The 144179-nt window shown below is 41.7% G+C and overlaps 4 protein-coding genes across 10 annotated transcripts in view; 2 read left to right on the top strand and 2 right to left on the bottom strand.

The window, feature by feature from the left end:
- The window catches only part of pcgf5b (polycomb group ring finger 5b), a 16720-nt gene extending 2228 nt beyond the window's left edge, over positions 1-14492 (top strand). For 4 of the 7 annotated variants that reach the window (XM_047602637.1, XM_047602638.1, XM_047602639.1 and 1 more), the window contains exons 2-9: positions 2036-2570; positions 3393-3489; positions 3684-3739; positions 6925-6984; positions 7330-7508; positions 7597-7695; positions 8548-8637; positions 14054-14492. In XM_047602637.1, coding sequence (XP_047458593.1) covers positions 2456-2570; positions 3393-3489; positions 3684-3739; positions 6925-6984; positions 7330-7508; positions 7597-7695; positions 8548-8637; positions 14054-14101 — 744 coding nt within the window. In that variant the 5' untranslated portion in view covers positions 2036-2455 and the 3' untranslated portion in view covers positions 14102-14492. The other 3 variants (XM_047602642.1, XM_047602636.1, XM_047602641.1) reach the window with 3 other exon arrangements.
- Positions 14493-37110: 22618 nt separating this feature from the next.
- On the top strand, positions 37111-83132 carry hectd2 (HECT domain containing 2). The gene is made up of 22 exons (XM_047602607.1): positions 37111-37641; positions 44820-44955; positions 50623-50761; positions 50836-50938; positions 51121-51210; positions 52380-52444; positions 52774-52819; positions 56318-56427; positions 57825-57973; positions 58071-58194; positions 59462-59558; positions 59640-59747; positions 61102-61234; positions 64628-64716; positions 69937-70001; positions 70124-70217; positions 72399-72473; positions 74695-74782; positions 75989-76095; positions 79143-79258; positions 80568-80711; positions 81061-83132. The coding sequence occupies exons 1-22, from the start codon at positions 37558-37560 to the stop codon at positions 81179-81181; spliced, it is 2283 nt and encodes a 760-aa protein (XP_047458563.1). The 5' UTR covers positions 37111-37557; the 3' UTR covers positions 81182-83132.
- Positions 83133-119207: 36075 nt separating this feature from the next.
- Positions 119208-121892, bottom strand: LOC125018600 (protein phosphatase 1 regulatory subunit 3C-B-like). The gene is made up of 2 exons (XM_047602621.1): positions 121693-121892; positions 119208-121363 (listed from the first exon to the last, which is right to left on the bottom strand). The coding sequence occupies exons 1-2, from the start codon at positions 121704-121706 to the stop codon at positions 120334-120336; spliced, it is 1044 nt and encodes a 347-aa protein (XP_047458577.1). The 5' UTR covers positions 121707-121892; the 3' UTR covers positions 119208-120333.
- A 15124-nt stretch (positions 121893-137016) lies between these two features.
- Positions 137017-141538, bottom strand: fgfbp3 (fibroblast growth factor binding protein 3). Its single transcript, XM_047602643.1, has 3 exons — positions 141402-141538; positions 138747-139023; positions 137017-138663 (listed from the first exon to the last, which is right to left on the bottom strand). Exons 2-3 carry the CDS (start codon positions 139016-139018, stop codon positions 138234-138236), a joined length of 702 nt encoding a protein of 233 aa, XP_047458599.1. The 5' UTR covers positions 139019-139023; positions 141402-141538; the 3' UTR covers positions 137017-138233.
- Between the last annotated feature and the right edge of the window lie 2641 nt (positions 141539-144179).

The following is a 144179-nucleotide window of genomic DNA, read 5'->3' as shown; positions in this document are numbered from 1 at the left end:
TGCAAAATTTAAAAATTTAAAGCATCAACAAACAGATCTAAAAGCAGGAAATTCAATGTTATTTGACTGAGAATTTATTATGTTGGTTTATTGTGTTGTGCTCGTGTGGGAGCTCTGACATAAATTTGCCTCCTCGCCGTGTTACTGCCATCTAGCATCGTCATATATCCCCCCCGTTATTTATAATTATGGTTCCATGTAATGGAGCCGTGGCACCGAAACCCACTTTGCCTCTGACATTAAATGCATATTAGCTTTTAATTTATAGCAAACATCATAGGAAGAAGCAGTTTATTCAGGACCGGATGCTGATTAGTTTCTGATGCTATTTACGAGACGAGACCTGAGGACGGTGGCTGTGCTGTAGCAGCTTCACAAAGACGGAGGTCTGCACGGTGAATGTGAAACGACGGGAAGCTTCACATCCAGAGAAGGAGGGGGGAAGAGAAATTCACTCAGATCCATCAAAGTGGGGAAGGAATGGGGGCAAGTTGGAGAGGTTAGCTATTCATAGTAATGGGAATCCAGAAATGAATGCATGTAGGTCAGAAGCGATGTGTAGTCCTGCTGGGTGTCACTGTTAGTTAGTGGTGATCACTGAGAAACAGGTAGTGACAGAAAACAAAGTCAGGTATAAATATTTTCTACTCGTCGTAAAACCCTGGAATTAAATATGTGCCGTTCAGTCTGGTTGTGTAACCTCAGAAGATTTGTCATGCGGCACCGTACGCCGACATTATTCCAGAACACGACAGAAGCTCCAACTCTGAGAGAAACATCACGACTGAAATTGGATTGAAAAAGTGTGACAATAGAGTAGAGCTGCACAACAGCGAAGACGCATGAAAGATGAGAAACTGGCAGGAAGATGATGTGGAGGTATAACAAACCTCTGAAACCCCTGATAACATCGGTTTAGTAAACCCGGTCCTACAGTCGTACTGATATCAGAATGTTCCCAGGGGTCAAATGACTGAACTTCTCAGAAAAGTCTGAAACAAGAGCACCTAGACTTGATGGGTTTCTTTAAGATGTTTCATCCAAGTCTTCATTTCTAAAAGGCTGGTGGAGACCTGGGCTCGTATCAGGAACGAGCAGACGTTCACCTCTAACTGGAGTCTCCTCCCCTAAAAGAACCAAGACTTTGTGACGCGTTTCCTAATGTTGTGTATTTGTCTCCTCAGAGGGAGTTGAATGTTGTTAGTTGGGGTCTTTCCATCCACGTCATCCACACCCATGAATCCAGTGAATGCCAGGTCAAAAACAGGCGGCAGCGTCCAGGTCTGAGCGACAAAGCCCCATAGACCCCCACATTTAAAAGCCCGACTTTACAGCGTCATTAAACGTGTTTACAAAAAAAAATAGTTTATTTCACTGTTCATGATTAGCTCATTCGTTCATTTTAAGGCGGTTCTTGGTTTCAGCTAATGGGTAGCGCTGCTTTAACTCCGCCCCAACCTACCATGAGTATTCAAGTGTAGGCGGAGTAAAGCTCATCCAGCTGCAGGCTCCGCCCACTTCATTTTGGTGACGTGACGATGGGTTTGTACATAGTATGAACAGAGTCAATGATCCAAAAGTTTCCCAGCAGAACACTGAATTGTCAAAATGGTTTTAATGTTGTTTACTTAGTGAGAAGAGTAAAAGCAGAAGAGATCAGGGTCAGAAAGTTAAAAGCAAGTTCATTCTCTGGATTTTCCATCAGTTCTCGTCGAGTTAGAGAAGCATGAACTCACTCTCTTCCTGGTTTCTGTTTAACAACCTGTAACTGTTGATCTTTTCCTTCGATCGGTTTGATTTGTTGAAGACGTCATCGACCTTTAATTGTTTGTGTGTGAACAGAGGGGACGTTTCAAACTACTCAAACTAAGTTCAGAAGTAACTCAGTGTGAGTGTATCTATCTATATATATATAGTATCTTGTATTATTGAGTTTCTCAGTGTCTCCACATCGTCTGATCTTAAACTCATAAGGCTGTTTCACTGTGACTGTGGCTGGTTCTCAACCGTGACTTCTGCATCTCGTTCTCTCCAGGTGACATCATCGCAGAGGAGTGAAGACGGCGACGAATGAGGCGGGAGTCTTTAACCTTTGACCCCTCATGGATTAAATATGGCACCTTGTCTGAGACGGGGAGGACGGCGAGGGAAATCTGGGAACGCGTTCGTCTGACTGCACGGATCGGACCTGTGTTCTTGTTTTTTGTTGTTGTTCCTTTTAAGTTCCATGGACCAAAGATGGAATAAGATCTAAATGTTTCTAAAGAAGAACTGACTGTAATATTCACGTCAAGGATGGAGCAGGATTTCACACAGTAGCATCTCCTATTGCTTTCATCAGGCGAGGATAGTGACTAATCTGCAACTTTAAGCAAAAAAAAAAAAACAAAAAAACAAACTCCTGACACGATCAGCCTCTGGTTCTTCTAAAGCGACGAGGCTTCGGACTTCAAACATGGCCGCCACAGGAAGGAAGCACCTGGTGAAGGATTTTAACCACTTCATCACCTGTTACCTGTGTCGAGGTTACCTGATTAAACCGACCACAGTCACCGAGTGCCTGCACACCTGTAAGTCACGTAACATTCACACACAATGTGCACATTTAGCATAAAGCTGGAATAATGCAGATTTGACGCACTATGCCACAAAAAAAAAAAAAATGATATGGTTAATTTATGGTTTAGAAGGAGGCAAATATAAAAAGAAATTAAATTATGAAACAAAGCTACAAAGTGACTAAATCAAATTGTTTTTGTTAATAGATAAACAGATTTTCTAGTTTCATTTATTATTTCATTCATTGATTAAAACAATTCAATTCATTAGAAACACAAACCGAATCTGAATGAAAGGAAAGGGAGCAGAAAATAGAACAATCTGATACAATCTGCCCATTTACCCCATAAAGAACTTCAATTAAAACATAATAAGCAGCAAAATAATGAGAATGATCAAATAAAATGAAATAAAATGAAAGTTATGTTTCCATTTTAGTTCCCAAGATACAATTCAAACAGAACGAAAAAATGAAATGTCTGCAGACCTTTAATGACGACACAGTCAAACTGTCATGTTTCATTATATTTCCGTTTTAATTGTCCTGTTCTTTGATTCTTTGGTTTTAAGAACTTCAAGGACGTAGGACAAGAAAGCAGGAGGGTATTTATAAAATGTTAAACTATAATTGACTATAAAAAGAGTCACAAATAGTTTTCATTGCTCCTGTTAATTGAATAAACGCGTTTAAAGGAGCTGAACGAGCTGAACGAGCTGTGAGGCTCTTTCCTCTCGTTTTCCTGACGACTTAAACAAAATGACCTGGAGTGTCTTGACAGAGAGTTCCCTGTGGAGATGCTAACGTTTCTCTGTCGACGTGGTTTCCTCTGCAGTCTGTAAGAGCTGCATCGTGCAGCACTTTGAGGAGAGCAACGACTGTCCCAAATGTGGCATTCAGGTCCACGAGACCAACCCTCTGGAGATGCTCAGGTGACACCTTCTTCTTCTTTCGCTTCATCTTTTCTTTCAGTCTCAGTATGAATGAGCCGTTACATTTCAGTTCCCCGTCCTTCTTTGTGATTCATTTTATTTTCGTCCACTCCTCCTCTGTCTCGTCTTCTCCCTCCCTTCCTCTGAATCACCCTTTAAACCCGTCTCTTCCCTGCTTCCTGCCGCGTTCTCAGGTTGGACAACACCCTGGAGGAGATCATATTCAAGCTGGTGCCCGGCCTCAGAGAAAGTGAGTTTGCCAGATGGATTCATCAATCCGTCTCCTCGGTTTGCCGTTAAATTATGTGACTATTCACGGGAGGTAGAGAAAAATAATTCACGGCGCTCGCCTCGCATAATTTATTAAAACGCAGAGGCTTCATCACAAAGAGCCTTCAGCGCGCACACATGTTGTGACCACAGACTGCATCATGTGTAGTTTAGCAAAGAAAATGAGAAAATGGAGAACGATTACAGCGACTAATCAGAGCTTTTCCGAAACATTAAACATGACAAATGTCTCAGAGGCTTCCTCATGAATGAATTATTAGTGTCTCCAACAACCAATGCCAACGAGGGGAGTTCATGAAGACGCTATGACCCTGAGAACCTTCACCCTAGGAAAGGTTCTCTTCTTTGTGCTCGTCCCATTTGTCTTAAGTGCTACATGCAAACAATGCATGTGTTTTCTTGCAGCAGCCAAACCTCAGCGACCACAGTCATCCCCGTTCACCACCGTCCACATTCACCCTTTATGATCAGGTCTTGATTTCTGCACCACGTCACTAGATGAAAAGGCTTCTAAATGAGGCCTGCAGGGAGTTTAATGCAGCTGTGGCCACCTTTAAGTACGTTCACATGTTCACACCTGGCGTCAGAATTCATCTCCACCTGTGTCCCGAGTCACTTTCACTTCTGCTCAGATCCTAATTTGCAAAACCTGCAAAATAACAGGTGCAGTGTTTGCTAAGGGGCAGAGATGAATAAATAAGTAGAAGCCTAATGTTTGACAGTGATCGGTTCAATTAATTCTTCTTTATCTGATGCATCGACTATAGTAACATTCGTGCAGAGGTGTTGAGGCCTTTTGTTCACGCATGCGTCCCGAGTGACCACTTGTGATCAGATGTTAATTTGCCAAGAAACGGTTATAGGATAAGGTTTGATAGGGTCTGCAGGGTTTACTGTCAAACACAAGGCTACTATTGATTTATTTATCTCTGCTCCTGGCGTTTCTTATTTTAAAGACACACACAAAGCTCAGGCTATAGCCAAACCCTCACATGAGTTATGTCACTGCTGCGCTGTTTGCAGCAGTGGAAAGGAGAAAACCCCAGTAATGAAGGTAAATCCTGGTCAGTAACGTAGTTACACATGGTTTATTTAGTCAGAGATTAGACCTCGATGCATCTGGATCATTATTAACAACCTTTTAACTAGAATCAGGTGAAGGGATCGCGGCTCCATTGGTTCCTGGTACAGTTTATAACTGGTTTAAAGATCTTAATGATTACTTTTAAAACTCTTTATGGCCCCTGGTTTCATCTCTGACCTTTTAGACCTCGGCTGAAAACAAAAGGCAAAAAAACAAACAGACAAACAAAAAAAAAACTGCAGAAAGCTGTGGACCTCTGTGATCTTCTTTAAGTCATAAAACTTTACACTTTCACTCTAAAAAAGAAAGGTTTTGGCTCAACAAAGAAAATCAGGGCAACAACTTCCATCAATCCTTTTGAGTTCTGACGACTTCTCATGAAATTACTTTTAACCAACATTATCTTTTTTAGAGTTAGAGTTTAATTATGAACCAGTCAAGATGAACTGAAAGGTTTAATCTAATTTTTTTGTATTGTGACAATGTATTTAATGAAGTGGTTGTAACAGATCTTCTAAATAGTTTTTTAGAGTGTAGAGGCTTTCCAGTTCTTAATTCAGCTTGAAATGATTTTAATAGTATTTTTGTGTTTTAATTGACTTTTATGTCTTTTGTGATCTTAGAAATGAACATGATTCTTGTGATAACCACTTGTGATCAGATCCTCCAGGGTTCATGAAGGTTCCTCATACTGATCCCACTCAAGCAGTCACAGACATTAAGGTCCAGTTTTACCGTTTACCACCTGTACAGCGCATTCGTCAGCGTCGCATTGGTTTTTAGAGAAGGGGATGAGGGGAAGGGAGCAAAAGAAAAGAGTTAGAGGCTGATTACTGTGTGTAAAATAATAATTCTTTACTCAGAAATAACACCACTGGTCGTAAACTAAACGAGGCAAACCAGACCCAACAACCACAAACAAACTCGAAGCGCCACCACTCTGGGGGACAGAAACCACAGCTCTGTCCGACAGAAGAAACGAAGTGAAAACGCCACCACACCTGGGGGGAACCAAGAATGATTAATAAACACTGCTTTTCAAACAGTCAAACAGAGGCAGCCTCATGTTTCCACCGCTGTGGTCCACCACAACAACTACAGCAGCACCAGAGCTGGAACCGTTTATGTTCAAGGGCCTGATCCTCATTTAAAGTTCACAACGTTTCATTTCATGGAGAAAACACATTTTTATGCATTTTACTTGTGCTTATCACAGTATCTTATTTTATTTTATTTTTCATGCATAATCACGTGTTTACAACATTTTCTACTGGTTGAGAGAGAAATTAATGCAATAGATTAACTAAGACATTTGCATATTTAAACATATTTACACATCATTACACACATTTAAACATATTTAAACCGTTATGTCTGTATCGCAGCGCGACCAGCTACCCTGATAACTCTAGTCTGCGTGCAACATTTCTTTTCTCATTTTTTTGAGACATTTTCAGGGACAGCTCTTTCCAGGGGACAAGTCATCCAAAACAGGGACTGTCCCCAGAAATCAGGGACGTCTGGTCAACCTAAAAAAAAACCCCAAACAACTGACACCTTTTTTTTTTTTTTTTTTTGACACAAGTCTTCTCGTTCTGCTGCTTCTTCATTTTTTGGACCTTTCCATCTTCACCGCGACTCGCAGTGATGCATCGGCACCATGTGTGTTTAGAAACGCTTCGATGAAAATGACCTGGTCTGAAACAGTGTCTAAACGCTGTGTAATCAAATACACCGGTATGACGGTATATTAAAAATTCATATCATAAGCCAGACAGATTTCTAACGAGGAAGTCTACTGGACTAAATTACACTATTTCTGAACTTAAACATGAAGAACATTGATGACGCCTTCATGTCTCTGGGACTTTCTTAAAGGAGGCATTTCTGTCAATCACGCCTGAGATTTTATTTTCTATTAAAACCGTGAACAACATCTAGATATTCCCCTGTTTGTGCCGTAGCCCACGTGAAGAGCTCAGTTCATGTCTGACTTTAGGACGGTTGGTGTAACGCTAACGCTTCATGCTAACACTTCCTCTTTGTTTCTGTCGAACTAGAAGAGGAACAGCAAGAACTTGAATTCTGGAGGAAGAATCAGCCCAAAGAAAACGGCCAAGGTAACCTGCCTGCACGCGTAAACTGTCTCCTGTATCTAGGCTTGCAGGAGAAATGCCACGGGAGTGGACGCCATTTCTGGGATTTTGAGTTTCTTGTGTCAAACGTGAACTCTGTAGGGTTCGTGCAGGTTTTGACTCATCAGCATGTGATTAATCGTTGTATTTGTGTTGATGTGAATCTGCAGCAGAGTTTATTTCCTGTTTCCTGCTCATCCTGCAGACAAACCAACAGCCTCTGTTCTAGTGAAACAGGGATTAGTAAGAATTCAGAATAGTTTTGAATCATTTCCATACATTACTCTTCATGCTGAGCCCCGGGCTCAATGTTTCTGTCCCTCACGGTAGCAGTGGAAACCCTGAGGTGTCAGCGGTTCGGGCTGCCCGACGTCGGAGGCGACGGCGCCGACGGCGGCGACGACGGCGACGGCGGAGCCGAGGACGACTACCACCGGAGCGACCCTCAGATAGCCATCTGTCTGGACTGCCTCCGGAACACGGGCCAGTCCGGGGAGAGCACAGTCACGGTGAAAACACATGAAAGATTATAGATCTTTAAGGCTTTTTAATGTCTCCTCCCATGAACTCCATAAAACCTGTCTCATGTCCAATTAGGATTTGATGAAGAGGTTCATCCGCTGCTCCAGTAGAGTCACCGTGGGAACAATTAAGAAGTTCCTCAGTCTCAAGCTGAAGCTGCCCAGCTCGTACGAGGTGAGGAACACAGTCAGTGCTGCGGCCTGAGCAGAAACACTAACTCTGATTGTTTCTCTGCATGTTCTCTGCAGGTGTGCTGGTCCGTAAAGAGCTTCTCTACAAACAGTTCGCTTAAAACCCTCAGTTCATCTGCATGATTTAGTTTAGTGACCTCACATTGCAGAGGGAGCGACGTGGATTAAAGGCTCTTCACCTCTTTTTAAAACTGACAAAAGGCCAAAACACGTGTGCTGAGATGTGACACTTTAAATCGTATCATGTGCAAGATGAGGAAGATTTACCAGATAAGCTGCTAGTAAATGATTTGCTCGTGTCTCTGGTTGTCTTCTGCAGATTTGTGAGGCTGAACACACACATTTGTTCCATGCAAATAATAATAATAATAATAAAAAAAAAACTTTTGAAATGTACAATAACAAACTTTCAGCTTTAAGAAATGAAATCTCAGATTAAACCAAACAAGCACCAAGAGAGAAAAACCACGAGATCTCTGAGACCAGTCGGTGTTTTAGAAGCTTGGAGCTCAATGATAATATTCAGTTTAAATTCCCCTCATATCGTGAGCCAAGCATTTAATCACCCGAGAACTAAGAACTGTTTCTGTCTTTCACATTTGCAGCCGCCCGAGTTAAAACGGGTGTCACACGCTCTCATACTCTTTCACACACATTCAGTGCAGCCTCCCACTCATGACCACAGTGAACTTCCCCTCTCCTCTCAGGTCTTAACATTAGCGCTGAGATCCTTATCCACCTTCGCTTTAAAACCCTCTGCACCTCAGGTTATTGTTGGTCAGAGTTTTTGTTCTTTTATACTTTCTCTGAACTTCTTTTTGTCTTCCTCTTGCAGCTGGATGTGCTGTGTAACGGAGAAATCATGGGCAGAGATCACACTCTGGAGTTCATCTACATGACCCGGTGGAGGCTGCACGGGGAGAACGTAAGGCTCGTCGCATGCACTTCCTGCTTGTGTGCTCGTGTTTGTGTGTAGATGCACTGTTGCAGGAAGGCGTGTTTTATTTCCGCCCATCCTGCTCGTCCCACACCGCCTTTATTTGAAGGTTCAGAATGAGGCTGAAGGAGACTGAGGAACAGCGAGGCATGAGAACCGCCGCTGGTTCAGTGACTTCCCTATTGAGTGTGACATGGTTTTTGCATGAAGATCGTTTCTGTTCCAAGAATCTGTGATGACTCAGGCCGTGAGGAGGGAGGAATCAGATCAGTTGAAAGTGAGGCTGAGCGTGGATATTGATTCATTTCATCAAACAGTTTCCCTTTCAATCTAAAACTAATGTTGTCATTGGTTCCTCCTCCATCTTCTCCCTCCAGTTTCTCACGTTCCACGCGTCTCTGCTTGTGTCCAACTCTTCTCTGTCGTCTGACTTTTTAAATCTAATCTAATCATCAGTCTTGATGATGCTCTCAGAGTTGGAGCTTCTGTCGTGTTCTGGATTTTCCTTCCGTTGCTCGGTCTTGTGAGAGTTCAAAGATTGATTGCGATCAGAAAGTCAGTTGAAAGACTTTTCACAACATAAATGTGATTTGTGATCGTACACACAGTCAACTCGAAAGGAAACTTTAAACTTCCGCTAAGTATGTTGCACCTGTTCACATATATCCATTCTACTTCCTGTTCATTTCCCCTCATCATCGTAGGGGTCTCATTATAAACAGATGCAAAGTAGGACAAATCCAAAGAGGAAGAGCATTGCCTTAGTTAAGACTGTCCCTCTTCTTTGTATCTGACAGTTGGTCTCTAGTGGACGTTCAAGGCTTCGTTTTCCTACAGATGTCCACTCATATACACGACTGGTCAAACTTTTTAGAAGTTTAATGTCTCATTTTACTGTGAAATGAAAGCACAGACCAAATAAACAACTTCTAAGAGTTCTTCCTACAAATGTGTGTCTCTTGTAGGGAGCTTTGCTTTCACTCTTCTGTCCAGTTCATCACAAACCAGCTCCATGGGGTTAAAGTCTAGAGACTGGGCCATGGTTCACTCCATGTTTTCAAGCTTTCCATCTTGTTTTTACCCTGAGGTAGTTCTGGTTGAGCTTGGACTAAAGTTTTTGGTCATTATCTTGCTGTAGGACGAAGCCCTGACCAACCACACCAGAGGAAACTGGTGCTGGTCTGAAACTTTTGGCTGCCTGCATATATTCTCCACATTAAATCTGAAGCAAGAGTCTTGCATCAAAGTCGTGCTTTATGGAGCTCCAAGGGCAAGAAAGGTTTGAGGAGCCTTGTGTTGGCGTCTTTTGTCGACAAACCGCAGCTGCTTCCGTCGACTCAGGAGTTTTACTGTAATGAAATTCCAAAATGTCCTCACGTCCAAGGTCTAAAACGTGAACTGGTCGTCATAAAGTTAGAGAGGAGGTGTCCTGTTTTACCAGGAAACGTGCCGGTGACGTCTCTCTTCAGGGGTGACCAGTCCACTGACGGTATGTGTGTTTGATGCTTGACCTTCTGCACGGCCGCATGCATTCCTGCTCTCGGTGACTGAAGACTGTTTATCTGCATGCGGCTGAGTGGATTCACATGAGCGATTAGCTGCCGAAAGGTCCCGTTCCTCTTGTGAGCGTAGACCGAGGAGCGCCGACAGCTGGCTCAGCAGGAGGCCTCGGATACCGGGGTCAGGAGGAGCTGAATGAAACGAGAGACGTATGAAGTCTGTAGCTCCTCGGCTCCAGCTGTGCTTTGAGCTCTTCATGTCTTCCATATAATTTCCAAAGAGTAGGAATGTTTATATACAGTATATATGTACATACATGTGTATATATCTGCAGGAAAAGTCCTTCTTAGCTTGAGCCAAACTCTCTCTTGGGTCGGATTCATGGTGCAGTCACAGTAGAAGGAAAGAAAAGAAGAAGACACCATGTAATTATTTTCCCCTCTCATTATATGATCATCGTGCATAATAACCAAGAAGCTAAAAAAAAAATAAAAATAAAGCCTAATACATTTCTTCCAGTATAATACCAATCAAAAGACAAAATGCTGAATTAGTTTCCAACCACGCAGAGGTTTGAGGTTTATTGACGACTGTCTCATGTCATAATGAGACACAGATTGTCAGCTTTAGTCCTCAGAGCTCTAGGTCAGGTTCCTGTTTTCATCAAGGCCTTTACAAAACACCAATCGTGAAAAAGCTCCTGGATGTTTGTTTTACTGGTTTTAGTGTAGTTGAATGTGGTGTGGCTAGGTTAGGGTTAGGGTGAGGGTGAGGGTTAGCAGTGACTCCTTGATCAGAGTCCATGAATGTTTGTCTTTTATTGACGTGAAGTGGACGGTTAATAATCTGAATTAATGTCAACTTTGCGATTAGACACCAGCACAGGTTTCTGCAAACGCTTCTTGTTCTCGGCGATACATTCTAGGCAACACGTAAATCACAGCTTCGCTCTGATAAACTTAACTCGGCCCATGCACGAAGTGAACTATCTCCGTCCAAACACAAGCAACATGTTCTTCTTGTTGCAAAACAAGAACTGACCGACTGTGACTCCTCTTGGAGCTGGATCCCTCACGAGGAACTGGAAAATGTTGCAGGAACGTCTGGAACACCAGGATTAGCACAGAGCTGGCGAACGAGCAGATGAAAACTCTTTAACTAGCTGTGGTGATTTGGTTAAACATTTATAAATGATTTCCAGCTGACGTTAAATGTGTGAATGACCTGGATCCTCTGATGCTCCACAACAACAGTCAGAAATCAGAATTATTTATGTCCTGGAGCGTGAGTCACGGGGATAAACACCAAGAAATTATTTTTGAATGTGGATTGAGCCTCATCTGGTTTAAGGACGGAGAGGAATCATTCATCAGTTTCCTCCTTCTGACGACTCCACGGCCTCTGATGCAGAAAACATCAGCCTGGAAGCAGCTTTCCCACTGTGTGACTTTAACTCCGATAACTCAGATCCAGCTTCCGTCCTTTCAGTTTAGTTACTGAGTTAATCTGATGAGAGTAGAGTAGATCACTATCATGGAAAACCAGCAACAAATTAAACAGTTGTACAAATCGTCTGTTTGACAGAAACATTCACAGATAGAGGCTTTGGATCATTTGTAGCGTCGTATGATGAGTCCTCACAGTAGCAGCAGACAGAGGGACGTTGGACCTGATTATTGTCCTGACATGTTGCTCCCTCATCACATCCGACAGCTGCTTCGTGTTAACTCTGTTTACGAAGCTCAAATCCACCTTTGGCATTAGCTCCGACGCAGTAAGTCACGTTTTATTTTGATCACCCAAAGGTATTTCTGCAGCCGTGACCGTGTCGCCGCGTTCGCCCGCTAATTGAGAGGGAAATCATTTTCACCTGTTGGCTCTGGTTTGTTCAGGAGCAGGAGAATCTGAGGCCTGAACCAACCAGCGCACGTGGCTTCACATGTGAAGACGGTTTTGTGAAAGAAAAGAAAATGAGACGAAACGTGTTGAGACGAAGTGAAACCTCGGCACCGGACGGACGCCACAGAGGCTCATTACAAACACAAATCCACATCAAAGTCATCTGAACCCTGTTTAGTCCGAGCGTTTTGGACGTGAGTTTAACTGCAGAGCACCAGTTTGTGGCGACGTCGGCCCGAAGCGAACGCCTTTTGACAGCCGCTTTGGTTTCCTTTTTAATCCTCGTGACGTTTCGCTGGAGCTGCACTTTCAAAGATTCAACATTTCAGTAATTTGACACCAGAAGAAAACACCTTAAAAGTAGCTGACAGCTGCACAGAATGTGGAGAATAATTAAAGTGTTTGGAGTCAGAACTGCTGAGTGAAACAGAGTCACAGGCTGGTTCAGCCTCCTCCTCCTCCTCCTCCTCCTCCTTCTTTCTTTCTTTTTTTTTTTTTTGAGGCATGATGCAGCAGAAAAGCTGAAAGCCAGAGGAGATGACAGCAGCTGTGCTCCAGCAGCACCGGGCTGAAATAGAAACAGGAGACAGACTCCTCAGTTTGCAGCGTCTCTGAAACAAACGTTCACCTTTTTACCTCTGAATTTTTTATGAAAAGCGTTTTTCTCGTCTGTTTCAAACGGGTTTGTGCAGGAATGTGTCGGCGTTGACGTCTCTGTTATTTAGCCCCAGTGATGGAGGGATGGAGTGAATGTGCTGGAGGCTGTTCAGGCTTCACTGGTCCAAGTCAAAGCTTTATTTACCACCAAGACGTGACAGACGCCAGCCATGTTTGTGCTGCTGTACTCAGACACACGTGTTAAATAGCTGCAGAGCTTTGTACTTGTTGGGTTTTTTTTTTATTTGTGGCGCGACGTCACCTGACACCAAGGTTCATGGAGGAGTAGGAACAGAAACTGTAGAAAGGTTGAAACTCCTGCAGAAGTCAAAGTGAATGAGCAGTTTATTAGCGTCTGTTCTGTAACTGAGATTTTCGAGCTCCAGTCTCAATATTAAATCCAGGAAGCTGTCACTCAGCGATGGACCGTTCTATGAAGTATAAATACATGTTAAGATCAAGAAGAAGCTTCCCTGCTCATTAGTTTTATGGTCGTGGCTGGAAATCACTGCACTGAGGAGTTAGAATGAGGAGATTCGGGTGTTTTTTTTCTGTCTTTTTGGAATTGATCTTTTTCAGTTTCGACTTTAGCAGAAACCAGGGCCTTTTCTTTTATTAATTCTTTATTTTTTTTGGCCTCCGTCCCTGCAGAGCAGAGCAGAGCAGAACCAGGTGGATCCAGGACAGTTTAATGGAAATGGGTTTAAGTTTCTTCTTTAACTTTCTGCATCTGAAGTCAGATGAAATAGTCTGGAGTCTAAGAACGGCCCAGACTTTTTCCCACTGTCTCTGTCTCTCACAGCTTCAAACTAAAGCTGTTAAAGAATATATTTAACCAGCAGCATCACACACATTTTATTTAGTTTGCAGGAATATAAAGTTATTAACGCACCACGAGATGTGAGATTTAACAAGATACATGAGGACGAAGAACTGAGTCGTAGGATTTACTTGATAAAATCACATTTGAACGTCTCTTTGTTCTTATTTCTTGTTTTCTGTTGTTCTAAATATTTGAACGTGACTGTATTTGGGACGTTAAATGCATTTAATTAACTTCGTTCAGTGTCTATTCCTGACGTCTTGTGTCGGGGGCTTGTGGGGCCAAAGTTTTGCAGAAGACTTGATGTTTTGGGATCATTTTTCACAGCGTTGGAAGTTTCTGAGGGTGAAAACCTGTTGAGATCTGGTTTTAGCTTAAAGAAGACAAGGATTTAGAGTTAGAGTTGGGATCTGGGGAACGCGTTAAGTTCAGGGAAAGACATTTCAGACACAGAAAGACAGACTCTTCTCAGTGAAGTGATGTAATGATTCCTCACGGCTTCTCTTTCTCCTGTCTCCCCCTCAGACGTATCCCATGGTTCTCGAGTACCGGCCACGAATCGACTTTGGCTAAACCACAGCTGCAAGAAGAGGACCACACACACCACACACACACACTCACACACAATATATATATATAAATACACACACACACACACACACACAGATACATGTACATGAGATGATACGAGCAGCTACACAAACACACAGCGACGTGTACGTGGCCGCCATGTGCACAGAAAGAGTTAAATGTATTTTTGTACAGCCAATGATGAAGTGCATACGTTGTTATGTTGAAGAGCTTTTATGCTACATAGAATAATATATGCTATAATATATGATATTTTTAAATGTACGTCCCTGTGCCTAAAAACCTGTTCAGATCAGAAATGAAGTAAGAGCATATCTCCACTTTGCCTGTCTCTAACTCTAACTGTAGATTAAATGTTGATTTTCTACCGTTCCATGTTTGCACTTTGCTTTTGTCGCATCGACGAGACCAGCGGTTACACCGACGTCACTGTGACGTCATAGTGACGTCACTACGGCGTCATAATGACGTCACTGTGACGTCATAATGATGGAGGGTGAACGGAAAATGAAGCCGAAGCAGCAGTTCCTCTAATGTCCACTAGAGGTTGGCTCCGAAGGCCTCGTAGACCACACCAATCAGCCACAACATTATGACCACATTATGACAGGAGACGTCAGGAACATTTAAAAACAATTCAGTGTTCTGCTGGGAAACTTCTGGACCTGGAATTCATTCATGTGAATGTTACGTAGACATGTAGCCCCCACCCAGACCAGACCCCCCACCCCCACTAACTGCATCCTGTTTCCAGACACCACAGGACACCAGGGGTCGGCGATACTGGGTATTTTTTCATATCGATCCAACACTTAATAAATACAGGGCTAGTATCACTGATACTGATCCTTCAATAACTTTATATTTTTCCCTTTAGTTCGTTGATTATGATAAAAAGTATTTTAGTCAAATAAACCTGTTTCCATTAAATGACTACAATATAATGAAACAATTTAACAGTACAAACACAGTTGTTTTAGAAAAAAGTCATTAGAGCAAAATAAGAAAAAGAAACAATGTAACAAAAATACAAATAGAACAATGTAAAGAAAAGCAACAATGTAAAAATAAATATAAAAATTCCTCAGAGAGGAAATATTGGTTCATTCATTCTCCACCAGAGAAGTGAGTTGTTTCCCGACACATTTCAATAACAGCGTCAGTTCCAGTCATGATGCTGCTGTGATCTGAGAGTCAGACTCCACCTTTTACTACAGGTGGAGGTGGAGAAGCTCCTGCAGCTCCTTCTGAACTCAGTGGAGACTCGTTTGGTGGACGTATAGAAGAGAAACTGGACGGACGTCTTCTCATAGACCAGGGTCGGACATTTAGAAACCTGGAGCCAGATTTTGTGAATGAAGAGAGTTTTACAGAATGAACCTCACTTCACATGCGTCTCATGACGACCTATAAATACACTGTAGCATTAGCATTCATTACACACACACACACACACACACACACACACATGCTAATAACCATGCCCAAACATTTCCCGTCTCTTTCACTCACTCGCGTCCTTCCAGCTGTGTCTTTTCGCCCTTGTACTTGTTTTTTCAGGTCAGAGTTATGTAGGCCAGAGGTCCCTGAGCTGTTTTTAAATGACTCACATTGACCCATCAGCACTGCAGGGAATTACCTTCACACCGCAACACAACTCTCCCTATGACTACTTCTTAAAATCCACGTTATTACATAACTGTAGTACAGATGCTGGTGGAGCTCTACAGCAGAGTTACACAAACACATCAGGCTCAATTCAGCCTGTTTTTTTCTAAAGAAAGTCTCAAAGTTCACATTATATCATCACATCTCTGTATAGGTCCCACATCTCAGCACCAGCCTCAAACCAGACTGAAACTCATCTTTAAGTTTAGCAAAAACCCGAGAACCTCTGCCTCCTCACTCAGAACCTGAGAACTTCTGCCTCCTCACTCAGAACTTCTGCCTCCTCACTCAGAACCTGAGAACCTCTGCCTCCTCACTCAGAACGCAACTGGATCGTAGACGCCACTGACGGAGGACAAAGGAGTTTCACTTCCTCTGGTTAGACTCATCAAATGGAAAAAGAAATAGAAGAAGAAGAAGAAGCTCAGTTACAGTGACACAGAGCAGAGGTTAATATGTGAACCTGGTTCAGAAGTAACTGGTGGAACTTCTCTCCTTCTTTAAGCGCTGAAAAAAGAAAATTACTTCAGTTGGTAACACACAGGTTTTTTTTACTTAAATTTACAAGAGTGATTTGAAATAAACAGTTTACATTAATACAACTTAAATTTAAAGCACATCCACTTAGAGGTTTTTAATTTTTCAACTCAGTTAATTGTAAAACACTGTTGAAGATTCAAGAGTCAAGAGTCAAGAACATGTACAGTATGAACCAGACATGGACGTGAGAATCAAGACAAAATAAAATAATCCTAAAATAGAATAAGAATAAGAAAGAGGTAGGAAAGAATTACAAAACATATACAGTCCAATTTATATTTACAAGCATTTATACACAGACATTTTAAAGTGTGTGAGGTTTTATATGATTTTAACAACAGTTTGGTCTCAGGAAAGGAGAGGAAGCTTTGATCAGGTGAGAGACTGGACGTTGGACCTTCTCACTAATTTAGTTACCGTGCTTCTGCACAAAGATCCAAAATCCAAAGGAAAGTTCAGTCCACGCTCCATGTGCTTCCACAGCTCCACACGTTACCAGAGGAGCAGTCGTAGTGTGTTTGAAGATAATATATATAATATACAAACCGTTTAAACACGGCTGGTTTCACACAACACACAGAAGCATGTGTGTGTCTGTTTGGGAGGTGAATGGTGGAATAAACCAGGAGAGGAATTCAGGCACAGTGAAAATGTTACACAACGTATATTATTGATTATTCTTTTCTTCTGAATGTTTGAAATAAACTAAACCAATAATGTCCAGATAATTCATCTAAATTCCTTTAAATCAAATAAACTGATTTATTTACGACTAGAAAAAAGACATTTGGAAAGAAAGTGTCTTTCTGACTCACAAAAACAAAACCTAAAGAAACTTAACTCCCACACTTTGACGTTAATACGAAGAGTAAATGAGACTCATGAAAAACATCACGTTACTTCAACTACTACACAAATACACTTTTTACAGTGTGTGTTGTGTTGTGTTGTGCAGAGATTTAGGTTCATTCACATTTTCATTCTCTATTCAACAGTTGCTCTAATTCATTCAATAAGTAATATAATATAATATAATATAATATAATATAATATAATATAATATAATATAATATAATATAATATAATATAATATATTTTAACTTAGCTGGTATTGAGTCATGTTTCTCCTTCTTGTAATTCTCTTCTACTTTTTCCTTTTCTTTCATTCTACTCACACTTGTGTTGCCTGAATACACAACCAGTCTTTCTTTTTATTTTTTATTGTTCATTGACAGCATATAAATAAATGAACATATGAAGTTAAAATAAAGATCATGGAGTCGATATTTAACCCAGAATCTGTTCTGAACTTTGGACTCATCTCAGTAACGTCTCTGTCGTTCTTTCTAAAAGGGAAATCAAGTATTTTTCAGAGAGTTCTGTTGAGTGAAGTTTATTTTCATTTAGACCAACGTGTTGAATGAACTTATTAATAATGTATAAACATAACAAACACACATTTAATGGTTTTGAGCGAAACTAACTAGAGAGTTTAAAGATGATTAAATGATGTGTTGAGTCCAGTAATGTGTCAGTTTATCCTCAGTCATAAAAACCATCAAACACAGAAAAAAATGTGTTGATTAACCCTTTGATTTACACATGATTTATATTTTCTTTCTCAAAAAGTATAAAAGCCTCAGTTATTTGTGCATATAATGTGTTCACACGTGGGCATATTTGTGTATCTTACAAATGACGTGACCAGTGGTTAGAATATGGGGGAAAATGAGAAGTATTTTATTGTGTGTTTCTACAGCAAAGATGAAGCGTGTGTCAGTGTCAATGCCAGTTGAAGCCTTAAAGGAAAAACACGGACGTTTTTCAAGTTCTTGAGGTTTTCTGGATGAACCGTTCTCCAAATCTACCTCCACACGACACAACTGATGGAGTCAAACACCTGAAGCCGGAAATAAATGAATCCAGTCTGGAAAGTAAAAGAATCTAAAAACATAAAACTGTTGAAGTGTTTCCCTCATAGTTTTCTTCAGTGTGAATCTGCAGTTACTACAAACACGGAACGAGAAAACTTTCCTTTAGTCCAAAAATAAAGCAAATGAATTCAAACAGATCTTTCTTTCACTAGTCAGAGTCTTTATTCTGTGATGAGCTCCATGCACGGACCTTTTCATGGTGTTCTGGAGGTTCCTGATGCAGGAACTCCCTAAGAACCTTCAGCCTCTTTGTTCCTTGTGACGCCTCGTTTCCTTCTTTCCACAAACGTTCTGCTGGAAACCTGCAGCCATATTTCTAACGGGGGAATGGTGACTGGAAGTTAAACAAGCCTCTTATGAGCCTCTTCAGTTGTTATTTTTGCTTTCGCGTTTGGACGTAACACAGATGATCTCTATTTAATCTCTGAACACCTCATCCTTCGTCACATTCTGAACACTCCAGCCTCATTCCTGCAGCTTCTGTCACAGCAGCAGAAACATCTGGACAGTTAATCACGTCCTTCTGTCACGGATTAACCTTAAAGTCCTCAGCAGTGACTGTGCTGCAGGTTAAATGTCATTTAAACTTGATCAGTGTGGGATCTAGTGAATCTGGAGACCAGGTCAACACCTTGTGCTGTTCTACATGAGCAACATGAGTAAGTAACATCCACATGAATAAACGCCAGGTCCAAACGTTTCCCAGCAGAACAATGAATTGTCTCAAGAAAATGTTAAGGCCTCATAAACATCTGCATGAATCGATTTAAAACCTTTAGCTGCAGATATTTGCAGGAACACAACCAGCTCCCAACGACTCAATGAAAACATGTGTTGAGATTTCTGTGACACTTCAGTTCATTATGTTTCATATCGTCAATATTTAATAATAATATTTAACATAATTCAAATATCATTCAGTTTAGATTTCATGCATCTAAAATAAGCTATGATTAAAGTGTAAATGTAAAAATGGAATAAGAAGGTTAATATGAATACTTGCTGGTTACTTTCTGCTACACATGAACATAAACCTTTATTTTAGGGGAAGGGATGCACCAATGAGAGTAAATATGAGACTTTGAATTTATAATATAATATTTCCATTTATGTCTTTTCTTTTGTGTGTTTCTTTGAAGCTTTTCACCTGTTTCATGACTGAATCTGTCAAACCACTGAAAATACACAGGAGAAACCGTTTGGTCCTGTGAGTGTTATTCAGTCCTGCATGAATAAAACTCTGATCGTACCCGAGGTCAAAGTCACTTCATCAGAAGCTGCCTCCGCCCTGATATTACTTCACCCTGATACCATCCGGCAACACTACCCTCCACCAGCCCTCGGTGCAGATACCAGCGTGTCCAAGGTGGGGCCGAGCTGGACAGATGGCACGGGACGTCCCGAGGCCGGAGACACCGAGGGTCCCGCTGGGAGGCTTCAGGAGGCCTTGTTCGCACCGGGCGGCTCTGCTCCTGGTTTTATCTGCCTGGAATCTTAAACGTATCTGATAAAACGTGTTTGGGAATAAACGACATGACACGAGCAGCGTTGGGACGGATACTTTCAACATGTTCTGAATACTTGGATCCACGTCGAGTTGCATTTTATTCGCAGCTAAACTGAACTAGTCTAATTCTGATCCATCTGATCAGTGTCTCTCTGGAAGTGTAATATATTATTATCTTATCATTTCCTGTAGAGGAACAAACAGGCACAAGATGTTTCTCTTGGTTAAAAAGAGAGAAGAATTGACCAGTTTCCCCTTTCAGTTTCTTTCTTTACTCTTTAAACAGAGAAGTTAATACCACTGATATTTTTATATTTTTCCTACAGACTCCTTCATGGCCCATGTCACTCGTTACTATCGTCTACATCCTGTTCCTTATGTGCAGTCGCACATTGTCCGTCTTTGCTCGTAGACTCTCACTGGCCGACTTTTATTCATAAATCTATTCTTAGACGTCTGCCTCCATGTTTGAATCCAGGACGTCGGACGGATCCAGGTCCAGAGAGTCAGAACTGGTCTCGTCCACCTGGAATGATGCAGAAGGACTTGAAATGGACACGTGTTTTACCTCTGGGGGGATTTAAGACGATTAGAAAAGACAGAGAAATAAGTTTAACTGGATCGCGTGACTGCACGTTTTTCTCTGACGTGTGTCCATATTTTATCTGTGTTGTGTTTTCTGAGGTTTTTGAGTTTTTAGTTGGTGAAATGAAGGATATTTAACGAAGCATTGGAAGCTTAAATGAAGAGTTGGAAGACGCATCACTTCCTCCTCCTCCTCCTCATAATCCACCTCCATCTCTGCAGAGGGTCCAGCCTCAACGTTTGCTGGTCTCTAGTTGATCCAGATCCGGATCGGAGACCTCGTTCAGTTTCCTGTGCTCCTGTTTGAGTCTCTTCTTTGGTTTGAAGTGGAATCAGGAGGAAGGTCGGACAGACGACGTGGTTATTTTTAGAGGTGACATAACGCGGGGCAGGAGCGGTGGCGCGTGCACGACTTTACCTCAGACGTGTGACTTCATCGGTGAGAAATGTTGTGTATGTGGGTGTGTGGGTTTGTGTTTAGGTGCCGCGGGTCCCACCTTGTGGGTTTTTTTCGTCACCTCTTGTGAAGTCACATGTTTCTTTTTATAAACGCTGGTCTGTGAAGGCTCGCGGCAGCGGCAGCAGTGATGGGAGGAAATAACTCGAAGCGCTCGGCGAAGACGACGCAGGACACAGGACGGTTTGGACCAAACAAGTGTCCATCACTTAACCCTTCACACGGGTCCATGTAATAACACGACGTCATTGTCATGTGGTTTTCATTGAGCCAATCAGAGAAGATCAAGGAAACAGCGTCAGGTCTAATCAGGGTCTAACGTGGTCTACAAGGTCCCCCTCTGCATCGACTAATGAATTTATAGAGAATATTAGAGACATTTGAGTCCAACTCTCGTGACGTTTGTCCTCAACGCCTGTTCAATGTATAAACAACTTCTAAAGGGAAACAAACTGAAAACTGAAATGTACACGTCTTAATGTGACCGACCTGGAACGAGCTGGAGAGCAAAATAATAACAAAAAAAGAGTCTGCATCTATTTATAGAAAGAAATTAAAACAGAAATTGCTGACGAAATATGTTTGATGCAAGTTTGTGTCTCACGTATCTGGCGCTGTTGTGTTTAGATTCTGTACTGTCTGTGTGTCTGGAGGAAGCTTAGATGGCAGTGAAGTGCTGATCGATACTGGAACGTATTAATTATTATGCTCTAAAGTCGATTCTCAAATCAAAAAATCAATACTTCAGTCATTGGAGGTGATGTAGAAACACAGTGGAAAGTAATTAAACTACTGAGTTGGTGCAACACAACAAACCTTGTGAAACACCTCAAGTTAAACTCCAACACAGAATATGAGACATTTATGATGAGGAGGAGAGAAGAGGGTCAAGGTTTCATTTTATAGTCGTTCTTAACAGTTAAACAATCATTTATTATATTATATTATTTTACTTGTTTCTCTTTTAGTGTTTGAAACATTTTCACACATTTTGTATGATTGTGTCTGTTGTTGTATCAGCTCGGCTCTATAGTAAATGAGGCCACTACCTGAATATACTTCAGAGTTTAAAACCAATAAAATACTCTGATGTCTTGTATTCTTTATATTTTTTTAGGTTTACCAGACACATTAGTGTGTATTTACACAAAGTATCGGATCAATATCGTTGATACCGGCCTGAACTTTACTCAGTATCGGACAGGAGAGGAAACCGGCGATCTGGAGCCTCACTAATAGATGACTTTAGAGCTCGGTTAGAAACTCCTTTTAGAGAGATTCCTTCTTAATGCTGACGAGTGTCTGAATCAGCTCTGATGTTCTAATGATCTGAATCTGTTCAAGGACAAGGAGCCAGATACGGGACATTCATTCATCTGGATTTACACCATGAAAATTAAAAAAATAAATAAAAAGGAAAAATGTGACGACAGTAAAACAGTTTTCTGACGTAATTTAGCTGAAAGTCAGTGTTTCCATGTGTTTCTGTGAGTGCCTTATAAGGAGTCAAGTGTATTCTCGCTCTCGTGGACTTTCTGCCAGTAACTGGTGTCGATTGATGAACTCCAGACTCGATCCCACGAGCTCAACAGGTGGAGGAACTAAAAGGAGCACTTATCAATCTTGTGCGGTTCAATCCTTGATAGCTGAAAAAAGATTTAATGCCAGGTCTGCTGCTCGTGGTCGTCCTCCGCTGCCAAGCGCACGTCAGACGTTTGACGGATGATGCTCCAGAATTGGCTCCGACATATTTGAGTCAGCTCCACGGACCGAAGCCCGAGAGGAGCTGCTGCTGCTGCTGCTGCTGCTGCAGGCTCCCGACTCCACTTTACGCTTAGAGACTCAATCTACAGCCACAAACAGGCGGTTTCTCTGCCTCTAACATTGAGTCTTGTTGATGGTGACACACGGGACCCGTCAACCTCAGCACTTGGCTCAGGTCCTTCAGTGGGAAATGTCACGGACCTGCAGCTGGTGACACATGAGGAGGCCAAAGCAGTGACGGGAAGAGGCTGCAGACGGGGGCCGAGGGTCAGAGGTCGCCCCCCTTTAAGAGGGCGTCAGGGGCTCGATGCATTACTGTAAAACTCGCTGCTATGTTCTAACATCTCTAATAGTTTCTCTAATAATAATCTGCACGGTGACGTTTCAGCGCGGTAGCGGGTCAGTGGATGAAGGTGGGACTTTTTGAGTTTATCACAGTCGGACGCCTGTAACCAATCACCACATGGTATTTATATGGAAAGATTCTAAATATTGTATGAAATGCTTTATATTAAATAACTAATAAAGACTTGGAGCAGGTCGTGTGATCTCACTTCCTGGAGAGGTGTGATGTCATGTGTTTGTGATGGGAAACGTAGATTGAAGTAATTTCTCTGACACAGATGCAATTTGTTATTTTCCATTTAAAATTTCATATATTGCCAAAAAAGCAAAGAAAAAAAACATCCGTCATGATTATCTTAACTTAACAAAATGAACACAGTCAAAATAAATGGTGAATGAGCTCATTTTATTACAGTTTAACTAATTAGAAGGTGGTTGTTATTTATTTAGTTACATTTCAGTGAAATCTAGTTATTTTTATTAATAATAACTGATTGTTTCCATTATTAATTATTATGGATTTTGTAAAGATATAATCATAGTGAACCTAAATAACATTTTACTTTAACTTTTAGTAAAAATACTTATTGTCCTTTAAAAGTCCCTCAGTTAAATATTGACCCATGTGTCCTCTACACCGTGAAAACGTCCTTGCAGCAACTGCACTCGTCTATATTTATATTTATAATCTATATTTAGTTCTACATTTTCTTCTATGTTTATTTTCTCATGTGTTTTCTTTTTTTTTTATGAACCTCAATCCACCAAGGGACAACAGATGGACATTAGCCTTGGCGACAGTCTGACATTATTTATATGCTCTGTCCCTAATTTAAATCAATAAATAAATAAATATAAAATTAGAGAGGTTGTGTTGACGGCTGCTGAAGCTCTCCACGTCTCACCTGCCACCTGCTCCGTCTCTACTTTAAGTTGCGCCCCCTGAGCCGAGTTGTACCATAAACTTCAGGACGTTTTTGTGGTTTCCTTATTTTGAACGGGGGCTAACAAATGCTTAACTTACAGTAGATGTTGTGTTGTCACATGTTTTATGTTGCATGTTGGAAAGACGCATGGAGACCTCAGGAAACACGTCTGCACAAAGACATGAAACGTATTCATGTTCGTTATCACCACACGCTGTGGTCTGAAGGTCTGAGGGTCTGAAGGTCTGCAGGTCTGAAGGTCTGAAGGTCTGAGGGTATGAAGGTCTGAGGGTCTGAGGGTCTGAAGGTCTGAAGGTCTGAGGGTATGAAGGTCCGAAAGTCTGAAGGTCTGAAGGTCTGAAGGTCTGAGGGTCTGAAGGTCTGAGGGTCTGAGGGTCTGAAGGTCTGAAGGTCTCAGAGTCTGAAGGTCTGAGGGTCTGAATGTCTGAAGGTCTGAGGGTCTGAGGGTCTAAAGGTCTGAAGGTCTGAAGGTCTGAAGGTCTGAGGGTCTGAAGGTCTGAAGGTCTGAGGGCCTGAGGGTCTGAGGGTCTGAAGGTCTGAAGGTCTGAAGGTCTGAGGGTATGAGGGTCTGAGGGTCTGAAGCTAAGTGGCGTCACACAGAGCTGATGACAGCTCCACCCAGACGTCATGATCTAAACTCTGCTGAAAGACGATCTCCTGCTGCTGAGTCACCTCCAGCCAGGAGCTTCCTGGACTCCTACGTGGACACGTGTCTTTCTAATATCCACCAGGCATCAGCTGAGCCTTCGCTCCATCACAAATGGCATAACATTATAATTAGTAACACCACCACTAACGAAGGGTGGATTTCACCTGATATAATACATCAGATAAAAAATACTGACACAACAATACACAGTAAACTGAAGTAGCTAGTAGCTCTCAAGTTTCCCTCCTGTGTGATTCATAGTGATGTTCAGTTCCTCTGATTTCCTTTCTGATCCGATACTGATCTGAGTAAAAGTCCATCTGCCTGGTCTCGCTCATACTTTCACATTGTTTAATGTGTTTTTCTGGATCATTTTCTGGATCATTTTCTGGATTTTCTCTGCCCCTTTTTGTCCCAAACCTGCTTCCTAGTTAATTTATTCTGATAAGGTCTGTTCATCGTGTGCTTAGTCAGATCCTCGACACTTAAAACTGTAATAATTTGAGCGAGGAACTTGAACCGTTCCTGGACTTTTCCTGCGTTCCCATCAAAAAATGATTCTTTTTGAGAAGTAAAAACTGACGAGTTGACTATAAAAATGGTTTTGACCAAATGAATTCTGTTGGAAATTACCACAAAATGATGTTTATTCTTAAACATTACACTAAATAATTATTTATTTAAACTCCAGGACCTCTTAGCTAGCTAATAAGCTAGTGACGTCTAAAGTAAAACTACATTTACTTTACTGTATTTGAGTAAATGCTGCATGATCCAATATGTTACTGGAAAGCTCATTGTCACCTGGTTGTACTCTTAGAAAAAAAAAAGGGTAAAAGAAACTCAGTTCTGGTCATTTTTATATGAAATCTGAACTGGAAGTATAGGTTTGATAATCTGGTGTTATCCAGGTGAGATCTGTCTTCAGTTTCCTCTGCCAGCATCAGACATTTTTATCTGTGTTCCAGCTTTGATTCCTCCAGAACTAAACCACTTAGAGAGATTCTGACTGTAGTGACAGAAACTTCAGAGTCTGGTCTTTAAAAAGAGACCGAGACCATGAATGAGCTCCAACATGTTCATCAACAGCGTTCACTTACTCTGGCTACATCCTACATTGGTAGTTTTTTTGTTTGTTTGTTTTTTGTAAACTTTTCTTAATCTTAACCTCCTGAGACATAAGCATTTGTTTGGAATCCATCTTAATTTCTTTATCACAAGATTAAGATCTTTGGGTATCTGGGATTAGTATGAAGTATAAAATTTTAATGCAAAAGCAGAATTGGAAACGATGAAATCCCAACGTCCTCACATGTGTACATGTGAATTTGTTACATTTTCATGTCACATCAAACTAGAAAAGATGATAAGAATAAATAAAGTAAGTGTACTGGACCTTCACTACCAGGACATGGCAGATAAAAGTGTCTCCTCATGAGGACAAAAGGTTTAAATGAAGCAGAACAAGCTGCAACAAACCTAAAACCTAATGTCCCCATATGAGGACGCCGGGTCTCAGGAGGATAAATTGTGCAGAATCAAAGGAATTTAAAAAAGAAACTGGAATACAGATAAAAAAAAAGGAGCAGAACACGACTTATTAAGATCCTGAAGGTTCCTGATGTGTTTTAACCCTTCATGGGTCCAGGAACCGTATGTGGTAACTTCATGTCGCTGCTCCTCTCAGTGAGGTTTAGAACAGGGCTGGACGATACTTTGAACTTTGGTATCAATCCGATACCAAGTAAATACAGGGCTAGTATCACCGAAACTGATACCGATACTTTTTCTTGAAATGTCATGATCTTTAAATAACTTCGTAATTTCCCCTTTAGATAGTTGATTATGATTAGGATAAAATACAGAACAAATATTTTAGGCAAACAAAACGTTATTTTTCTTAAATAATTTAATTAGATGCATGTGTTTTTTTCACTGAGCCAATCAGAGAAGATTAATTAAACATTCTCAGTCTAATCAGATCTACTGAAAACCCTGTTTCATATGAAGCGTTCACTGGTCACTGTCCATATGAGTGAATCTTCTCTCCCAGACAGAAATAAAACAGCAGCCATTTAGATCCAGGACTCATCGCAGGTCATTCACAGACTCCATGCATTGTGTGTGTGTCTGTCTGTGTGTGTGTGTCTCACTAAGCCACAGGTGTGTCTCTGGAATAGAAAGATGACATAATGCAGCCGATGACACAGCCGTGTGTGAAATGTGTGGACTGGGATTGTGTGAAAGTGTGAGGAGAGAGTGTGTAACAACGACTGTGTGAAGCCTATATGGGAGATGTGTAGGATGCTTTTGTGTGTGTGTGTGCATGTGTATGTGTGTGTGTGGGTGTGAATATGTTTTATGGCAGCAGGTGTGTGACGGCATGAAATACATATCTGAAATATGCTGTTACTTCATCGCCCGTGTAACTTTGTCTGAGCAGACCTTTGACTGTGTGTGTGTGTGTGTGTGTGTGTGTGTGTGTGTGTGTGTGTGTGTGCGTGTGTCAGTGGCCCAACAGCTTTATCATATTTGAGTTTCTGAGACCTCTGCTCCATCAACATCATATTTGTACGTGGTCTGATCCTTGTCTACTGCCCCCTGGTGGATCCCTCCATGCTCTGCACTCAGTAGCTTTTGGCGGCCGTTTCCAAAATGGTCCAAAAAGTCGGGTTTTAGGCTTTTTTTAGCTTTTAATTTGGCAGAAGTATCTATTTTTTAGCTTGTTTTTTAATATATACATATTTAGTTATTTGTGGGTTTTTGTGTCTTTCTCTGTGATTTAACTATTTATTACAGAAGCATATTGCATTTACTAGAAAAAAACGAATGAATAAGTGTCATTTATTTTTTTGGTTTGTTTGTCGTACTAATTTTTTGTCGTACTACCAGTTTTTTTTGTTGTTATTGTTTTTCTGACTTACAGCATGTCGAATATTCGTGCATCAATAAATAAAACAAACAAATAGGTAAACAAATAAATTACTTTGACTTTGAATCTCAATAATTCAGGGAACAAACCAACGAAATATAATACTCAGCAAAAACCATTTTCTTTTTCAAGTGAATGCAATATGCTTCTGTCATTTATTTATAATTTTTTTTGATTAATTAAACATCCATAACATTTAAGAAAAATAAACAAATAAGGAAAAAATGACGACAATAATAAGCCATAATAACAGAAATAAAACGATAGGATAATAATAATAATAATAATAATAATAATAATAATAATAATAATAATAATAATAATAATAATAACGGACCTTCCAGCCTCATAGAGCCACAGAGACGGTGTAAATGTTTTCTTCCTGCTCATATTTACTGTGTATTTAGAAACTCCCATTAACAGTTTTATATCTCTTTAATGTATTTAGTGTTGTTCAGTGTTTGCCTTGATGCCTCACAGGAAGAAGGTTCTGGGTTCTAATCCCTCACCCTGAGCCTCCAGAGGACAAGACGCTACAGAAAATGAAGGAATGAATGAATGTTTGGAGTTTTCAGAAAGCGTCAAATCAAATCAAATCAAATCAAATCAAATCAAATCAAACTTTGCACTTTTCATACAAAATATATGACCTACAATAACAAAACATCTCGAATCTTGATTAATTTTCATTTTTTTTGCAGGAAAAAAATCTTTTGAATAGTTTGGAAAAGGCAACATTAAGAAATAACATTTAAGATTCAACATCACTTTATTGTTCTTTTATAAATTATCACAACACCATGAGGCTGATTTTGATTATTTTCTCATGTATTTTTAATGAAGTTCTAATTAATAGGCAGGAGTCAGTTAATAAAACATGTGCACCTTTCTGCTCACCATTTCTTCCCTCCCGGCTGTAAGAGTCCAGGTAAACTGAGTGCACACATACGCGCTGACGTTAAGTGTTAAGTTGATGTGTTTGTAAAGCCCTGAATGAGTCTGCTCACATGCTTCAGGAGCATCTACGCCGTATCTACTTACAGCCTCTCCACACGTCTTGACTTATGGCCGCCGGCTCATCAGGTTTCAGGTCTGCGTCGCTTTACGGGAGCCGAACCTCGGCTCGGACATACCTGCTAACGCCGCTTTCCTCGGGGTCACTGGAGCTGTGAATCCCCCTCGTTCTGAGCATTCACGGTGAAACAGAGCCATGACATCAATACGGAGACATTTATGTTCTCTTCAGCTCGAGGGACGTCACAGAGTCGCCTCTGGGGCCAAATTTAACTTTCTAAAAAATGCACAATGGAGTAGAAACAGTTTCCTTTAGAGATGATGGTGACACTAGTTATCCAGAGTGGACTTGAAAGAGGATGCTTCAACTTTTATTTACTTTGCATTGATAAGGATCGTGCTCATGCTCAGCTAAAGCTAATTAGCCTTAGCTTTAGCTTGGATCTTGGGGTTGTGGATGGGTGTGAAGCTGCACCTACTTTTTACAACTAATACTGTTTAAAACGTTTCTGAGGCTGCAGAGTTTCCACCGGAGGGAGTCGTACTTCACATGCTAACAGCAACAACGTAGCTCCAGAACCGCTACTTTGACGTGCACCTGCAAAGAAATCGAACTACACATCAGATCAAAACGTCTTCTCTATCTCCTGGGCTGCAGTGACTCGTGGTCACACTCCAAACACATCTTTGCATCGTCACAAATAGATCATTTGTTTCTACTTTGGTCTCATCTGTCCACTAAACGTTGTCCTTTTAGTCTTCTCTGCTTTTAGGCTCGTCCACATGATGTTGATCAAACTGCAGACGGATGCACCAACAACACAAACCAAGAATCTAAAAGTTCATCAGTTTTATCTGCTCTTCGTCTGATTCAAAAGCTTCACTTCACTAAATTCACTGATCTCCTACATGTCTGCACTCAGAGGTTTTTTAATGCAGAGCCAGGTTACAACGACAACAAGTGAATTTTGTGCCATTAACACTCGACTGCATCAGGCTGTGAGACACGACTCGGAGACATCTGACATGGGGACACGTGGAGAAACTGTGACACATTCCATCATCACCTAAAGACCAGGCCAAGACGTCTATAAACAGGGTCCACTATAAATAAGCTGGGGAGAGCTTTTAGTTCTTTTATGGTCGTCACCGTGGCCTGCGTTCATGATGACGTTTCAATTTACAACACACCACACACAGTTAATCCAGCTTCAGGTTCTGCAGCTCGTTCTGAAGCTCCAGAGTCTGATCTTCATCATCTGAAGCTCAGATCCTGACTCAGTTCATAGAGAGAGAAAAATAGCTCTGCATCAACTGGATGGAAGTTAGACTGAAAGAAATAATAACCATTAACCGTTCATTTGTCCAGGAACCAAATGTGGTAACTTCATCTCATTTTAACCCTCCGAGTTAATTTCATCCAGCACACATAATGTTCTCACTCATTATAAATCCACATACATGATATTATCACCTAACGTCGTGTTAAATGTTTTACCGGCTTCAGCACTTGTGAAACTTCTGTTTGTCTTGTACGTCCTTCTAGGCCCAGTTTACTTCAGCTCATACGACTCTATTTATTATTATTATTATTTTGACCACAACAAGTTATCAGATGATTACCACTGTTTTAAAACCATTTAATTTTTTTTAAAATAGTTGCACAAAATAACACCTCATGAAAACTGACCGATGCTCTAAAGCTTTAAATACATGTTTACATTTGTTCACCACTAAAGAACAAGGAACCATGTGGGAAATTCATTCTTTTGGATTTTATCCATGAAAATGAAAAGAAAATACAAAAAAAAAATCACAAAAGTAAAAAAGAGGAAGTTTTTTTTACTTGCAGGGCGTCGAACACAAAATCTTTGCCGCCTCAAATAAACCAACTTTGCAACCTTTTTTCCGTTCTTTCCTTTTTTGTGGGGGGGTTGAGCTGTGAACAATCGTCCTCGTCTTCATTCGATCTCCATCGAAGAGTCACCACCTCCTTGAGGCCGTTCCCTTCACGCTCCCTGGGTCAGTGTACACCGAGTAAACATGGGTCTGTAAACACACCACATACAGAGAACACGTCAGATAAATGTCACCTGTCACTCATCTTTATGACGACACTCGGTCCATGTGAGGAACTTCAAGATGTTTAAGACCATGTTTACTCTCTGAATCTGGGTCACACCAGGGTAACGGTAACGGTGGAGGTTCCTTTTACTCTGGTCTCATCTGTCCACTAAACATTGTCCCACATGTTCTTTGTGGACAGAGAGCAGTGTCTTTGGTTGTTGAGTGGATTCATCAACATGAACATCAGCCAATGTGAGAGAGGCCTTTAGCTGCTTAGAAGTTCCCCTGGGTTCCTCTGGTTCCTCTCCCACTATGATGGAGTGATGTTTGTTGGTGGACCACTCCTGTGGAGGGGAACAGTCGTCTTCAATCTGTCTGACTCTCTGTGGATTATTTGTGGCTTCCAGACTCTTTAGAGATGGTTGTGGAACCTTTTCCAGCCTGATGAGCAACAACAACTCTTTTTCTGAGCTCCTCACAAAGCTCCTTTGATCTGTTGTCATCACACACTTCAACACAAACATGAGACAAATCCCTGATTTATAGAAACTGAACCAGGACCTGAACCAAGAACTGAGTCGCTGCAGTATAATATTTCAGTTTTAATATGACTTATGTGAAATACTTATGTGTCGGCCTTGCTTCATTTTTATGCAGAAATGTAGAAAACTCTGAAGCTTCCGTGCAACTGGACACCGAGTTTCCCACGGGATCAATAACGCATCTATTCATGTGACAGGACGTCCTGTGGAATCAGAAAGTGTATCGAGCATAATTCTGCAGATCCATCTGTGGATAAACCTGCAACACAACAGACCTTTTACCAACCCAGTTACTGTTCAAATGAATCACACCTAAAGTCAAACTACAGTCTGTTACACACACACACACACACACACACACACACACACACACACACACACACACACACACACACACACACACACACAGAGACACACACACACACACACACACACACACACACACACACAGAGACACACACACACACACAGACACACACAGACACACACAGACTGGCCTCCAACACATGAGCAGATTGATGTGCGTGATTAATTAGATCATATTTCTACAGCAGCAGCACTGAGGCGCTGTAAATAGGTGGTAATGTGAGTCAGTAAAAGTCTGAGACACACACACACACACACACACACACACACACACACACACACACACACACACTAATAAATGACTGGAGACACATCAGGTGAAAAGCTCGTGGCACATTTTAGGCGTCCTCTCTGCAGGATGACGGAGCAGGTCTGGATTTATCCTCCTCTCTTCACCTTTTTATTTCCACTTTCTAAAGTTCCTTGATTGCAAATTTACATTTTGTAACATTTTAAGTTGATTTTACCCTGAGGAGAAAACATGGAGGCTGAATGTCGTGGATCTACTGCAGAGATATTATTTCCTCTTCTTTTTATTTTTTCTTCTTTGTTTGGCATCTTCCTACTTTTGCTAAAAAAAAAAAAAAAAAAAAAAAAAAAAAAAAAAATCCTGAAAGAAGTAAAACTAATAAAATAAAATAAAATAATATAAAATAAAATAAAATAGTGAGTCTAAGGATAAAAATCCCAATTTTGTATATAAACAAATGTAATAATTCAGTCTAAGGGAAATTAAATGAATATTGTAATGTTGCAAAGGAACAAATGTACAAGAAATAGAGACAGAAGTAAATATACATTATATCCAGAGGGAGGATTAATAATGGAGTTATTTGTAACAGGAAGGTGAGTTGTTGAACAGCTGGACTGAGTTTGGTATAAATGATGTTTAAAAGAAAACAGCTGAGACCAGATCACACCTTGAGGAAATGTTTTATTTTGGACTGGAGCTCTGCCTGGATGGAGACGGAGGCGCAGAGCGATTCAACCAGTGAACGTAGTCACGTCCTCCATCCTGTAAAGAGCTGAGCAGCCCCTCAACCGCCTTAAAATATATATTTTATTACTATTATGTCACATTCCACAACATAAAAGAAGGTAAATCTTATTTTATTGGATTCCTCTGGAGAGTGAGGAGGATTCAGACCATGAGGATTGTGGGTAAACAGCGCCCTCGTGTGTTAGCAGCAGATATTACAAGAGACTTTAATAAATAATAAAGAAGAAAAACAAGCAGTGAAAAAAATGATTGACTGATTCATTCCTTTTGTTCTAATTATAATTTTTGCTGCATTACTCTCTCCTTTATTTATTTATTTTGTCTTTGTTGCATTTATATGCTGATGAGCTGCAGATGCTTTTAAAACAGTGCCTCTCTTCTGTCCTCCCTCCTCCTCCTCGTCCTTGTTCTCTGTGCTTGTGGCTGCATGTTTGGGGTCGTCGTCATGGCGACGGGTGATGGAGAAGCTTCTAAGCACGTGAAGTGTTTGTCCTCTCGTCTCGTTCTTTATTCTCCGTGCTCCTCAGACGGACTCTCCTGGAGCAGAGACCAGATGCAGGAGGAGCACAGCATCATGTGCAGGAAACGTGTGCACCATTCACCCTCCTCCTCCTCCTCCTCCTCCTCCTCTTCCTCTCTCGGTTGAACTATAGTAACCTCGCCCTGCTCCGCTCTGGTTTTTGAGGAAAGTGTGTGTGTCGCTGCCAAAAAGAAGGGAGGAGGAGGAGGAGGAGGAGGAGGAAAGAAAAAGGACTGTGCTCCTCTCAGTCGCTCTCCCAGATGTTCATTCTGTTCTCTCTTTCTCTCCCACAGTTTCGAGGCGTTGCTATGAATCAACCCAAATATTCCTCCTGACGACGGACACCTCCCCTCTCCTCCCTCCTCCTCCTCCTCCTCCTCCTCCTCCTCCTCCTCCTCCGTCTCCTCCCTCTCAGCTCCTCTGTGATCTCACATCAACAGACATCAGCGATGGGACGAACAGAGTGTCCTGAGAAAGAGGGAGTGTCCGTCAGCGCGGTTTGTTTACAGCATGCGTGTCGATCGGGAGGATTTAAGGGGTTAATTAGAAAGTGTCCTTTATTCCTGATGATGATGTCTAACGCAGTAGTTGCTTTTGCTACGAGACATCTGGTTCTTGTGTAACCAAACTAACTGGAGCATGTTTTTTGCTGGGTGCTGGACTCCATCAGATCTCCATTCAGTCACATCCCTGCTTCTGTAGCCTTCGTCAGATCGTGGCCTTCATCACAGGCCCCGTCCTCCACAGGCTTCAGAGACAAGATGTTTCCTAGGAGGAGAGACGCCGGGTGGACCCAGAAATACCTGGAGGGACAATGAAGCTCATCTGGGAAGAACTGGAATGTGAATTATCTGCTTTACGAAGACGAGGAATAGACAAATGTTAGTCAATCAGACTAATCAAACTCTATTTATACGATTCTCATACAAAAGACAAAGCTCTTTACACACACACACACACAATATGATGAAATAAATGAAATAAATAAATAAATGAACTTCAGGTGAAAGTCAGACTAAAAAGGTCTGGTTTAGTTTGCTTTTAAAAATGTCCACATTGTCTCAGGACTGTTCCACAAACAGTAAAATGGTAAAAGTATGTTTTGCCTAAAACTTTTGTAATAAAATAATAATTAATGTAGGTTTAATATGTTAAAATCAAACAGATAAATAATCAGGATCTTCAGTGGATTCTGAAGCAGACGCTTTAAAACACGGTTTAACAGGTGTTCTCTCTGTTAGGTCAGAAGGTTTAAGGACACATCATTTCGTTTTTCTAATCTGCTGCTGCAGGTTAAAACTGGTCCAGGTTCGGGAGGAACGGTTTCTACATTTGCTTCGTTTTTTTTCGGGGGTAATTTTCTCCAGAAGTGCCCGGGCTTTGAAAAGTTGTGCAGGTCAGCAGCTGTGATGCCTGTGTGGGTTAAAAATACTGCACCATTTCCTCTCAGCCAACCGGTCCCAGTCTGCACAGACGGATCCAGAGGACGGAGCTCAATGAGTCAGTGTCTGCTTTTCTACTTCTACACAACCTCTCGCTCGAAGCAAAGCACAACGAGGCAGCTGTCCCTCTGTGTGTGTTCAAGAGACGCAGGTTTGTTCCTGAAACTGGACTCGGCCACAGCGACGCTCCGTCACAGAGGTCAGAGGTCGACGGCGGCGCTCGTCCTCAAACCGGCCCAGCTTCATCTATTCACCCACCTCCTCTCTCATGTGTTCATTCTCCAGTTATCGTGTCATGTCCCGGGCTCGTTAGCAGGAGAAGCCCACAGCCCATAAATCCATGAGTCAGCCACCACCCAACTGCTCTTACATAACAATCCCACAATGCAACAGGCAGTCGGCTGCCTCGGCCCTGCAGACGTGAACCGTGAGCGCGCTGCTTCGACTCTCAGCTCTGCAGACGCTCTGCTTTAAAAACCAGTCAACGCCTCGGCAGGTTTATCAGCCTCTACATCAGGCACATTTATCGTCACTGCCGCCGCATTCGATGGAATTCATGAGAACTGCCTGAAACGGAGCTTTAAGCACAAGAGAAGGAAGGAAATAAACATGTAGTTGTGTCGGGTCCATCAATCTAACACATCTGTCATCAGTGGATCGTCTCACTGGTGACAGGAGAATCCTCTGGGTTTGAATCTGTCATCAGTTCTTTACCCATTGAGCTGCGAATGAAACATAACTGAAAGGAAACTGGTTTGATTCTAAAGAGTAAAACGCTTTTTGATTGAGTTTTGGCTTAAAGTTGTTTATGAAGGTTCGTTATAGCTTTGAGAATAAGTTTCTGTGGACGCGTTTCAGTCGTTCGTCTCGTTGAGCAACGTGAAAATGAATCCCTGTCGCTTTCTGTGACTGTCTCAGTTTTAGTTGGAACTGAGTCATATCGAAGACACGAGAACAATTCAGAAGAAACATTTCCAGCTAAACATCGTTCAAACAGTGGATTCTGTGGAGGTAATAAATCAAAGCATCTATAAAGAGTTGAGATGAATAGTAGTAAACATGAAACACACACACACATATTCAATGTTCAGTTCAGCAATAAATAGTGTGAAGCTTGGATTAAATTAAGGAATGACATCGTAATATTGCACATGAGAGAATGTTGTGAGGCCCAGGTGAGACCACTGAGGTCAGGAAGTAAAGAGAGACAGGAAAATGTTCAATGACTCTAAACCGTGACATAAATATTAACAATAAAGAGCCAGAGGAGCTTCTGTCTGCTCACATCTGTTTGTCTAGAAACCTCCTCCATTCAAACACGTCTCCTTTATGAGATCAGATTTACTGGAGCTGAATGCATCTTTAACGCCACAGTTAGAAACCCGAGGCCCCGAGGCCCCGAGGCCCCGGCACGTTTCCTCCAGCCAGCACTCAGTCACAGGTACGGTGCAGCGCGACCACTAAACAGTCACTTCTCAGCTCGGTTTCATGCAGAGATGTTTAACTTTATATTGGCCCTGAAATAAAAGTGAAGAAACAAAAAAGCTCAGAGCTGTCATTATGAGGATAAACGATCTAAAAATGTGTTCAAGGCTTTTCCAGGACCTGCAGGAGAACACTGCTTTTAGAAAACCAGACGGAGAGCTGTTACCACACACACACACACACACACACACACACAGAGAAAGCTGCGACATGACTTTTCCTCTGTTCAGTGAGAGCTGGCCTGCAGCCTGGATCCTGTTTCTCACTAATTATGGACAGAAGTTAAATTGTGGCTGTGACGCAGAGTCTGAAGCAGCAGCAGGAGGAGGAGGAGGAGGAGGAGGAGGAGGAGGACAGTCGGTCAAGTGAGGAGCAACCACAGCGTCATAACTTCCTGTTAGAACCTTCAAAATAAAGCCCCATGAGCCGAGAGAAAAGCGTCCTAGAAATGTTAAATGAGTCCAGTTAAAAGCTCCTGAATAGAACTGATCCTCAGAGACTCAGACTGGATTCATTCAGTCATTTTACTTTTTACATATCACCACAAAATCAGCCAAATTAAAACGAACCAAACTGGAAATAAAACAAAGTCAATAAAAATGAAACGATTTGCTCAACTCCACTTGATTTATTCTTTTTTTCTGGAAACATTTATCTCCCCTGCATCCTATTGTGTAATATCTGTTACATTTCCGTTTGCAATTCAATACTTTTTGTTGCGTGTCAGTTCTCACTCTGTGTACAGTACTGTGCAATATTCAACAGTCGCTATCTGTTTGCAATTTAATACTTTAGGTTTGTCATGCAATACTTTGTTATAATTATAATTCATTACTTTTCGTACATATGTCTCCATGTATGTGGCTGCAAACTGCAATTTCTCCTCTTAGGACAAAGGTTTTTAATTCTAATCTATTCTATTCTATTCTATTCTATTCTTTACACTTTAGTTTAGTTTTATTTTTTATTTATGTTATTTCACATTTTATTTATTTATTCTAAGAGGTTTATTTTAAATTCTAACAACAATGTTACCATTATATTTTGCAAGTTCTTCCCACCTTTTACTGTGAGTCCAGGAGCTCTTATTTCCCGCAATTCTCTCTCTCTCTTTCTCTCTGTGTGTGTGTGTGTGTGTGTGTGTGTGTGTGTGTGTGTGTGTGTTCTCTCCGAGCTCCGCTCTCCAGGCGCCTCCTCCTCCTCCTCCTCCTCCTCCTTCTCCAAACATGGCGCCGGCCCGTAGCTGTGCTGCCTCCCCGTCAGACGACGCAGCGAGGGAGAGAAAGAGGAGAAGACGAAGCGGGTAGAAACTCTCCCTGAACGTGTTTTAAAAACTCCTTTAAAACCAACACAACTTAACGCGCTCCGAGGGACCCGGCGGACGCTTTACGTGCAGCTTTTGGACACGTTTACGCGTCGGGTCTGTGCGCGTAACGGAGAGCCCACCTGTCCCGACGAAGGTAGAGTTCACTCCGTTTCTTTTAGGATGTGAATCTCCCAGATTTTTGTGACTTAACGGTGCAGACAGACGGTGACCCTGGGTCAGAACTGGCTCTGGTAAAAAACAAAAAAAACAAAAAAAACATGTGCAGCCTTCTGAGGAGCAGAAACACGGACTGAGTCTTTCCAGGGGAAGAAGAAAAAGCAACTTTTCCACTGTTCCACGCCGAGAGGATGGATGGAGAACATTTTGCTCTGTCAGGAGTTGAGAGGGAGAGAGAGAAGCTTCCACCAATTTACAGCAGCTCCACTCCTGCCGTAAGAAAACCGACCTCTTCTCTTTGTATTTGTGCTTTGACAAACCGTTAATCTGTCCCTGTCTGTGCAGAAAACACGTTTTATTTACTGTTAACTGAGGTGATGATGCAGATCAAGTAAAATTAAAATTGAGCATGCACATTCTTACAATCAAACCTCTATATCTGTGAATATTGAAAACATATGAGAGGAATCCTCCATCAGGTTAAATGATGGATATGATGCAGAGATCATTTTTTGAATTTATTTATTTATTTTTTAAAAAATAGGTAAAAAGAAAAAATGTTTTTTAGAGAACAATGAAAAATAAACTAAAGCCATCAGTGTCTTTAAAACGTGTTCTTTTCTTTTTTCGTTTGCACATTTCCCTAATGTTACTGCAACTAGATTTATTTATTTATTTGTTTGTTTCAGGTCTAATTAAATATAATTAACTATGAAAGAAAGAAAAAAGAACACGTTTAGAGAGTAGGATTTAGCTCCGTGACAGAATTATTTCATCGTGTGTTTGTGCATGTCACTGTTTTTTGCAGATTTCTTTTCAATCTGAATCATTTTGGAATAAATGAATGTGATTTCTGCAGATATTCCGTAATGAACCTCAGACTGTCTGTGGCCTTGCAGCCAAACGAGCTCACAGATTTAAGACCTGAGATTCACCAAATCCTACCAGGGCGAGCTAATAAAGAGACATCAGCTTTACTGTTGTTTGGAAAAAGTGATGCCCTGTCTTACATAATGTCTCGTCACATGGGCTCTGCTGCAGCCTCCCATGATGTCATCGCCGTGTGTTTAAACCAGAGCAGGAAGCTGTGGTGCTGTTGCTGTTATTTTTTAATTTTTTTATTTTTTGTGCTCCGGTTCTGTCGGCGCAGACCGTCGGGCTCTCGCGGGCCCCGCTCTCTCCGTTGATGTCACCTCCATTGTGTCAGGGAGCAGGAATGTGCGGATCAGACGGTTCTGACCAATAAACACTCTGTCGTTGCTCTGACCCACTCTGCCTGCGTCTGGAAATGCCATAAAGCGGCTGCACGAGTTTCCTCTAGGCAGCTCGGCTGTCTTCAGACCCAGCTCTGGATGAGAAGCTGATAGTGTTTTAATGGAGCAGTAAAGACAGAACCGTGCAGAGATGCTGGTTGAGATGAGGCTCAGGATCCAGACTGTCTCCAGGACGTAACCATGAGACGATGCTCAGGTGAATCTGGGCTTCCTCCTCCGTTTACGTTGTTGTAAATCAAACATATTTGGGGTTTGGGGAGAAGAGGAAGTTCTGGAGACATCATCACTGACATGTGTTCAACCTGCAGACCCCATACAGATAAATATATATTCAGGATCTACGCCACAGCTTTCGTTTGTTGTCATGTCTTCTTTTTAACGGTGGAAGTAGAAGAAGCTTTAAATCTCTTATCTGGCTCATAGTTTGTGCAAACGAACAACTTCTGCTGCCAGATCAGTTTCATTAATCCTTGGACTGCAAGAGGAGTACGAGAATAGCCTGAGAGGGGTTTGATGTGATGGTAGATTTATGATTGTGTGACCGGTTTAGACTCGTCTAATGCATCTATTTTCAGACTCTGTGGGGAGAAACGTGTTTGTTGTTTTGCTCAGGTTTGTGTCGCAACTGAACCTCAGCTCTCAGCCTGTTTTCTGATAAATGAGTAAATGTCCTCAATCGATTCTTTTTTTAAGTTTCCTGCAGCCTCTCGTTAGAAATCTCTCCGCCGACGACAAACCTCGCAGTGAGATTATTCCACGTGTGATGGAGATCTGGAGCATGAGCAGCTCTGAGAGCATAGCCAGGACTGAAAGATGATTGGATTTAAAAAGTCTTGACGACGACAGAGAAGAGCTGGACTGAAGCGAGGACGCATGAAAGATGAGAAACTGGAGGGAAGATGCTGTGGAGACACCACAAACCTCTGGAACCGACATTAGTTTGGAGAAAACCTCTTTGAGAACTAAGTTTGGAAACTAAAATATCTGTAAATGAATCGATTCTGACTCAAATCAGATCGGGTTCTTTGTGTCTGTCCGTCTGGCAGGTTCATGAATCCGAATCTCTAGAACCATTTCTGATGTGAACACACGTATTGGCTTGACTCCCCTTCCCTCCCTCTCAGACATCTTTAGCTCTGTCTTGACGTCAGTGTGATTCCTTGGTTCGTTCTGGTTCATTCTACCCTTTCATCGCGTTCCCACATCCAGATAACCAACCCTGGCCTAAATCTGTCACAACCCATCTCCACGCTCAGTCCAGACTTGTGGTGAATGATCCACCAAAAATGAGCTCAGACCTACATTAGACGGATTCAATGAGCCGTCTTGGACCAAAAAAGCAGAAAACAGGAGCTGATTTCTCAACCCAGATCTACCAGATCTGAACCTGAGTCCAACCCGGCGACCGCATCGCAATCCAGCGTGGGCTCACGTCTGTTCCCGCGCTGCCAGGACTCAGCCAACGCTCCAGCCGTGCCCACTCAGAGCTGATGAGGGATAATGGCCGTGGAGAGAGAGAGTTTGACCTATTTTTAACGGACCGGAGCTGCACGTCGTCGATCAGCTGCAGCGGGAACGGAACCATCGACTGAGACGTTGAGACGAAGAAACGCTCGGTTCTCGCTGAGAGCGACCAGATCTGATTAGAGCCGAACAGAGCAGTGTGTGTGTTTGTGGTGGGGGCTCTTTGTAGTGTGGTTTCTCTTTGGATGACAGCATTTCCTCTCAGACTGAGTGACTGAGCCGAGCTGGACGGGACCGAAACCCCAGACTCACTCAAAACAAAAAAAAAAAAAAAAAAAAGAGGGAAAAAGTGCCGCTAAAACTGTTAATTGTTGCCAGATGTGAAGCATTCGAATGTTTATCAGGAACAACTAGAGCCAGAGATGTTTGTGACGTACGGTTTGTGCTCGGAGCTCACCTGTCAGTCAGCTGGTGTGGGCGGTGCTGCTAATGAAAGAGAGAGGTGGAGTGATGTGGCTTCATCCAGAGAGGAGTGTAATTATCCACACATCAGTTGTGGAGGAGGAGGTACCATGGCGATGGAGGAAAGCAGCTTCAGATGAACGGGGCTTAAAGGCTGCAGCGCTGCTCGGGTTTCTGAGGTTTTTATTTAGGCAGAGTGGTATTTTGAGCTAAATGCTAAATGCCAGCATGGCAGCCAGTTGATATATGGGCACAGTCCAGATACCTGGACGTGGACACACTGGGATTTAACTGTGCACATTTAGACTTAGACTTTAATGATCCACAGGGGAAATTGCTTGGTCATAGTAGCACAGCTGGATGGAGTTTGGTATTAAAGACGTTCTGGAGCCGAGTCAGTCTGCTGGAGAATGAGCTCCTCTGTCCCTCTAATGTTTGGTGTAGTGGATGGGATGGATTTATCCAGTGTCCTCCACCACAAAGAACACGTCAGATCAAGTCCAGATACCTGAATGTGGACAAATTAGACTTAGGCTTTAATGATCCACAAGGGAAATTGTGCATCATTCGGATCAATTTGTTGATCCTACTCACGTCTGTTTTTGCTGCTGCTACTCCCCCAACAAACCACAGCAGAGTACAGACTGGCAGAAAGACTCTAGTAACTCACTGCACACATTGAAAGACCTCAGAAAGTAGAGTCTACTCAGGCGTTTCTCGTACACAGCATCAGTCACTACGTTTACATGCACGTAAAAAAACATCAACTTAATCCGACTTTAACTGGACAACTTAAGTGCACGTAAACACGTTACTCCAAATAAAATCAGAAATCTTCTTATCTGATTAACACACCTTGATCATTAGACTGGAAATAGATTTTCTCCAGCATGTATACGCTTAATTGGGCTTTAACTGGACAACGTGTGTGTTCATGCTCCACAAACGACTCTTGTTTATTATATGATGTCATAGGTCAACCAGAAAATGGACCGTATTAAGACACATATCGCCACCTAGTGTGGAGGAGGAGGACATGTTCCCGTCAGTTATTCGATTTTCTCTGCTGCATGTAAACTGGGACAAGGACGACGTTCAAGTAGAATTTAAAGTGTAGCTCCATTAAGATGCGTGTAAATGCATGAATAAATGTTGTGTTGTTGGTGTCCCAGGTTGTGTTTCACAGGTGTCATCATGTACACTGTGTTTCATATTCCTGAATGACCGTCCTCCAGAACCCAAAGTTCACGGTGAAAACTTGAACTCCCAAATACGCAAATCTCAAGAAGCATTGATAAACACCTGTAGCATCATACCGTAGCATGCTAGCGTGCTAATTAGTGGAAAACTGTGCAGGCCCAGAAGTGATGGGTACATTTTTTCTGTATTAATCATAACCCAAAGAAGCATCATCAGACATTAGTCCACTGCAGGTTCCTCAACAAATATTAATACGCTGAAAAACACTAGAATTTTATTCATGTAGCTTCATAAACAGAAGTGATACATTTTCTTCTGATACAGTATCGATTTTGAACGACAAGGTGTTGCTGCAGCGCCACCTTGCTCTGTGGCGTTTCCTGTGGTGGTGAGAGCGGCAGTGGAAGACGTGGACAGAAAAGTAGCAGAAGCGAAACTTGAAACGCCTTCAAAATTTAAAGCAGACGTTTGGAGGCTCTTTGGCTTTTAAACGGAAGAAGGAACTAATGAGCTGGACTTAGGGTACGTGGTTTGCATTCGCAAGAAACTTGATCCACTTTTTCTGGAAAGTGCAATAAATTGAAAATAGATCACTTGAATTAATATTGTTTTTTGATGCAATCTGATTTACATATATATAACTTGTATTTTAAGTTGCATTTAAAATGCAAAAAATCGTGACTCAAGTATGAATTTATCTTTTAATTCAGCACAAACATCATTTTACATTATGTGTATGTTTCCAGACTGATTCAAATCAGCTCATTTTGAACTAGACTGCAAACGTTTCCCTGTGTGTAACTTCCTTTCATTGACTCCCTGTAGAATGATGTAGAATTTTAAAGCCTCCTCCGTACATACGAGGCCCCAGCGCCGTCTTATCTCCAACACCTCATAGCACCAGGTCATCTCGATAGATCAAAAAGTAGAATGGGAGGCACAGCCTTCAGCTACCAGGACCAGCTTTTAGCCATTCTCCAAGTTACCTCCCAGTGTTTCCTTAATAATAAAAGGGCAAAAACACATCCAAACCAAGCGGGAAGAGAGAGAGAGTGCATTATGGGAAGTCCCGGCATAAATAAGGAATGGTTAAAAGTACGACGAGGTGTTTGAGACAAGGTGGAGATAAGAGTTTGTGGTTAGGGAGGAGGATTTTAAATAAATTTTACAGGAAGCTAAACACTGGGACGAGCTGGGTGTAATAATTTAAATCCTCACAAACCTGAATCAGTCTGGAAACACATCCATAATTCAACCTGATGTTTGTGCTCAATTAAAAGATAAATTCATCCTGGAGGAACTTTGACACCTGAGACATTTTAATTAAAACTACAAATGTTAACGTCCCGAGAAAAAGTCAGAGGACGGACGAAGTGAGCAGGACTCGTAATCCTTAAAACATGGAGAGTTATTTGAGTGTGGAGAAAAGACTCAATGCTCCCAACTCCCTCGTCTTCCAGCTGAACCTCACGTGTCGATGTCACAGCTGTGGCTCCTTTTCTTCTTCATGGATGTCGTCTCGTGTGCAGATCAGCCACAGTTTGTTTGATCCGGCCTCAATGAGGAAGCCGTCGTATTTCATTAAGGCCGCGCCGCGTGCGACCAAAGAGATGAAAGCCATCGTGTTCCCGGCTGCTGCTTGTGTGTCCACGTCCAGGCTTTTACGTTTTATTTGTGTGTGTTTCAGTGCAGACGTGAATATGGAAACAGTGAGAACGTTGTCGCTCTAATCAGTTTGGAAACGGTTTCGCTTTGAGCTGCAGATGAACCGTCCTCCTGCTGGTGTGTGTGGTCTTATCTGTAAAGGAGGAGGAGGGAGTTAACCTTTTCCAGGGTTAAAACCTGTTCAGGTCTGGTTTCAGGGCAACGATTAGAGGTGGAGATGATTAGTGTTGCCACAGACTGAATGATGTCAATGGAAGGTCCTCACAGAGATGGAAACGTGAGTGTGTTTGTCATCTGTCAGGAGCGGCTGCTGAGCATCTGTTGGCCTCCTCCACCTCCTCCTCCTCCTCCTCCTCCTCCTACCTCTCATCCCTGCTCCTCCTCCTCCTCCTCCTCCTGCTCCTCCTCCTCCTCCTCCTCCACCTCCTCTTCCTTCCACCTCTCATCCCTCCTCTTCCTCCGTCCTCTCTACTCGTCTACTCTTTTTAATTTCCGTCTCTTCTCCCACTTCCTGTCCTCTTTCTCATCCAATCCTCCTCTGGCTTTTTCTTTCATTCCTTATCTTTTCCCTCTCTTTAATTTCGCATGCATCCCCTCCTCCCCCCTCCTCCATCTTTATTCCCTCTCTCCGTCTCGTCTGCAGCTCTCAGGGACCTTAAACTCATCAGAGGAGCCGCGGGTGATTCATCACGGAGAACACTTTTAGTAAATGTTTTGTTCCTCTGTTCGGTCCTGGTCGTGTTCTCATTGTCTGTTCATGCGGCTGAAAGCCTGGATTTATTTAACTGGCTCACGTTGTGCAGAGAAACCTCAGAGTTGGTTTAGTGAGTTTATTGGTCAGCTCTGGGAGATGGTAGCAGCTCTTTTGTTGAAGTGTTAAAGCTTTTACTCACTCTGAACTGCAGTAGCCGACATTTAATTCTATGTTTATAGCTGCTGGTTGTGATCGGATCTTCATTTAACCTTTATATTAACCAGATTTATTGATTGCATGCTGCAGAAAAGTTTCCTCTCTTGAGAAACTCCCTTCACTTGGAGTCTGAGATGAGCTGCTCGGGTTCTGATGAGGTCACAGTGAACTCATCTTCTGAACGCGTTGGATTTATGATCTAATTATGACCTAATGTTGCACAAATGTCTCATAAGATAAAATGGTGACATGTGAAGTTCTAACATTCTGCAAAGACTTCTGCAAACATCTTCTGGTTTTTCGTTTGCGACATAATAAAGTTTAGATGTCTTCAGTGTTTATCTACGATGCAGAAGCTGTGTCCAAATGTCCGACTGCTACTGTTCATGTGCATGTTAAAACAAAAAAATAAATAAATAAGTGAAAATGATGTAGACTACAGAAAGAGAAGCTGAACGTCTTCTTCTCTGCTCTTCAGGGTTTGGGGCGAGGAGCCAAGCAGCCGTTTCCGTCCCTGGGAACCTTCATCTCCACGCTGAGCCAGAGGAGGGACGCAGGGGGGCGGGGCTTAGCCGGCAGCTTCACCCTGACCGGCATGGCGGGGCTCCGACACGGTGAGTTCACAACCAGCCGTGCAGGACGGCGCTCTCTGTGGGGAACTGATCAGCCAATCAGATCGCATGGGGGCGTGGCTTTATGTGGCCATGGGTTTGATTGGACGGAGGATTATCCACAAGTGATGTTCGATAAGTTCCTTTCCGATCTGATACTGAGTAAAGTTCAGGCTGCATTTGCCTTGTCTAGTTGAGTTATTTTTTGAATATTTATCTTTTGCACTGACGGGAGAGCTGTACCTCAATTTCGTTGTGCAATGTATATTGTTATATGCTACCGTGCAATGACAATAAAGACTCTAATCTAATAAAATCTAATCTAAATACGCCCTAATGTGTCTGTAAAGCCAAATAAAAGTAGTGCATCTAAAATCATAGCTTCATAGAGAACACAAGACATCAGAGTCATTTATTTATTTGTTTTAAACTCTGAAGTATATCGAGGTAGTGGCCTCATTTACTATATAGTCGAGATAACACAACAACAGAATGTGTGAAAATCTTTCAAACACTAAAAGAGAAACAAGTAAAATAATTAGACGATTAAAATAAATGATTGTTTAACTGTTAAGAACGACTATAAAATGAAACCTTTCATCTTAATCCTGACCCTGTTCTCTCCTCTTCTGTCCTCCTCATCATAAATGTCTCGTATTCTGTGTTGTGCTTTAACCTGAGGTGTTTCACAAGGTTTGTTGTGTTGCCACAACTCAGCAGTTCAGTTACTTTCCACTGTGTTCCTACATTATCGATATTTCGGTATCGATCAGTAAATCACTAATATCAGTTGCTGCAGAGATATTTTTATTTTCAGTATCGGTTGAAACACGTCCCAGAATAAAATGTTCTGAAACCAGATAAGAAGTGAGATGACACAGACATCCCAGACATAGCTGAGGTCGAGATTTAGGACTCAAAAAAAAAAAAAAAGGAAACATGTTTTAATGATAAGGGTCAGATCTGGGCCTATTTGAACACATTCTTCTTTCACTTTCGAACATTAAAAACATGTTTTTGCAGGAAAAAACTAATTAAACTCCAAACTAACACGAGCTTTGTTTGACATCCAGCTTTCAGGACAGTTTTTCTGCCACTCCCTGTGAAATCTCCAATGAGACGACACTGGACTCAAACATTCTCACAGCAGGGAACTGTTTTATGCTTCTCTAACAACTGAAACGTGCTTGGATGGAGGCTGTGCACAAGAATGTTTATTTCGGTTTTAGCTTTGTTGCAGCTCATTCTGTTTCACTTAGACCTGTTGTCTTCGTGGATTCTGTAAGGAGACACTTTTGTCTCGTTAACAAAGGGTCAGCACACGTGTTTATTTATTCTTATTAACTTTTCTAGTTTGATGTGACATGAAAATTTAACAATGTCACAAGTACACATTTGAGGACGATGGGATTTCATCGTTTCCAGTTTTATATTTTTGTTCACATTGCTGACTTAAATTGTAATATACAGTGAAATAATCCCTGTGTCCACAAAATTTCTTTCAAAAACTACTTCCAGTTCAAAGATGTTTTTTTTTTTATACCAAATACCTAAAGATCTTACTCTTATCTTAATCCTCCGGAGTCAACGGATGCACCGATGTGTCCAAATCACATGACCAATTTAAGGCGTAGCAGCAAGACGCAGCATCACTGAATCTCAGTTTCAACTTTTAGGCCAAGTAAAACTAGACTTTTTATTTTCCCGTCACGTTGGTGCACGGGGCAAAACGCTAGCCAGCTTCAAATGCTCGAAAACAAAAAAAAAAAAAACAAAAAATGTTACCCCCGTTGGTGGAAAGGTGCATCCGCTCCACTAATCAGAAAATGATGTGTCAAAAATGTGTGATGCATTTCCTGCATTTTAATGGAAATAGTTATAAACATCTTTGCTGTTTGCTAAATTTACACATAAGCTTTTGAAATTTACACTTTAGATTTGCATTCTGAGTTCGTTAAACATGAAAAATCAAACTTTTTCCTACTGGGATTTGATGGTTTTGTTCTGCTTGGGTCTCAGGAGGTTAAAAGTCTAATAAAACCTCGTCGTGTGCGCAGGTGAAGTAGTTTTGCAGCCGTGTTGGCTTCTGAGCAGACGTTAGCAGCGTTCCTGTCGGTTCATCGCCTGCCTTTGTTCTCTCAGACTCGCCCTCCATCTCCGTCTCGTCTGCGATGTAATGATGTGTTACTTCCTCTGTTTACAGTACCGCTGGATGTATGCACTCAGTCTCTGTTTACGCTCCGAGGGGACGAAAACTCGGATCCAAAATGGAAGGTTTATGAAAGAGGGAAAGCTCTTGGTGACTGTTGGTTGGTTTTAAACTTTTAACTGGATGCAGCCAGTCTCCCGTCGTCTGAGCAGATCCTGTCAGGCTCCGGCGCGAGTCTGAGCTTAAGCTTCTTGACTCGGATTGAGAAGAAAGCGGCTCTGAAGCAGCGATGGTGAGGATGTTGTTTTGACATTAAAGCCTCTTCCCGTTAAAGGCGAGGTTATTTCTGACTGCCGTGAGAACAGAGACCCAGCGGAGCGCTCACCAGCCCACTTTGTCACCACGGCTACTGATGCCAGAATAATTATGCAAACCTCCACCCCAAATGAAAACCATATGAAAGCGAAAACACTCACTCACACACACACATAGAGATACTGCAGCATTCCTCGGGCCCGTTACAGCCGTCCGGCCCGCTGGATAATCATCCGCAATTTGCTGTTTCATCTGTAAAGTATTACAGAAGGTTTATATTTCCTTTTTAATATTGTCAAATATGGTTTGCTGTGCTGAGGCTGAGCTGAGAGAGGCAGAGATTCAGTTCAGGATCAGAAAGCTGACACCTTTTTTGGGAAAACTCTGGCAGGAAGGCGCAGAAAATAATTCGTAATAACTTTATCAGTGGATGTGGTTTAGAAGAGATCTTGTTCCCCCTTAAAAAATATGCAGAGCATTAATTGCATATTCAGAGGAGCGTAGAGGGTGTGCTAAACTCTGCTCCATTCATTAAACCTGAGCAGGAATAATAGCAGGATGACACTCGGCCACGCTTCGCTCCTCATCAAAGACATCAAGGTGTAGCAGCTGAAAGATGGAGGAGAGGAGGAGGACCTGGATGACCCTTGAGATTAAAGGCTGCCATGGCAACGTGTGATAATTAGGATGCTGTGAAGAAGTTGTCTTCTTTTGTTGCGTCTCTCCGTTCAATCCTTACGTCCATAAATATCTTGCTTCTTATCGTAGTAACTTGTTAAGGGAACGTTCAAAGAGGCTCAGGTTTTGGTGCAGTGAACTCATGAATTTATAGAATCTTCCACAAATATAAGATAAAATGATAAAAAATTTGAATGTTCTTTTATCCAAGGCCTTAAAGTCGTCTCTGCATGTGCAGTAGAGCCCAGTATGGCCTGACCACGTTTTATTTTTACCTGGGCACTGATTCTGCTCCACTAAAGGTCTGCCGGGCCAATCAGATCGCCTGGGGGCGGGGCTTAACGTGGTGATGGACAGAAGACTAATCATAGTCATGCGTGTCATCTGAACCAAATTAAATGGCTGAATCACAGTCATTTTTCTGCAGCTTCCTGCAAAAACAACCATCAGAAAAAATAAAAAAACTCTCTTTCAACCAGTGTTTGATGCATGGTCCGGATTTGCATGGTCACGAGAAGATGATTCCTCGTATTTATATACAAATTACAGTGTATTTACCCATGTAATTTTATTCATTACTGCTTCAAGCTGTTGTCATTGCAGCTATTGGATGTTAATTCCCGTTTAAGTTTTTAAACCTTTTTTGTGTATTTTAAATAGTTTGAACTGGATAGATGATGAAGTCAGTCACAGACCACGTGATCATTGCTTCTCTTATTATTTTATTTTGAAAGTCTAATTTGGGTTGCACAGCTTTTCCATTTTCTTACGCTTTTATTTTTGTACTTGTCTAAGTGCTTTTCTTGTACCACTGAGCAAAGTGACCAAATTCCTTGTATGTGCACACATACTTTGATTTAAATTTGAAAATGAATGCATATTCCATATTCCCTGAAAATTCTCACTCCAAAGTGAGATGTCCTGTAGCTTCTGTGGGACCTGGAGGACGTAGAGGACAGTCACAGACGGACCTTGATATCACACCTGTTCACCGCGTCCTTCATTCGTCCGTCCGCCTCCGTGCTTTGTATCCCTTCTTTTTATCTTCAGCTTGAGCAATCGGTCCTCGCCTGCAGAATGAGCACCCACAATGCACCTGGACAGGCCCGCTGCAGGACTATTGTTCCAGTGGAGACGGAGACAATAGGAGGCCAATTATTGTGAATGGATGGGTGACCAGGAGAGTGGGAGGACGGGAGGACGGGTGAATGTGTGCGTCTGCACCGTGGCGTCGTGGTGCAGCCTGGACTCTGTGATTACACACTGATTGGGGTGAACAGCTGTTATTTGTATGAGTGTGTCTGGAAGCAACAATAACAGTGACGTCTCTTTCTCAGTTTGGCCGTCTTCTTTCATTATTCTCCGGTTTCCAGATCTGCTTTTGCTGTTGCATCATTTTCTTTCTCCATATATCCGTTAAATCTCTGCACAGCCACAGATCTGTGAGCCGTTGTTGTTTTTATAAATGTTCAGGGATCCTTGATTGTTTTTCTGATTCTAGATTCAAGTCTCGTGTGTTGTCTGTGTTAATAATATAATATAATATGTGTTGGCAAGACACACGTAATAACTACTAGATATGTATCTGCTGCTGCTCTTTTTCACTACGGGATACAAAAAGATAATAAAAGCAGAAGATGCACAGGACCAGGACTGTGAATGTACAATGTTACTGATATAATAAACTCCTAAAAGACATCAGAGTGCATATAAATCTTGGCTGGCTGTTGGCAAGAGATAGATTACTTTATTCATTACTAATATTCAAAAGAGACGGATACACAAGTTCTATATAAAAACTTTACCAGAGCTCAGACAATCATAGTTATAGCACAAGACATCACACTACTAGAGGCTCTTTTTCACTTCCAAAAATAAAAACAAACTAAAGTAAAAGAACGGTAATGTACAGAGCTATGTGTGCATGGAACTCTTAAAGGAATTCAAATGGTTACTAAAGAAACATTTCATAAAAAGATACATATAAAACTATTTAATTATTATTTAGAGGATATTAGTTCATTAAAAACGGTTTCCCAACAGAACACTGAAATGTGACAAGACGGTTTAAATGTTATTCACTTCTCCTCTTCTTCCTGGCTGATTGGTGTATACCCCTTCTTTAGTCCATATAAATTGGAAGGCTAACTACCAAGCTTACTTGGGGGAAAAAAATACGTAAATGTCACTTCTGTCCATGGCCACATTAAGCTCTGCCCCCAACCAATCTGATAGGTCCTGGAGATCTTTGCTGGAGCAGAATCAGATCCCAACAGAGAGACTTCAGATCAATGTTACACCACAAACTCTCTGCTGTCCCTCAAGCAAAAAGGGGATCTGGTCTAGGTGGGTGCATCCACATGAATAAATGTCAGGTCCAAAAGTTTCCCAGCAGAACATTGAATTGCCACAAGATGGTTTAAATGTTATTCACTTCTCCTGTTAGTGGTCATAATGTTGTGGCTGATTGTGCACTTTGCAGTACTGTTGACCTAATGAACTAATGACGTGTTTGTGTTCTCCTGCAGGGAGGGAGCTGCCTCCGATCTGCAGCGACGTTCGTCAGAAGCAGCGGTTCTCCATCGACACCCTGCCCCCGGAGGTGAAAGCCCCGTTCCCCTCGGACCCCGTCATCCCCCTACGCACCAAGACCACCAAAGAGTTCCAGTGAGTCCCTGATCCTCGGAACGATACAGCCGTCGGCCTGTCGGATGAATGCATGTGTGTTTGTGTTGCCTCAGGGAAGACGTGGAGCGTGCTGTCCAAACCGGCGACTGGAGGGAGGTCCGAGAGTTCTACCTGACCACCTTCGACTCCTTCATAGAAATCAACGCTGCCTTCAAGGTACAACACGCAAACACAAAACTACGCCGGCTCTCGGCCAAACGCCTGTTGTGTTTTAAATGCTGCTAAAGTTCCACCAGACGCCGTAACCGTTTTACGATGGGAAAGAACTTTTTCTCAGTTGTTTTCTCTCACGCTCCCTCCTCGTGTTTCTCCCCGTTCACTTTCCCTCGTTTTTCCAGCGAGAGGCGAATGGATTGTTCAACACAATAGAAGACTCGGGAGTCAACGCCAAGTTTGTCAACGCTGTTTATGATGCGCTGCTCAGCACAGTAAGCAAGATACTCACAGAAGGATTTATTCATTATTTACCAGACCATCAATTGTCTTATTGTGACATGAAGTCTGTAAATGAGTTTATAGCCTCTTTGTAAGTCTGCATATGTTACATAAAACTTGAGTTGTTGAGCTGCCGTGGTCATTAATGACATCCATAACCACCAACAGTTCAGTCAAGTCAGCGAATGGAAAAGCTGCAGAGGATCTTTTAAACAAAAAAACTAAAAGATTTAAAGTTAACATTTGTCCTGAGGGATCTGATCTCTAGTGTCCAGCTTTAAGTCCAGGTGTGAACACATGTGGAGGTGGTCTAGGACCCGTGTGACCTCATTCCCTTGGTTAGGGAGTAGACTTCCTACTCAGCAGAAGAGGAGTTGGACTCATTCATTCATCCACTGGTAGAAATGAACCTGAATCAGTGACGTCTGTTCATTAGTGACGAGTCTTTTACAAGATTCTGGACCTGGAGCTGAGAATGAAACTAAAATCTCTTTATTGGCCAAATGTACAATATACACATGAATTTTACCTGGTGTATCAGCGCCACATAACAATAAATTAAAGAAAAAACTTAGCAAGAAAGAAGTAAAAACTATATATACCATTTGGAAAGATACAGAACTGGAAATATACATGTGATGCACTAATCTGAACTAGAATCAATGCTGAGTCTTTGTATCTAGAGTAAATTAGAACTTTCCAGCTTGTAGAGAGGTTATACAGATATTTATACCATCTGTTCCTGGTTCTGATCCAGTGGTAGGTAGAGATCCGTTAGAGACAGCAGCTGATAGAATATTCTACTGTGTCTGTGCTTATTTACAAACCGAGATCAGACCTCAAGTTCTGGCTAGGGACGCATGCAGAGACACATTGTAAGAAACTCTTGTAGAACATTGAACAACTTTAATAGACGCGTTCCCGTCCTAATCATGGTCATCCACTGCAAACAACGCTTTAAATAATGCATGAAGTAAACACAGTTTTAACATTTTAATGCCAGGTGTGACCACCTGTGGTACCTAAAGCTGGACAGATGTTAACGTCCTTGGCTAAAAATGTGGTGCCGTGCTTTGGTTTCTCTTTGCGGGTCGCCGACATTCAGGGATGTTGATTCAACCTTCTGTTTTGGACACTGACCATGTTTTGGTTGCGTGTCCAGCCTCAGGACATCCAGAAGTCGGTGCTGAAAGGGATCATCAACAGCCTGCTGAGGGAGTGGAAAGGGTGAGACGAACTCCTGTGACACTCCCGTGAACTCTGCACCAACACAAAGTCACGAGGATCTCTCGTTAAAGAGGATTCATAGTGAAACGCATCTGATTTCTAAGCTAAGTTTGATTCAATGTAGCCGTTTAGCTTCGAGGAATACTTTAGTGAATTTGCTTGATCTTCTAGAGTTACATGAAGAAAGAATCTCCGTGTTTGTCCAGTGCAGCTCCTGAATCCGTTTAATCTGGCATGGCTCACAGAGGAATCTCGTCTGCATTGCTTTTGTTGTTTTTGTTTTGCAGTGTCTCATTGACTTTCTGACTTTCGCTCTGTTCTGTTTTCAGACCTCGGACAAAAGACGACCTGCGAGCCTATTTCATTCTCGTTCAGGTGAGATAAATTGAGACACAGTTAAAATGTCACAGTCACGACATAATAAACTCAAACTTGAGATTAACTCCAGAAATGAACTCTGCTCAAACAGAAACTGTTTCTGGGTTTTTGAGCCACCTTTGCATTGTGGGAAATTAGGAACTTGTGGCACAAATCCAAAGTACGACAAGTATCACTTTGAGGAATATGGATTTCAATGGACCCCCTGCATCATCTCCAGTGAAATGACAAAAAAAAAGTGTTTCCATTGAACTTTAGAGATCAACTTTTATATCGATATGTCTGAAAAACCAATTGCCAGTTTTGCACATTTCTGAGGGAAATGGAAATGCAGCAGTTGTGAGAGTCTTTCCATTTTGTTCCTAAATCTGGATCCTGTCCCCAAGTCAACAACCAGCTGCTCACGGTTCTGGTCCAGTGGTGAGGTAAAGGTTCCATTAAAAAGGGGCATCCAGTGCTTTTGTTTCTCTTTGCGGGTCGCTGACATTCAGAGCTGTTGATTCAGCCTTCTGTTCTGGACACAGCACATGTTTTGATTGTGTGTTCTAGCCTCAGGACTCTGGAGCAGACGTTTAAATCTAAAGCGACTCTGTCCGTGCTGCCGAACTGACGAACGCTGTCAGAATCAATATTTACAACAATGAAGCGTCCGCCTGCTTCTCCTTTATATCTGCGGTTCTCTATATCCTCGTGCTGTGCGTCTGCAGTCAAACCAGCTGGGTTACAGGTGGCTTAGATTTGTGAAGCTGAATCTGATCCTAAATATTAACACGAGCCTGATTCTGCGGGTCAGATCAGGACTTCTTCTCTTATCCCGACGTAACGGAGCAACAGTTTTTATTCCCGCTTTCCCTTTTTGGGTCTTTTTGGCTCTTCTTATCAATGCTTTTTCTTGTACAAGCTCTCTTTTCATTTACGTGACTCACTTAAATGCAGTCTTCTCTTTCTCCCTCCAGTCTGATTGCCATATATGGTTTTGGGGAATTAGAATCAGATAAAGACGGGAATTTACTGTAGTTCTATGCTCCATCAGCGCACACACACACACACACACACACACACATATATATATATATATTTTTTTTGTGAGCCAAATTTCAAATTTGACTTTGAGGACTCCTCTTCCAGCTCTCGTGAGAACAACACATACACACAGATACACCCTGGGACTGGGTGAGGTCATGTTGTAGCTGAGTAGCTGAGTTTCCTGTCCGATCATGACTCTCCCTCTTTTAATGGCTCTTCAAGCTACAGCTACTTCTTCTTTCCTGCGTTAAACCCTCGCACGGCCTCAATAGAGCCGTTCTCACTTATGTCATCTGTTGTTGCTTTTATTGCATCCTAGCTGGTATTGTCGAAGTGAAAGTGAGTCATGCTGGAGGGAAAAAAAACAAAACAAAAGAACTACAACTGTTTATATGTGGCTGCATATTTCATCACTCTCTAAGGCAGAGGTGTCAAACTCATTTTAGTTCAGGGTGCACCAGTAACATTATAGCATAATATCCAATAATAAATAACGACAACTCCAGATTTTTTCCACAGAAGTGAATGTTTGCATTTAGAACATGGCTCTCTTGAATTCTCCATTCTGACTCATCATTCACCAGTATTCACTGGTGATTACTTCTCGATGCACACACCCCATTACAGGCAAAATGGAGTATTTTTCTAATATAACATTTAATATATTTGGAGAGGACAAAACGCTGGATTCACGGCTGCACAAGCAACTGGACGAGAGACAGACTGATCAAATTGAAGAGGACAGACATGAAAAAAAAAACACAGCATGTTGCATGGACGTGTTGAGAGACTGGTTGGAGGAGAAGAAAATGGCTTCAGATTTCGACAGCTACGATGCTCAGAGCCTGAATCCTGCGTTCATTTTATGCATCATGCATTGGTACAGAACACCACTGGCAAACCATGCTGTGTTGCTCGCCGGTCTGGGATATCCTGTCACTTTCCTAAGTTTGACATCCACCTCTCTCTGTCCAATTTCATCAATAGAATCAATAGAAACATGCAATTGAACATCAACTATTAGTTAAGGCTAGAATGGGCTAAAGCTGTGGTGATAGCTAGCTAGTGAACATCGAGCTAGCAAGACGCTCATATACACAAAACTGTTTATCAAAGTTATGGTTTCTTTTGTCGAATATTCCTGATGTTGGTGCCTAACTAACGTTAATTAACTTAATGTTAGCTAGCTAGCTAGCTAGCTAATGTGTTCAGGTTAGCTAGCAAACCATAGCTCCTAGCATAGGTCCCAATGCTAGGAGCTCTCTCTAACGTTATGTTCCATCAGTTTAAAGTGGAACACAGCGTCCCAACAGCTAATTTAAACTGATTTTGTTTTCATCTTTGATGTAGCATTTTGTGAATGGACAGCCTGGTCCTGAGGCTGTGCTCCATGGGGATTCTCAGATTTTGACCGGTGTGCTTTTGCTTCGTTGCATATTTTAATATTTTGAATATATCTCTTCACTGCATGCTGTGAAAAGTTTCGCCTTGATCTGGAGGATATCGCGCAGGTATTGCAGGAACCTCTGCCCGCCATGACACTGTGATGAGACCCCGTTGGGTCAAGAGGCTTGTCGGGCTAGCAACAGTAACTAAGGGGGACAGGGTTAGCAACAGTAACTAAGGGGGACAGGGTTAGCAACAGTAACTAAGGGGGGCGCGGTTTTTGCAAGAAAGTATATTCATGCACTTTGTAGATTGATGTTGCCAGATTAGACCCTCTGATGGTTCACTGTGTGAACGTTCAGAGAAGGGTTTTCCAGTTTGTTGACTTTGTTGACTAAATTGTGGACGTTATTGTCCTCAAAGACAGCCTAAACCTGTAGTCATCCTTCTTCCCTGTGTCTCATGCTAACTAATTCTAACCGTCTGTTGCAGAGGGTCTGTGTACTGGATTATTAATTCAGGTTTATTTGAACTGTTGTCTTGTTTTCGTTGCGTTGTCCATCATTTCTCTCTGCGTTACAACCTCCCACTCACTGAGATAATTAATAAAATGGCCGTGATGGAGACCACCAGGGCCGCTGGGAACATTTGTTTTCATCCTCTCGTCCAAATAAATGGGCTGAGTGGGGTTTGTTTTTTGGACTGTTGCAACTTATCAAACTAATAATAATCAGACTGGTTGGGAGGAAAGAGAATTTAAATGGGATTTTAACTTGGTTTTTAATTGTGTTTTTGTTATTTTATTGATTTGCTTTTATGGATGGATGAAAGGATATAGGGATGGATGGATGATAAGTGGATGGATGGATGGATAGATGATTGATGCATGGATGTAGCTGCAGATATTATGTGTGTAATGCTGATTTTGTGGACGTTGTATAGGATAAAAAAGAACATTATTTATTTCTTTTTATTCTTTTTCTGACTGTGTCAGACCGTAGATCTTCATACTGACAGACAGTTCAGACACGGTGTCTTTTAAAATCGGCTTCTCTGATGTGATTCCTCTGTGTGTGTCTGTAGAACCCCCAGTATTCCAGCACCAGCACCTACGTGATCTACGCTCACCTGTTGAGGCAGATCGCTGCTCTGTCTGAGGCCGACCTCCACTTCCTGGTTCACTGGCTCAAAAGGTAGGTCTGTCTTCACGTTGCATTTGTGAGGCTGTTTGTCTTTTGCTGTTTTTTTCTCAATCCAACCTGGGTCTGAGGAGAGAGCGCGTGTCTCCAACAGACTGTAAATTCCCCTGTGAAGAAGAAGATAGGATTTGAAGGTCTTTAAATAACTTTGCGACATAGAGGCAGATTTGGGCCTTGTCATCTGGTCTTTGCAGGAGGGTTAGCCAGTGATTGATAGTGGGATGAGAACATAAATTTGAAGCGTTTCCATCTCTGGCCGGAGACTTTCTCCTCTGGCTAACTTCTTTTTTCTTCTCCTTCTAAATCTCACTCGCAGCACCGAGACTTGATGAATCTCTCTTGTCATTTGGTGGAAAAACCCCAAAATTGAGACAAAATGCAGCCGTTGCGTTCTTCCTCTTCTTCTTGACCGACTTGTTTTTCATCTGCATCTTTTGTTTTTCCTTCTCTGATGTGGCCTCGCTGCTCAGTTTTAATCAAATTCATGTAGTTTTTTTTTTTTTTTATGACTGATCAGGCACAACATTATGACCACCTTCCTAACATTGTATGGCAGTTTATTGGCAGTAAATCATGTGCTTCTGTCAGGGATTAACCTTAAGGTTTAAAAGGAGTGATTGTGCTGCTGGTTAAATGTCATTTTTGTCAGCGAGTGTGAAGCTTTAAGACTTTTTATTTTTGTAGAAAATGACAGATTTCACACGTGGACTCACACTACAGGAGTGTCCAACAAAATGGACGATGTTATTCACTTCTCCTGTCAGTGGTCATAATGTTGTGGCTGATCAGTGTATACCACTTCCTTAGTCCATATAAGTTGAAAGGCAAACTACATAGCTCGCTAGATTTTTAATAACGCTCCATTGGGAATTTGTTAGCATTCGGCGTATTTCCCGAATCAGGTGGAAAAAAATATCCTAAAATGCCACTTCTGTCCATCACCACATTAAGCCACGCCCCCAAGCAACCTGATTGGTCCAGCAGATTTTTGCTGGCGCAGACAAACTCTCGGCTTTCCCTTCAAGTAAAGCAAATTTCACAAAATCTTAATCTGCCGTCCAGTCAGATTTATCTTCTCCTGCTTCTTTACGTCTCTCTCTCAGCCTGAATGAGGAGAATTTGGATTTGTGCTCTTTGTGGTTCTGATTTACGACCAAGCTGCTTCAAATTAGAAGTCTCGTCTAGTTCTGCTCAGATCCAGAAACCAAACCTCTCCATAAACACTGCTATTTCTTTGTAATCCTCTTACAGTGCGAGCGTCTATTCTTATGCATGCAGTATATTTCTGGGGTTGTGGAGCTCACACCGTGCCAGGCTACCAGTATTAACTGTGTGTGTGTGTGTGTGTGTGTGTGTGTGTGTGTGTGTGTGTGTGTGTGTGTGCACGCCAGGCTGTCAGCGAGGCGTTTCAGGCAGCTGGTAGAGCGCCTCCTGCAGTTCATCTCCACCCGCCTGTTCCCTGCCGAACCTGACGAACTTCCTCCTCTGGCCAAGTGCTCCTGGTGGATTCCTTCTGCCACCAAAGTGCTCAGCCTCTTCAGTGAGCACCTTTAACATCTGCCAGCGCATGTCTGTCCTCTGCAGATGATTAGGTTCTTTATTCTTTTTGGCTTTCTTTGTCCCTTTCTTCTCCACAGATGCAGCAAACAGCGTGTCCTCCCCTCCCATCATGCCTTTCACCGACTTCTACAACATCACCCTTGAGCACATTGATTTCATGGAGGAGTACAGGACCTGGCAGAACTACGGCAACTCAAATCGGTCAGAACTGTGTCCTTTTACCTTTTCCATCTGTCTTAAAAACTGTTGCTTACAGACTGTCGTCACATTTAAGTAACATCAGGAGTCCAGGATTTATTTCATCCAAACTGAAAGATAAAACATTTCAACTCTCAAAGGATTTTCCTGATTGAATTGTTGCCACAAACCATGAGCCACTCGGATGTAAAAACAAAAATCTACTAAATAAAGGCAACGATTTGAACAACTACAAGTCCCAGAAGTCTTTGCTGTAAGGAACATCCTCTAACTTCAAAGTCAGGATGAAGTTAGAAGTGTAACCTGTCAGATGGATTCAAAACTTTAAATCAGTTTTGTGCAGATCCTAAATCATCTGATTTCATGTCAGGAAACCCAGGGGCTCATGGGTAACGTAGTATCTACGGTGGTATGACTCAATGTTTCAGAAAAGAAACATTTTATAGTTTGGTTCCATTATCCATTATTATTATGATTATAATAATTAATATAAACTGGATAGTTAGAAAGAAAGCACACAGTGAATACAAAGTATTAAAATATATTATATAAATATATATAAATATATAAGATATGAAAATATAGGCGCAACATTTACATTATGTAAGGAATAATAATACAAAAAGGATATAGTAAAATATGGAATGAACATGAGATTGATATTGTGTGTTTATGTGTAAATATATGTCAGATATTAAGGGTTTGATGCAGATATATAGAGGTAAGTGTATGAAGATTATGTTTAGAAATCCACAAGATTTATAAAATGCTCCAAAACCCAAGTAACATCTAGTTTAATGCAAATTAGTTAAAGTTAAAGTTTTCTTTTCAAATCAATTAAGCCACAAACAAACATAGCTCAAAATAAAGAAACCGTTCCAGATTCCTGGACGTGTCTCTGAGAATCTGCTTCCGAGCAGAGATGAGGTTCCTGCTGCTGCCGTTTATCCAGAACCGTGGAAAGTCTCTCTCAGAAGCCATGAAGTCTGTTTCACGCTGCGTCACGGCTCGTTAACGTCCGATAAAGGAAAGCGATCCAGAGTTTACTGTTGAAACGTCGGCCTGGCTGCTGTGGTGACCGATTCGGCTTGTGAGGCTCCGAGGGTGGAGATTTAATTTCAGAACCTGTTCTTTTGGTTGAAACATGTAATTTAAAAAAAAAAAAAAAAAAAACATCTGAGAACTGGTCAGGAATGTTTTTTTTAGCTTTAAAGCAACAGATTAAAACTTTTCAGGACAATTAAGTTTTCATATTTTTCTCCACTCTCAGGTTTTCTTTCTGTCAGTTTCCCTTCATCCTGTCGACTGTGGTGAAGAAAGCCATCATCCAGAAAGACTCGGAGCAGCAGATGATCAGCCAGGCCAGGGTGAGACACAGATGAGCTTCTCTTTGAAGGAAGAAACGAGGACTGGTTTTAATGGATTCTGTGTGTGGTTGTGTTCCACAGCAAAGCCTGGTCAGTAAGGTTTCTCGCAGGCAGAGAGTGGACATGAACCTCCTGTTTCTCAACATTAAAGTACGACGAGCTCAGCTCCTCAGCGACTCACTGGATGAGGTCAGTTCACAGTCACTGGTTCTGGTTCATCCTGCAGGCGCTCGGTTACAGTGTGCACAGCAGAGATATTTGCATTTTCTCCAGGTACAAATACGGTTTTGAAAAAGTGGTTTATTTCACTATTCATGACAACTGAAGGGGGGGTTGTTCATTTATTTTTTATTAAGGTTTAAAAATTCTGTATAATTGAAGCCGTTCCCGCTTTGAGTGACAGGTAGCCTGAGCTAACAGACTTGACTTTCCTTATCTGGCTTCATGTTTGTTTTAGAGTTGATTTCAAAGTTTTATTCTGGATTTTTAAAATAAAAAGTCAGTTTGCCTGCTCATTAGTGACAGCATCCCCTGGTCAAGGCCATAGGTGAAATTAATATTTTCTTGACAACGATTCATTGAAGTCACCTTGGTTAGTTCTAAAGGACTGGTGGGGAGCTAAAATAGGAGCATCATGTTTTCTTTCCTCAATGAATGATACCTCAAAAAAGAAAACTGGATCCATACATTTTATGGTTGCTAAAACCCACAGATGTTCCTTTAGAACTGAAGAAGCCACTCAGATGAAGTCCAGTTGCCTTTCTTTTAACATTTTTGGATAAACCATTACCTGGATGACTGAGAACCTTCACGGATACATTAAAGGGAGTGTTTTCTATATCTACGGAGCCCTAGAGCTGAGACTGTTCACCTAATAAAGAGCATTATTTGTGGTCTAACCCAATGTGGTGCTGGTCCAGTCCAGTCCAGTTTTCATTTTATTCAACAATAATCATTGTCTAGGCCCAAGAAAACAAGCCGAAACAAAGGAATGGTCGTTCCAAGTAGCAATAACGTCAACTAAATGCTTCCGGAAGCTGCTGATCAGTCGGAGGAATTTTAGCCCTTTTCTCAGAACAGAACGGCTTCAGTTCTGAGATGTTGGTGGGTTTCCTCAGTTCCTAAGTACTAGTGGTGAGTTGGGGTTTTAATGGGAACATCCGTGGGTGTTGCCCACATGAAAACGACGGGACGAGGGAAGGAACTCATCTCGAAGACGCAGACAGATGTCTTGGGTGGAAATTGGAATTTTTTTAGCCCATACTGGGGAGCAATAACAATTTTTTTTAAAATGTGTTGTTAGTGAGACAATTTGTGGAGCGGTAATGCTGGGAGAGGCCGGTGAATATACAGAGCGTCTCATGAGGATTTGCAAGTATTCTTTTAATGTCGTGCATTCATGTGTCAACCTCAAACGCTCCGTCTGACCTAAACCCAACCATAAAGCATGTGTTAATGATATCCCCACTGTCTCTGTCCTTAATGTCCCGGCTGCTTCTTGCAACACTACATAGATCTCTTCTGTCTTTCCCTCCTCGTGTAGTTGACGAGGAAGCGGTGCGACCTGAAGAAGAAGCTGCGGGTGACGTTTGTCGGGGAGGCGGGGCTGGACATGGGCGGCCTGACGAAGGAGTGGTTCCTGCTGCTGGTCCGACAGATCTTCCACACAGACTACGGTCAGACTGGAGTTGATTTTGTTTACAACACAAAGGCTCTCGTTTGTTGTTTGACTCTTCAGTTTCATGCTTCATGCAGAGCTTAAAACACGCCCCACAATGAAATCAAAACGCTGTGATAAGAATTAAGTCTGGCTACTCTACACGGAGCTTTGAGCCTGTGAGTCCGTGAACCTTCAATCTAGAAAAATGGAAAAACTCTCCTTTCAACTGGTCTCCAGGGAGCAGTAGAAATAACAGATAACGTTGAGAATCTGGAGGGTAAATCCAGTTTGATGCAAAGTCGATGGAAAACGAAGCCGCGCTTTATTGAAAAGAAGCGGAAAGAAAATCATATTTTTATTGGATGAAAGTGGAAGGTACGGTTTTATTAGGCGGAGGCCTCGGTGGATGTGCTCCGCGAGTTTTCAGGTCAGAAGCTGCAGCAGCAATAAGTGTCAGATGGCTGAGAGAAGTGGCCACTGTTGGTTTTGGACACTCAGAAATGAACTCTCCTTTCAGATTGGAGGGCTCTTTATTATGACTGTCTTTTTCTCTCAGTTTGTTTCTCAATTCCCATTTTCCCTGCCCTGTCTTTACGGACTGCAATTATCTGTATACGTCTTGTGTTTGTCCGTCTCCTTGTCGACTGTTCTGTCAATGTTTCAAAATCCTTCATCCTGAGTGACACAATTTACGAGAAAACTAACGCAATTTCTTCCCAAGGTCCTACCTCAGGCTGCACTAAACACACCCACACACTCTTTAGGGATTACTAGTATCCATTATTTCATAGATACATTTATAAATCTCATTAAAAACTGTTTCATAATCAACGTGATGGAGTTAATCGTTTAAGCAGAGGAACACACACAGCATCCAACAGGAATATGAGAACCTAATCCACAATGCCAAGGTCCAGTTTAAGAGTTTGTTTTGACATGCACCAAAGTTCTGTAGTAAAACAGCTGTCTCTCTCTTTTTTATGGGTCAGCCGGCTGCTTCACTTAATCTTGTTGGGCTTTAGATCACGGTGGAAACGTTCCTGCACATTCTCGACAGATTTGCAACAAACTCGGACTAAGACTCGAAGTTCCCAGCCTACTGGTTCCTGCTGTAAAGTTAATCTCTCTGAAGAAAAAAGAAATGGGAGATGAGGAGATAGCATGGTTGAACTGTTGTCAGAGGCTATTTGTTATGCTTTTGATGCAATGATAAGGATTTCTAGGAGCATTTCTGCATAAAAATGACTCAAAACATTGGCAGACTTTTCCAGAAGTCATTAAATCAAACACCTAAAACAGAAATATTATCCTTAAGTATTTATCTCTTTGAGGAAATTAGTCATTTGTTTATATTTCTGAGTTATAAAAGTGAGTCCTTGTTTCCAGTTTCTGCTGTGAGCTCCTTGTGACTCAATATTTCTGGTAACAGCTGATGAGTCGGAGGAGTTTGATCAGAACCGTCCAGATCAGAACCAGATGAGTTGTGAGATGTTGGTGGTTTCCTCTCATCAGCTGATGCTCCAACATTTCTACTGGATGAAGGTCAGGACTTTGACTTGTTCCTAAACATTCATCTGGTTCTTCTGGAGAACCACTGGTGTTCTTGGGCTCCTTGTCTTCCTCCATGACCCAGTTTCTCTTCACATTCAGCTCATGGACTCATGTCCTGACATTTTCTTTCAGAGTTCACTGGTAGAATTCACAGTTCATTGGTCTATCAATGATGAGCAGATGCAGCAGAACAGGCCCAAACCAGGACATTAGCGCCCCCATGTTTCATGGAGGGATGAGGTTCTGATGCTGGAATGCAGAGTTGGTTCATCTCCAAACATGACGATGCCCAAACATTTAAACCAAACTATTCTACTCTGGTCTCATCTGTCCACTAAACATTGTCCCACATGTCCTTTGTGGACAGAGAGCAGTGTCTTTGGTTGTTGAGTGGATTCATCAACATGAACATCAGCCAATGTGAGAGAGGCCTTTAGCTGCTTAGAAGTTCCCCTGGGTTCCTCTGGTTCCTCTCCCACTATGATGGAGTGATGTTTGTTGGTGGACCACTCCTGTGGAGGGGAACAGTCGTCTTCAATCTGTCTGACTCTCTGTGGATTATTTGTGGCTTCCAGACTCTTTACAGATGGTTGTGGAACCTTTTCCAGCCTGATGAGCAACAACAACTCTTTTTCTGAGCTCCTCACAAAACTCCTTTGATCTGTTGTCATCACACACTTCAACACAAACATGAGACAAATCCCTGATTTAACCAGAAACTAAACCAGGAACTTAACCAGGAACTCATCACAGTCTCATCACATTCATGGAAACACGTCTGAACACACGGACTCTGATTTCACCTTAAAATTAACTTGGAATCCTAGAGGTTCACCTCACTGATATGTATTATTGACCCATTCTGATGAATAACCAAAACACACAGACATGATTTTTCTATTTCATTAGTTTGTTTGGGTTCTCTTTTGTGAAAATCTGCTTCATTTTCATGTAGAAAATCCCAAAGTGTGCAAAAACCTTTACTCTGTGCTATAAATCCAAATTCAATTTAGATGAAATGTGAGGAAAAGGTTTCTCAATCTTCTCTTCACCGTCGCTCCAATATTTCCTCCAACCACAAGAAACCTTCTCACGTCATGTCGAGTTAAAATGCTTTTTCAAATATTTACACAAGTTTCCTCGAGATTAGCAATGCAGCCGTCCCAGTTCGGCACAATAGAATCTGCAAATACAGATAGTTGAATGAAAACCAAGCGAACATCAGCCCGAGCTTCTGTGCCTCCTGCTCCGTCTCCCTCTCTCTCTGGTTGAGTTGTTCTTTCCATCGTTGTTCCATCCTTTCCGCGGTCGTCTGTGTTTTTCGGTGCCAGGGGACGTCGGCCCAAAGCAACACACTCAATGAAAGCTGTGTTCCCCTCATTAGCAGCGCGGGGAAAGCCCCGGCTCCGTCCCACAGTCGGCCTTTTATGCCGGAGGTGGAGCGGTGTCGGTTTCTGAGCCCGGTGGATGTGAGCGGTCCAGATGTCAGAACAGACGGCTGCTGTTCCTCTCAGTCAGAGCTGGAAAAGCTGCCGTCGACTTCATTCTGCTCAACAACCTGCTCGTTATCCGTTTTATCGCTCCGACAGTTTAAGACACTGTGGCCGTCAATGAGGTGTTGACAGGTGATGTGGAGAGAAAACAAACAGCTGAGCAACGATGATGAGTTTTAGTCCTCGTGAGTTCTTCGGTGCTCTGGTCGTCACATACTTCCTTTCTTAGGTTTTGCTCCTTTTAAGTGGTTCTTTTTCCATCTTGTTTCACCTTCATGTTCCTCTTGCTTTTTGTGTCTCTTTTTGTCGAGTCCTTGCTCTCGTATTTGTGTCTAACTCTGAGCACTTCTCTCTATATATTTTAGGAATGTTCACCTACATGAAGGACTCTCGCTGCCACTGGTTCAGCAGCTGGAAGTGTGACAACTATTCAGAGTTCCAGTTGGTTGGGACTGTATCCTTTATAAAGAAAAAAAACAATAATAAGCTCAGTATTTTTGTTGGTTATAGCATTTAAATGGTGGCCACTCTTCAGCTCAGTCACTTAAAGTTTGGTCTCACATTTAAGATTTTGTTTCCATCTTTAGAGCCTGTAATGTGCATATTTGCTTCCCCTCAATGTTAGATATTATTGCATATGCATATTTTTTAGGATTTACCAGAGTAGACTTTCATCATCTTCCACATGTTCAGCGTCTTTGTGGGAATCTGCACAGATTCATCCAAACTCGAACCATTTCAAGCCACAGAATATGAAAGTGCACTATCTAAAAGTGAATAATTTCTCAAAAACCAGACAGATCACATCCGAACCGTTAAGTTACTGCAAAGCAACATTTCAGTGACCAGATAAGCAGATAAGATTTTGTGCTTTTTGAATGAAATCTCTCCTGAAATGACTGTTTTGTTCTTCTCCTCCTTTAAATTTCTGGAATTAAAATAAAAACACCAGTAAATCAAAACCAGCATCCTGCACGCTAAAAATACTAATAATGTTTTATTGCACACAAACTGATACCAGACGTTCTCTGCACATGCAGGCCGTGAATGGAGAACAGGATCACAGTGCAGAAATCTTTCAGTCTGTCCTCTCTATACAATGATTATGCCTGGACCTTATTTACAAGCGTCATGTTTTCCATCTAAGTGCGTGCACATAACACACGGGGAGGAGATGGGGTTGGATGGTGGGAGCAGAGCCTGGGGATCGTAGGTCCCATATGCAATTAGGTTGATTAGGTTAAAGCTGAACACGGTGGATTGAATATAGTGTAAATGCTCATTAATGCTCTGGATGCAACACAATAATGTATTCATCAGTGTTTAATTAGTGCTATATACATGCAGCACCACTTAAAAGCTTTAGTGCCCTTCAGAAATTTCTACATATCTGCAAATTTTCACACAAATCTTTAAAGTTAGCACAAATATTAAGCTTGATTGTACTATTTCCAGTGTGTGCTGTGAGCTCCTTGTGACTAAATGTTTGTGGTAACTGCTGGTCAGTGTCTACAGCAGCTTGGAGGAATTTTAGCCCATTCCTCAGAACAGAACCACTTCATCAGTAACGACAGGCCGTCCTGGTCCAGATGAAAACACATTTATGCAGAAATGTAGAAAGTTCCGAGGTGCACACAAAGCTTCGAAGCGACACTGAATACGCATTCTCTTACAAACAAAATAGTTTCCTGCACCTTTCTGACCAAAGACCACATACTACACCTCAAACAGCTGCACATTGTTCCTCCTCTCGCTGCTGCTTTGAGCAGGAAATTGGCCTATTTTCACCAACACGTACGCTAGCTGCAGCTACATTCGTTCGAAGCTGTTCTGAGAAATGGCAGTCAGGTGGAGGGCTGTGATTAGCGTTCATTTTTCACTCCATTTGAAACATTTACAAATTACGTGGAAATTCCTTCATCCCACTCAAAACACACTCCTGCTGTTCTTGTAAAGTTATTATCTTGGGCACAAACAAGGCTAATCGAAGGTTTACGTTCAGTTTACAGAGGAGGTCTTGTGTTGTTTCTGCTGTTTGTGCTGCCAGGACTGTGTGCATGTGTGTGTGTGTGTGTGTGCATGTGTGTGTGTGTGTGTGTGTGTGTGTGTGTGAACGGAGAGCGATCCAGCTCTTCAGGCGTAGTTACTATCCAGCTGGGAACTGTCAAAAGGTTATATAACCTAATAGCTGCTCGTTCCTCGCCAGGTTGTGCGTGTGTTCTTGTATTACCCGCAATTGTGGACATACGTCTGTTGTGGAGTATGCGGTCGAGTATTAAAAAGTCGGCACAGCTTAATTATTTGATTTTCGCATGGAGACTTGAGATGGACTTCACGGTTTTATTCCCTGTTCGGTGTTAAGAGAAAGTCTGTGGAATCAAATCGGAGTTTTAGAGCAGAAACAGTGTGAAGTAAATTAAAGTAAAGAGACAGTAGAACCGTAAAAAAAAAAAGAGAAGATGAGTGTGTTTTCTCCTGGGTGTTCCATGCGTGTTCCACATATGTGCTCGCACTGAGAACCCATTTATCAAACCACCTCCACCGTGTTCCTGTTTAGTCGTCATGGCAGCGCCGCATCGCTATGGAGATGAGGCGGTGGAGACAGAGAAAGAGGGAGGGCAGAAAATTTGTAGTAGGGGAAAGAGGGAGATAAATGGAAAGAGGTGCAGTGGGGGCTGTAAAATGGAACAATAGAGCAGAGACGGGCTGAAACAGAACAGGAAGAGACGAGCAGCTGGAAGGCAGACTCATTTTATTTAAATAATGAACAGATCTTTACTCTGTGAGCATCGTATCAAAACACCTGTAGGGACCAGTACATGTTCAGTTTTTTTGTTTCCTCTGGGTGCCGTGGATGTTTGTGCCACTAGGTGGCAGTATGGAGTTTATGGAAACAGTCGTATATTAGTGAGAATCCCTCCAACTCAAAATCATGGCGGCATGTTTGCTACATCAGAGGTTAGCTTCTACAGTGTGACCCTACGGGGCGGAAGTTGAAATAAATGTCTTATTTTTACCTTTACATTCTCCTCAGTCTCCATGTTCAACCGTTAAAAGGTTGAAATTACTTAGAAAAATTATAAATACTATTAAACTAGTCTTACTGTTATTTAGTATTTTCATTATAGCATTAGCATGCTAGCCATAATAACTTGGTAGTTACTGAGGTAAAGTTAAGTGTCAGTTAAATGTGTCTCCATGGACATAAATTACATGAACACATGGGTTTCACAGTATATATGATGCTAGCTGCTATTTTTCTAAGCCTTTAGTCTAAATAACTAGCTAGCATAAGGCTAGCATAAGGCTAGGCTAACTTCAAACTTTATTAATTTGTAAAGTGGTGTATTTGAGATCAAGGTTCACATTAATGATGGTGTGACTTTATTTTTCTATATAAAATCTTAACAAACGTCAAACACAGACATTGACATTTACCTCATCACATAATAGAGAGAAATCCACTGACATCCAGTTCTTCCTTTTAATCTTCTACTATCTTCTAATCTTCTACTCCATAACTTTCTCTGTTTTTGTTCACTGGGGAAACGGTGGAGTTTCCTCCGTGTTTTCCTGATCCTGTGCTGGAGCCGTAGGCTGAGCACTGTGGCATATTTTAACTTTTAATACAACTTTATTCTCTGTTATTGCCACTTCTCTGTGGGTGAATATTGGTTAGATGTATCCAACATGGCGCCCACGAAACACGTGACCAGCTCAGAACCAATCAGCATAGAGGGACAGATCAGACTCTGTTCCCTGGTTGGACAGACTCTCTATAATATATACGACTCTGTCTATATAGTCAGGTGGGTTAATCACACTGGGGAAGCCATACGGTTTTTGCCTGCACCATGGAGTGTAAGGTGTAGGTCGAGTTGTAGGTAGTTTATGCTAACAAATCAATGTGTCTTAAATCAGCGCAAAGAAACTTCAGTTGTTGCACTTATAGCCAGGCACGCGTACAAGTCCTTCATACCAGGTAGTGACAAACAAAGCAGCTATAACACTAATTTAGAAAACAGCTCATTTTAACATTCTCTCAGAAAGTTCCTGTTTATTTACAGGGATGTGTGTGTTCTTATTATAATTGTCCACTGACTCTTACTTGTTCTTATTGGTTCTGAACACTGGTTCACTTTGAATAGGAGCTGCTGTAATGAAAAGTAATTTCCCCCCGAGGATCAATAAAGTGATTCTGATTCTGATTCTGATTCTAACACCTGTCTGTTTCCACGGTTACGCTGTAACCCTCTCATTTACGTGGCCCCGTCCCGCTGTTCCACGGGTGGAAAACTTTAACAAAGGAGTCTAGCGGTCAGAGGAAAAAAAATAAATAAAAAACAGGGATAATGTGAAACAGAGCGGGCATTATTAGAGAGACGGCTTTATTCCCGCCTGCTGTCTCATAAAGTGAAGATATATGAGGAGGGGCCTCTAAACGCTTTCAGGTCCTCTCTCTTTGATATCTGTGTTTGACTTCTTAATTACTGTAATGCTTGTGGTAATTGTGCAGTTTGTGTTTATTTTCATGTCTGTGTATGTGTGTGTGTAGAAGGGGATTTATTTATGTGTGTGTGTGTGTGTGTGTGTGTGTGTGTGTGTGTGTGTGTGTGTGTGTCTGTGTGTGTGTGTGTGTGTGTCGCCTACCTGTAGTCAGTGGTATTCATTTCACATTACACCACATCTGGTCACCACATGTGGCAGCTGTGAACGTTTTGCGTGTGTGTGATAGTCCGACGGCCTTCAGACACTAAGGAAGAAAAAAAAAATGCATGTGGATGTGAATTTCTTTACGTGAACTCGCCGTCACCCTCGTCTTACACCGTAAAGGAGATTCAGGCGGCGTCTTAGGACAGATGTGTCGTCACTGGTCAGACAATGAGCAAAGGTTCCTAAACACAACAAGTCTGTGTTTTGTTAACACTCAACAAACATCTGAGCCATGAGTCTTGGCCACATGTTGTTCCTGTTACAGTATTTATGGGTTTTGTGACTAAAATAAAAGCAACAGGTTCTGGTGCATCTTTAACATCAAGAGAAGGTTGTTGTTAATGAGTCCATAGTCTGTATATAAATATGGACATGTCCCCACTTCCTCCTGTTATTATGCCAAACTGACGCTAATTTCCTGGGTGGAGCCTCATTATTGATGCCCCGCCCACACTTTCTCTACGACTCACTCATGTTTTTACTTTCTTTCTTTTTTTACAACTCTCTTATGGCCCCATGCAACTGCTTCACAGAGACTGGTGGTCGTCATTATGTCACATCCTGTTTCTATGGCATCAACCAAAACTTTTCAAAAAAATTTACACTTAAATACGCATCAACGTTATATTAACTACCTGAAATGACAAAGACTATCCTTAAATATTTTATTTGACGTGTATTTTCATTTTGTATGTCCAAGTCCCGCCCACTAAGACAGAGGGGTGGAGCTTATGACCTTTACTGCAGCCTCCAGCCACCAGGGGGAGCTCTAATTGCTTTGTTCCTTCTCCAACATAGAAAAGGTTCTGGTACTGGTAAAATAACCGTGGTGAAGACTGGACTTTAAACTTAATTTTTGTATTTGTATCCAGAGCTGAGGTAATTTTTTTCCTCTTTTAGGCTCGTTAATAAGTGTTTGTTTATACAACGTGTGCATTTCTTAACCTGACTTGTCCACCAGCTGATGGGCTTAGCAGTTTACAACAGCATCGCTCTGGACATCCACTTCCCCCTCTACTGTTACAGGTAGGTTCCAGCTGCCAGAGCAAGAACTGAATCGCTCCCCTCTAATCTTCTTTTATTTTATTTGATACTTTTGAATGTTTTAAAGAAACATTAACGTTCTTCTTCTGCTGCTTCTTCTTTAGGAAGCTCCTCACTCCACCTACTGTACCATGTGACCAAAATGCCCTCGTCGGCATGGCGACCGCCACCCTGGACGACCTGCAGCAGATCATGCCGGTGAGGTGTCCCGGCTCCTTTTCCTTTTCTAGGCCTCAGATTTTACAGCTGTAAAATAATGACGAGACACAATCTGAAGATTAAAACATCCATCAGGTGTCACATTTGGACCCTAAACGCAGAAGAAAAGTCAACATGTTGGTTCTCAAACTGAAAGATGTCTTGTATTTCCGCTTGTCCGTCACTAGAGAGTGCCAGAGTCAAACTGTTTATCTCTCTCTTCTCCACCTCCTCATCCCTTCTCCTTCATCTCACACTCTATATGGAACTTTAATGTGTCGCTATCAGATCAGATCGAGCCTCCAACAGATCAAATGTTCCTACTTTTGGAAACTTACTTCTAAAAACACGTTAAGTTTTTACACTTCACCACATTTAGATTTGAACATTTAAACGTGTCATCAAACGTGATATCAGACATTGTGACAGATTTCCTTCTATCTAAAGTTCTGAGTCTCTTCTCTTCGAGCACATATCAGTGTTTTTGTTCAGGGTTGTGTTGGTAAACGTCCCATAAACGACCATGTGTTGTAAAGTTTAATTCGCAGAGCGTTTCCAGATGTGAATCTAATTCAGCCACTCACGTCCTTCTGTTTCACTCACTCCCAGTCAGTTTTAGGCTTCCACACACTCGTATATATTCTGTGACATAACCTCCACTAACAATGCGTGCACCACATCTGCACACATTGTACTCACATCGTGTACTCCCTTGTTCTCAGAGCGAGACGCTGCAGCACAGCGCTTTGCTTTTTGAATAAGATTGAACTGGATGGCATTCGGAAAAAGTGAAAGTTAAGCTCTGCGAGAAGAAACTCTGGAGCTCATCGTATTGTAAATAAATGACAGTGACCAGGCTGCAGAGATTTGAGTGACTGGTTTTTATGATCGAGCCTTTTGATGCACCATCAACAGTAAAACTCAACAGAAAAAGACGGTCGATGTAGGTGTATACACAACGTTCCTTTTTATGGCTGATAAAATGCTGTTGTCTGAGCGAGGCATGTGTGTGCACAACAGATGGAACAATCCACTAATTGTAAAGTGTCCAGGTGTGAACACTGATCAGTCCACATGTGGAGGTGGTCTGGGTCCCATTAAAGACCACCTACCCACTGACCTGAAGAGCAGTTGAACTCATTCATTCATCCACTGGTGGAAATGATCTAATCTGAACTGAATCAGCTCAGTTGTGACTGAGTCATTAAATGATGTGTTTGCATGTGGTCAATTATTAACGTGTTGATATTTAAACAGAGGCACGGAGTCAGGTCACATATTTCCTCTTTGTCTTTCTTCGCCTCCGTTACCGGTGATAATCCAACATATCTGGAGGCTTCTAGGCCTCGAGCTGTGAGCTGAGTGTTGTGAGGGTGTAACTAACGTCAGGGAAGAGTAATAATAATTAACATGAATACCAAAGTCATGACTCACACACGCAAGAAAGACATGATTCTGAACCACGCTATAGATCCATTAGAGACAGCTGGCAGCTGTTACAATATGAGTTCATTGACATGTAGAATGCTGGACTCAGATCAGATCCCAGTGAACTGGGACACACTAAGGTGACCTCCGGTCGCTCAGGACGGATGTAAATGCAAGGTCTGATCTGATCCCTGAGAGAAAGCTCGTGAAAAGTCTCGTTGACATTCGCTGTGAGTTACCTGATCACATCACATCTGAAACCGTCCTCGCTGCGAAGGTCAAACACTCGCTAGACACACACACACACATTTGTGGGGGTGCTATAACCGGCCCGCGGTTGTGTAACTGCAGGATATCAGATATGAGGTTTCTGTTGGCATGGCCATTACTCTGGTGAGTCCACAGTAACAAACTTTATTTAAAGATTTAAAGTCCATTCAGTAAATCCAGAAACACTGAAATTCATGCGTTCATTAAATAGATGAATGAATCCTGTGGAGATTAATCCCACTGTCATTCACTTCAGATGAGCCTCATGCAGGTTAGTGGCCGACATTATCTAACTGGTGACATAACTAAACTCATGGGAGCTAAGCTAATGTGATGCTGCAATGCTGTGTCATGTTAACACTGTGTCTGAAGATCAGACTGTTGGAGATGCTGTTTTCCCACCAGTGCCTGGATGAAACAAAGGCTTTGACCTGCAGGAACAAGAGAAAGTGAATGAACTGAGCCCACGGTGTCTCTTTGCAGGAGCTGGCTCACGGTTTGGGAGAGCTGCTGAGCTACGAGGGAAACGTCGAGGAGGACTTCTACCTCACCTTCCAGGTAAGAAGCTTCACCCCGGAGCTCTGGGAAGAGGCCTGTCACTCATTCGAAGCAGCCCACAGGCGCCATCCTTCACATTTGTTAGCGGCGTGAGAAAGAACCAGCTGCGCATAAAACTCTCTGATCAGCTATTGTTAGCGACTCATTGACACGTCGCAGATGTCCGGATTAAAGCGTGCAACGGTGCTGATGGACATCTGTGACCACTGTGGGATTTCACTACGGATAATTTTAGACCTGGATCAGTTCCACTGCTGTCATTAAGCCCATCACTGAAATGTCACACACAGAGGTACAAACGAATGTAGCCTGTAAAGGGATCATGTTTAGGTGGTAAACTGTCAGAGGCATCAGAAACGGTCAGATAATGAATGTTTAAGAAGTTAAGTAATAGTTTTACTCTCATCAGATGGAGCTACTTCTAGTTAACATTTAACATTCAGTAACTTCTGTTGCCTCTAATGTGTAGAGTTTTTCAGTATTTTATTTAAACTAAAACATGAGTCAAGTCATTTAATGGAGCTCCATGGGAAGGCTGTATTTCCTGTAAGGAAGTGGTGTAGAAAGCAAACCTGAGATACTCAGCTTCCTGGTTAGACATCGGCTCTGATTATCAGCTACAGGAATGCTCCCCAACCAACTCTTTATCGCTACAAAAATAAACAACCTTTTACTGGAACCAGGAGCGGAAAAAAAAAAAAAGGTTTTATCTCTGATTTAATACCAAAATTACTATAAATACATTTACTGTCACCCACACAAAAAAAAGGTTACGGCTCACGACTGAAAGACTTTCAGCTATTGCATAAACTCCATTTACGTTACATGACATCAGCACGTTTCATATGGGACGGCCGTAATGGGATAGCTTAGGATCCAGCTGGAGGGGAACATGTGGGATTATGTAAAGGTTGTGTGGAGTGAGTGGAGGTGTTATTTTAACCCACAGTGTGAGCTCCCTCTGAGCTATGGACTGCTCTTAATCACACCACTGTGCACAGCAACCCACTGACCTATAGTACACTGGACCGCTCTCTGTGTCATTTCTGAACCTCCAACCTGCTATTTTGGGACGTATCTATATCCATATGAATGCCTTGGACTGTACGTACGTGCTGCTATGCTGTGGTTGTGCTGCTGCACAATGAACCCACTCTGAAATAATACCAAATATATCCCTAGCTCCTTGAAAGCTAGGATGTATATCCTAAATGCAAAACTTATATTCAACTTTATTTATATCTGTGTTGAGGCTCAGTGAATCATGCAAATGTTGGAACCTCCTCCATGTGTTCCACCGTTATTGATCCAGAACAATGCTCTTGCCATAGCTGCAGCATCAAATTTCTGCAGAACCCTAATCCATGCATTACGTTGCAAAGTTCAATTAATATTATCTCACTGAAGTTTATTTCCTTTTGCTTGTTATATATTTCTACATGTAATCCATAAAATGACTTTGAATTATGCAGCCTGGAGGTCAGACCACCTTCCCATGCCCTCAGTCCTTTACAGTAGTTCTTCCCCGTCTGAACTGGTCTTCCTTATCAGTTTTTATAGCACTGTGCATTTGTCAGATACTCATAAAACATTTCAAACTTACAAATGGAGAAAGTCTATTTAAACAACCTTGCAACTTCTTGTTATCCATATTGTGGTGCACTTGATGCACATAAAGCATACTCCTAAATATGCTAAATATGATATTTTGTGGCGGACCGTTATTTTGGAGTCTCTCCGTTGGGAACTGATTATTCTCCTGCAAAGATCTGATTACTGGGAGGGTTATTTAACCGAGTGATGCATTTTTTTCACTTCAGACATGCCTCATAATAAAATCCTAATTCACTTTTTCCAGACTCATATTCTGATAAGACCTGAATGTAGCTACGCTAGGCTAGTAATTATATGCTGGAACTATCTCTTGACTTGACTTCCTGGATTCTTGTCCTCCCATGAGGGTCTACAGTAGATCTATCATCTTTTATCTGAAACGCATCCAAAAAGGGAAAGAGACGTGTCAGAAGAAAATAAACTCCAAGAACCGGACTGGTAAGGAGATGGGTGGCTCATTTCATGAAGTCATCTCCAGCTGACGTGGCTGCATATTTACACAGCCAGAGGAGAAACGGCGTTTGTCCGTTTGTTTACCAGGTTCATTTCAGGAGATGAATGCATCATCCCTCCGACCGTGTCACTTAGCATTTTGTGTGCTTTGCAGGTTTTCCAGGAGGAAATGGGTGTGGTCAGATCCTTCAACCTGAAGCCTGGAGGGGACAGGATTCCCGTCACCAAGCAGAATAGGAAGGGTGAGTCCGCGCTGGTAGTTTGGCGTTAGCCAAAGTCAAGAAATGTGCTCATAGTTAGACAGGGCGCTCTTTTATACCCGCATCTCTCAAAAGGCCTTTATGTGGGGTCGCATCTTATCTGTCGTCCTGAGATTATCTGAGCACAATCGTATCGTAATCTCTTAGTTCCTAGAGTTTCAGAAAGCAGAGTGGGCGGTGGAGCCTTCAGCCATCCCCAGTCTGAGTTCGAGTGACATCCTTTCTACTTCAGGTTATAAAACTTATAGTTCAGTCTGACTCAGGTGACACTGAACCAGCCTTTAGTTTTACCCTGAGCACCTGTCCTCTAATTTCTTATCTGATTTCTCCTCTACTTCATTATTACCTGCCCACCCTGCCATTTTCCTGTGAGTGTTTCTGACCTGCAGAGCTCCAAAATACTCTGTGGTCCTGGTCCAGTCATCAAGGCCTCCTGCACCCTCTTATATTCAGTCATTATAGCAAATGTATGATCCTATGCTGTAGTTTATATTCGTTTTTTTGTTTGTATGTTCGTTGATGTCAAACGTTGGTAATTGGTCAAGCTTTTTCCAGGACTACTTTTTCTAAAAGCTTCAGTGGCATTGATGATTTGTGCCTCTAACCCTCGGCAGACAGAAATCAGCCGTGGCCATTCACCTGGAACTGTTAATGCCGATACCAAACAGATACTAGGAGGTAGTTCAGTGGACCTGTAGTTTTATGGTCCTCAACATTTATGGAAGACTAATGGGCCATCTGTCTGCACCCACAGTTCCTTTACTCTCTTGAATACGGTGCATGTTGTGAAGAAATAGTTTATGCTTTGGGACAACAGGCGTTGCATAAGGATGGATAAAATATCAGCATTTTGCCCAAGTCGTCCTTTGCACGGTAGCCTAAAGAGGCCTGGAGTAGTGCTACAGTCTGAAGACTATAATCCATAGGAACATCTCAAAAGGTCCTTTGGTGCTGTTTACCTTAATCCCTGCAGAGACTCAGAAAACCTGGCTCGACTTGAAAGTTTCTTTGTTCCTCTTTAAGGGATAAAGTCGAGCTGAGAACATCACCTTATGTTCTCTTATTAAAACTCATTTTCCATCCAGCGGCTCCCGTTGCCGTTCAGGTCTCTACCAGAGCAGCCAAGACTGGAGGGTAAGACTTTGTAATGGAATAATGAAAATCACACCGGTTTCCTTCTTTCCACAGAGTATGTCCAGCTTTACGTCGACTTCCTGCTGAACAAGTCCATCTATAAACAGTTTGCCGCCTTCTACCACGGCTTCCACAGTGTGTGTGCGTCCGACGCGCTCATGGTGAGTCCACGGTGTCGGCGGAACAACTGGTTACACAAATGCTGCACACGTTCCATTAATTAACTGTTGCAGGTAAAATCTAGAAGTGCACTGAATGTTTCAGCCTTCGCTTTTCTTCAGCTTTTATGTCCACAGCCTCCGGCCTTTGCAGCAAACAAGTCAGGAAGTTTAATACTCTTATGTAACTTTAAATAAATGCATTGGGTGGTGTCCATTAAGCAAATCCCTTTAGCAGTATCCTTGGTCAAGGACAGGACGCAGCACAGCAGCATAACCAAAGCCTGATGGGGATAATAACATCAGCAGCACAGGCCAATACTCACACAACCGCAGCACGTCATTCAGTGCGCACTATAACCATTTAGTCTCTTTTATTTCTGCACAAAACTGGTTCAGAAAAACACGAATAAATTTAAAAACTAAATTATTTTCATTGCACTTTAATAGTCAAGGTTTCAGGAATAGAGCATTTTTTCTGCTGAGTCGCCTCCACTTTGATTTATTTTGCATTTTTAACGCTGGATCATACTTCAGGCAAATGTTTGTTAAAAAAATTCAACTCCACGTCGCTCAGATGACATGAATGACTCTTATGTCCTGTGCTGGAGCAGAATCGGTTTCCAACGGAGGGACTCCAGAACAACTTTCTGCAACAAAACGCTAATTAAATGTATGATATGAGCTCATCCTATTATATATAATGAAGTGCATCCAGTACCAGGAAAGGTCATCTAGAGAGGTCGTCTCCATCAGTCAGTCTGAAACACTTTACGACGGAAAGACAAATGCACAGAGAGCTAAACGTTTGATTGGGAGATTAAACCCAGATTGGAAAGAGATTTTTGAGAAACGTTGAGAAAGTTGGTATTTTTGTTGCATAGCTGCAGTGGAGAAACAGGAAATGTGGGGAAAAGAGAAGTTTGAGGGAGTGTCCAGGTCGGAGTCTACCTGGACGCTCTTACTGTAAACCCTCGGCCTCTTACTCCTCAAACTACTGCTCCAGAATGAATGAATTATATCTGGTTTACTTGTATAAAGTTCGTCTTATAATGGTGTAATAATTGGAGTAAATTTATTTTATTAAATTTTATTTATAAAGCATCAATAGCAGAGTCTGAAGCCCGTAGAGCAAACGACGTGTCCTCTACGTTCTGGGTCTAGAGCAGCATCACTACGGGATGGATCAGGGTCTGGAGCCATCGGCACTAACTATCAACTTCACCAGAAAGGAACCCTAAAAGTAGACAAACTAAACAGTGAATGTCTGAAGGTGATATGATACCATGTGGTCTTTAAGACGGGACGGAACCAGGACTTTCAGCGCCTTGTATCTAAGGGGAAGGATCTATAGGAGCCACATAAGCTCAAACTGGAATAATACGTCTTGCTAATTACAGTCGATGTCTTTGGCTGCAGGATGTTGAATCGGTTGAAGGCTTCATACAGATTTAGAGGCTTTTCAGATGAAGATCGATCATAGAAACCTGTGTTTATAAAGTCTGTGCCTATTTTGGCACATTTCACCGTGTTTCTGTTCAGCATCAGGCCGACAGATTATGAACAGGAACATTTATCACTCATTTTTGCCACAGAACCCTAAGACTTAAATTACTTATATGTGTTACAGGCAAAGTTTAAGTGACTAAATAACACCCAGATCAAATGTACGGATACAAGAAAATAACTATAGAAGATGTGATGATGAATCTCTGGCCTCGTGTCCAGGTCTGTTCACTCTCTGAAGATAAAACTTAAATCAGAATCCGTTAACATGTTGGATATTTGGTCCTTGGAACATTTCCTACCTTTAGAGTTTATATTTATTTACGAACTGAATCCTGGAAACGTCTCTAATCACTGGTGGAGAGATTTTCCAAAAAAGGTATTGAGGTAGTTGTGTTTATTTTGCTCCTCAGTCAAATGTTGACTCAAGAGCTGCTGACTCACATCTGATCACGATGTTGTTTGCTGAACTTGGGGGACCCTGAAGAGGAGGAGCAGCCTGAAAGATCCCAGTGGCACCTTCTCCTCTGTGGTATTTCATTTCAAGAGCCCTAATTAGAGACTGCTGACGTGGTGTCACATGACGTAACACCCAAAGTCATGCTGCGCACGTTAAATATTTTTGGCGTGTTGTTTCATGCCGTCGAGCCTCAGCCTGAAGACTGGATGGAAAATCATACTTCAGATATCTCACCGGGTTTGAACTGGTCAACTGCTTTATGTTGATTCTTAATATTTAGATTAATTACATAACATTTCTCAAAGGGAAAATGCCATAACATTATGACCACCTTCGTGTCTTTGAGGGATCACCCCACAGATATTTGATCAGTATGGGATCCTGTGAACTTAGAGGTCAGAAGTCAAACTCTCTGTTATCACCCCTCCCCCCCCGTGAAGCGAATACTCAGTCACGTCTGCATCTTCTGACGTGTTCGGAAGTGGTGAGATGGGCCTGTGGTTGATTCAGGGGTGTATGTGTGTGTGGTTTAGACTGTGTGTGTGTGTCTGATGTTTTGGCCGTCAAGTAATTTCAGTGTGAGTAACATGAAGATCAAGATCTTTTTCATCATTTAGAGTTTTTTTGTTTGTTTTTTATGTGTCCAGACACTGACACTGCTGAGGGTTTTACTAAATTTGTCGCGTAAGTCGGGCAGTTGAGTCTCATCACAATTATAAATAAAGGAACTCTCTCTGACGGTGACGTGGTGACAGTTTGACACACATCCTCTGTTATCAGCTGCAGAGCTGTGACGAGACCCAGCTTCCTGTTTCTCCTCCTCGTTTACCGGCCGCGCTTCACTTGCAACCATGCAGGCGGCGGAAATGACTGCAGCTATTGTGTCTTAGTGGAAATTCTGCAGAAATGCTGGCGTTGGCTCATCAGGGCCGTTCGATAAGATGCGTGATTTAGGTCAGTGGGTGGAGGCGCGGCGTGACGTGGCCAAACAAACAACACATGCATAACATTTTAATGCTGTTTACTGTTGGCATTTACTGGAACGCATGAATGCATGAAGCTTTTTGCTCTGATCTCGTTGCAGCTGCTTCGTCCGGAGGAGGTGGAGATGTTGGTGTGTGGGAGTCCCGAGCTCGACATGAGCGCCCTGCAGAAAGCTGCTCAGTACGAGGGATACAGCAGGACGGACACCCCTGTCCGGTAAAAAGGACCACTTCCTGTTTACTGCAACCAACAAACACTGCTACACAGGAAGTTCACATACTCTTCACACCCAGTGACCCAGGCTTTTAATAGGCCGAGGCCACCCACTGACACAGACCTACCCCTGTTTTGTTTTTTTTTAATCTGGTTTTTCTGATCGCGCTCGCAGCAGCTCTCTCTTCATTTCACCTTCACGGCTCTTGAGCCTGAAAACGTTTTGCTGGCTGACGTGAAGTGAAAGTCAGCAGGTCTGGATTGCAAATGTTTGCACAGAATTTTGTAACAGCTCTCGTCCAAGTTGCTCTCCGTCTCCTCCACTCAGACACAGACACATTTGTTCCTTTGTCTCCCTGCGGTCAGAGAGGAGGAGAACGGGCCGACACTTGTCAGCCGCAGATAATGAAGCTCGGCGCGGCGCTGACAGCTGACAACAAGCAGCCGCTGGCCTGTTATACAACTCCTCAGCGAGGAGGCCCGTCTGGGGCCCCGTTTGGAGCTCGCATTAACATTCATCCGGGAGAAATCAGCTCCCGGTGGCCAGATTTAAGTCCATGTGTCCACGCCTGCCGTTAAAATGTGTCTCCACATGCGTCCCCAGTCAGCGCTGGAGATCTGATCCCAGTTTGACATGTGAATGGGAATAAACACAGAAATCATTAGGGGTGCAAACATTTTTTCATCAGTAAAATATTATTAGTAGAAACAGCATTATTATTACTTTTCTCTTATTATTATTATTTTATTAATTTATTATTGTTGTATTAATATATTATTATGAGGCTGTTATTCGTATAAGTTTTTTTTCAATTTTGCTTATTTTTTTATTATTTTGATTTGTTTTATAATTATTAGTAGCATTATTATTATTTTCTCATATAGTTATTATTATTATTAATAACAGTAGTATGAGTGTTATTCATAAAAATGTTTTTCTTGTTTTCATATTTTTTTTTCTTATTTTTTATTACTTTTATATTGATTTATTTTGTAATTATTATTGATAGTAACAGTATTATTACTTGTCTATTATTATTATTATTATTATCATCATTATTATTATTATTGTTATTATTATTATCGGCTGGTTGTTGTTGTGGGGACATGATCCAGATTTAGGAACAAGCTGGAAAGTCTGTCTTTATTTATTGACGTTAGTTATTTTAAAAATCAAACCTAAAAGCTAAGTTCTTTAGTGACTTTTATGGCTGCGTCCCCAGTTTAATTGATGCATTGTGCTGATGTGCAGGTGATGCGATTAAAGGGCCGCTCTCATGCTTCCTGCTGTTGTTAATGTGCTGTCTCTCAGGAGCTTCTGGGACGTGGTGCTGGCGTTCCCTCTGGAGCTGCAGAAGAAGCTGCTGCACTTCGCCACAGGAAGCGACCGCGTTCCCGTCGGAGGAATGGCCGACCTCAACTTCAAAATCTCCAAGATCGACGTCCCGACAGACTGGTACGTCCCAAAAGACCCGACCCCCGGAGGCAGCTCTGTGGGCGGAGGCAGAATCAGTGACCTTGCTGCAGGAGATAAGTCACGCTGTTGAACTTTAACAGGCCTTGAATCTGGGTCAGGGAATGAACAGTCTGCCCTGCTGCTGCCGCTGCTCTTTCAGACACACTGACTGGCTTTTATTTTTATCTCACTCTGAATCCAGACCATTGTTCTGGGCGTTCTCCTATCAAGCTTTTATTTCATTTTAGTCTCACAGCATATCATTCTAATTCCTCACAATGCCAAGGTGAATACCAGCATTAGCTCTGGACTGGATTAATCTGTGTGTGTCTACTTCCTGTCTCCCCAGGCTGCCCATCTCCCACACCTGCTTCAACCAGATCTGTTTGCCTCCGTATCGAACCAGGAAGGAGCTCAAACACAAACTCACCATAGCCATCTCCAACGCTGAGGGCTTTGGCCTGGAGTGACAGACTGTTAGCGAGGCGAGCTACGCGCCTGTCAAAACTATCACAACATGCCTTTTGAATCTGCGTGGATCAAACTGTCGAGGAAGCAAACGCCACGATTCACACGAAGCTGGACTCCCCGTTTATTTTCGTTTTTTAACTTCTTCAATCTGCAGCAGATACGACGGGAGCTTCGCCCAGAGACGCTACACATGCTTTGATTTGCACAGAAACGAAACAAAAAAAAAAAGAGGAGTTTTAGGAGAACAATACTGTGCAGACGTTTTAAGCACTTTACATGTTTCCCAGAGCTGCAGGTCAATGACCCCAAACATCCAGCTCATCACCTCCCCTCAGCCACGACTCGGAGACGGAGACGGAGTCCTGCAGCAGATATTCTGAAACCTGAAAAATGTCTTTAACTTATCGAACTGCAACCGAGCTGTTTGCTCTCGGTGCCTAAAACATCTGCACAGTCCTGTAGAAGTCACATGTTTATGAAAAAAAGAAATAAGAAGAACTGAAATGTCAAATGTTTGTGGTCCCGCGCCGTCAGAAATGAATTAAAAGGAGGTAACTGGTTCGCTCAGGAAGTTTAAATGACCAGGCTTATTTAAACCTACGGAAGGTTAACGTGTCAGATTTAAATATTTCAGAGGAGACTCGTCGTCGTTTTGAGATGTATGAATTTATTATTCCCTGTCTTCTGTAAATTTTATTTGTTTGGACTTTGTGAATATATTGTTGCAGCCCACTGTCGGGATAGAAAGCTTTGCTGGGAGAAGAGCGCCGCCGCGGTGGTGTGTCGTGTGATTGTGGATTGTGTTGTAATTGTCGACATTGCCGCCTGTTTGACTGAACAGAGGCAGCAGCAGACGTGTTAACATTTAGTTTTTTTTTTTTAAGTGTTGTTTAATGATGTTTGTCGACAGGTCAGTGCTGGTTCTGATGGAAGGACAAACAGAACAAATTCCACCAGCTGCAACATAGAAAACTGTTTCTGACAGAGGATAAGTTCCAGACTTTAACCTCCTGAGAACCGGCGTCCTCATATGGGGACATTATGTTATAGCTTCTTATTCTGCTTCATTTAGACCTGTTGTCCTCATAGGGGGACACTTGAATCTGCCGTGTCCTGGTAGTGAAGGGTCCGTACACTTCTTTATTTATTCTCATGAACTTTTCTAGTTTGATGTGACATGAAAATTTAACAAACTCTCAAGTTTTTATTCTTCTTTCCTTCTAATCTCAAATACCTGAAGATATTAGTCTTGTCTTGAAGGAGATTCATTGAGTCTCAGGAGGTTAAAGTGGAAAGAAAAGACTTGATGAAACTACAGAGTTCTGTTGTGTGTTGGTGCGTGAGTTCAGCCTGATGCAGAAAGTTCTGGTCTGGTAAGATGCCGCGTGCATGTCATTATTTTTTTTGGCCTCGTTGCTGCTGCTGTCTCATTCCTCTGTGTCTTATGTAACGTTGCCGTGGTAAAAAGTCGTGAAGACAAACTAGAGTAACCGAGCAACCGTGGAACAGCCTCCTCAGTCTAATCTGGGTCACTCGTTCACTCTCAGAGCTCCTCACACCGTCCTTCATCCCCTCAGAGCAGCAGCAGCGTCCTCCATTCACATCACGTCCTCGAACTGGGACTGAGACGGGGACTGAGAGGAAGTCGGATAATGTCTTGTTAATGTTTTGTTGTTGTTTGTTTTTTAAGTGTTGACCCGGGTCTGTTGTGTGTGAATGGGACCAAACTGTGTCAGGTTATACAGTGGGACTGAAGCGTAAAGACCTTTGAGATGTAATTATTTTCTTTCTTTTTTTTCTTGTGTGTTCGTTTTAATTTAACAGTTGTTTTTGCCGGGAGCGGTCGATGCGCGGCCCTCTCTCTGGAAGCTGTCCCGCTCTGCTGTCCTCCTCTGTAACGTCCTGTGTATTTCCAGTAAAGGTTGACGAGGGCTCGTTCCTCCGCAGAGACGCTTCTTTCTGACTCTTCTTTCTTTATGGACTCACTGCTCTGAATCCAGCCGCACACAACGACCTGCTGATGTGTGGTTTCCAGCGGCGGGCAGAGTGCAGTGTTTGGTCATGGGTGCAGCAGACGACCTGCAGACATGATAAACTCACAGACAGAATTATGTAACACAGTCTGTGATGAAGTTATGTATCCATCAGCAGCTCTTTGCTGTTAGAACTAAAGGAACTGGGCCCTGGTAGCAGCTGAGGGAATAAGTATTTAAATATTATTTACATATATACACATTTAGAAACAACGACTTTAGACTAAAGTGCTGTGCAGACGAGTCAACGCATGCAAAACAAATACATAAAACACGTACACACACAGGTCAAACCTCAGAACCATGGAATCATTAACCCTTAGATGCATGACCTACCAACAAAATGACCCCAATTACAATCAATGGATTTGATGCAGTGAACTCGTTTCAGACAGACAAACAGGATTATTTCATTTCTCAGCAGCCACACCCTGGTGGTGGTGGTGCTGAGCTGTTTGTTTTGTGCTTTAATGTTAGATAGCGATTAAGTTTCTGAGAGAATCTTGAGAAAACAAAGCAAAACAACGAGATAAATAACTTGAGAAACCGGAACATTTTCTTCTGAAAACACAGAGGAAATAACATGGATGAATGCGTGTATGAATGCATGGCCACGTACAACTTCTGTGTGTTACAAAACATTGTGCCATGTGCACAAACACAAAGCCAAAATAATCACTGCTGGATGAAGAGGAGACATTTTTCTGCACCAACACAAAGACAGAGTAAAGATAGAGGTATGAAATCAAGCTAAATTAAAGCGTTGATAAAACGAGCAGCTCTCAGACCAAATAAAAGAATAAAAATGAGTCTTAAGAGGCGATTTATAAACGGTGTCTGGAACAGCCTTATGGTTGAAGGGTTTTGGGGTCTGCAGCTGAGAAAGGACGATCTCCTCTGAGCTTTAACGTCACTAACACCAGAGGAACCTGAGAGACAGAGGTCAGACAGATGTGATCACCTTTGATTTCACTGAGACCTTAAAATCAGAGCTGATGAAATGAAGGGAGGCCAGGACGGGGTTCTGGTGAGAAGATAAGCTACGAACAGCTGTGCATCGAGATCAGCTGATTGAGTTAAACCCGGCTTATTGGGAGAGAACACAGGTGCATTTATGTGGAGAAAGCAAACGTTTTCCTGGTTCATCTGATTTTCGCAGTGAAGCATCAAACACTCTGGGGTTGAGCTTCTTAAAGAGAAACGAGGCCTGCGTTGATGTGAAGGAACGAAGCTGCTGCAGGACTGAAGCTTCCTGGATGTTCATCTTCACATGTTCTCACTGCTGCAAACACCGATTAAAGCTCGACAAAGCTGCTGCTTCTTCTTCTTCCTTTCTGCCTCCTCTCTCTCTGTCTGTCTGTGGTGGAGAGGTGCCCTACTTCACTGCCGGGAGAGAGTGTGATCTTATCATCTATTAAACAAACAGAAATATGTAGGCCATGGCCACCGCCGCTTTGTCACTCAGTAACCGGCCATTATCTTTTTTTAATAGGAGGGCAGACTGGCTGACTCTGCAAATATTTTTTTTTCTCCTCTATTCATTTTCAAAAATAATCCCTCGGCAGAAGCCAAGTGTCAGGACGATGGCGACCTCACGTCTTTAACTGAGGCCGTGATGTTTTAGATCCAGCTTCAGAGAATCGAAGCCATCGATCAGACTTCTCCTCGGGGGAGGAGTGGAGGGGGCTCTGCACTCATTGGTGGCACAGTATTGACATGAACTCGCTCTCATTCAAGTCTTTTTTTTTTCTTTTTTGCTGTTGTTGTTTTGGAAATTTCCATGTTCCTCCTCTGTTATCCCCCCGAGAAAAAAAGCCTGTAGATCTGTTTTTTTTTTTAAATGTTTAGAACGTCATCCTAAATGTTTGATTCAAGTGCTAATTCTAAATGATCTTTTCTTATAACAGATACGTTTCACTGATGCCTCAGAATAAGAAATGTCTGGGTTGTAATCCATCGTGTGTCCTGTGTGGAGTTTGCATGTTCTCCCTGTGTCTGTGTGGGTTCTGGTTAGGTTCACCGGTGAGTCTCTATCTGTGCTGGCAGAGAATCAATGACTGATTGTCTCATGCAGACGTGCAGGCAGTTGCGTTTCCATTCCCCCTAGAAATGTGTGAAACCTGAGCATCCCATTAAAAACAGCTGGTAATGAAACTTCTACATGTCTAATCACCTCTCAAAAATCTCAAATAGAAAGAACGTTTCTGATGCAGGGGGTCATGTTACCAGTTCAAGCTCAAGTGACGGCAATTTAAGAGAACTATGGGACATCACATGCATCTTCTTTATCTTAATTTCCATATCTTAATGTAACCCCTCTACATTTAATTGCTGTTTTATTTTGAAAGAAAAAAAAATCTTTGTTTATGCCACATATGGGAAATTTCCTTGTGCAGAATCAATTAATTTTTTTGTAAGAATATATATACAAAAAAACAATAAAACAATCCCCCAGTTCTGAAGGCCTTAAGAGACGCCGGGACATAGGAGAAGAGATGTCTGGAGAAATACGGGGACAAATTATTGGATCATGGTTTAAAGTATCAAGAGAAATGCAGACACGTTTGGTTAGTTATAAAAATGATTAACAGGACTTATTGGACTCAGAACGACTTCAGCACTTCACGAAACTCTGACTTATGTTGGAGATGTGACGCTTCTTCTGACTTTCCTCTGCTCTGGTTCAACAGCCACTGCTCTGTCTTCTGGCTGTGCTACCGAAGGGAAATGGACTAAATGTCAACCACAGCAGCACATCAGCACCTATTACTGGGTGCAGGATAAAGTGGTGACATTGGAAAAACAAAAGCAGATAAACGGATGAGGTCTTATGAAGATTTGTTCCTACGAAAGGCTGATGGATAAGGAAGAGTTAGATATGAAAGTATGGAGGCCTTATACTGTGGTATCTGGATACACATGTGGGTCTGCATTTGTATGCATATATATTGAATATGTGCAGGTGTGAATACTGGTTGGACTCCCTCTTTTTTTATTCTTTTTGATCTGATTTGGCTATTTTTTTTTAAAAAAACGCTAAAAACAAAATCAAATTTGAAAGAATATACAAAAAATAACACTACTCTAAAAAATATAGAGAGAGGAAAATAGACACATAACATTATGTAATATCATATAAAATGTTGACAGTGAGGTAGCTTGTGCAAGATAAGGCAGTGCAAAAAAAAACTGTGCAATTATTGTGCAAAATAAAATGATGAGTTATTCAGATGACACAGTTCCTTTCCTTCTGTTCCTTTTTGACATTTTCCTCTTGTCATTTTCAGACAGACTAAATAACACAAATTGAATTCAATCTTTCGTCTGTTGTTAAAGGAGCTTTAGTTGTGTTAACGTGAGGTCTTATATCTTAAATCTCCTGTATCGTCCGGTCTCAGCTCCTCGTTCATCTCTAAAAAGACCATTTACAGTTTACAGTTACTACAGAATTCAGCCGCTCGTGTGCTGACGAGGACCAGAGGGCGAGAGCACATTACACCATCTTTAAAATCGCTTTCAGGGTCCATTTTAAGGTCCTTCTTCTTCTGACTTGCTTTTGACATATCAACCCTCACAAACCCTGATGTCCTCCAGCATCTGCCTTTTAATAATACCACAAGTTAGATCTATGACACACGGGGAGACAGCATTCAGTTATTCAGGGATGATTTGACCATGGACAGAACCCATTAACAAGCAGCAGATGCTTGGATTGTATGCGCTGACATCAGGAGGAGGCAAGTGTAGATAACTACGTCCTGACTAATATGGTGTCCGGTTGTTACATAACTGAAGTCCTGTTTCAACAGTAACTTGGCAAAAGATGTTTCTGAATGTTTTAACTTTGTCAACAGCTTTTCACCTACAGCTTTGTGAAATGACAGAAACTTTGATCTGTGCAGATATCAGAGCAAATATAAAGCAGGTAAACACAGTTTGCATCATCCAAACGTGGACAAACAAGGGAAAGGTAAAATCATTGTCCACCTTAAATAAACTTTTATATTTATTCAAAAAAAACAGTGACTTTGTCTTCTGGTGGCGGTTGACCCCCCCTGACCTCATTCAGACCATTGACATCCATCTGAATGAGATCAGGGTGGGTCAACTCATCACACCTGCCCAAGCTTTCAGCACCTGTGTCTCCACACTCGTCCCCCAACCAGCAGTTGAGATCTGATCTCAGTTTTGTGCAAATGAACTTCCAATAGATCTAAAGCTGGATCGGGATTATGATTGGTTGGTTGGTTGGTTGGTTGGTTGGTTGGTTGGTTGGTTGGTTAGTGAATTAGTTGGTTGGTTGGTTGGTGAATTAGTTGGTTGGTTGGTTGGTTGGTTGGTTGGTTGGTTGGTTGGTGGGTTGGTTGGTGAATTGGTTGGTTGGTTGGTTGGTTGGTTGGTGGTTTGCTGGGTTGGTTGGTTGGTGGTTTGGTTGGTTGGTTGGTTGGTTGGTTGGTTGGTGGTTTGCTGGGTTGGTTGGTTGGTGGTTTGGTTGGTTGGTTGGTTGGTTGGTTGGTTGGTTGGTGAATTGGTTGGTTGGTTGGTTGGTTGGTGGTTTGCTGGGTTGGTTGGTTGGTGGTTTGCTGGGTTGGTTGGTTGGTGGTTGGTTGGTTGGTTGGTGGTTTGCTGGGTTGGTTGGTTGGTGGTTTGGTTGGTTGGTTGGTTGGTGAATTGGTTGGTTGGTGTATTGATCTTTATTGACACAAATTAATACAATATTTTGGTCCAAACAATAAATATTTACACAATAAATCCAGTGACGCAAGTTTAAAATAATCAAAGAATTTACTAATAATAAAAATCTTGACTGTTGGAGTGAAGGTTCCTCACCAGGCAGAGATATGTATACTTGGTATTTGGACTCCTGCAGGCGATGAGGATGATCGCTCTGTCTTGGAGAAAAGTGGACGTGCCCTCGATACATATGTGGATAAAGGAGATGGCATCTTGTATTATGTTGGAAAGACTGACGTATATAACCAGGGGAAGGACTGCAGAGTCTGAGACTGTATGGAAACTTTTAATAGAGTTTCTTTAACGTCACGTCTTTAAAGTGACTGCTGCATTGATGTATGCTGCTGAGTGTTTGTGTTTTGTTTAGTTTATTTAATTTGTGTGCGGTATGTGAAATGTTTTGTGGAAATTGTGACTGTTCACTTTATGGATGTTATTGTTTTGATTGTTGTCTATTTGTACAAGTGAAATATATATAAAATTCAATAAAAATATTGTTGAAAAAATAAAAATCTTACACATACAAAACCTCCCAGTGGTCATTGTTTGGAGAAATTAAACATGCAAACCAAACTTAAGTTCAGACCTCAGGAGGTTAAAGTTCACAAATGGCCTTAATGTTAAGAAAGTCTTTCTGACACTACATCTCACTGTGAACCTAAGGTCTATATTTCTGGGAGGTAATTCAGACAGTATCTCATGTTCAGTACTTAAGCATCACTCCTGACTCTACGCTTTCCTTTAAACATCAAGGGAGAAAAGTAATGCAAGTAAATAAATATAATACAGCTAATTTTCAATATATAAGAAACTGTCTAACAACATCATCCCAACCTCACACACTGCATGACAAGCTGGACTCAAGTGAACAGCTCAACACTGAAACCAGTTCATTCTATTCATAAACGAGCCTTTAAAGCCTAAGACAGAAAACACAAATTATACCATCATTGCAACATCCTTGAAAAGTAAAGCTTAGTTATTCGGGATAATATGCTAAAATACGCTGATGCTTGTCTGCTCTTTAAGACTTTGAATGGCAAAGCTCCTGAAGCGGCTGTTCAGTCCCTCACAGGTCGACTCCCTTCGGTCGATCATGTTTCTCTCTGAGAGCCTCTAAGTTATGGAGAAAGATTTAGAAGAAACATTTAGCCGTGATGCTAAGGACCGGCTCTTAACAGGTCAGACGTGTGAACACTTTTAAGTTGTATTATGCTAACTCGTTGTTGTTTTTATATTTATTTTATGTATCCTTCTAGTATGTGTGATTTATTGATCATAATGATGAACATCTGGTCATCATGTGGTTCTTACACATCCTGTCGGCTAACACTGACACGTATACAGAAATGTGAATTAATGTGCACTGTCCTTTTCACATAAATACATTAATCAAATGAAAATGAAGTTGAGTTTTTACATTTGGGTGCAATTTATCTTCCTGGATTTTATTAAATACTTAACGTGGGCAATAAAACTTCCACTATAAGACGAACAGCTGCGTCTCTGAGGAAACACGGTAGATTTTAAGATAATCTATGTAAAAAGATTGAGACTGACTGGTTGCTCTGCAGGAGAAGATGTCTGGACTGATTTGTGGTGGTGAACCGGTGTTTTCTTCCAGCTGATCGACCTCTGTCTTCACTTAAAGCAGCCTCTATGAGGGTTGAAGTGGGACCGTGTCAATGATGGACGTGTTGTTTTTAGTTTGGCTCCGGTTCCTTCTTATGTAAAGTCTGTTTGGATTGGCAAAGTGAAAGTGGGTCACTTCCTTTACTCACAACATAAAATAATAAAATGCCCACGATGATACTAACAATAACAAAAGGAGTTCACTGTAAAGGAGGAGCCATCTTTTCTGCCGTATCCGGGAATAAGATAAGTAAATATAACGCATGCCTGGACATGAGCAGGAAACACAAACTCCAGATCAGACGTCTTCGTTTCAGTCAGCGCTTCTTCATCAGCTTCACAGGAACAGCTGAAGAACCAACAGCTTTCGTACATTTTGCTGTATGAGCTAGTGAACTGTGTTTTGGAGGAGTCTGAAACCCCGTTAATAAACTTTATCGAGAAATCAAAGTCAAATTAAACTCTGTTCAATGGGTCAAAGTCAGGACCGGTGGAAAAATCAAAGAATGAGCTCAGAGGTCGATGAGCTGCAGAAACCCAGAGACCCAGTAACCCGACAACCTCTAAAACACTATACACTAAAACACACAACAATATATATAATACACATACCTGACTGCATTCAAAGGCATTCTTCACCTTCGCTTTAAATTTAGATTTTAAATTTAGATTTTAAATTTGTGGTTTCTGTTTGTCTGGGAAGTTTATTATGATTATTATTAGTAGTAGATTTAGATTTATTATGCTGACATGATTATTTTTATTAATATTTTTCTACATTTTTTATTGTTATTATTACATTGACAGGATGTGAAGCTATATTATTGATATATTTTTGTTCATTTATGTTCATTCCTGTATGATTTTGTCATATATATATATTTTTTTGCTTTTTATGTGTTTGAAACAAACTAAACTGAAGTCTTGGACAGATTTTTATAATTATAATTATCATTGCTATTATGACTTAAACTGTTCACTGGGACAAAAACCTTTAATGTGTGTGAGTTGGTAAAGTTCATGGATTGTTAACATTGGTCGAACTCCAGCAGCGGTGACATAACTATGACAACCTGTTTCATCACATTTTCATTTTTATTTATTCCGCACGAGCACGAGTTTTAATTGTGATTCATTTCATACTTCATGAGCTAGTACTAAACTATTTTATTTTTTATTGCAGAAGGTGTTTTTTTTAGGATGAACACTGGTGTTACATAAAGAGACTCGGGGTCAGTATCGACTTCTGAGTTTAAACAGCAAACATAAAACTTTAATCACCTTTAGCCCGACTGACTCTGACTCCACCAGCCTCCATGGTTTTTATTTCACGTTTTATATTGTGTGTACAAATATACGTTGCAGTAAAGTCTTTTCTGAGTCTGATTCTCCACCAACCGCCAACACTGAGGCTGAAAGGAAGAACGTTTAAACACTCCTGTTACTGTGTCGTGTAACGAACCACATACCTGATCCTCAGCCACTGTGGCTTATTTCTCAATCCATTTGACTCAGGTGATTGAAAGCAGGCAGGCAGGGCAGGTAGTCACAGCGAAGATTTGTCAACATGTGTGATGATTCAGTTCGACAGTTTACTGTCAAGCGACGTGACGGACGTGTGGAGTCACATCCATCCCTTCCTGTAAATGAAACTCTGTTGCGTCAGGGTCTGATGTGGTCACTCACGATGGTGGCACGACCTAGTTTCACTTCATTCTGGCAAAACGAATGTCCCACGATCTTCCATTTCAAATCCATAATCTTAGTTTGATGGTGGGAATTAAAAATGGCCGAACTGATCTTGATTACATTTTTTTTTACGACTTTGTGCAGTTTAGATCTTTACTGACCTGAATTCTGTGAGCAGCGTGTTGAAATGTTGCCGTCTCCCTATTGAGGCGTCTGAAATGACCAAACCACAAAAGAACCGTAAGCCGTTCAAAACACCATGACTCAACAAACCCAGGCTTTATTACGCTAAATACTGGATAATGTGCCGATACTGTGGAGCTAAGAAACAACTCTTATTGTGTTCAAGGCCCAAAACAATCAACTTCTCTGCTGCATTCAGAAAATGCTCTGACCCAGAGTGAGACGACACCCAACCCGAGCAGTGGATGGAAAATATAATAGAATACGAGCAGGATGGTTCTGGGTTCAAATCCATCAGCTGACTGGGGCCTTTGTGTTTGGCATTCTCTAAAGAATTAAGAGCAAAGTGAAGAGGAAAAAACGTTTAACTGTCTGGATGGAAGTGAACAGACTGTGGCAGGCGGGGTCCACCCTGGACAGGTCTCCAGTCTATCTCAGGGCTAACACAGAGACAAACAACCATTCACACTCACACCTAGGGTCAATTTAGAGTCACCAATCAGCCTAACGAGCATGTCTTTGGAGGGTGGGAGGAAACCGGAGTACCTGGAGAAAACCCACATAGACACAAGGAGAACATGCAAACTCCTCATATTAGTATAAATGTAAATATGTATGAATATATGAATAAGTATCAGTAAATTATATGTAGTATTGTCCAGTATAGATACAGGTTATTTACTGATCAGATAATGTTTTAGATACAGGGAGAAAAACTTTGTTGTCGTTTCCATGGAGACGATGCAGGGGGTCATGTGACCAGTTCATCTGAATCCATCTTCCTTAAAGTGACGAGAGTTCAAGAGAATTATGAGATATGACCAGACGAGACTTTATCAGAGTAACAGCACATTTCAGTGGAAACAAAAAGAAACTGGACTTTATCAGGGTTACAGAAATATCACTTTTACTTTGGGAAAAACTGTGACGGAAACACAGCTAGTGACTAAACATTCCCACACCAGGATTATATCATCAGCCCCCTGGGACACATTCATGTCGTCCATGTACTGGAGATAAAACCCTCTGGTTCTGAGCGCTGAACTTTAAACGGCACCACAACCAGAACTAAACTTTATTTACTGAAGATTCTGGACAGACAGTGTGATATACAGACCTACACCCTAAAAATAGGACCCCCCCCCCCCCCCTACAGGCCTACACCTCCGCCCACCCCTCCAAAAAAAAAAAAAAAGATTTAAAAAGAACAAAAAATAGACAAATAAAACAAGGGAAAAAGCACATGAAATAGACTTAACAATAATTATAAAAAATACTAATTTCACCTCATGAATCCAGTGAGAATGTGACGGGGGAGTTTCCAGTTGAGGAGACGAGTGAACAGGGAGGTAAATACTAAGAACTGCTTCAAATGTTTAGGTCACACGTGCAGATGGACTATTCAGAGCGACAGCGTAACCGTTTGCCCCAGTTAATGCATCAATAATAAATACACAATCACAATCAGCGCAGTTTGATATTGAATACTGTGTCTTTTATAGTTGTTTATTGTGAGTGTGCAGCAATAAACCTTCACCAGGTCTCGTGTTTAGAGTGCGGAGGAGGCACGGTTGAGGTGTTAATCTCTTTGCATTGTGTTTGCAGCACGATTTATGGTCCGATATAAAAAAAAAAATCTGATCCTTCTCACGTTCAAATCATAAAACTGAGGAGCTGTTTGCAGGAAGATGGAGCTTCGAGATAAATTTAAACTGCTCATTTCCTCAGCTCCTCCTCCACCGACACCAACACCTCTGTGGCTCCTCCCCCCGGGGACCGTCAACTAAATCTTCCTTCTCCTCGGATGAACCTCCTCAGCCTCCGCTCCGCTAACCAGAGGGTGAAAATAAACCAGATCATTGACAGGCTGCCTGCACAGGACGAAACTAAGACATCAACCGTGGACAAACATAGAAACGTGTGCACGTGAGGGTTTAATTTGAGTTTGCACGACCACGCGGCTGGTTTGATGCTGAACCGATGTAAATAGCTTCTATCGAATAAAAGCTACAGTGAGAACTGGAAGGCGAACTATTCAGAAACTTTCAAATGTTGCTTCATCAAACAAAAATGGGAGAAGGAGTCAGAAACACAAATATCAGACGAGGCCTGGATGGAAATATGTGAGACGTAAACCAGCAAACTCAAGATCACTGAGAATAGAACGAGAGTTTTTATAACTCCTAAAATGACAGAACTGCAGACACAGAAACGAGGCTTCAGCTGGAGACAATGTGGAACCTTTGTGGCTCGTAACCATTTCCATGTCCTGTGGGCTTGTCCATAAATCCAGCTATATTAGAGAGTAGTGGCATCTGAGATTAACAGCACATTGGGGGTGGAGCTAGATTTCTGTTCAATTCAATTCAGTTTTATTTATATAGCGCCAATAACAATATGCATTGTGTGAAGAGGCTTCACAAAAACCGGCCTGAAACCTCCAGAGCAGCCTGAGGGCGACGGTGGCAGGAAAAACCCTTTAACAGGAAGAAACCTTGAGCAGTGAAATCAAATGAGGCTCATGCATCCTTTCTGCCAATTAATCTGAGAACTGATCTCACAAACAACCACAGCAACACACATTCTGGTTGTTTCTGCGGCAGATGCGAGGAAGAGAAAGAAGAAGAAGAAAAAGAAAGAAGGAGAAGGAGAAGCCGCTCTGTGCAGCTCTCCTGAGGCAGAACTGAGGGCGACGTTGCAGAAAAACTTTACGAGGAAGAAAACCTTGAGCAGTGAAATCAAAAGAGGCTATCATGCATCCCTTTCTGCTAATCCTGAGACTCGCCAAAAACAACCACAGCAACACCACTCTGTTGTTTCTGCTGCAGATGAGGAAGAGAATGAAGCAAGAAAAAGAAAAGTAGAAGAAAGCCAGCTTGTGAGCAGGATTTCTAAATGCTTGGGGAGTTTCAGAATGACTCGACAGATTCTCAGAGTTTTCGTTGGGTGGAGGAAAAACCAAACTTGGCAGCGAGTCAGAGCTGTTATACAAGCAGCTATTTCAGCTTCGTCACTGCTTCCTGAGCTCAGCGCGGAGAGAGGAAAACCTGCAGCAGCTCCACATTTACAGCTTATAAAACAGATTAGTCACTGCACATATTTCCAGAAGAGTACGCAACAAAGCACGGTTCGGTTTCACACTCTTGTCCAGTCTATGACCAGTAAGCCTTCATTGTGCGTCTGCTTTGCGTACGTGTTAGCAGCGTCTCCATCGGGGTGCAGGAGCAGTCTGTGGAACACGAACACTACAGTCCAGTTACTTAAGATTCTCATGCTGCGAGGATCTGGACTCATCCGTACAGAGGAGACTGAAACCGGCAAAGCTTTGTCACTGCGAGGCGGGGGCTGCACCACAACGCCTCCGAGCTGCTAACATGTTGGAATCTGCTCTAGCATTTACGCTTGTTTACTGTGTTCTGCAGAAGGTGTGCATTTGAGTTTATTGTGATGGAGTCATTTTTCATGTTGTAAAGTTCAGTGTGGTTGATAGTAAATATGAAGCACGCTGCATTGTTCCATTTTCTTGTAGAAGAGTTTTGACAAGTCACTTAAACCCTAATAAGTAATGATTTACCAAAGTGACGCCTGCAGCGGCTTTTTTTTAAAAAAGAAAAGAAAAGAAAGAAAGAAAAGACCTGTAAAAACCTGTCGTACAGCATCAAAGTCTGGCCGGGCTCATCATTCATGCTCATTATGAAGCTCTGCTGATGACCTCTCGTCTCTTGCTTTGCTTTCATCCAAATTCACCGATCGACGCCAGAAAATGTGCGTCCTGACACTGGGCCAGGTCGGCCTGTTCACAGGCGGCATGTCAGTGCATCTCACGCCAGGAGAAAGTCATCTGACCCACTTCCCCCCACTCATGTAAACAACATCAAGCATGGGCCAGTTATGCAGCAGTAAACACAAGATGCTCAGCAGCCGCGTCCAAACTCTGAGGAAGCGGGTGATTAAAAAAAGAGCAGGAGAAAGTCCCATCACCATCACTAACGGTCCGTTAGTGACATGGGAGTGACAATAAAGACCATTTAAAAGCATCAGAAAAGCTCAAAACAAGTCAAATGAGTTTCTAAGAGGAATGAGTTTGGATCATGTCATATGATGAAAGATCCACGTATAACAGAGGAGATTTAAGTTGGATCATGATGTTTACAGTTGCTAAATGTACTGTGACTGTGTTGGGGTCCAGGTAGAGATATGATGTTGTACCATGAGAATGAGGACTGTCTGGAGTCTGGAGATGTCTGATGGTTGTTGGGTGAAGCCAGATGCTTCTGGTTTGTCCAGAATGTTTCCTTTCACTGTGTGTAGAAGCTGCTTTGGAATTGTGTTGAGTCCAGTTTAGTCTGCAGATGTCGGTGGAGGACGTCTTTAGTTTGTGTATTTTCTGAGTCGTTGTTGCTGCAGCTTCTTCGATCCATGTACTACACAAGACGTAGGTGGTTTTGGAGCCAGTTGTTGAGGTGCATGGTGTGGAAAATCAACCAAATGCATGTGTACGTGCTGTATATAGATGGCAGCCTATTGGATTTCTGAGTTCCTCCACTGTGCACAAAGCGTGTTATGGACGGTTAAAGTTTTATACTGTTTGTTATTTGTCTAAAAAGCCTCTAGCACAGTCAATTCATGTTGAACGGCCTCGACATCAAGCATCTTTACGGTACGTTCGCTGCAACCATTGTTCCTCTCATTGTTCTTGGAATAAGGAACTCTAGTGACGTAACAACAAACTGTAACAAAACTCTTAAAGCTCAGGCTTCTTTCTCAGAAATAACAAAAAAACCCTGAGTATATCTCAACAAGGTTTCCTTTGATTCTTAGATCAATGGAGGCCTGCACACGTCAGCTTAGTACTGATAACGCCTAAATACGAGTCCCGAGGTCTCCACCGATGAGGACACAGAAAAAAGAGTTGTTGTTTTTTTTTTTGTTTTTTTTTACCAGCATGGTCCAATTAAACCTTATAATACGTTACAAAGCTGCTCACGTCTTTTGAGTCACTTAATTCAGCCCAAAGCTGTCAAAAAGAAACCTCAATGTTTATCATCATCAGTATTATTCATTCATATCCATGTGAGCTCTGGATCAAATGTTCATTTTTTGGGCCCCATAGACCCTTTTTATCTTTGAATCCACCACTCGTTTCCAAATTTGAGTGAAATTTGACCCATAACTCCACAGATGTCACCTTCTTTTTTAAAGAAAAACCCTGATCCTAATTGTTTAGTTGTGTTAAAGCTGTTCTATCACAAAGCCTCGTCCCCATAAACAACAAGTTAAAATGCACTTTTTGCACATTTTAACTAGCAGACGGGTCAAATTTGACCCTAACACAATATAATGCTCTCTCCCATCTCCCCCGTTAGTTATTTTGCAGGAGTTGATTTCTGCTAATTGGCTGATTGAACCCCAGGTTGTCCGATCACAAGCTGAAGGGTTTATTCTGATGACCGTCCTCCAGCCTCGTTAGATGCTGATGTGAGGACCTGCTCTGCTGTGGTGTTTTGTGTGATGTTTTCTTCATTAGTCAGGTCTTTTGTTGTATTTCTTTTATTTATTTGCTCCCGTCCTCCCCCGCAGTGAATGTGTGAAGCTGCTTTTGGGTGCTGAAATATATCGTGACTAAACTTCACATCCATACGGGACCAAAACTAAAGATGTTAAAGGGCTCACCTGAGTTCATCCATGTCACAGCGTGTTCTGATCAGATGACAATAAAACCAACATCAGAAAATACCATCTGCAGAGAATCTGATCTAAATAACCCTCCAGTCGCCCTGTGCTTGGTGTCCACTTACAGGTCAGTCAGCACCGATCAAACAGAGACTTGGTGTTCCTCCACTAGGACTCCGTGTTCATCTCGTGTGTTTATTTTTTATCTTCAGCGACAAGGACGACCTTCAGTAAGAGGACAGATGAGAGCACTCAGCGGAGAACAATGGATTCAGTTCAGAAACATATTTAATGATGAGATACTGACTCCGAATAAATGTTTCTAAAAGTTGGAGGACAATGGAAAGATGCACAAAGAATCCCTGATGTGAATTCCTGGCTAGGGATGGGCACCATGACGGCACCAGTGGTAGTGAGTCTTTACTTAGCTTAGCCTCCTTAGCTCTGTTGCTGTGACGACGCTACATTTTAACCTGAATGGATGGAAGTGAACCTTCAACATGTCTAAGACCAAACGTTTGTCTAAAGTTTGTCTGGACTTCGCATTAGCATAGCATTTTATCAAAAGACCAGAGATGTAGCGTCTCTGATGCCTGACAGACCCCACACCACTGGTTTAGTATTATTATTATTATTATTATTATTATTATTAGTATTATTATTATACTGATTAATTTATTTCTTAGTCTTAGTTGTATCTATATTATTTATTGTTCAACTTTCACGTCACAAACTGACTTAAAAATACGTTATTTGGATAAAGTTTGTATGTTTAAATTTTTTAATTCCCGGCACCGTTTTAAAAGATAAAACCTGACCCTGAACTCAACCCTGCACACAGCTTTTTTTAGTCGCAGAAGTGACACATTCTTCCATACATGTTTCCGTTCTTGCATCTTCCAGCGAAGCATGAAAGGATCATTTTCATGTAAGTGCACCAGTCAGCCTCTGACTGAGAAGGAGCTGTTCTCAGCAGCAATGTGTCGGTCATTTTTTTGGACGTGCTTCTGTGCAGGCATCATTTTAAAGTCGCATCTGTCACCTTCACCCGACCCCGCGGTGTCACTTCAGAGAAACACAACATCACAACTTCCTCTATATATATCCTTTCGTTTCATGTCACTACTTCTACTTTTCTGGGGAAACCTATGAGCTCATTTAGAAACTTTTTCCCCCCTGATAACATAGAAAACAGATGAAGTTTTACTAACTGTAACACGTACAGCATGCATCATCACTTTGAGTTCTAATTTATTTTGGAGACAAAGCTCCCATCCTCAGAGGAGTAAAGACCGGGGTCATTACTGGGGAGATAACTAGTTTAACTAGAGCACATCACCAGGCTGAGTGGATTCATGAGGTCTGCTCCTATTCAAACATCCTCCTCTTCAGCTTGAAATCTTTACTTCCTGCTACAAATGTGATCAGATGTTTTTTAGTATGTTGAGTATGTACGATTAAGTCTCCTGTTGCCCAAACACTTTGATATCTCTGCATCATCAGTGAACTCCTCAGCTTCTCTATGGACACAGACCAAAACAAAAGTCGTGTAACGAGGTGCACTTCAGGTCAAAACCTCCTGGTCTGTTTTCACCCTCAGGTCTTTCACACTTTATTTTGTTTCTCTGTTTTTTTTTTTTCTTTCTAAAATTATGCAACAAGCCTTCAATCAAGTTCACGCGTGTTCAGCAGCTGTTTCTTTGTTGTGTTTTCGTCTGGCCCTCCACCAACACAAAGACTACTCTGTAATTACTAAATCAATAAAAACACAGAGTGTGTACGTGCTCGTGTGATGTTGCGCTGACCTTCCGTTGCCGCCGCCCATTTCTCCATTGCCGGTTTTTAACGTTGCAACACTCACACTTGTGCAATTTATGTTTTATTGCTGTGGCGCAGATAAGCAGGACACGGCTTGAAAAACGTCAGGTGACACGGAGTGAAAACGTTGGCAGCGTCGCAGCGTTACCACACACCAGCTGAGAGGCTTCACACACGGCTGATGCAGCTTCTTTGTGCCAGCGTTAATTCCCTTTATTAGTAGTACACAAACGCATCTATTTTTACATTTAATAGGATGTTATTTGACGCAGCTGCAGCAAAAAAAAGCTGAGATATTTGTCTTTCCTTGGACAATTTAAAATGGAAACATTGCAGGAAACGTTTGCACGGTTTGAGACTCTTCATCGTCACTAGTTAAGTGACTGTGACTGACAGGAGCTCACTTTCTCTCTCTTTCTGGAGAGTCTGTCTGGATGTGATTGAAAAAAGTTGTTGTGAAGACTTGTCTGTGTCTTTAGGAGATAAACTGGATTTAGGTCAGTTTAATAAGGAAGATGCAAAATGCACAGAAGCTCCTTCAGAAATGCAACGTCTTTTAAATGTTTCATTATTAAGAGACGACAAAACAATAAAGAAACAAAAGAGCGTGTGGTTAACTCTAATTTTCTCTTTTTGTTTTGCTGCTAGTATCTTCTGACTTATACTAAATCATATGCTATATTCTGTGCTCATGAAAAAAAGGGAAAACCTGCACATGATGCTACAGACGTGGCAGCGTTTGTGACTGAGTGTGAAGTCACTCTCAAACATGAAGGATGCTTTGTATTCCTCTAGTGATACCGATCCTCTGAGACGAGGGTGAGGTGAATAATCCGTGGGAATACGACTACCTGAGGATGACTGTGCATGTCTGTGTTGCACAATCATGGGCCGACTCCCTGGCAGGCTGAGTGGCAGGCTCAGTCCTGTCCTGTCTACAACTGGCTATGATCTTGATATTGTGTGAGTCACAGTTATTCTGCATTTTGATGCTGAATCTCCTCTGTGATGTGTATTTCTGGTATGTCCCCGGATATTACATGCATTTACATGCGGAGGAGGACGAGGGTTTGGTTACAGAGAAGTAGGAAGTTTCTGTAAATTTGACAGGAGGTGATTAATGCCACCTGCAAAAGGAGATAAAAATTAGATCTAAAATCATGGGTTTATTCCAACTTGGGTATGATATTAAGTTTGCTCCATGCTATATATATGAGAATACCAGGCTATGACGCAACTCTGTGGAAGTATGCAACCATAAAAGGTCTACAGAGCTACCAAACACAAATCAGACCTTCTTGTGTTTAAAATCCAAAAGAAGGAGAACGTGAAACTGGTCGAGGCTGTGAGACAAATACTCAAGGATTTATTGAGCACAAATAAAGTCGAGAAAAACAAGATTATCTGGGAAATCCTGTTCATCAGAGAATTGTTTGATTGCGTACTCTTCTTGGTTTGTCACAGCAGCGTTTTCTCTTCAGTCTCTGAAATGAACGACTCTTGACTCATGTCACAGAGCAATGACAAGTTTTGAAGCAATTTGCGTTGGTTGTCTTTGCAAACCTTTCCGCATTTAGCTAAAAGTTAGCAGCAGCTCCACAGCTTTGTCACAGTTTCAGGTGGAGCTGCCCAGCGTCCAGACCGGTCCTGACTAGGGATCAGTACAGTCTGGGTTTTGTCAGATACTGATGAGAAACTTCTGGAACAGTGGTGGTGCTTAAAGAGTGAAAAATGGAAACCAGTGTTGTGGGGTCTGTCTCATCAGATACGCTACATTCCTGCTCTTTTAATAAAATGCTATGCGTGGTCAGATGTTGAATCTAATTTCAGGCGTTTCCTCCTTGTTGCAGGTTGACCAGTCTGCATCTTTAGAGGGGAAGTCCAGACAAACTTCAGACAAACATTTGTCCTTGAAAAACTGATGTGAATAGAGCTAAGGAGGCTAAGCTAGTTGAAAACTAACTGGCACCAAATGAAGCACCAAGATCAGTCTGGTTACTACCGTTAGCATCAACACCGTTAGCATCAGCGCCATTAGCATTCCGGTACCCTCGTGTGTGCAGTATTGTCTTAAAACAAGAACCCATCAATCATTTATTTCTGTCTGGTAGCAGCATCATCACTGATGGGGTTTGGTTCCAGGTTTGCACTTGACACGCAACACACTGTGAGAAGTCTGTTTACAGACAACACTAGTTGTGTTTTTGTCACATCATCACATTTTAGGGGGCGTGATACACATTTACTGAGACTGAGGTGATGGATAAAGGTTTTATACCTTTTCAAAGTGGTTTTAAACACCTTAAAAAGAAAAAGAAACAAGTATCCATTGTGGTAGTTTTACTTACTCTAACGGCTAAATATTAAACTCTCCTGCAAAATTATTAAATTATTATCCTGCAAATGTTTCCCAGGTCAATCAAATCATTTAATATATGTTATATATGTCATGTGTGCACCAAGGAGTTGAATTATCTTGGACCTAAATTTCCTCTGTGCTGCTGTAGACGACTGGTCAGCAGTTACCAGAAACGTTGAGTTCATGTTGCTGCTGAACCAGGAGGTCACAGCAGATAGTTCACTGACTTTTACGACTCATTGATATGAATAAATGATTAACTTCCTTGAATAAATAAAAGCACACGCACAATATTTCTGTTTCATTAGCGAAAATCCACAGTTTTTAATCATTTTAATGCAAAAACAGAAAATTCTAAGCAACACAAAAACTTGGAAGTGGCACAGACATACAGCTCTGTTTTTTTTAGAGATGGTTGGATTCACTCACTTTCCTTTAACTCACTTTTATTCTAAGAATAAAATAAATGAACATAAATGAGTGCAGATTTCTGTTAATAAATAATAACATCATCAGCGTACATGGATATTTTTCGGACCTCTCCTTCTACTTCTGCGTCCTGTAGGTGAAGGACTCCCCCGTCTGATCTCCCTGCACGTCTTAGACTTCAGAGGATTTCCAAATTATCCATGTTTCCTTTATCAGCTACAAGTTGAAGCTTTGTTTTACCGGATATTTTTAGATAAATACCGTCACTCGACTTCATCTCCTGAAGCTCCTCAGATCTGATTTCTTATTTTTGTTTGGGTCCAGGTTCAACTTCACTGTTGCAGCCCCCTCTCTCATCATTTCCATTCTTCACTCACCCACTCATCTCCTCTCACCTCATATACCCTCACCCACTCTGCATTGGCATATATATTGTTTGAACTTTACTTCGTGTCCTCGTGTCCACCTGTCGATATCTCTAAATGGGGGTGAGTAGGGTGAATTCATTACCTCTTGACAGCAAAGACATTCTGTACATTCTGTGTGTGCACTGAACGTTTCATCCTCGCATTTTGAGTTTATCTCCGTTTGCTTTAAAGCTTGAAACTGCATCTAATGTCATGTTGCAGGATGTTAGTTTTATTTTTTTTTACTTTGAAGTTAAACTACATATTTCCTGTGGCCTGGAAACCGATAAACCCAGATTTAAACAGTTGGTGTTGAAAGTGAAAGAAAGAGGAGTAATTTAGGTCTTAGAGGGATTAAAGTTATTTTTGTTGGCTGATAATGACTGAAATGGCTTCATTCATTCGGCTTCCTGTTACAGTTTGTCCTGGACTCGTGTGTCAGCGCCGCGTTGTGTGACTTTCAACACCGTTTAATCAAGCCGGCCTCTGACTGCTGCACCTGCTGAGCTTTGGAGAATAGAAACCTAACGTCCTCTGTGCTATTACAAGCGTCGCATCAGGCTGAGCTGACTGGGACACGTTTGAAGCTTTTACATGTGAATCCATCTAAATGTTTTTGAGCTAAACACTTCCTATTCCTTCATTTTCTATATTTTCTACATGTGAATGTTACTTCTTGCAAATGCAAAATCTTTGCTTGATTAGACATTTTTATATATATTTCTTCTTAATTTCCTCCCAGAAATTTAAATTTCTCTAATTTATTGAATGCAAAATTAAAATAATCAAGTATATTTATAAATAGCACTAGGTAGAGTTTAATATAGAACACATATAGTAGGTAGGGGGTCCTTACTTAATCTCTCATCAGTTTTGGGGTCCTTGGTCTGAAAAACACTGAAGATCTATTGGATGCAAAATAAAATGATCTGATAAGATGAATGTGGAGTCAAATAGAAGACGTAGTTCCTCCTCTTCGCCACCTCTTCAGATTGAAATCTTTATTTCCTGCTGCAATTACTTTTTATTACGTTGAGTACGTACGATTAAGTCTCCTGTTTTTAAGGTTTGTTTTTAATGACATTTCATTAACAAACACTTTGATGTCTCTGTGTTGTCTGTGAATTCTGAGCTTCTCTCTGGGCACAGAACAAAACAAAAGACAGATATGTGCCAGAAATATCACAGAAGAAGTAGTTTCTTCTTCACCTTCACCTCCTGAATGCCTAGAGGAGAAGAAGACCACTGAGGTGTCTCCATGTCTCCAGCGTCCACCTTCGTTCATCTCGCTTAATAAACATAGACAGTGTGCTGCACTCATCACTCATTCATCAGTATGTGAGGGCCTCACAGCAGCCTCATTAGTTCACATAGTGATACAAGTCAAACAGACCTCCTCTAAGTCAGCTGAACCTTTAACCTCTTTTTTTTCTGTGAGTGTTTATCCTGTGTCTGTTGAGAATTTACTCACGTGTGTGTGTTATGTTAGTTAAGTGGAAGTAAAGATTATCTGTGTAGTTATTCAGAGTGTCTGCACATCTGATGTCCTGCAAGCTAAGGGGGTCAGGAACAGTCACTGATCAGTCCATCATAGCTGGTCAAGACCCACCAAAATATTTAGTTTACTACTTTAACCAAATGTACTGCTTACTCTAGTGCAGCCGGTCATAGAAAAAGAAATGCAGTGGAAGCATAAAAATCATCCAGAAAAAACACCAAAATGATCCCAAACTCTATTTGTACCTGTAAAATAAAATTAAAAACGCTCCCATTGGGTGTGACACTGGCAACGACAAAAAAGCAATTTCAAGAATCCTTGTATCAAATAAATTCATCTTATATTTTGTTCGGAGACAAGGACTTTGTGCTTATTTTAAGAGTTTTTGTCAAGCAAACAAAGTTGAACCCGTTGGCAGATTGTTTTTTCTTAATCCAAGATGATTTGATTGAATATAGGAATATTTTGCTTCTTTCTAGTAACGCTGTTTTTGCAGTGTTGAGTTTCTCTGTTGGGAACTGATTTTGCTCCAGCAAAGATCTGCAGCGCCAATCAGAGCATGTGGGCGGGGCTTTATATGTACGTGACGGACAGAAGAGTAACGGGATAAAAATGGCTGTCACTGGAGAAGCGAGGTACGATTTCTCTAAGCCGCTGAAAACAGAAACATTTAGGTCACAGCAGATTCTGGAAAACAAAAGTTGTAAAAGATAAACTTTAAAAATGAACCGTGTTTTAATGCATTCTTTATTGTTGATGGAACATACTTTAATGCTCTAATTAGTTGGAGGACTATCCAGTTGCACGCAATGCTAGTTTTTCTCAGTTGAAACGCGCCCCATAATTAAATCCCCATTACCAGACTCATATTCTGATAATGTGAGGCCTCTGGAGACTGTCCACTCTCTTTGTCCGGCCTCTCAGAGCCTCTCTGTGTTGTCCAGTCTCACGTGGACTCTCAGGCATCAGACACAACAAGAGCCCATTAAAATCTCCTCTCAGACAAAAAGCCACAGTGCTGCTGGCCTTCCTACGCAATGCATTACTATCGCTAATGGATGCTTTTTTATCTCTGATGGCTTGTAGTCTGGGGCTGCTTAACGATTTATTCTTTTCTTTTTCTTCTTTGTTTTTAAACCATCCCAGGGTTTATTTGAGTTTGGCTTCCAGGTGAGACATTGCAGTGTGAAGACAGACAGGATTTAAAGGAAAAACACTCATCATTTCATGTTTGAAGCCAACAAATCTCTCAGAAAAGTCGCTCCAGGCGACTAAAAGGAATCATTTTAACTGAATGAGCTGGTTTTATTGGTCTTGTGCACAAAATAAGATGACATTCATCTGTTTTTGGGTCAGGAACATAAAATAACTCCGGGTTTAAACAAGGACAGGCTGAGGTCGGGGCTCTGAAAGGCTCTTTGGTATTGCGTCACCAGGCTTCTCTCTGCCTCTCCATATATTCCCCTCCCCTGCCACTCCTCCCTCTGTCTATCATACCTCACCACTCCTCCTGCCCCGTCTCCTGCTGATCACGCTCTGGCAGCGTGGACCCGGCGTGCAGCACAAGCCTGGCATCGCGTTACAGCTGCACGCTTCTGCAGCAGAACCTCCGGCAGCTGCTGCTCTACAGGAATAACCACTGCTCCGACCCCAGCTCCGACCCCGGCTGACCCACCGGGGGCAGGACGCTGCTCGGGGCTGAAAGCAGCTGTGCAGAACGTCCAGTCTTTATGTTTGGTTAAAACACGATGAAATGCCCATCACTATATTCAAATGGATATTTATTAAACAGGCAAAGCAACAGGATTTTAAATGAGCACAAACTTTGAAACGTTTGTTTCTCTCTACACTGTTGTAATTATTCTCACCTTAACTCTGATCAGTAAATCTGAATTCCTCTCTGACAGATAAAACTGAGCTCCTTCCAAAGGAAAATCTGCACCAGACGTACAATAATGAGCGTTTTTGTGCAATAATATCACCCTCCATGCGATCTATGATTCTGTTTAAAGCATTTTAAGCTCTACTAGATGTTTTACTGCCGCAGTAAATGGTCCTGAGCAGCATCAGCTCTGGTACGTTACTGTTAAAATATGATCATTTGGAGCCATTTCTATGATTATTTGTCATTTCTTCTATTCATCTTCTACTCGACTTGGGTTGTTCCCTTAAAAGCCAGTAGAACAGGGATGTGTTGTTCAGTTTTCATATTCATTGTTTAGGACCGATGAGGAATCGGGATCTGAGGACGTTTGGAGTTTGAGTCACCATTGTTGAAGGTGAAGCAGGAAGTAGAAACAAACAAGTGAAACAAATAAACCTGATTGTCAGAAAAGACACAATGTCAACTAGTCTTTGACTAAGTATAAGTATAAGTGACTCACACGGGTGTAGACCAGGTCACAGCCCCTATGTCCTGTAGTGCCTTAAAAGAGCCTCAACGAATGCTGAAGGATTCATATGGTGCAACAATAAAAACTGTGTGTGTGTGTGTGTGTGTGTGTGTGTGTGTGTGTGTGTGTAGCTGTGGCGTTTAGTTTAATTCCTGCTGACTCTATGCTTCTCTGAAATCAGGGGTCGGATCTACTACAATCCTTTAATTGCATGTGAAATCTAGAATTTTGTGTGCGTGATGACAGCGTAAATGACAGCGAGTGCAAACAGACGTATTTAATGAGTTGTTTTGCGCCGTTAATGTTCACTGCTGAGACTGCAAGTGCAAAATGACATTAGGTACCATTACATCAAAGGTTACATAAGTTTTCATTGCAGAGTTGGAGCAAAAACCATCTGAATATAATTATAAGACAGGAATAGTCACTGTAGACCATGGTAAAGAGTATTTATTGGCTACGTCTGATCTGTTTTCTGTGTAAGAACATGTCTCATGGGTTAAGGTTTAGTTGCAGAATGGAGTGAATGTGTGAATTCCTCCTCTACAGTAACAGCAGCCATGTGTGCACAGCTACACGTAGGACGAACCGTCTGAGACCTGTTAAATATAGACACAGTTTCTTTGAGCAAAATTACTTTCAGGTTTGATGAATCACTATATAAATTAAGATATTTATATTTTCTCCACCCAGCACACGTAAATATGCACATTAACGCCCCATATTGCATATTCACTGAGGTAAACGTACCTTTAGAGCAGGCTGTTAAATAAGTCAATCAGTTTGTATGTTTCTTTTGTGTGCACCTTTTGTTACACACACCCAGAAAGTGAAATGACTCAACCTGTGCAGATGATCAGTGCATGTTCCAGAGGTGGAGATAACTCTGAGCAGAAGTGTGTTTTAAACCTGAATGGAAGCAGTTTTTACCGTAATCTTGTCTTTTTTATCACTGACCTTTTTTAAAACGGGTGTTTTGACCCAGGTCAGTCATAAAAAAGCAGAGATTCATACATTTCTTGAGAACCGGTGGCCTTATCTCGGCCTCGGTATAGATGGAGTATCTCCTCCCATCCTGTATCACAGCTTCATTATCTCCTCGTGTTGTTCTTATCAGTGACTGCTCATAGTCGACTCAGAGCTTATCGTCTCTAACGTTACTGATGCATCGTGACCCAAACGACTAGAAATCTGCAGCCAGAGGAGATGACGGCCTCAAAGCTTCTGCTGAAGCTCAGAACTATAGTAATAATATTTCACCTGGTGTCTAGAAATCACAGCTTCAAACCAAGTTCAGTTCATTTCGTTCATATATTAACATAGTCATCGTTGTAAACACATCTCCAGTCAGAAAGAAGTGAATGTCGCTAAAGGAATGTCAGGGATTTACAGGAAGAGGAGCATCACATCTACTGGAAATAGAACAGGAGAAGAAGAAGGAGAAGCAGGAGGATGAGGAGGATGAGGAGCCCCATCCCTCATCACTAATATATTTGTTGTGTTTGTGCAGCTCCTGCTTGAAGAAGTCCCTGTAAAGTTTATTTTGCCTGGTGATAAATACTAAAAACTGAAAAAATCTGCTCAGGTTTATTTACATGACACATATTTGTGTCGCGGAGGAATGTTTGAAGGATGTTTCTGACCTTTAAAGCCCGAATTAAACACCAATGACGCACTCAGAAACAGTCCTGTCACTGGCAAAACACAGAGCAGACAACTGACCGTGTTTACCATCAAACATCATCAGACGACGGGAGGAGGAGCCCATCGGCCCAATCACCTGTCACCGCCGTCACCTGGACACAAGCTTTGACCTCTGACCCCGGACCAACCACACAACAACAACAACAACGGACTGTTCGTCTGAAGTGCACCTGCAATTAATCCTGTCCCTGTGTTCACATTAGCCTCGGATGAAGCAAATGTCAACATGTAGATTGCTCAACTGAATCGGTTTGCGTGTGCACATGTAAAAGAGGACTGTATGCAAACAGCTCAATCATTCACAGACGGGACGGGAGCGTGCACCAGATCTGACATGGACTCATTTCTCCACTGACTGTAAAGCAGCTGATGCAAGAGGCTCACACCTCATATGGTGTCAGTTCACATGTGGTTTCTGAACATTTCCCTGAAAAAAAAAAAAAAAAAGAAAGAAAAGAAAAAGAAAATGGTCAAATATGGTCGCTGCTCAGCGTTCAGTGATATCAAAGAATTTTCTTGAGAACTTGGACCCGTCTCCACTGAGCTGACCTACATTTGTGACAAAAACTAAATCAGCTGTGACTCATTTCCTCACATTCTTTGCAGTCGTTTCCTGCATAAGATGATGCAGTGTCATGCAGCTCCAGTTCATGTCTAAACCAGGTTTGCTGGATGATGTGACGCTGGCTCAGATGCAGACAGAGACTCGGACGCTTGCAGAGAGACTCCATCCCGGTCGCCTCCCAGGCCTCCTCCGTGTTTATTCCATTTAATAAAGTGCCTCTGACGTCAGCGCTGTGGAGGCGGTGAGCAGCTCCATTAAACACAGGAAGCCCAAACGCATTCTTCTTGGTGCATTATGTAACTGCTCTCGGCTCTCTGAGGTCTGTGCTCGCTACCGGGCAACAGTCAGCATCGAGCTCTCATCTGCTGCACAGATTCACTAAAAGGTTTCAATCACATGTGTCCATGACGTAGAAGGACACAGCGTTTTTTTTTGTTTGTTTTGTTTTTTTCTGGCTGCAACAAATGCACCATTGTTGATTCACATTTGCAGAAGCACACAAGTTATTTCTGTAAAACAAAGCAGCTCGGTTTTGCCCTGGTTCCTCGTAAAAAAGCAACAGCGTCTCCCCCACAAACTATAAACAGAACGCCTTTATCGCCAGGAAAGTTCTCAGCCTGAGACTCCCAGCACACTTACGGCTCTGAGCCGGCCCTTGTTCTCGCTGCCTCTTTAAAATACGCTCGGAGGAACATTTAGCGTTGTCCAAACAAGCACTTTGTGTCCAAATTTAGTGAAGTGGTCAAGACCGCGTTTAGCTGTTAATCTGCTCTGAGAGAAGCCAGACCAGTCCCTCCTCATTCATTCGGCCTTTTCTGTTGTGCATGACTTCAAAGAGAAAGATTTCCAACCCGAAGCGCTTCCCTCAATCAGATACGAGTTGTCCGCGCTGGTTAGGAGCCCGTGACACTCATTCCCAGAAAACCAGATGCAGGTTCTGTGACGTGGAAACAAGAAGCCCTTTGTTTCTCACCTGAGCGGATCAGAGATGCTGCTGTGTCAGCGGCTGCTCGTGTACCGAGACGCTTTCTCTTTGTGTCACAGACGCAGTGGGAGAATTTTAAAGGGCTGCTGGGGGATGCTTTTTAAATTTCTGCTACCTTCAGGCTCTTTTAATGTTTTGAGCAGCACATTATAAAGCAGACCAGACCGTTTTTATTAGTAACGACAGTAAGAGTGGTCCTGAGAGTTAGTTGACGTTTCCTCCTAAAATTCCATTCCATCGACTCAGGGTTGATTTAAAACTGTGGATCATCATGTTCCTTGGAGGATGAACCGCGGTGTATTTCATGAGAAGCTTCATCTCTTCTTTGGCGTCACATTCTCTAAAGTAAAAAAATAAAACTTAATCATTACCAGAGGATGAGCAACCAGTTAGATAGATAGATACTGTATTAATCCCAACCTGGGAAATTTCACTGTTGCAGCAATGAGATTATGTAAAATAATAATAATAATAATTGCAGTAAATAATATATATTTAATATATATGTACGTCTTTTAGTTATTGATACTAATTAATTTTATTTTACTAGATTTGTTATTTTATTTTTTCAATTATTTTATTTTATTTCATATTTTGTTTCATTTTTATTAAGTAAATATATATATACTTCTGTATTATTTATTAACACTAATTTTCTAGATTTTTTATTTTATTTTTTAAATTTTTTTTTTTTATTATTTTCACCTATTTTTCTTTTTATTTGTGGTTCACTTTGTGGATCAATAAAGTCCATCTAAGTCTAAGAAAAAAAAAGATCATTTTGAGCCTAAACGTAGAAGGGACACGTGAGTCATTCTGTTGGACTTCAGCTGGTACGTAGAGGAGGGAAGAAGTGATGCGGTGTAAGTGTTAACATGAGTCATGACTTGTGTCTCTGTGCCGGTTATAGAGCGTAGTGTGTATTTCTGGCCCATGTGCTTCTTCACATTTGAACATTTCTCATGTCAGGACAACCCTGGTGGCCGTCGTCCAGATCTTCAAGCCTCTGCAGACCAGCCTGTACTACACACCGACTATTTCCATCCTAGCTAGCCACACTTAGCTCTCCTCCCACTGACAACAGAACAGAGCTCTTGTGCCAAGACAGACTGAGTACGAGCTGCGAGTCTTTAAACATCACCTATGAATTCTAATTACGTCTCTGCTGCTGGATTTAATGTTTGCATACAGCTCTTTAAACTCCATCAGTCCTGTCACATCGCATCCTGAAGACATTAAAGCTGGTGTTTTATTTAAAGATAAAGGAAGGTCATAGCAAATATTCATTTAAATGTAGGCGTTGTGTTTAGTTTAAGCACATATAAACAGATATAAATACAGTCCAAACACTAGTCAACGCTGTGTCTTTTTAACCAGTCGCGTTCATTTTTATCTCCACTTCCTGCTTTACTGAAACTTTTTGCAGAAATCGTCGTACAAATGTCCTTGTCTCTGAACGTCCTCAGTTAACTTTTCCTCCATTTATTCCATCTTTATTCATTCAAAACAATAAGAAAGTTGTGGAGATGGAGAAGCAGCTGGAAATACTAAAGAGGAAACACGCTGCTACCAAGAGGACCAGTCACAGCTGCTGAGGTCTGCATTTTTACAGTTACACTGGGATAAGGTTTACATAAGGATTAGATTAGATCATCAGAAATGTGGGTTAGGATTAGACTTAAATTAGGATGATCACCAGGATCTAATTAGGATTAGATTAACCCTCCAGGAACCATATCTGGTAACTTCATCTCTATTTAAATCATGTCCCTGTTTGTCTCAGTGAAGTTTATTATCATGTGGTTTTTATTCAGCCAGTCAGAGAAGATCAAGAAAACATTCTCATGTTTACATTTAATATCTTATGAAATATCTTATTAAATTATAATATCACCCAGTTTGTTAGCATTTTTTTTAAATTCCCAGTCCACACTATATATGCTGACGGTCAGAGTGCTGTTATATTCTTGTATATTTTGTGTATTCCTTCAAATTTGATGCTGTCTTTTAATGTTTTTTTGTATATATATATTTCTTACTTTATTCTGCGCTATTGTGACAAGATAATTTCCCATATATGGGATAAACAAACATTGTCTTGTGTCTTATTTGTTTACCAGTTAAGGGCAAGCAACCATATATGTTAAATTCATTTATCTGGCTTTTGTACATGAAAAAGTTAGAAAAAATTCACTAAAGTAAAAAAGTCTTCTGACATCCTACGATTACACTCTAGGGTTAAGGAATAGATGTAAATGGATTTGGATAAGGATTATATTAAAATTTGATTTAGGATTAGTTTAGATTAGATTAGATTAGCTCCAACTTTACCCACAATACAAGTGTAGAGCCAATGATATACAAAGACTAACTGACTCGGGCTAAGTGGTGCTATGTCCTGTACTCACTAAATAGAAAATGTGTATTATACAGGTTTATGTATGTGCATTGTTGACATTCATTCTGTATATGCAGGTTATGAACACGCACATTGTTGTCAGTATAAAACTGAGACAGCCACTCCTACGTATGACATGCTTGTACCTCTCTGTTAGAGTCCATGGTATGGAGTTCATCAGGATCACTGCCTCGGGGAAGAAGGTCTTCCTGGTGCAGGTTCCCGAAGCGCCTGCCAGATAGGGGCGGAGTGAGCAGCCTGTGGTTAGGGTGGAATGCATCCTTGATAATGCTTCTCACAATAATCCAGCAGGAGAAATGTCCTGAATGGAAGGGAACTAGGCAGCGGTGATATGTTGGGTGGGCCAAATTCTTCCCAGGGAATCAGGGTGCAGCATCTTTGGACTCTGTTGAACTTTCTTGTGGCTTTGTAGCAAGAAAGTCTGATCATGCAGGAGTTTAAACACCAAATGCGTCATCAGCAAACATGTCTTTGGTCTTTTTGGTGTTGAGGGTCAAACTAGGTGGAGAACCTCTTTGTTCTGGGTCATCCCCTTGTTGTCATCTCTGGTGAGGCCTATTTGATTGTGATCTTGGAACCATATTAAGTAGTACAGGCCAGGGCCTAGCACAGAACCTTGCGGTACGCCAGTGTTGCGAGTGACTAACTTGTAAGTCCAAAGTTGGTTCCTAAGACAATAACAGATTCCTTTTCACAGGACATCTCATCCTATCTGTCACAATAAAACCAAGCATGTGAAAATGTGTCCACCTGCATCTATCCACACTTCTGGTTTCTTTGTGCGGTCATGCGTCGTTGCGTTTGTGCCAACGACTGGGTGTGTGTTGTTTTGCACAGAGTGTGTTCACATGCACATTATAGCGCTGCACACATGTGAGCCCGGGTTATCTTTTTCTGGGTCAAACAGCAGCGATAGTGACACTCTTTTCGTCCCACTGCAACAACAAACACATCAAATTAACACGATCTTAAAGCTGCAGCGCAGGATTTGTGGACTTCATCCAAGTCCACACAATGCTGACCAGCAGCTCGTGAATGCATGCATTTCCTGTTTCAAACCTGGAGATGGACATAAAACAAAATAGTTGCTGGTTCACCTGCACAAGAATGTTGCCACAAACAGCAAAAACTGGTTTAGCAGAGCTGAAAAGGGAAGTGACCGTAGCAGAGGAGGTGATGTCTGCAAACATTTTGTTTTTTCTGATGCTCCAGATAGATAAAAAATTCTGTGTTCAGTGGAAGAATCATCGTTCTACTGAGAGGATTTATAAAATAAGAAAAATAAAAACCACTTGTCTTCAGCCATGTTTAAAAAAGGCATGCAATGATCTCACTGTACAACCATATAAACTTAGATTTGAATAAACTTTATTGATCCACAGGGGAAACAGTTGCTCAGGTACACAAAATTAATGACGAGTAAATAAAAATAAATAATGAATAAATAATAGGGCTGTCACAATTAGCATGTTAATCATCATCATGATTAATGTGATTAAATATCTGAACCCAGTGAAGCATCTGCAGCAGAACGACTGTGAACGTGTCTCAGTTTGTCCAAGTAGCGTTAGCGTTAGCACCAGCTGATCCGGTAGTGACAGGCAGCAGAACCAACCCATAAAGATGGAAGACGCTAAACAGCATGTTGGTCTTCTCCATGGGACATTTGAGGACAAAGACACCAAGAGGGACCAGTGGAGACACATAAAGTATCATCACACTCTGCAGGAAGGAGTTTTCTTTCCAGCTTCAAACAGCACATGAACCAAGCCAAGCATACGTTAGTCGGGGATTCTGCTAGCACTTGGGCTAATGCGGCTAACAGCTGGAGACAAACCAAGACAAACCAAGACAAAGACAAGCTGCCAATGCTGCTGCTAATATGTGTCCACTCCTGCAGCCACTGTTCACTGGGAGAGACTGTTCTCAATAAGAAGCGTCAGCTCTCCTCTGGTTGGACAATGTCAACAAGTTAGTTTGTCTCCGTAGCAACAGGGACACAATGAGGATACATGTTGGACAAAAAAAGACACAAAAATGGTTGAAACTGTTATTTCTGTGTTTATTCAACATGTTAAGTGCAGATATATTCACTCCTTTCTGGAGTCTGTTCATGCAAAATGAAATGTGATTAATATAGATTAAAAATGAACGATATTTAATCGCGATTAATTGAGATTAATCCACAGCAACCCTGAGATTAATCGCTTGACAGCACTAATAAATAATAATATAAGCAAAACTATAAAAGATTTGCATGTGTACAAATGTAAAAACTTGACATCTTATAGAATCATGTCATCCACAGGACCCAAGTATCTCTCACACATGACATTAATCCAAGTATCAGTATTGACCTCTGGAGTGACACACAGCTCATCTGGTTGAGCAGGTTTCTCACTTTTTATGTCATCCACCTTCTTTCAAACATAACTTTCTTTCTCTCTCGACTAAAACTATCCTCTAAATGCATCCGTGAAGGTTCATCCAGGTCACAGTGTGTCCAAGAAAAGAAGCTGGACTCTGACGTTTTATCCGAGAAGCTTCTTCTTCTATATCTCAGTCCACCTCATCTGTTCAGAGAGTGGTTTCACAGTTTGACATAAATGTTTTGAGAGGAGTAAAGGGAGTTGTTGTCTGCTTCCTCTGGGTAAAAAGTGGATGTTGTTGTCCTCAAAGACGGCCCTCTGTCTTATCCAATACAGACACAAACAGCCAAAGAAATCATGTTACTTTCACACACAACAGCAGAAACTGTGCCAGAAAAACAACAACTGCAACAACGGAAACTCAGTTAAGAGGTCAAAATCGTTTCACTGGGACTATCTGAGAGAAAAAGGATCTGAATCCCTCTGACCTCCCGGTGAGACCCGCTGAGGATCGATACTGGACAATCAGTAGAACTAAACCTGCTGGGACACAAACACACTCAAAAATAAAACCAACTGTCCCAACCGGCTGCTTATCTGTGGAGTCACGTGCCAAAAGAAAGAGCTTGTTCTGTCTAATGACCTCAACCTTTCAACGGGACAACATGCAAACCCAAGCAAAAAGAAAAAGAAAATAGAACAGGAACGGTCAGTTCATGTGTTTGGTCTCGTTTGGAAAATACAAGCGTGGACACATCTTGATTTAGAGAACATTCATTAACCTCATCATCCTCCAGTCCAGGGCCTGTGGACATGTGCACAGCGAACATGTAAATCTACATATTCAGGATATATTTATTTATTAACCAGCTTCGCCAGCATCACTAAGGAAAGCTTTCACACCACATCCGTTATCAATTCAACCGTGTTTTTTTTTTTTTTTCTAATCCAGCCGTGACCGTGTTCACATGAAAGAGGTTAAGTGTTTGCAGGAGATGACAAACACATTAGACAAATATGACAGAGCAGGAAGCACGGCCGCTAAAATGTCACAGACTGAGTTAGAAACAGGATCGGATCTGTTTCTTCTGAAAGTTTAGGAACTTTTTCTGTATTCTCCAATAAATGAGTGTGTCTTCTTCTGTCTGCACACGGAACAACTGTATCCTTCGTATTCTGTGCAGTAACTACAAGTTTCTCACGAACAGGACGACACCCCAGTAGGTACAAAGAAGTTTGTTTTGACCAGGTTAAGAGGAGGAAAAGGTAGGGGATGGGACGAAGGGTTAAACTTCATCCACTCTCTGCTGCAGTTCAAGCTCCATAGATGGACAGTTAAATATACAGACTGGTGATATTTATATCATAATAAACACGAGTGGCAAGAAAAAGAGAGTGTTTGCATAATTTAAAATATTCCTTTTGTGTGTTTTGGCAGAAATATCAATTTTTTTATTCCACATACAGAGGAGGAACATGAATCATTCCCTCAACAAGGACGTGCCTTTTAAAAAGTTGGTTGGTTGGTTAGTTGGTGTCTGAATCCTCTAGGCCTCCTAAGAGACCTTGAAATCAGTTATGCATGTGCCCAAACATGCATAAAACCAAACCAAGATATTTCATAACTGAAAATAAATACACAGAACAATTATTTATGTATTTATTTCTGCATCTGTGACTTTAAACCTATGGTTGACTTGTCCTGGCTCCGTCTATAAACTGGATTTGTTTTCGAGCCCTTTGTCAGATGGGAGGCTCCTGTCTTTGCATCCTCATTGCATCACTGCGGTCCACTCATTGTCTGGATGTAGCGGCGGCCTTCGTTAATGTTTGACCAGCACAGGACTGAGAGCCACACGTGACTCCAGCCCCACATTTCTGTAGGGTAACAAACAATTCTCTCTGTGGAAAAAAAAATCATCCTTATCAACTCCAGGAATCGTCCACCTGATGCTGGAGCTTGTAGACTGAAACGCTCTGTAGGTCTGGGCTGCACCATGTTTTCACAAGATGGAATTTCTCACTGGAATGTTTGGTTGCAGAGAATAGGGGATAGATACAGATAAATGGAATTACACTGGCAATAGAATTCACAACAAAACAAACAAGGTGAAAAGTTTATGTTTAAATAAAACTAAAAACTTTGTGTCCAGCTGCTGGTGTTTTCTGCATAAATGAGTAGCGTGAATGAATGGATATTAGTTAAACTGGAGTGCAGCCTCCAGCCTTCCCCTGACTACAAAATAGTAGGAACACGTGTCAGTTCATGAGAGCAGCAGAGGAGAGACATGTTTAAATTTGACACCAAGGACCCGACTGGCAGAACCAGAACCCGACAGTCAGCTGATGAAGAGTTGTGAATGATTTCTACAGGTGTCCCTAATGAACTGGCAAGTGTATTGAAGAGGAAAACCAGCTCTCCTGTGCTCTTCTTCTCCACTGCATCTAATCCATGATGGTTTTTATGTTGGGAAGCATTCAAATGGTGCTCCAGTCTCTTTCATGTATCAGTGCAGCTTCACAGGAGTGGAAACGAGAGTTAAGAGGTTGTTTTTTTTTTTTTTTGTTTTTTTCAGAATTTAATTTTAATTAATTCTGTGCAAAACACTTGGATTGAAATGTGACTAATGTTGCACTGTCTACAGCTTCTTTTACAAGAAGACGGCAATGTTCAATAAATGTTTGATGAGATCTCGAGGAAATTGCACAAATTTGCTAAATATATCCAGCAGCATGTCTAGATGTGACGCCATGTTCAGTGGTGCAGGGGGCGCATAGTTTCATCCTTCACTGACGCACCTTTTTGTGGAATGTAAACAGGAAAAGCAAATGAAGAAGAGGAAATAAGAAGAGGCCGTGCAATAAATGGAATATATGGAAGGAAAGCGAACGCTGCAGCAGGAACCTGCACACAGACGCGAAGGGAATGAAGATCCATCAGGAAATTACAGGTTCTGAAGGAATGAGGTTCCATCAGCCGGCAGCAGGTGGACCGGAGCTGGAGCCTGCAGTCAGGCTGATGAAAGGGCGACCTGGCATCACCTTTTCAATTTCACGTAGTAAACCTCACAGTGAGACGCTGTGGAGCAGGAGCAGGAGCAGGAGGGTGGTATTTGAGGAGTGGTCCGGGGTCTTTGAAGATCAAACTGGACTCAGCTTTTCATTTCACGCAGCCTGTAGGATGATCTCTGCAAAGGCTCCGAGAGCAGCATGTACAGCACTCTTTACACTTTACATGAAACGTGCTCTCACATTAAATTAAACATGCATTATTAAATAACCCCCCTGGATTTAAACTCCAGACAGAGAATTACTTGATGAACCTTAAAGATAAAACCCATGGAGGCCGGAAGAGCTCGACACACAGGTGCAGTTTAATTTTTTTGTCAGATAGGAAACAAGCAAAGTAAGAAAAAGTGAATTAGTTCTGCTGTTACAGGTCTATGGTTAAATTCACATCTTCTAATTTCTCCTCTTTTGATATCCATGCATTCTTGTTTAGCATTAGCACTCTCTCCACCTCCCCCGTCTTCTTGTGAGTGTCTCTGGCCTCGGGGGAGTTTGTTTCCGACCTGCAGAGCTCCATACCTCTTGTCTCTGGCCCTGGTCTCACCAGTATGTCCAGTCCAGTCTTCACAGCCTCCTGCAGTTATCTACTCCTGCCTGAAGGCTACTGGATTCATCTCTTATATTATTCATCATGGCAGCTATGTAGTGGAGCTTAGCAGCTACACGTGTGATTCAGTCGGGTCATCCTGTTCCACCTCTCCTCTCTATTTTCTGTCACTACCTGGCCAACTTCAAGCAGATGTGTCTCTCCATAAGAGCCTGAGCTGCTGTTTGCTGGTGTTTTCATGAGTTTGAAGTGTGCTGGCCACTCTCAGCCACTGCATGCAGCTGGACGTAACATTTCCTAGCGTCCCTCTTTGTGTATTTCCTTTACCTCCTGTTATTGTACGAATTGACTTGGAGGAGATTTGAGTTCCTGCAGCCTGATCCATGATCACTGTGCCCTTTAGGAAACAGCAACGTGACTTAAATCAAGGCTGAAAGTCTTGGTAATGGTATCAAAATACCTTGAGATGTACAGTATCTGCACAGATATTCCAGCTGGCTGGAATAATCATCATAAACACTCTCAAAAGGACGGGTCGCACTGTAAGAGTTTAAACTAAAGCAGATAAAGCAGGAAATTCCACACTTCATAAGGTCATCCTGGTCCGGCCCGAGGACTTTCCTCCCTGCACGTATGAAGAAAAGCCGTCCGCATTCTCCCCGCTGAATATGAATCCGGCATAGACGGCCAAAATGAGGAAGAAGAAAGCAAAGTCCCGCAGGCAGCTGAAGCTCTTTATTCGGATTTAATCGAAATATACAATAAACCGGAGATCTGCAGCCTCTGGAGCTCAACCTAACTATTAACGTGAGGATCCTGCACATCAACAGCGTTACAGTCACAATGGATAAGACCAGGTTCCACAAGTCAGGGTTTCAAACATGTATGTAGGTCAGCACAGGTTGACCGAGGGGAGGGGCCACACTGTGACGCTTCCACCCGAACGTCGCCGCCGTGATAAATGTGTTTGTATTTGTGCATTAAAAGGCGCTGGGATAACAGATACTTAACGCAGCTGCTGCTACTGTAAATATGTCCACAGATCATTCTGTGGTTAAAGCTGTTTAATGTCAATATTTTCACAATAAAGGCCAGGGAGGCTGCTTTTATTTTGAAAGAGGAGGAGGAAGGGTTTCCATAGCCTCATTATGTATGCATGCATCTGAGTGTGTTTACAAACAGCTCTTATGTAATGAGACCTAACGAGCGCTGTGAGATATTAATAATTTAATAACAGAGGGTTTGAGTGTCAGGGGCGGCTCAGCTCGTGTTTATATGTTATTTTGAAAAGGAGTCACCAGAAAGACTCGAGTGAGACATGTGCACATACGCTACGAGTCAAAAGTTTGGATGCATCCGCTCGTTGGACTGAATGTGGATGAAATAACGCTGCAGTGAAATGAGAACTGTGTCGACTGTCGGTTGTGATGTGTTTCATGTGTTGATGCTTGTTGCACAGAGCTCATCATGGAACTAGCGCCGCCACAGATAATAATAAATGGGTCTGGAGCCACGAACATTTTAGCACAAATATATAAATTTATTTCAAAAAGGGAAATACATAATCGACACGGCGCATGTCAGAGACACACACCTTCAAGTGAGACACACAATGCTGGGGAGGAGACCTTCCTCCGCAGTGACAACTCAAGAAACTGTTTCAAGAATAAAAAAAAGAAAGAAGAAAAACCTCGATTCCAGCCACACATACTGTACACTCATCGTCCACAATTGCACTTGTGAGAACAAGCAAACACAAACATTCGTCTTTTCCATCGCTTCCTTTGACACAACCAGAACCACGGACATGTCCAAACTTCCTCTGGGTTCGAGGCGACCAATCACATGCGGACACTTTCTTTCAACACATCTGTTGATAGCAGCTCAGTTCCTTAATAAACCTTTAAATTACATCACTCAAACTTTTTTTTTTTGTTTTTTTCTTTTTAAACCAGACAAACGTGTGCAGATTTACATGGAGGGAAAGACAGGGCAGCATGACTCACTTCAAAAATTAAGGCCTTTTTTTTTTGAATCACATTAGATTGTATTTTTTTGTGAAGGTGCAAAAGTTTTAGTGTGCATTTTCCATCAGAAATGAAGGGCTGTCTTTTCGTGTATTCGCCACGCGTTTCCCGTACTCTCCCTTCAATATGAAGGATTTAACCATCTCCATTTCCACCTCGTCACATTGAGAGGGACAACTCAATCAGTGCATATTTAACCAATGTGTCGGGCCCTCGGACGGGGCTTTACATTTGTTGTGGGTCATACATTTTTAGTGGGCAGGCACATAGAGAGAAGGCACATGGGTTTTCTACACAAGAGAACTATGTGAAACATGACAGGCTTCAACCATTAATCCCTCCGGCCTCTGGCTGAATGACCACGTTACAGCGAAAAGCAGGTCAGTTGAGCACTGTACAGTTGGGTTTCTGTCTGGTTTGTGTTTGTGCTTCCTCTGCTAAAAAAAAAAAAAAAAAAAAGAAAAAAGAAGAAGCAGAGGTTGTTTGCTTCAGTTCAGTTCAGTTCAGTCTGTGGCTGAGAGCCAGTCAAGCTCGAACCCACGGCTGGATTTGTACCGAATGCCCTGTCAGTGTCTGTTATCTTATTCCAATGCCAGTTCAGCAAATATACTGATGCTTTCACCAGTAAGGCACCGTGTTATCTATCTGACCCCAGCTCTGCCAGCCGGGGAAGAGTCCACTGGACATGCGTGGGCTGCCGAACTGGTCAAACTCGAGCTCCAGCAACTTCAAGCCGCTTCCGTTTTTGTGCTCTGAAGACTTCTTCTGCTCGGCCGACGCCGGCGGCGCCGTGCAGGTGAGGTCCGGCCCGTTCCAGCCGGCGTGCTTCAGGACGTAGTTCTTGCCGTCGTTATTGTCCCAGAAGGTCTGGCCCGGGGTCTTGTAGCAGATGCAGAACTCGACCCGGTTCCCCGGCGGGACTTGGGCGGGCAGCTCCAGGACGAACGCGAAGGTGTCGGTGTCCTGGCAGCCGTACACGTTGTTCATGAAGGTGCAATCGACGTCGGTGAAGCTGGCCCACGAGTCGAAGGTGATGCGCACCTGCACCGACTTCTCGAAGCCGACGTTCCTCACCTTGATGGTGCCGGTGAGCGTGCGCTCCTGCAGCGAGCAGTTCTCCAAGCAGACGGAGTTCTGAATCAGGCGGTTCCGGAAATCCAGGTAGTCGGCCGAGGGCTGTTTAAAGTCAAGCGCCAGGCTGCGCACACAGCTGATCTTTAGATCCATTGTAGCCGCCTCCAGGTCCGTCATGTCAAACTGCAGCTCCTCCGCGATGCCCCTGGCCCGCTTGTTCGCATATGGCTCATCGTCAAACTTGGAGAAGACGTGGATGGCCGTGAGCGACATGCCCTTGGTGTCGGCGAACACCACCCTCTTCTTGCCGGCCTTGTTGCTCCAGCCCACGGAGCCGCCGTCGTCCTCGGCTTTCTGCTGGTTGCTGAGGCAGGGTCTCAGCGGCTTGTACAGCTGCTGGCTGTGGCTGCGGCCGGTGGACTGGTTCACTCGGTTCTTGGCCCTCTGCAGGTCCTCGTAGGAGCTCAAGAAGCCTCGGAGAGGAGGTGGGGAGTGGCTGATGTAGAATCTCATGGCCACATCCATCGGCATTACTGGGCCAGGCATCGCTGATGGACTGAAGGACCTAAGCACACTGAGGGAGGGTGAGGGGAAGGTGGAGACAACGAGGAGGGAGAGGAAACAGAAGGAAGTCGGGAGAAAATTTGAGAGAGGGAGATAAGAGGTTAGAGCTGTGTGCAGCCTTTCATAAGGGAAACTTCATTGTTCACAGTTTTCATGCTTTCTGGTTCTAGTTTTCTAATCTGCACCATCTAAAAACATTTTAAATTTAACACCGACTGCACCCGCTTTGACAAAAAAAAAGACATCTAACTCAAACACATGCACATGAAAATAAATACAATGCAAATATTCAGTCTTTTCTACTTTTCCAAACTTTTTGCAAACCCTCAGCCTGCTTACCTTGCTGCACTCATGGAATAAAGAAATGAACAGGTCCAAGGAGAAAAGGGCTCTTTTTTCTTCAAAGTTGCTGAAGTGTGTGGAGCAGTTTTTTTTCTCTAAAAGCTCATGCTGCTGTCACTCCCCCCGGATCTTTTTACTTCTCTTCTTCCACCTCTCTCGCCGTCTTCCTGCCTCAGTGCCGTCGCTGCTCAGCTCTCAGGGATTTCAACTGCCACATAGAGACAATTTGCATATTCTGTCATGTGGTCCGTCGAGCAGCCAATGGGACGTTAGTGGAGCACCCCGTCGGCCAATCAGCTTCCAGATGGCATGGCTGCAGGCCAGCTGACAGGGGCGTGTTCGCCGCATGGGCTTCATGCTGGGATGCCTCCGCCTGTTGGCTCAGCTGATATTAAAAAAGACCCGTGATCGCCCCCTGCTGGTGGACAGGACCCGCATCAACACCAGCAACTACATGGACGAGTGACTGGAGTCATTCCTCTTTTTATTTGCTCGTGGAATATTAGAATACACTACAAAGAATACAAAAATATTCATTTAAAAGTTTAAAGTCACATAACTTAATGACAGTTTTTAAATAGCTGAACTCAAACTTAAAAGCATGAAAAAAAAGTCTTGATTTAAAAGCTTATGTGATCAACATAAGATTAATAAAGTCTGTTAATATTATACTAGAAACATTAAGAGATGTTTCTATGTTTAGTTCAGAGCTTGTGGAAGTTTTTTTGGTTGAGTTTCCAGTTAAATTTTAAAAAAGTAAAGGTTGACACTTGTTGCTGTTTTCTTTTTTCCCCCCATGTTGACAGAGATGCTATTTTAAAGTCTTTGTTTGTTTCATTGATTTCCAGCTCTGGGTTAAAAATTATCCTCCGGGCCGATCGGGTTTGATTGAAGCCATGTGCATGTTAAGTTAATATTATCCTATTCTATTTTTTATCTTTAAAATGTTTTCTGTGAAGCTGTCGAACACTTGAATGACGACCTCTTATTTAAGTTTAATGTGTTAATGATACTGGGAGGGGAAAACCCTGCTGGTGGCCCCCGGGGGTCACGCTGTCCAAACCAAAGTTAGAGGAAAACAAAGTCTGAGCTGAGACCCTGACTCTGTTGTGCTCAGGTAACCTTAACTCTAACCCTAGGACAAAGCCAACAGGTGGTGCAGCTCCTCACACCTCGCTCCCCTGTCTGTTCACCCTCTAACAGCTACAGATCAAACCCAGTGAGTGAGACGCTGCTTTCTGAGCTCCTGAGACGTCCGGGTCAGAGTACAGCTGCAGGGTATCCCACCCGGCCTCCCTGCCTCTGTGTACGTCTGAATCCTCTGCAGGGAGACTTCGGACTCGAGAACCCTGCAGGCACGCCATTTTCACATGGTCGTAAAGGCATGAAAGCGACAGACTCTATTTACCACGGCCTCGTCTGACTGCCTCAGGGCTACGAGGATCGATAGCAACATGGCCTCCGGATTGCATCAGAAAGTAGATCTTTATATAGCAGCATCAGAGTAAAACTCAGGAGCGTCGTAAAAGCGGGATTAGATTCACCTGGGACGTCATGTGATTCAGATATTACTCACTACGTCTGAGTTTCATCCGTACGTGAATATAAACAAACATCTATTTATCCCGAGGAAGAAGTGAACTGTCAGTATTTGAACCAGCTCCACCTTTCCAGATGAGCACATTAATGCTGGATCTAATGATTTCATCCCTGGTCTAAATGAGACGTCTCTGATTTGCTCCCTAACATCTGTCCAGACTCTGATTTATTAAACATCCTTCATGATTCTGAGGAGACTAGAGGCGCTGATTCGCACTGGATTAGTTTTATCTCAGGACCTCTGTGTTAGAGAAATAAAGTCGATAATTTGAGATGTAATTTCTACTTTATAAATTCCAGACATGGCCAATTTATGTGGGGTTAAGCTCTGAGGCGACCTCTGAGATTATTACTAGACGTCCAAGAGAAAACTAGTCCCATTATGAAAATCTCTAGTTCATATAAAAGAGCAGTTTCTGCCACAAACCTGTTAAATGTCACTTGGCTGGAATATCAGCTCAAGGTGGAATTTCCACAATTATCTGTCGACCTTGGCTGAGCTCGGATGATCATGCAGCGTTCATGTGATCACCAGCAAAGGTTCAACAAACTGATATTATACCGGGCATGCAGCTGCACAAGCTGGACACATGTGATGAAACAGACAGTTAAATCCAATAACTTATGAAAGGAGGGAGGGGGGGGAGAGGGTGTGTTTGCATGGACACAATGTGTTGTTGCTCAAGACATTTCCCAAACGAGAGTTATCTAAAACCAACAAGCAATTAGGAATCCACAATACAAAGTATGTGTTCACTTCAAAGTCAAAGACAACGTTACGGTCAATTCTGACATATGTGCAGCACAGGAGAACTTAAACATGACGAAGAAGAATGAAAAAATATATAAATATAAAACACTTAAAAAAAAATTGAAATAAATGAGGGTGCATCCCCTCAGCTGGGTCAGTGCAAATTTATTCATGCACACATTCATCTGTAACTACAGTAAAATCATTTAATAAGTTGATTGTCTGTGAGTGTACAGTCTATGAATTGTCAGAAAATGATTTCCCATAGACTGAGGTAACATCGTGTACTTATCTGTCCACCTCCCATGCTCCCATATTTTTCTGAACAGAGTTTGACTTGTTGCATGTTCTGGGCAAAAAGGCAGGTAAACATAAACCTCAGTGGCATCACAGGCGAGAGGACAAAGAGCTTCGCATTTAATCTCTTTCTCTCTCACAATGTTCTGACAGAACGTGCTGGACACACTGCATCTCTTAAACAGAAGAAGCAAAGAAAGAAAATAATAATAATAATAATAATAAGAAGAAGAAGAATTATATTTACAAAGAACATTCAATCCATGTGCTGTACGGGCAGTTAAAACAGATAATCAGACATAAAACACAGACTAAAAACAATAAAGACACAGAAATAAAACAGGTAGAAACATTTTAAAAAACACGTTTAATCTCATAAGATGCTGTAAACAAGAAGGTCTTTAACTTTGCTTTGAGTATGTCTACAGAACATCCTTGCCTCATGTCTTGAGAAAGACTGCTCCATAACAGTGGTGCATGGAAAGAAGAAGCTCACTCACCTGCTGTCTATTTTCTAACTTTGGGAACATTCAACAGACAAGTTCCCTGAGAGCGAAGTGCACGAGAAGATGCATGAAAGGTCACTTTTATAAACCACTAATTTGAAAGGCTAGCCGTTACTTTTACTGTTTTATATTTGCATGAACTGTTGATTATAAACTCGTGAGAATTAATTCCTTTCTCCAGGAACCTTTGGAGTTAATCAGAGTGAATCCACCACAGGGGCACTTTGGGATTTGTAGTCCTCAGTTAGCCTGGAAACTAGACCAACTTCCCTGTCTGCATACTATTGGTGGCATAAAGTTCCCGCTGGGTTGGGAACAGAATGTGCTCTGGTGAAGATGTGCCAGGCCTCTGACAACATTTGGGGCGGGCTTTATGATGATGATCGACAGAAATGGAGTCATAATACACGTCATGTGGGAAACCAGAAATCTCACATTTTTCTTTCATTATTACACCCATTTGAATATTTATTTATATAGTCAATGGCTGTAAAACAGTTTTCATGTGATGCTATTTTTAGATTCTGCAGAGCATAAAAGGCAAATTCAATTGTGTATTCATGTGCATATAAAAATTCAAGATATGAGCAATTAAGATGTTGCTCTTAGTAACAGTTTGTAAATTTAGCAGAACCTTTATTTCAAATCCTTGAAATAATGAAATAATGAGTTTTTATTGACTGATTGATAACTTCACTTCAATCCGAATCCCTCTCAACACTACACAATGTGACATCAGACAAACATCATCACAGATACACTCACTTGCCACTTTATTAGGTACGCCTGTTCAATTGCTTGTTAACACAAATAGCTATCAGACAATCACATGGCTGCAATTCAATGCATTTATTCATGTAGAGCTGATCAAGCCAACTTGCTGAAGTTCAAACTGAGCATCATAATGAGGAAGAAAGAGGATTTAAGTGACTTTGGTCTGGTTGTTGGTTATTGGTCTGAGTGTTTCAGAAGCTGCTGATCTACTGGGACTTTAACTCACAACCATCTCTAGGGTTTACAGAGAATGGTCCGAAAAAGAGAAAATGGTTGGGGTCATGGTTTAAATGCCACAGCCTACCTAAGGATTGTAGCTGACCATGTCCATCCCTTTATGACCACAGTGGACCATCTTCTGACGGCTACTTCCAGAAGGATAATGCACCATGTCACAAAGCTCATATCATTTCTAACTGGTTTCTGGAACATGACAATGAGTTCACTGTGCTCCAATGGCCTCCACAGTCACTAGATCTCAATCCAATATTTCACCTTTGGGATGTGGTGGAAGAGAAGATTCTCATCATAGAGGATAGAGAAGTTCCTCAGTCTGTTTATTCTAGTTTTGGGGACTCTGTATCTCCTTTTAGGTGGCAGGAATTGGTACTCCCACCAAGGACAACATCCTCTTAGTATACGTGGCATTACAGATAGACTCAAGTGATAATCTTTGAGCAGATATTTAATAGTTTCCCCATTATTACTTCTAGAAGTTAACTGTCAGTATTGAGAGATTCAGAAGCTTTGAATGGTGATAGAATAGTAACAGTGATGTAGTCGTTCACATCATCTGAGAAACCAGACATCTTGCATTTGTCTTTCATGAAAACCATTTAATTATTATATATATATATATATATATATATATATATATATATATATATATATATATATATATATATGTAGTCAGTGGTTGTAAGTTGTTTTTATATTTTGCAGAATGTAGAAGGCAAATTTGTTCATTTACATACGTGAGAGTGTCATCTGCATATAAACAAAGTCACCATTGATAAAATACTCCTCTTAGCTATAAGGTTCAAGGTCCAAGGTTCTTTATTGTCATTTTTATTATTTGTCATTTGTTTCTCGGGTCTAGGGACATACATATATAAAGCATACAAAAATATAAAAAATAGTGCAATAATATAAAATAAAATGTGCAATAAAAATGCGGAAAATGCAATGCATGGAACAGTAGTGTGACTTGTAGAAACCTAACACCAATCTCTTTAATTTATGATTTTTTTATGCATTTGGAGTTCACTCCTGAATAATAATAATAAATTCCATCAGAAAAGTGAGCTGTTTATATCTCATTAGGGATTCAAAAGATATAATGAGGTTCAATGAAATTAACCAGAGCCATCATCTGTTTACATCCTTAATTGTGGATATTTTGCCTTCAGATGGATGTCACTTTATTGATGTGAGCACTTTTATATTCTTCATGTTCACTTGTGTCACTAGTGAGTCGTATTTAATAAAATTAAGTTTTACAGAAAATCAAATCAATCCGATGAAATCTGAGAGTCTCATCAAAAATGTCAGTATTACCACAGATCTGAAGACAACAGGAAAGTTGTGACACTTCTGCTCAACACACCCAGACATACAAACAGAGAGAGAGAGAGAGGGAGAGAGAGACCTTGTGACACCCTTTAGCTCTTGTGTAATTGCCAGGCTGCCAGTTGACACAGTTACGTTCACGTAGCAACCAGAGGATGGCTGGCAGACAAAAGAGATCAGGAGAGGCTATGAGACGCAGTGATTGGCTGAGAGCCGTCACATGGCACGGACTTCTCTAAAGATGTTGACAGCTCTGACGTTATGTACGACTGTATTTCCCACAAGCATCTCAGATCAGACATACCTGTAAGAGAGCCAGAATAAAAATAGCCCAGATTCTTTCCATGTGTTTCTTTGCTTTGAGAACGAAGCGAGCGAGAGTGAAGTCAGTCACGAACTGGATTAGTTCCTCTTGGAATAGCTTTTAAATAAATCCATCATAGGTGTTAAAAACAAATTAAAATGTCCTGCCAAACAGTACAGGTGGAGCTGTATAGTTGCTGAGAAGAAACCAGAAATTGTGCATTTTTTGAATTCTAATTGAAACCTTTCAAATCTTTATGCACAGTCCGTCACTGAGACAGTTTTCAGATGATAATATATCTTGGAATTCTGAGGTGTAAAAAAGGGCTCATCCAATCTTGTACCCGTTTGCATACAATTCAGTGTCATCTGCAAAAAATCTGACTCACCAGTTATGAAATGTTATCCTCCTAACAGAACCTTAAATTGCATATTTGCATATTTTAGCTAAAAAATAAATGGCGTGCAATGAGAGTTTCTTACGTCTCAGTATTTCATCCAAAATCAACTGACAACAAATGCCACTGATACTGTTTGTGTCACCTTTTGTGGTGCCTTTTAAGTCCCTCCACACAATTCTCCATCAACTATGCACCACATGGTGACTTACCTAGCAGAACCCGTGTATGTTCACGGGCTAAATGTGGGACTACAGATAATAAAATATAGCCACATTTTAGTGAACAACACCTTAGCATTGATGTGATCAGTAGCATTTTGGAGCCAGATTCACTTTAAGAGGTAAAAACCCAACGTGGAGGAACACTTTGGATTCTTTGGATTGATCCAAATGTCCAAATGGAGAGTGGACCTGGTTCTATTTTCACTAGAACCTTTGGAGAACATGTGAGCTTTGTGGTGTTTCTAGATCTCTGGGTCCAGGTCTAGTCCAGGGGTTGAAAACTGGGAATCCATTCTCTGAAGTCTAACTGACTAAAGTCATGCATATGGAGCTGATAGTTTTGGAGCAGTTCCTGATTTATTTATATCACCTCTTTTAATATTAATATAAATACTACCACAAGTATAATGTTTCCTTAATTTTGGACATGATGTCAGACTTGTATTGAGAGTGTACCGAGAGTCGTATTTCTCTCTAACAACCATTCCCATCTTTCCGTAATGAAAAGAATTAATTCTGTCTATGATAATAAATGTCTCATCTATAATCAGTATTAGAGCAGTGTTTTTTTCTTCTAAAAATACTTGCTGCTGCTTATTTTTATACATTTAATGGTGGATAGAACCTGAGTTGTTAAAGATATTGTGGGATCAGAGGTGATCACATGATCTCTTGTAAACATACTACCAAGTCTGACCTCTGACTCTGAACCTGAGCCTTTCCCTCATCATGCCAGGGTGCTGAGACCACATTATTTTCTCCTCATGTAATAACGAAACAAGAATAAGCAGTGATTTATGTTTTGCTGCTGCTTTGGGTCTCGGCTGCCATCGTACGTCCCACTGGAAACCGCCTGGTATTTGTTAAGCAGGTGTGTCAGCGACTGCAGGATTCGGAAACAAAGTTCACTGACTGACTTTTAGTCAGGCCAGACTGGAACATTTTTCACCAGCGTGAACCAATAACACAGCAGCTATAAACCTGACCTGTACTTTTAGGCCACTACTGAGTTTCCAGGTCGTTTCAAACTGTGTAGAACATGTAGAAGTTTTCAGGGTTAATAACGAAAAATCGAAGATTCTTACTTTTCAGTTTTATTCCTCTTTTTTCTGATTGTACTGTTACACTCAATTTTTCTGTGTTGAAATTTAAAATATAAGTACAGCTTTGATATTTTTTTTTTTCTGTGCAACATGGTGATATTGATATAGAGTTGATGTAAGAGACTCTCCATGTTGCACTGGCCAGGTAGTCAGAGACACTCTGGTCCTCTGGAACTGTGCAGTATGTTCTCACGCTGCATATCAGGACTACGGAAATAGAAACTAAATTTAGTGCTAAAACCTTCTGAGATGAAGAATATCAGCAGCAGGTCAGGTGGAAACATGTGTTGATCCTTAAAATGAGAGAAATATTACCAGAGGTCTCATGTCCTCAATGTATCAAATTCTCTCTGGTTGTGGAACCTTTTCCAGTCTGATGAGCTACAACAACTCTTTTTCTGAGCTCTTCACAAAGCTCCTTTGTCCATTGTCATCATACACTTTAACACAAACATGAGACAAATCCCTGATTTATAGAAACTAAACCAGGACCTGAGTCTCATCTGGTTGATGGAAATTCTTCTGAACTCATGAACTCTGATTTAATCCTGGAGGAGTTCCTCTCTGATCTGGAACATTGGCTCATTTTAATCTAATACTTCTGTTTTATTTGTTTAATTAGGTTCTCTTTGTCTACTTTCAGGACTTGTGCAGAAGCCAGCTGATATTTTGAATCATTTTTATGCAGAAATGTAGTACGTTGGCAAGTAGTGAGCCTCCAAACAAATCCATCCGTGCCATCACCATCAACCTGAGTAGAGGACTGATCAGATAAGCACCCATGTGAAAGCCCATAAAGAGCTCATAAAAGCTCATAAACATGATTGTGGAGGTTTTCTCTCATTTGATGTGTAGCAGAAGTCTGATGATCTAAATCCCTGAAGGAGCCGCACAGTCTACTACCTGCAGAACTTTGTCACTTGAAGCTCAGAGCCCAAAAGCTCCTGCAAGGAATCGTGTGAGAAACATCCCGACACATTGAATACCAAATAATAATTCTTTGTTTGACTTCCCCACCACACTAATGACATGCATGCTGTGCACACACAAACACAAAGAATGCATTGTATTTGCAAAGTGTTCATGTTCCCAGACCATGTGAAACAAATCAGCTTCTATCTGTTGATCCTACTCAAAGCTAGCAACACATGAGCCACTGTGAATAAAACGTCATGCTAAGTATCAATGCTAAGCTAACGGCCACCAAATCTACATGCTACACATCAATGCTAAGCTAACAGTCACCAAGTCTACATGCTACACATCAGTGCTAAGACATTAACATGTAATTAATTGGAGTAATTCCACTTTAAAATCTCATTTTTGACTGCAGGCAGTGACAGACTGACTGCACCTTTGGCCTTTCAGACAATAGAGCCGTTATAGACTGAATGTTTCTTTTTCCTTATCAGCGTTCTGCAGCTAGAACTAGGTCAGGAAGGTAAACTGCAGCCAAATCAAACACCTGTCACTGGTTTTATGTTTGGACTGAGATGAAGGCATAGGCGCGTCGATGTGTTCTGTCCTGCCTGCCTGCAGCCCCGGCTCGCAATGTTCATGCGGCTCCTCGGACTCAGAGAATGTGTGTTGCAAGCTGATCTACTGTAACCCCGGGCACACCCCCATGACACTGCATAACCAGCTCCCTCAGTGGCACCCAGTATGTTGGCAAAGCCGACTGAGGCAGCTTTCACCTCGCGCGAACTGAATCCAGACTCTAATGACTGCTCCAGTTCTTTAACGCCTGGGCATTAACCTACTTTAGGTTGTTGAAGTTGTCCAACTTTTAAAAATATTGACATGCTGCCGTGGACTATAGACTGTAGGTGCTGTTTAATGTCCTATAAAAGCAAACGGCTCTGGTTAAAGTAGAACAAAACGTATCCTCCTCCTCCTCTGTCTGACCTTCTTTCATTATCTTCTTTAAACCGTCATCACCTATTTCTCCTACTTCTACTCTCCAGCTGTAATCTGTTGTCTCAGGTGTTTGTAGTTCAACTTTCTGCAGGATGTTGCTTCATTTAAATGCATTAATGTTTTTAACTGTCTGCACGTTTCATTATTTATAATGCTTTATCCTTCTTAGAAGTTCAGTCTCTAAATTCTGATCAATAACAACACTTAAAACGAGCTCACTGTGTTGTTATTCTGAGAAGTTCCTAAAAGCCGTCAGAACCAATCGTGTCAGATGAGGCTTGAAGGCGTAAACCTGTCGCTCCTGATCATCTCAACACCGGGCAGATACTCTTCAGGTGCGTCCTGGCTTGAAAAGGTCTAATCAGCCGAAATAACTGAGAACACCTGAGGAGGTATGACATACACTGAGCTGCTGTTTTCATTGTCTTTAATCACATCTTCTCCCACGTGGTTCCATTCTTAGGAAGTATGGCATTTTATTCCACTGTTACGCTGATGACTGCCAGATCTATGTCGCCCTAAAAAAGACTGATTCAATGAGGCGTGGATGGCTGTAACATTTAAAATTTTAATGATAAAAATACAGAAGTGATGGTCTTTGGTGGCTCCTCTGTGACACCCCAAGTCGGTTCCTTGGCGCAGTACACGCTCATAGAATGACAAATTAAGCATTTTATTGTCTACTACTACTATAGTTAGAGGGTTAAGCTGTTCAAATAATAGTCAGGTTCAAACATTTATTCTTTTATTCAGTAGTTGTCTGATGGGGGCTAGCTGCATGGTTAGCTTCTCTTCTGCTAACATTGCAGCGTGCATCTGGGATTTCACCTTCAGGACTGAAGAGGCTCTCGGCCAATTGCGGGGAACCCGACAGTCAGTGTGTAATATGTGGCCTCGTGATTGGCTCAGCAGCGACAGGGGCGGGGCCTACTGTGTACAGGAGACTTAGATTGACAGGTCTAGTTGAGAGAGGTCGTGTATCGATGAATGAATGCTGACTAAAAGATAACTGCATCCATTTATAAAATATGTTGGATTTATGTTGATGTGTATTTAAAAAAACATAAAAAATGCTTAATCAACCAAAGATTTTGCGACCCCTCTGCAGTGTCCCCTGTTGAAGACCTGATGGTGGATTTTTAAACTAAATTAAAAGGTTTCTGTTATAAACTCACATCAGTTTATCTTTGACTCTGCTTGTTGAATAGGAAGTAGGTGTCACAGTTTAGACTCTTGGAGCAAGTTCATAACAAAATATTTATTTTGTTTTCCATAAAAAAAGTTGCAAGTGTAGTTTTACTTTTTAACTTTCTCATGAGTGTCAGATGTACGCATTCTCTCTCCACTGAGAAAAACACTCCTAAATGAACTATTTGTGTTGTTGGTGAGAGTGATTATCGAGTAGCTTCACAGGCTACAACATGAATTCACACTTCACAGCTGATCAGACCAGATCTGCCGAATCTTTCCTGAAGCAGAGGAATTTTCTGCTTCCTGTTCCCACAGCTTCCCTCCAGCTGTACAGTACAAACACACACCTGTAGGGACACAAAGACACTTCGGGTTGTAGTTCTAACCTGCCGTGATCACATGAATGATGTCATTACACAAACACTTGTACTCGTATTGTGTGTGTGTGTGTGTGTGTGTGTGGATTCTCTCTGGTTAGTTCTTCCTCTGAATGTTTTCACGTTGATGGTCCATGTCAGCTGACACTCAACTTTCCCTCCAAGACACGTAGCTTGACAGGATTTTCGGAATCAGAATTATTTATTTTATTTATTAATCCTAAGGGGAAATTAGTTTTCATTACAGCAGCTCCTACTCAAAGTGTTCCCCTGTTCAGAACAAAGAGCAACGTAGGCAATAAGAATGTGTAAGATAAGAATACACACATCACTGTAAAAGAAATATAAGAAATATATCTAAAAATATGTACAAGTATAAGTGGACGTTTGTTCTGAGTTGTTGCTCTATAATAAATTATACAGTGGGAAATTATTGCATATGATGAGTCCAGAGTCCAATAAATTTATAAGAAAGAAACATCTACATTTCTTCCTACAAAATGGCTCAAAACATGAGCAGAAGTCCTGAAAGACGAAGAGAACTCAGTCAAACACATGAAACAGAAATATTAGACTGGTGTCATGTTTGGAGATGAACCAACACTGCATTCCAGCATCAGAACCTCATCCCTCCATGACACATGGGGGCGCTAATGTCCTGGTTTGGGCCTGTTCTGCTGCATCTGCTCATCATTGATGGACCAATGAACTGTGAATTCTACCAGTGAACTCTGAAAGAAAATGTCAGGACATGAGTCCATGAGCTGAATGTGAAGAGAAACTGGGTCATGGAGGAAGACAAGGAGCCCAAGAACACCAGTGGTTCTCCAGAAGAACCAGATGAATGTTTAGGAACAAGTCAAAGTCCTGACCTTCATCCAGTAGAAATGTTGGAGCATCAGCTGATGAGAGGAAACCACCAACATCTCACAACTCAGCTGGTTCTGATCTGAATGGGATCAGATTCCTCCAGCTGATCAGATGTCACCAGAAATACTTAGTTGTGAGGAGCTCACAGCAGAAACTGGAGACAAAGCTTCACTGATATGTAATATTGGCTCATTTTCTGTCTCTGGTCCTCTGTGGTAAGTGTCCTTGCTCCACCCTGGAGGACCTTTCATCACGACTTCTCGTACCCAGACTTGTTAAATGTGTTTATCACACATGTGGCAATGAGAGTGAGACCAGCACCAGTTATGATGTAAGATGGTGTGTTGGTGAGAAACGCACACTTCTGCTGATAATCATTTAACCCTCCATCGTTCCTCTGGGTGGTTTATGGGACAGCAGCGTCTTTATGAACCAATCAGAGCTCTGGACACCAGTTATGTTTGAGTAAATGATTTGATTCCTCCAGAACAAAACCACTTAGAGTCACTTTTGTAATAGAAGCTTCAGAGCTTTTCAAAAGAGACCAAGACGATGAATGAGCTTGAAAAATGTCCATGTTTACTTTAAATGTGTCTTAAATAAAGGCTGGAATGATGAAAGGTTCTCGCAGACTTACATGTCTTTATCTAAGTCACACGTTTCATTCTTTGATCCTACAGTGCCCTCTGGTGGTGAAAGTTGACCTCCTTCATGATAACAAACAAATAAATAGATAAATAAATATACATCTCTGTTAATCAATACTTATTTGTTCATGATATGAATTTCGGTTTATATTTTAAAAAATAAAGTACACACACATATATATATATTTATAACTTTAGACCTTATTGTAGTTGTGTAAATACTCTATAATCTCGGTAAAATATAAATATATATATGTGTGTGTGTGTGTGTGTGTGTGTGTGTGTGTGTGTGTGTATACACACACACAGAAATCCAAGTCCAAACTTTTCCCAGCAGAGGGCAACAGAGAGCTGCTGGATGTTGGACTAAAACCAATTTATTGGGAGAAAGTATTGAGGCTGATCTCATCACTATGGACGTGTGTCATACAAACAGATAACTCCACGTTTATTCATGTTCATGCACATTATTATCACTCCTATGTATATGGTATATTTTTACTTCATGAACAGGTCATGTGATCATTCTGTAAACTGTATTTTTACGTATATATTTAATCTTTTTGTATTTTAATCTCGTTTTATTTTATTTTTATTATTACTTGTGGTGCAACTCAGCTACTGTGTTGGGCAAGTTGGGCACATCACTGTTTAGTTCTAGGTGTCAGCGTTGTGTTCTTTGCACTTCTCTGACTAAAACAATGGACAAGTTAGGAACAGCAGCTACTTCATTCAGTTAAAGTCTTCTATGTATTTTTCGCACTTTGCAAATTGATGCTGTGACAGATTGGATCCTCTGGGGCATCAACCCTCAGCATTGACTGAAACTGCTGCAACCTCTAAACCTTGGTTAAAAGTCTTTTCAAGTCGGTATTTCTCACACTAATGCATACAAACCTCGATCGCTCTCCGTCATTAAAGAGGCAGGAGGTTCTGGTCGGATGCATCAGACTCTGCAGACAGTTTCAACATTATCCAAATAGTAGTTAAATATCTGAGCAGACAAAGAGACACTCACACCGTTCTAACCACTCGTTAGTGTCTTCAGGTTCCTTGAAGGGTTTAACCTGGAGCAGAAATCTGTTTCCCTGGAAGCTGTGGTGACTTCATCTGGAGCTTAATGGAGTCTTGGGTTTGTTTGGCAGCGAGTGCGGAGGTGTGACCAAAGGGCAGAGGAAAAATGAAGATGGTGAATAAAGGCTTTGAGCTGAGCCGAGGCGGGGAGCTGCCAGACCCTCGCTGTGCCCCGGGTCCTCTCAGGCAGACGGCCAGCGTCCGACATGGGGGGTCTGGAGGATCTGAGCCACGCTGCAGCCTCCTGAGAGGGGGTAAGTGAGCAGTGTGGGGATGTGAAGGGGGAGAGGTAATGATGATGTGGGGGTTGGAGTCTCTTTACGGACGGGCAGCGACGGTCCGTCCTCCTCATCGTTACTTTTGTCCAGTTGTGCTCTTACGTGACCTCTGGCTTCTCTCCGTCTTCATGCTCTGGTCCAGCACAGGCTCTAATCTACGACTACCAGACACATCACATGGAAGAAGTGGAATAAATAAGAGGAGAGAGGGAGCACAAGGGCTCAGTGTAAGCGTTGATTGGTATGCACAAGATGTAAAGTGAGCACATGACGAGGGAATATCATTCGTTTGGTCTCTTCAGGAAGAAGCAAAGACAAGATATTTATCTGCAGACTCTCAAAAGCCAAAGACTTAAAGTGAATAATGCAAACTGTGATTTTTAATTTTTTTTTTTTTACTTTTGCACCAAAGCTGTGACTCTTGCAAATCTTCTCGACCCTAAAACGAAGCCCTCCTTCTTTTCTTTTGCTGACATTTATTCACCAATCGTCTGGTTACATTAATGTTCACATGAAGGTAAAAAATGAGGAACATGGTTCCTATCAACGAAAGCAAAGTGTGATCGTGCAGTAAATACATCCCACAATACACAGAACACACAGCTGGTTTTCAAAAAAGGCATCGTGAACAGAAACTTGAAGTTGCTTCCAACCTGTTGGCCTGTAGTGAACACTGTAAACACTTTATTTATGCAGCACGTTTCATGCAAAAAGAAAATGCAGCCAAAATGCAAAGTGCTTCACAAAAAACAAACAAAAAAGCAAAAAAGCAGCACAAAGTGCAGAGGCCCCTCCCCCCAAAGACCCCCCCACTAACAACATTCAAGAAGGCCCATGTCCATCCTCTGATGGAGTCCTACACAATATTAGGAATGTGGTCATTATGGCCAAATAGAAAACACTTTGAAGGAAAAAGCCGAACCCCCACAACATAACTGACTAAAATAATTTGTGCATTCAGTTCAGTGAGGGGGTGTGGTGGTGTAAATTTAAAGGCTCCGGGCTTTAAATGACCTCTGAAGTATAAGCGTGTTTGTGTTTGAGAGCTCTTGTGCACACAAGGGTCACACGAACCCTTTTAACTGATTTCTAGCTGCTGTCTCCACTCAGATGCCACTACATCGTTGGCATGGTAACCACTGATGAGCGTCCAGTCCCCGTCCTTCCCTCCTCTTCTGTCCTTGGGACTCTTTCCAGTGCAGCATTGGATGTCTTTTTTTTTTTTTTTTTTTTGTTCCATATTTAAAGCAGCTGCAGTATCTTTTCAGAAACCAGTAAACCATGGCTGTTTCCAGTAAAAACTCTCTGAATGTGAGAATGTCAAAGATACTTCCACCATCGTCTCATCCTGAACCATTTCATTTGATTTGTGAATGATATAACTACAATATTTCCCTTCCACTGCCAACATATGCCCTAATTATAATGACAGATAACATCTCATTCATTTTCAGCTATAGAAACATTTTATTAAAGATGGATACAAAGTTAACATTTCTTCAAAAATAGTTTTCAAATGTGGACGAAAAAAAGTCTAAATGACGGAGACAGGAATCCACTGACGACCGCTAACAAGCGATTCTTTACAAAAACAGTTATTTTAGAAAATATTAATTTCACATTACAAAAATAAGAATAAAGGAGACATTAATTGGTCATTAACTATCGCTACTACCATCATCAGTGCTGATGATGCATTGATTGTTTTATTTCAGTTTGTTAGGCAGACGACATCACACAGTTCAGTCTGATTTAACTAAAGAAGATAATACAGCTACGACATAAAACAAACTAAACGTGTTCAGTTAACGCAAGCTTTTTTTAAATTTATTTGTTGCTTTTAAAGGCCCAGTGTGCAGGATTTAAGTTTGAAAATATTTTACATAATAAAATAGTGGAGTAGATGTCCTCCACGTCTACATTAGCTGCAGGTTCCTCATCCTGAGAGTCCACCATGTTTCTACGGCAGCCCAGAAAGGACAAACCTTAAAAACAAATAAAAAACAGACCCCAGAGTAGGGATGGGAATTGAACTAACTGGTTCAATTCATCGATATCATTAGCCTTCATGCTTATCAATTCCTCTTACTGATTCTTTTCATGACCAATTTCCTATTTGTTTTCTTACACAAACTCTGATCTCGTGTTTAGAAACTCGATAAAATTTCTGTTGTTTACATGAAACCACAGATGCCTTCTTTTTCTAGACCAAAGGAATTGATGAAGTGAATCGATAAAGAATTGGATCGATAATGGCATCAATATAATCTCATCGATGCCCACCCCCAATCCAGAGACGACCTCTTTGCATTTTTGTGTTGAATTGGTCAATGTTTACATTACATTAGATTCTCCTGCATTCTTGGGAAGTGTTCAGTTAGTTGCAACCTGCTACTTCACCACTAGAGGTCACTTAATCCAACACACTGGTCCTTTAACGTCATTTTTTAACTGTTTTATTTTTTACATCGGGAGGAGCTCACTGTTTCCATTGACTTATCCAACGATTTGAAGGTTTTGATTGAACCCTGTCGGTGTCGTGTGATGTGGATGGTGAGGATACGTCTTACAGAGGAGCTGCCTGGTGTAACAGAACTGCCTAGATTGTTTTCAGATTGTGAACGCGTCATGAAACAAACAAACAAAAAACTATTTTCTCATTAACCCTCAAAGAACTTGACGAAGAACGAGCAGACCGAGTGCCAGCCCTCGCTGCAGTAGCTCTGCACCGGCTCCATGTCGTTCAACACTCCTTCCTCCTCAAACCCAGTCCTTTCCTCCCTCTTTTTCTTCTCCTCTTCCTCCTCCTCCTTCCTCTTCCTCTTCTCCACCTTGCCTCCGTCTGAGCTCCTTCCGGCTGCTACTCCCTTCTTCTTCCCCCCCTTCTTTTCCTCCTCCCCGCTGCGCTGGGCGAGCTTCATGTGGGCCTCGGTGGGAGCCTTCTTGCAGGTTTTGGCCTTCAAGACTTTTTCTCCTTCGCAGGCGTTCTGCCTTTTCTTCAGCTTCCCCACCAGCTGCTTCCAGTACTGGCTGGACTTCACCCCGTAGGCCTGGCAGAGGTCTGGTTTACCGGCATAGCGGCACCAGTACCTGCGGGTGTAGAAGACAAACCATTAAAGACTTGCATCGGTTTTTAGATTTCCTGTCAGGATCCTGCTGGTGTCCGAACTCACCTCTGCTGCTCTCCTTGTGCTTCGGCGCTGCAGTTCACCAACAGGGTCACCAGGACTTCGCCAGACGTCTGCCAAGTGCAGCGATGGCCTCCCTTGGTGGTCAAGTCCCCGGAGCCCGGCACTGAGCGATGCCTGGGCCTCTTGGCCGGCTGGGGTGAAGGCGGAGGCTGCCGGGGTTTGTCGGCTTTCTCCTGGCCAGGCTGCTTTTTGGCCTCGGTGAGGACAGGGAGGATGAGGAGCAGGAGGAGAAAACTGCACGGCAGGACGCTCATGGTGGCTGGGAAGGGACATAGTATTAAAGTTAATGAACATTCTGAAGCACTTCTTTATTAGTTTGCAGAGAACAGAGAAGGAAACACAGAAACAGATAAAACACCCAAATGATCTGATTGGTTCAAAACATCTTTGCAGGACTATAATCAGACTCCTGCACTAAAACATTTGCAGGAGTAGAAGTTGGTCTGGTTCAGAACTCCAGGTCTAAAAAATGACTCCCCCGAAAATATGCAGTTCCACTACTGGCCACTAGATGCTGGCTGCAGAAGTGAATGAATCCCCATAGACGTTCATGTTAAAAGGTTCAACTTGACTGCCTCATACCTGGTCTGACTTCCAGGCTGATATCAGTCTGCATCACATGGTGACCTAACACCACCACCAGGTTTTTCCAGTCCTGTCTTGGATTTACATTGAGTTTTTTGTAAATATCGTCTGCTTTCTGCAGGTTCTACACATCGTTGCATGTATGTTTTCTAGGATAGGGACATGTCCACTGCTCTGTTTGAATTTCTCTAAGCTCTCAAATAGACAGATTCCCACATTTTCCATCACGTAGCCCCTTAAGGCCTTTCCAGTGAAGGAATAAATGGAATTTGCATCATTCCAACCACCCAAGAGGGTTAAGGAAAGCATGCATTTTAAGGAGATATTGAAGAATTAAAATGATTAAACTTTGACAATTCCTGCAAGAGAAACCACAGGTTAGAGCTGCATCAATCACTCTAAACAAACAGCGTCGTAACGTATCACAACACAGTCTCAAGGCTGTTCTTCATGACCCTGGGCTCTTGTCTTTTAAAGGCGGCCCTGTTGCGTAAAGGTTACACAAATTGTCCTTGTAGTTGGTGAAAGGGACCGCGTGCAGATAGAAACCCAGAGCAGGTTAGGAGACTTGGGCATGAGCCCTCGATTGGGACCATTGCTTTTTCAATTTCTTTTCAACTACTGCACACATGACCAAACTGAATGTATAAAAACATGCACTGGAGCTTTTAGACGCTTTCCTCATCTGTGTCCTAGAGAAGCAGAGAGCCAAAGTGTGACATGGAAGACGTTTGGGGGGGTGGTGGAAGCACAATAGAGTGAGGATGTGGGTCCGTCACAGACTTATTGAAAATCAGCCGAGCGTCAGAAACTCTTTGAGAGGAAGAGCCCAGACCGGACATCAACAAACACTGACGGATAGATGGAGGGAGAGGAGGATCCCGGTTGTCATTCACACATTCATTTCTGTTTGTGAGAAAAAATCGTTACGTAATTCATGTGTTTTTGTTTCTTTATGTGGACGTTTCTGATTTATTTAAGTGTGAGAATAGTTGTTGTGTTTCTTAGGTTGGACTGCAGCCTGCTCCCCGGCTTATGTGTTGCATTTTATTCAAAAAGATTATTACAATTAAAGCCCTCATAGCTTGACTCAGGCGTTCATGCTTCATGGTGAACAGATAAATGCCTTTTACTATCATGTGTTTTTTTTTTTTTTTTTGTTGCAGTGTTTTTTTAATCTACTATTAAACTAAACCTCTCTCAGTTTTAGATGCAGACTCTGAAGTTAGCGTCAGTCGACTGTGGCTTCATCTCAACTGACACCAAACTAAAATAACAGCTTATATCTTTTCACTTGCAGAGCTAGCTCTAAAAGACCACATGCATCTGAATCAATTGCAGGACTTTACAAAAGTAAAATCTCTTCTGGGCTTAATATGTGTAATGAATACTATTATCACCATGAAGAGCTCCCAGTCCAATTTCAATAAGGTCTGACGCTGTCTCCAAACAGGTCAGTCTCCACCACCTCCTGCTGCCAGGGTCCAGTCCAGCTGGATTTTAACCTGAAACCGTAGCAACTAGAAGCAGATGCTGAATGTTTTAAAGTGGTCATGTTCAGTCTGGCCTGTGCAGGTTTATGACACTGAACGTCTCCTCAGAAGAGTTCCCGTAGGGATTCAGGAGGCAGCATCAATCTAACCTCACAACCACACAACAGAAAACATCGGAACACTTGAAAGATAAATTCAACTTCTCTACCGAGCTCTAGATTTATTTTTTTTATATATATATATATATTTCATCTCTTTATTAATAAGAAGAACATTAGTTTTTCTTTAAATCTTTCACTGCAAAATTTGAACAGGAGACAAACAAAGACACACAGCATCAAAACAAAAATAATCCTCTTTCCACGCACACTCCCTCCCTCCCTCCCTCCCTCCCTCCCTCCCTCCCTCCTTCCCCTCATCATCATCAATAAGTCAGGACAGAAACCAGTTCTCTCCTCATTGTCTGCAGAGCTCTGATATTTGGTTTTAGCAGCTTCGTGAAGAAATGCAGCGTGTTAGTGTCGAGTGTTGGTAGCTGAGAGAGAGACGAGGCCCTTACCATGTGACGCTCCTCGGCTCCCGGTCGCTGTGAGAATGCGGGGGCCACAAACACTTGGATAAAAGAGGGGTTGAAGACGAGGATAAAGGAGGAGGAGGAGGAGGAGGAGGAGGAGGTTCGAGGAATGAGGAGCACTATACGGAGAACTGCCCACCCCCAAACTGAGAACACCTCCCACATTCAACCCCCCACCGCCACCCCTCCCACCACCCCCCTGAGCCACACTCAAAAATAAGTGTGTGAAAACCAGACAATGGACACACTTGCCAAGGTTTCTGGCTCTGGAGGTGTCGCTGAGCTCACAGACAACAAAACGCCTCTTTGTTTTCTCTTATAAAATACTCCCGTTAATCAAGATGATTCATTAAAAAGTGTCAATAAGAAAGTAAGTAAGAAAAGAATGGTGACGTGTAGGTTATTAATTATTCAACTCAGCCTCCTCTTATTGATTAGAAGAGGAGAGGCTGGTTTCAGACATTTAAAAAATAAAACACAACGCAATAAAATAATAAGAGCTATATTACGATAAGGCAAAAATATACAATGAAAACTTTTTATTATCGCTTTGTTTTTGCTTCACATTGAGGATGTTTCCTGAACTAGAGGCCAAATAAAAACTAATGAAACTGTTCTACATGTTTCAACAAACACTGATATCTGCTGCGTCTCCATCCCCCCTAGAAATGTGCAAAACCAAAATATCTCAATAAAAAACTGGTAAAAACACGTACATCCATAAATCAACCTCTCAAACATCTAAAACATTTGAGGAGGTGTTTCAGATATAAAAGTTCAATGGAAACACTTTACCAGAGTTACAGCTCACTCACTAAACACCTTTCAGTGGAAACACGAACAAAAAGCAAATGTACTTCATCAAAATTTCAGAAGTATCGCTTTTATTTTGAGAAAGACTGTAAAGGAAACACAGCTACTGCCATCGCTGATATTTTTCCTAGTTTTCGTGCTTGTCCTTTTTTTGTCCTCTACCCAAACTGGTTCATCCAAATGTATCATTTAGGACATAAATCTACACCAAATACTGGAGGTAAGGGTCGTACAAACTGGTCGACTTCACGCTTTAAGCATCATGTCGACTGGTCCCTGATCACGTGGCTATAACAACATGGACGCCACCTAGAAGACAGGTGAGGACAGGTGAGGACACTGCGGCAAACTAGCAGCAGGTTATCAAGTGTGGAAATACTTCACTAAAGATGAAGCCCATAACAAAACACAAATACAATGCATCTGAAAAGGCGTGCTAATGCTAATGCTAGCAGAAGAATGGGAGAGAATGTGATTTAGAAAACGCTGTAAAGTCAAGTTGTAAGTTCCTCGCAGAGTCTGTAAGACCCATTAATCAGTATTTTACTGCACAGAAACACAACTGAAGGAACCGTTTCACTTTAGTCAGAACAGAATAACTTTTAACTAATAAAATTTTTAACTAATAGATGTCACCATGAAACTTCTCCAGTTGATTACTGACATAAATACAATATTATTTTGTATTGCAAGTTATTCTGTGAATTTATATTTACACATTTCCAAAACAGAAATCTGAATAATAGATAAAGTGAGGTTCAAAATTCTTGTTTTATTTTGTTAACATATTAGATTTCCAGGTATTTACAAAGGTAATATCTGGATATCTGTTATTATCATTCCAGAAATCACAAAGCATTGTCAACAGTCCACAAAAATCTAATTTTGCCGTGTTTTAGGAGTAAAATGTTCTACAAATCAGTAAATATCTGCAGAATGCAGTTAGTAGGGACGGAGCGATCCTGAATACAGTATTTGGAAAGGCAGGACTAATGCATTTCTGACAAATATTATTATTTCAAAAAAGACAAACAACAAGCCTGCAGTCAGGCTCTCTCATGTTAGCATTAGCCTGTTAGCATTCGTTAGCTTGGTGATTCAGACTATTGCCTACTGGTAAATGGTAAATGGTCTTGTTTTGCATAGCGCTTTTTACATAGTCCAATTAAGGCAATAATTCATTTTTTTTTTCATGTGCATGTAAACGCACCAACACAGATGAGTCATGTTCAAGTCAACCTGAATCACCGTATTAGATGCATTCAATGCAAACATCAATCAATACTGCACATACATCCACAATTATCATAAGAGATAATTAAAGAGTACTTATTTTTACACATGCATACCCTAAATTAGAAGTGGAAGTAAAAAGAAAAAGATTTTTACATATATTTTGAATTTGATACAAATACATTTTCCCCCTACAAAAAGTGGATGTTTTGCACACCCCAGTGGTTATGGATAAATGTGGAAGGTTTGGTGTGTAAGTGATACTGAAGGGGAGATTTCTGGCTCAGAGTAGCAGAAAAACTCATTTTGAGAAAACAGCCTTTAAAATTTCACATTTTAAAATCATGTATATTTTTATTGGAAACCAAATCTACTTAGACGCTTCAAAACGTATCAGTAATTAAGCAAAACAGCAAAAACTCTTTAAATAGATGAGTGGGTGAAAAAACAATAATGCTTTTGCTTCCACGTCTCGTCTTAAATATGGAGAGAGCAAAGAGTATCTGCAGTGAGGGCCTCAGAGATCACAGGTTTAAGTAGAAGGAGCGGATTTAGTGAGATGTTGTTTTTCCAGCGGATTTTAAACGACTGTTTTCTAGTTGGAATAAATGGTAAATAAGTGGGAAAGCACAGCAGGGAGACGGTGGCATCAACTCCAGCTGAGCCTGAGGCCTTTACAGACAATTTAGAGATAAACCAAGAGAATATGGATAAATA

This window comes from Mugil cephalus, chromosome 13, assembly GCF_022458985.1.
Source record: "Mugil cephalus isolate CIBA_MC_2020 chromosome 13, CIBA_Mcephalus_1.1, whole genome shotgun sequence".
In the NCBI taxonomy this organism is placed as follows: Eukaryota; Metazoa; Chordata; class Actinopteri; order Mugiliformes; family Mugilidae; genus Mugil; species Mugil cephalus.
Note: the sequence above shows the minus strand (reverse complement) of the source record. Positions and strands in the feature narration are given on the sequence as shown.

Coding starts and splice junctions, on each gene's coding strand:
- hectd2 (XM_047602607.1), top strand. CDS start 37,558: ATGGATGGAGAACATTTTGCTCTGTCAGGAGTTGAGAGGGAGAGAGAG. Junction 52,445..52,773: donor CTGCTGAGGGAGTGGAAAGG/GTGAGACGAACT, acceptor TTCTGTTTTCAG/ACCTCGGACAAAAGACGACC. Junction 52,820..56,317: donor CCTATTTCATTCTCGTTCAG/GTGAGATAAATT, acceptor GTGTGTCTGTAG/AACCCCCAGTATTCCAGCAC.
- fgfbp3 (XM_047602643.1), bottom strand. CDS start 139,018: ATGAGCGTCCTGCCGTGCAGTTTTCTCCTCCTGCTCCTCATCCTCCCT. Junction 138,664..138,746: donor GCACAAGGAGAGCAGCAGAG/GTGAGTTCGGAC, acceptor CTACACCCGCAG/GTACTGGTGCCGCTATGCCG.